This window comes from Sciurus vulgaris, assembly GCF_902686455.1.
Source record: "Sciurus vulgaris genome assembly, chromosome: 7".
Lineage (NCBI taxonomy): Eukaryota > Metazoa > Chordata > Mammalia > Rodentia > Sciuridae > Sciurus > Sciurus vulgaris.
This window is the reverse complement of record NC_136467.1, coordinates 110,933,437-111,077,615: the sequence shown is the minus strand read 5'-3', so window position 1 is coordinate 111,077,615 and position 144,179 is coordinate 110,933,437. Positions and strand designations below refer to the sequence as shown.

Here is a 144,179-nt window from a genome sequence, read left to right as displayed (position 1 = left end):
GCTGAGTCTGGTTTCAAACTTCTCCTGCCTCGGTCTCTCAAGTCACTGGGATTACAGTCATGTGTCACAACGCCCAGCAATATTTTTTTTTTATTTCTATTTCTGGAATTATTATCTGCTAGCTTGAGCCTCATCCAAGTTTCTTATCTTTTTTTTCCCTCTACTTTATAGGAATTTTGTTTTTTTGTCTTTTTGTTCTGTATCCAAGAATGTTTCTCCAACTTTATCTTCCAAGCTTCCTTCATTTTCATTCTTTCTTATTTGAAATTTCCAAGAATCCTGTTCTTATCTTCGCTTGTTTATCAGGTACATTGGTCTTACTCTGTGAATGCTGTAGCTTCTCCTGACTCTTGGATTTTAATTACTGATTTTAAAAATTTTCTTGTATTCCTGAATTATCCTTTCCTCAGGGAGTCCACTGACCTCCTGAGCTAGTCTGGAACTCTCTGTATACAGGGAGCGGGCAAAACTAGCCCTTGACTCATACTTTTCCATCTTTCAGAACTCATGTCCTTCCTTGACAATACCCATTGTCTCAAAATCTGTTTTTTCATCAGTGTTTTGGTTATTTCAGTTAGAAGTATAAACTCTGGCCTATGATTCCTTCCTAGAAAGAAACAAGTTTTGTGAGTGCTTGTGTATGTTGGTGTGTGTATGTCTTTACTACTTTTGTAAAAAGAATACATTTTTTGAGATTTTCTTGCTATTTTAACCAATTTTATTCAATTTTTAGTTTTCTTCTGTTTTTTTATTTTTTAGTCATACTTTAACTGCAATTGACAGTGCTCAGCCAAAATGTCTCAAAATAGTGCTTAGAGTGGGGACTTTGTCTTTAGTTTCTAGTGTTTTCATCCTGAGACTAATGTTGACAATTTGAAATATCATTTTTACTGTTGTTTAGTGGAGAAAGCACCCATCTATTAGCATTTTACTGCTTTCTGATTTGTCCGTGTTTTTAAACTAGAACTAGTTACTGAACTTCATGAAATGCCTTTGGTCATTGAGAAGAATATACATTTTTCCTCTGATCTGTGGTAATAGTCTATATTATCATAATACATGTCAGGTACTGAGCTATACGTAGTTTTCAAAAATGAATTTCAAATTGTATAATATTTTGTGAATTGTGTTATTTTTAATGACATGAATTTGTCATCCCAATTCTTATGTGAGATTGGATGTTAGTTTTCTTTTTTAGTGTTATCTTTGTAAAGTTTTGGTATAATTTAACTGACTTTCTAAAATAGTTTGAAGGCTTTATATCTTTCTCAGTGCTCTGGAACAATTTCAGCAGCACTGGAATTATCTGTTGCCCCAAACTTAAAGGTTTGAAATAATTCACCCATGAAGCAATCTAGGACTGACGTTTTCAAGAATGGCTGGTAGGCAGAGGAATCAGGAAGTGGGTAGATGGGTCTTCATTCATCTTTTCAATTTTTACTGATTGTTGGTCCACTTTGTATCTTTATATCTGTTAAGGTTCATTTTGTTAACTCATTTTCTTAGCAAACATCCTCTCATCTAAGTTTCCAAGTTCATTTGCATGTGATTTTTTAAGGTGCTGTTTAATAATGCTTTAAATAACCACAGAATGTGTGGTTATTTCTAATTTCTCATTTATAACTATATACATAATTGGGTTTTTTTCTTTGATTAAGCTGAGTAGGGGTTAGTAGGTGAGTAGGATATAATGAACTCTAGAGTTAGAATGCCTGGATAAAGATCCAGTCTCAATTACTGCTTGTCCTTAGTGTGTTCCTGTGCAAATGGGTGTGTGAATTAGGATAGGTAAGGTTAGGCCACTCATCAGTGTCCCAGTGGCCCACAGCTCCAGCCAGGCACATGCTCACTGCATCCTTATTCTCGATCACATTCTCTCCAGGATCCTGTGTAACAGAGCAGCTTCTTTTTGGAATAGTGCCTGACTCTGAGCAAAAAAATAAATAAAAGGACATGGAGGATCACCTGCTGGTTCCTAAAACTTCTGTTCAGAAATTATATCTGAACACTTTTGTTCAGATTTCATGGATCAGAGCAAGACATGACTGAGCTTTTTTCAGTGAGGCAGAGAAATGTAATTCTCCCCCAAAAGGGACAGCAAGTATTGAGATCCACCAGAGTGGGTGGTACTAAGGCTGTGAGGCTACATGGGAATTCATGTAGCTTCCTGTGCTTAGTGTGGAACTGCAGTAAAGACTTAATAAATTATTTCATTCAAAAAAATTATAAAACTTCTGCTGTGTGCTTTGTGCTAGGTAAAAGACAAATAAGGTAATTTCCAGGATTCTTAGTTTCAAACCCATTCTAACTAGATTAATCATAAGAATTGAATAATTAATGCCATACACACACACACACACACACACATATATGTATAATTTCTAATCAAACCACAGGCCAACTCCAGGGAAGAGCCCAATACCCCCCTTGGGCATGAACACCACGGATGTCCCCAAAAATACTGGATACCAGATGCCAGAACCTTTGCCACCATTCTTCTCTAAAATCTTCACCATCATTCTGACCAAAATATGATGCTATAGCTTGGATATGGTTTGAATGTGTTCCCTAAATGCTCATGTATTGAGAGTGGTCCCCAAAATGGCAATGTTAAGAAGGGGTGGGATCCTCAAACCTTAAGAGGTAGGGCCTAGTGGGCAGTCATTACTGGTCCCTCACAGTCTCTGACTTCCTATCTTGTGATATGATTTCCAACCCCCCCATCTCTTTCTCTCTCTTTCACACACACACACACACACACACACACACACCCACACACACACTCACACACACACATGAACATGTGCACACATGAGCTCCCACCATGATGTCACCCCCTAGGAGATCATTACCAGAGCATATGCTATGTTGTTTGGACTTTCAGCCTCCAAGACTGTGAACTAAATCCTTTTCTTTTTAAACACCCTACCTCAGGTCTTTTGTTATAGTTTCAGAAAACAACCTAATACAAATGGATTCCTCAGAGCACCTGCTGTTTTACACACTTGCTTCTGAATCAGTCGTACACAGGATGCTCTCTTACTGGTGGATCCAGGGCAAGCTGCCCATACTTAGTTGCAAGGGAAGATAGGTTAATTCTTCCTTGAAGATGCAGAACTTATAATGAAGAAAACTAGTGAAATTTAGGAAATATGTCAAAGATATGGATGACAATCTATGATAAATGTCTATGAAACAGGTATATGAGAGCACTTGCCTAGCATGTGTGGAGCTCTATGTTTGATTCCCAGTACTGGAAAATAAATAAACAGGCATGTGGGAAAAATTAAACAGATTTTACCTATGCAAAGCTTAGAGTTCAGCAAAGATAGTGTTATCATCATTTAATGAAACAAAATAATAAGCACTTGTGCATAGATCTATGTGAGCTGTGATATTCAGATAGTCACAGCTTCCCTAAGGAAATGGATATTAAGTGGAGATCTGAAGAAAGAGAAGGAAAGTTTATCAGATAGAGTGTGAGGAAAGGGCCCAGGAGGCAGACAGAAGGACTTGTGCAAAGGCCCCTGTCAGGAAGGACTTAGAGAAGCCCTTGAGGTGCCAAAAAGAGCCATCACCCTCTGTAGCTCTAAGATAATACTGGAGAAGTAGGCAAGGCTGGACCTCTGAATCCCACACTGGGCTCTGAGAATCTCTGGGAACTTGGGCCCAAACCCCAGTCTCTGACTCAATCCAGTGTGAGACAAAAATCTGTCAATTTTAACTTTTCTCAGGGCCTCTGACATGTAGCCAGGATTTGAAAGCATTAGTGTAGCCTCTAGCCTAACATTCACCGTTAAAGTGATTTTTAAATGGTAGCAATGCAGTGAGACAAAAGGAATGATTGGGAAGAGAAATCAGTACTTTTTAAACAACTACCATTTGCCAAGCACTGTGGTTAGGGGCTTCATATAAATTACCTTACAGGTTGATGTAGTAACACTAGTGGGGGAGCAGAGCCCCAGCAAGTAGCGAGTAGTTTAAGATAATACAGGCAATAAGGAATAGGAGCAAGCTTAGAACTCATGCTTTCTTGGTACTAGACACCATGGTCTTTCCACTCATCACACATGTAGCCGACAGCAGACTGGGAGACCAGTGCACCCAGCCAGGATTCTCTCTGTGTGGTCCTCAAACCAGCAACATCAATCTGGGAATTTGCTAGGAAATCAAATTCTGAACCCCAGATAGCCAAAATTCCAGGGGCAAATCCCAGCAACCTGTGTGTTAACAAGCCCTCCTGGTGAGTCAGATGCCCTGCAAGGTTTGGAAATTAGTGCACCAGGCCAGTTGTTCTCAAAAGTATTTGAGTAGGGCTTCTAAACCGTCATCTAATATTTTTCTAGCATCTCTTCTCCTTCAAACATAAGAGCAGCCTTAGAAATGCTCCTTAGGAAGGACCTCAGGTTGCCTCCATAAATCTTCTCTCAACTGCGGCACAGTAACTTCTGTTTTGCTCACAGATGTTGCACTGATATGAAAAAAATCCAGCAGAACCCTGCCCCCCAAGGGCCCATGAGCAACAACAGCATGTACATTCTCCACTCCCCTGGAGAATAGAGAGCCCACAGGAATAAGAAGAGACTTCCTGTCTCTTCCTTCTTGTAAAACTGTAGAACTGGGGAGTGGCTTTAGAGCTCAAGAGAGGATTTTCACCATCCTTACTAAATAAACTCTCCCCAACGGGACACTTTTCCCTAGGGAAGCATGAATCAGTCTCTTGCTGGTGCGGTTTTGAACAAGATTAGCAACCCAAACCTTGTTTAAAAGAACATGAGAGTGGTCTTTCCTTGTGATGAGTAGAAAAAATTAAAAGAGAGGGAGAGAAAGAGATGCAGACTGCGGGGTTCTGGAGGGAGCAGGTGATGGTTTTGCCAGTCAGCCCACCTGAGTTTGCCTGAGGGTTGTGGGTCTTGGCATATAACCACAGATGCTTTTTTTTTTTTTTTTTTTTTTTTTTTTCCTTTTCTTTTCTTTTTTTTTTTTAATATGAGCTTATAGAGATTTTTCCTCTCTACCTCTTGGTCCCACTTTAGCCAAACAAGCTCAAGATTTCCCCAAAATGTCCAACTTAGGATCAGTGACCCAGTTTACTGTGCCCTGAGAAACCTGGCTTCTGGCAGTTGCAGTGTGAGGTCACAATGCTGCTTTGTCGTTTGCTTGAGACAGGTGTCAAATGTCAACTTGTTGCCAAGACAGAGCCAGACCCAAGAGAATGATGTCTACACCAACCACACAAGCTTTACTTTGGATCTAAGTCCTAAAGCAGAATGATGCTGACCTTTGAATTTTTAAACAGGGCCCTGAAAAGTTCAGAGTTGGTAGGGGAAAAAAATTAGGTTAAGTAGGAACCAAAAGCCATCAATCTTTTTGGTTGCCAATAACAGAAGGAAAAAAAAAAAAAAAAAAGAAGAAGAAGAAGAAAGAAAACTCACTCAGTTATACCCAAGGAAATTAGGCTTGTTTCTCAGCTCACTGCAGAGCCAGGCTAGCTTGCAAAAGCTCAGGCAACTCTTTCTTTAAATGCTTATAAAAGAAAGAGTAAGAAGAAAAAATATATTTACTTTTCTATGAGCAAGAACCATAGGTGGGTGTTGGATGCTTCTCTTTCTTTACATGATGAACCGTCAAGGTTTTTTTGTTTTGCTGTTTGTGTGTGTGGTGTGTATGTATGTGTATTTTTTGTTATTTTGTTTTTGTTAACAGGTGTTTGTTATAGAGGAATGGCCTGAATTTTGAATGAGTATTTTTCTGTAAAAAGGATTATTTGGTAATTTATGAATTATAAAGCAATATTTACATAAAGATTAGAAACAAGGACTTGGCTGATACTAAAAAGCCAGCTGAGGGCTGGGGTTATAACTCAGTTGTAGCATGTGTGAGGCACTGGGTTTGATCCCCAGTACCACATAAAAATAAATAAAGTTGTTAAGTCCATCTACAACTAAAAATATTTTTTTTAAATAAAGCAAGCTGAATCATTTAGTGAGCTTAATGATATGGTTGCCTCTGCTGGTCCTTAAAAACTTAGCTCACCAGTCTCTTAGAGGAGAGATAAATTAACACTAGGTTAAACAAACCCCATCAACAGGAATTGCATTTGACATTCAGAAGCACTCGTCCACTTTTAGCAGTTTCTCTAGTCCACAGACACAAAGCAGGCTTCTTCCCACTGGTTCAATGTCTTCCTCACTGCCCAAATGAAGACCTTGCTCTTACATGAACATGAATTGCAGATTTATATATGCAAACAGAGGTCTATCTTTCCTAAATCTCCTAGAACTTTTCAACACCCTTTCCATCATTAGGAAATTTCCTCATGCAGACACTACACAAACTTTTCTAGACTTTCTTGCAGCTAGGCCTGCCATGTGACTTAGATTTTGCCATCAGAACCACCTGCTTTAGAAGCCAGTAGTATCAAAGAGCAGGTAACCACACAGGTTCCATTTTAGCGAGAATTCTGAAAGCCAGATCCTGTTTCCAAAGGCAGCAGTGATGGGAGGTGCCAGCTGGAGCTTCCAGTGTACCGGTGCCAAGAGAAGGGTAGATTCTGTGACTACTCTCACCCTGAGGACCAGATCTTCTAACCTGTTGTCGGCATCTTGGACTATATAGCTCCTAATGTCAATTCTCTAATCCCGATGAAAATTCTTTAAATTATTTTTCTTCTATACATTCTTTTTCAGCCTAAACTGATCCAAACCGAATTCTATTACCTGCAACCAAGGATCCTAATTTGTATAATATGTGTCATCTACTTGATCCCCAGAATAAACCTATGTAGCATGGTTAACCTCCTTTCACAATGGGAAAACTGATTCTCTTAGCAGTCACTTAGCCTAATAAATGGGAAAGCTGAGATACATATCTTATTTGTCTGTTTTTTCCCTTCTTTGGGCTTTCGGCTTATTGGTTCTTCTCCCAGGTGCCGGGGATTCGAACCCGGGTCCATGCACATGCTGGATGAGTGCTCTACAGGACTAGCTATCGGCCCACTTGGACTTTCAGCCACACCACACTACTTAACTTCACAGTGAACTGGGAATTGTAGTTTCTTCTATTTTCTTCCTATGGCACCCTATCTTTAACTCATGCATTATTTTTTATTGTTGTAGGAATTTAGGTCTCATCTCTCAGTGTGTCACCTGCTTACACTTAAACTCTATCTAATTTCTATGTTGTACTTTGGCTAGGTTCCCCCCCCCCCCCCACTTTTTCCTTGTTATGATTTGGACCTGGCACGTTCCCCAGAGACTCCTGTGTTGAAGGCTTGGACCCCTGTGCAGCAATGTTCAGAGGTAACTCTTGGACTCATGCAAACTCTGACCTTGTCGGTGGATTAATCCACCGATGTTTTCATAATTCAATGGAGTATTGAAAAATGGTGAAAACCATAAAATGTGGGACCCAGTTGAAGGGAATGGGTCCTTGGAGGCATGCCTTTGGGGATTATATCTTGTCCCCATCCCCTTTCTCCCCCTCTCTATTTGTGTCCAAGCACAATGAGGTGAGCTGGAGTGGAAAATATTAATTAACATTCCCCATAACCACACCCTGCCATGATGATCTGCCTTACCACAAGTCCACAGTAATGGAGCCAAGTGACCATGGACTATCCTCTGAAATTGTGAGCCAAAAATAAATCTTTCCTCCTCCTAGATAATTTTCTCAGGTATTTTGTCACAGCAATGGAAAATTGAGACTCCCCTCTTCCTTATCATTTTTATGCAACTAAAATACGATTAAAATAAAAGCATTATAGATAATATTTTGGGAACTACATCTCAAAATCAGCATGCAGACTGTAAAATTCCTTGGAAGGAAGGAAGAAAATATTGCTGCTGGGTGTCCCATCACCATTTTCTCTGCTGGTGGAGTGTTAAGGAGCATCAGTTCTGTTTTAGCATCTGAAGCTTGCTGCCATCTGTCCCCCTTCCTTCATACACAGAAGAATCTCAGATAAAAATCTTGTTACACCCAAACTCTTCCTGGGTCCATCTCCTTTAACCTGCTCTTCCTATCAACCCTGGAGAAATCAACCTCATACTGCAGGAGCAAGGCTGCCCCAAGCCCCATGATGGGGCTGCAACATGAGGCTTTTGTCTCATTCTAGCGTCTCCAGTCATGGGCCTTTGGATTTTCCTATGCAGAAAATGAGGTTTTGTATTCTGTGAAGAGTAAACTGAGTTTTGCCTCTCATACTTCAATTTTCCTTCTTCCCCCTCAGCTCTAGGGAAATTTAGGGGATCTATGTCCCCCAAAGTTCAACATCTTCTCAGAGTCCTTTTGAGTTTAGGGTCACCTCTCTGGAATCTTCTCTGCTTGTAAGCACAAAACAGGGACTAGGAATAAGACCAGCTGGAAATGACAGAAAAATGACAGAGAAATTTGTAGCAACTTAAATCACTGTCACTCAGATGCCATCCCATCATCTACATTACCGATTTATTCTTAATAATACCCATTTTTTGGTGTTTTCAAGATGGCGGACTAGAGGGTGGCTGCATTTCATGTTGCTCCAGGACTCAGGATTCAAAAGAGGAGATATTGAGAGACTTGGAACCAACTCAAAGCAGCCGGGTGAGTCTTTCCCATTGGGGAGGCGTCCCGGATGGGGCGGTGGTCCTGGAATGCAGGGAACTTTGTGAAGTAGAGCTGCCCAATGAGACACCCCTCCCCCCACTGGAGCAGTGAACTCAGACAACTGGGAGCATCGTAGAGGAGGCCGCTCAGCACAGCGCTTGGACTTGGAGCAACCACTGGGGCTCTGGGTGGCTGCCCAGAGGAGGAGCTACATAGCAAGCTGTTTGGACTCAGAGCAACCACCCCTGAACACCGGGGCCTGCCAGGAGGAGGAGAAGGAGGAGAGTAGCGAGTTGCTTGGACTCGGAGTGACTGCACCAGAGCTACAGGCGGTTGCCAGAGGAGGAGACTCGTCTGCGAAGGGTGAGACTCCAAGGCCCAGGAGGTAGGTCCGGGCCCTTGGGAACATTGCAAAGGAAGGCTGCCGAGCCCAGGCGGTAGTTGTGGATGGAGGGGAACCTCTAGGAGGGGAACTGACCAGTGAGACCTCCCCACCGGGTGAGTCTTCCCTGCCCAGTGAGGTTTTCCCACAAGGACAATAAAACAAGAGACACAGGCCCAAACAGGCCTTGCCTCAGCCTGCAGCCTAGTTCCCCTTTGGATGACCATAGGTCAACAAGTGGAGGCACCTCTGCCCACTAGCAGGGAATATACCCCACCTGAAGGCAACCACCCCTAGAGAGGCAGCTTCATTGTGGACCACATTATCAACTTCCTCCAAGACTTCAGGCTACTGAAGGCTAAGAGGGGATATACTAGAAATCTTCACGGACATTATAAGTAATAGAGGAAATCTGCAATATCTTAGCTGTCCACTGATACCTGAACAATATGAAAAAATAAGGGAAGAAAATGCCCCAAACAAATCTAGATGTTACATCAATAAAATCCAATGACAGCATGGCAGAAGAAATGACAGAAAGGGAGTTCAGAATGTACATAATTAAAATGATCAGGGAAGCAAACGATGAGATTAAAGAGCAAATGCAGGCATTGAAGAAGGAGATGAAAGAGCAAATGCAGGCATTGAATGATCTCACCAATCGACAGTTAAAAGAACAAATACAGGAAGCAAAAGATCATTTCAATAAAGAGTTAGAGATATTGAAAAAAAAACAAACAGAAATCCTTGAAATGAAGGAAACAATAAACCAAATTAAGAACTCCATAGAAAGCATAACCAATAGGATAGAACACCTGGAAGACAGAACCTCAGACATTGAAGACAAAATATTTAACCTGGAAAACAAAGTTGAACAAATAGAGAAGATGGTAAGAAATCATGAACAGAATCTACAAATATTATGGGATATCATGAAAAGGTCAAATTTAAGATTTATTGGGATTGAGGAAGGCTTAGAGAAACAAACCAAAGGAATGAACAATCTATTCAATGAAATAATATCAGAAAATTTCCCAAATCTGAAGAATGAAATGGAAAATCAGGTTCAAGAGGGCTTATAGGACTCCAAATACACAAAATTACAACAGATCCACACCAAGGCACATTATTATGAAAATACCTAACATACAAAATAAAGACAGAATTTTAAAGGCTGTGAGAGAAAAGAACCAAATTACATTCAGGGGGAAACCAATAAGAATATCAGCAGATTTTTCAATCCAGACCCTAAAAGCAAGAAAGGCCTGGAACAACATTTTTCAAGCCCTGAAAGAAAATGGATGCCAACCAAGAATCTTATACCCAGCAAAACTTAAACCTTCAATTTGACGATGAAATAAAATCCTTCCATGATAAACAAAAGCTAAAAATTTTACAAAAAGAAAGCCAGCATTACAGAACATTCTCAGCAAAATATTCCATGAGGAAGAGATGAAAAACAAAGAAACAAATCAGCAAAGGGAGGAATTATCCTAAAGGAATTGTCAAATAAAGGAGGAACCAAGTTGTGTCAAAAAAATAAATAAATAAATAAAATTTAAAAAATGAACCAAATGACCAGGAATACAAATCATATCTCAATAATAACCCTGAATGTTATGGCCTGAATTCATCAATCAAAAGACATAGATTGGCAGACTGGATTAAAAAGAAAGATCCCACAATATGTTGCCTGCAAGAGATTCACCTCATAGAAAAAGATACCCATAGACTAAGGGTGAAAGAATGGGGAAAAATATACCATGCACATGGACTCAGCAAAAAAACTGGAGTATCCATCCTCATTTCAGATAATGTGCACTTCAAGCCAAAGTTAGTCAGAAGGGATAAAGAAGGACACTTCATACTGCTTAAAGGAAGCATAAATCAGCAAGATATAACAATCATAAACATCTATGCCCCAAACAGTGGCTCATCCACGTATGTCAAACAAATCCTTCTCAATTTCAGAAACCAAATACACCATAACACAGTAATACTAGGTGATTTTAACACACCTCTCTCACCACTGGACAGATCTTCCAAACAAAAATTGAACAAAGAAACCATAGATCTCAATAACACAATCAATAATTTAGACTTAACAGACATTTCTAGAATATACCATCCAACGAAGAGCAAATACACTTTCTTCTCAGTAGCACATGGATCCTTCTCTAAAATGGACCATATATTATGCCACAAAGTTAATGTTAGCAAATACAAGAAAATGGAGACACTACCTTGTATTCTATCAGATCATAATGAATTGAAATTAGAAATAAATGATAGAATAAAAAACAGAAACTTCTCCAATACCTGGAGATTAAATAATACACTATTATATGATTAATGGATAACAGAAGACATCAGGAGGGAAATAAAAAATTCTTAGAAGTAAGCGAGAACAAAGACACATCATATCAAAATCTCTGGGACACTATGAAAGCAGTACTTAGAGGAAGATTTATTTCATGGAGCGCATTCAACAAAAGAAGTAAAAATCAACAAATAAATGACCTAACACTACAGCTCAAAGCCCTAGAAAAATAAGAACAGACCAGCACCAAAAGTAGTAGAAGACAGGAAATAGTTAAAATCAGAGCTGAAATCAACGAAACTGAAACAAAAGAAACAATACAAAAAATTGACAAAATGAATAGTTGGTTCTTTGAAAAAATAAACAAAATTGATAAACCTTTAGCCACACTAACAAATAGAAGAGGAGAGAAAACCCAAATCACTAAAATTCGGAATGAACAAGGAAATATCACAACAGACAAGATTGAAATACAAAACATAATTAGAAGCTATTTTGAAAATCTGTACTCCAACAAAATAGAAAATTTCGAAACATCGACAGGTTTCTAGAGACATATGACTTGCCTAAACTGAACGAGGAGGACATACACAATTTAAATAGACCAAATTCAAGTAATGAAATAGAAGAAGTCATCAAAAGCCTACCAACAAAGAAAAGTCCGGGACCAGATGGGTTCTCAGCCGAGTTCTACAAAACCTTTAAAGAAGAGCTCATTCCAATACTCCTCAGAGTATTCCATGAAATAGAAGAGGCGGGAACCCTCCCAAACTCATTCTATGAAGCCAATATCACCCTGATACCTAAACCAGACAGAGACACATCAAGGAAAGAAAATTTCAGACCAATATCCTTAATGAACATCGACGCAAAAATTCTCAACAAAATTTTAGCAAATCGCATACAAAAACATATTAAAAAGATAGTGCACCATGATCAAGTGGGTTTCATCCCAGGGATGCAAGGTTGGTTCAACATCAGGAAATCAATAAACGTAATTCACCATATTAATAGACTTAAAGTCAAGAATCACATGATTATTTCAATAGATGCAGAAAAAGCATTTGATAAAATACAGCACCCCTTCATGCTCAAAACACTAGAAAAAATAGGGATAGTGGGAACATTCCTTAACATTGTAAAGGCCATCTACACTAAGCCCATGGCCAATATCATTCTAAATGGTGAAAAAGTGAAAGCATTCCCCCTAAACACTGGAACAAGGCAGGGATGCCCTCTTTCACCTTCTTTTTTTTCACTTCTTTTTTTTTTTTAACCACTTTCATTTTTTTATTAGTGTATCATAAGTATAGAATAGTGAATTGTTATATATTTGTACATACATGCAATTTAACTATATGATATGGTCATTTTTTCCCCTCCCATATCTTCCCTTTCTCTTCTCTGCTCCCTCTTCCTAGTACCCACTTTCAGTTCTTTTGAAAATTACCAGGAAAAAAAGTGGGGGCAGATAAAATAGGGTGCACTAAAAATAAAATAAAAACGTGATGCCCTTACTTTCACCACCCAGGCCCATTTTCTTCCAGGCCTGAATTCTTAAGAGAGTCAATAAATCTTACAGTAATGTAAATATCTTTTTTAAAATATAAAATTACAAGAAAGCTTTCAGAAATACAATTATTCTGAACATTAATTTTTCTCAAAATTTAGTATTATGGGATCATGTCCTGTCATCTTCACAAATCTGAGGAAGTCTTCAGGGCTCAATCCCATGGTTGCAGCATTGGTCATTGGATGAAAGTATACCTTTTCATGTCCACCCTCCAGAAAAGCAGAATCCAGAACAAATTTTACATCTCCATCATCACAGAAGAGTGCCAGAGGTGTGGCACAGCCTTGACCAACTTTCAGTTTTTCTAGCATGACTGTTTCATCAGCAAATTGCAGACCTCCACTCCCAACACCTAACTTTTTGGCAAGATCATTTAAATTAATTTGTCTATCATGAAGAACTGTCACCAGCCAATAGTTTTTTTTTCTTTTTGTCTTTAAGAAATAGGTTTTTACTATGTGCTCCTTTCAAATGCTGGATATAAGGCATCATTTCTTCAACTGTAAACACCTCAGGGTGCTGGATGACCTCCGTGCGGATGGCAAGGGCGCAGAGCCGTTGCTCCAGCACCACACGCAACTCAGAGCCCGCCATTCCGCCGCCCTGCCGACATCCTGAGGCGGAAGTCTCTTTCACCACTTCTATTCAATATCGTCCTTGAAACTCTAGCCAGAGCAATTAGACAAACCAAAGAAATTAAAGGGATACGAATAGGAAAAGAAGAACTCAAACTATCCCTATTTGCTGATGACATAATTATATACTTAGAGGAACCAGAAATTCCACCAGAAAACTTTTAGAACTCATAAGTGAATTCAGTAAAGTAGCGGGATATAAGATCAGTGCACATAAATCTAATGCATTTTTATATATAAGTGATGAATCTTTGGAAAGAATAATTAGGAAAACTACCCCATTCACAATAGCCTCGAAAAAAATAAAATATTTGGGAATCAATATCACAAAAGAGGTGAAAGACCTCTACAATGAGAACTACAGAGCACTAAAGAAAGAATTACAAAGAACATCTTAGAAGATGGAAAGATCTCCCATGTTCTTGGATAGGAAGAATTAATATTGTCAAAATGGCCATACTACCAAAAGTGCTATACAGACTCAATGCAATTCCAATTAAAATCCCAGTGATCTACCTTACAGAAATAGAGCAAGCAAATATGAAATTCATCTGGAAGAATAAGAAACCCAGAATAGCTAAAGCAATCCTTAGCAGAAAGAGTGAAGTAGGGGGTATCGCAATACCAGATCTTCAACTCTACTACAAAGCAATAGTAACAAAAACGACATGGTATTGGTACCAAAATAGACAGGTAGATCAATGGTTCAGAATAGAGGACACGGACACAAACCCAAATAAATACAATTTTCTCATACTAGACAAAGGTGCCAAAAATATGCAATGGAGAAAAGATAGCCTCTTCAACAAATGGTGCTGGGAGAATTGGAAATCCATATGCAACAGAATGAAACTAAACCCATATCTCTCACCATGCACGAAACTAAACTCAAAATGGATTAAGGACCTCGGAATCAGACCAGAGACACTGCATCTTATAGAAGAAAAAGTAGGTCCAGATCTTCAACATATCGGCCTAGGACCAGACTTCCTCAACAGGACTCCCATAGCACAAGAAATAAAAGCAAGAATCAATAGCTGAGATAGATTCAAACTAAAAAGCTTTCTCTCAGCAAAGGAAACTATCAGTAATGTGAAGAAAGAGCCTACAGAGTGGGAGAAAATCTTTGTCAATCATACTTCAGATAGAGCACTAATCTCCAGAATCTATAAAGAACTCAAAAAACTCTACACCAAGAAGGCTAATAATCCAATCGACAAATGGTCTAAGGAAATGAATAGACACTTCACAGAAGAAGATCTACAAGCAATCAACAAACATATGAAAAAATGTTCAACATCTCTAGTAATAAGAGAAATGCAAATCAAAACCACCCTAAGATTTCATCTCACCCCAATTAGAATGGCGATTATCAAGAATACAAGCAACAATAGGTGTTGGCAAGGATGTGGGGAAAAAGGTACACTCATACATTGCTGGTGGGGTTGCAAATTAGTGCAGCCACTCTGGAAAGCAGTGTGGAGATTCCTCAGAAAAGTTGGAATGGAACCACCATTTGACCCAGCTATCCCACTCCTTGGCCTATACCCAAAGGACTTAAAATCAGCATACTACAGAGATTCAGCAACATCAATGTTCATAGCTGCTCAATTCACAATAGCCAGACTGTGGAACCAACCTAGATAACCTAGATGTCCTTCAGTTGATGAATGGATAAAGAAACTGTGGCATATATATATATATATATATATATATATATAGATATATAGATATATAGATATATATATATACACAATGGAATATTATTCAGCCATAAAGAATGATAAAATTATGGCATTTGCAGGCAAATGGATGAAATTGGAGAATATCATGCTAAGTGAGATAAGCCAATCTCAAAAAACCAAAGGACGAATGATCTCGCTGATAAGTGGATGATGGCACATAATGGGGGGTAGGAGATGTTAGTGTTAGGGTTAGAGTTAGGGTTAGGGAGGGGGGCAAGAATGGAGGAAGGAAGGACTGTATAGAGGGAAAAGAGGGATGGGAGGGGTGGGGGGAAGGGAAAAAATAACAGAATGAATCGAACAACATTAACCCTATGTAAATTTATGATTACACAAATGGTATGCCTTTACGCCATGTACAAACAGAGAAACAACATGTATCCCATTTGTTTACAATTTAAAAAATCCATTTTTTTTAAAGAGTGGAAAATAAGAAATTATCGTTTTCCAAATGCCTACTACATGCAATGTTCTGTGTTGGATGATTTGAGTTGTTTAGTTAAGGCTCACAACAATCTTGTAACATCATCCTTTTTGTTTCAGTTTTGTAAATAAGAAATGTAAGTCAACAAAAGAGCATAATCAAGCTTTTTCTGAGAAAAAGCTCTTTAGTTTGAGTCCATCCCATTTATTGATTCTTGCTTTAATTTCTTATACTTTGGGAGTCTTATTAAAGAAGTATGATCTTAAACCAACATGAAGATTCAGACCTACTTTGTCTTCTCTGGTCTAATTCCTAAGTCCTGATCCATTTTCAGTTGAATTTTGTGCAGGGTGAGAGATAGAAGTTTGATTTCATTTTAATGCATGTGAATTTCCAGTTTTCCCAGCACCATTTGTTGAACAGGCTATCTTTTCTCCATTGTACGTTTTTGGCTTCTTTGTCTAGTGTGAGGTGACTGTATTTATGTGGTGAACCCAGGCCTTTTAATCTCATAGTTCTTTCTTCAGTAAAATGAAGGTAATGAGCAATGCTTGCCTTCTCGTAACACACACGATACAATAAAATGTGAATTATCTAAGATTTTATCTTTTTAAATCCAGGGTGTTTGGTTTTCGCTTTGGGGTGTTTAGAGAAATGTACAAGATAATTGCTTCTTCCTCAACTGGCTTATTTCATTTAATCATTTATGAAAATTATTTCCTTGGCCGACAAGCCTGGAGATTTAGGCACAGCCACACCTCATTCATTTCAATATTTCTTACAGTGACACCAGTAGAATGACATGCAGTCCAGCATCACCTGAAAATGTACAGCAAAACGAAGCAAGAATTCTCACACCATCACAACGTGCTCTTGGAGGCAAGTTTTTCATGAACAATGAGTGAAAATCCTCCATCTAGAAAGCACAGGGAATTCCAGAGTTCAGCCCCCAAAATTCCTTGATTGTCATCCCAATTTGCATAAAATAAGAATTTAAAAACAACAATAATGAAAACCAAATGTTATGCGTCAAATCGATTTCAAAGGTCTGGGAAAGAAAGGAGGAGCCTTCTTTTTCTTTCTTACTTTTTTTTTTTTTTTTTCCATTTGAGAGTGTTCTGCCCAAGATCTCAGGATTCTAGGAACCATGAGATGTTTCTGCTAAACAAACAAACAAACAAAAACAGCAATGCCAACTTATTCTAGATCCAGCAAGGGAACAAAGACATCTTTTTTACTTCTGGTGATGAAATTCAAACAGGATTGAAAGAGACTAAAGGAGGAGAGAGGAAGGAGATACTTCTCTCCCGAATTGCTACCTTTTGGGATGGTCGTTTTCTTTTCCCCTTCATCTGCATCAACTCCCTCACCAGGGTTCTTCCCTGTGACAAATACCCAGCAAATAAAAGTGAAAACTTGCCTTGCCAGAACACCTGGGAATTGGAGAATATAAAGTGTACCACTAGCTGTGTTAGAAATCAGCTGATTGGCAAATGTGTGTCTTCTAAGACCACAGCACCATGTCAGGTGCTATAGAAAATAGAGTTGTTTAAAAATTGGTCCTTATTCTGAAAAAGCATGTATACTTTGATGGGAAGAGATGATCACAAATGAAACATGAGTCAGCAAAATTAAATGATAGTCACTTACTGTGTTTTATAGCTCATACTGTAAACAGTTTTAAGGTTTCAGAGGACAAACTGATTTGAAAATTATTTGTAGGCAGAATTTCTTAACTTCAACCTACTTCATCACTAAGTCCTGCTCCAAACCTGGAAGCTTCCCTGCTGAACCAGTTGGCTCCTCGCTTTGGTATTAAAGTCATCCTTACTAGCTTCCAGCTCAAATAAACAGAAATGTATTAATAAACTACCACAAGCAAGGTACTTCCTCTGTTTAGAGGACCCAGAAATCACTAATAAGCCAGTACTCTTCAATTTCACTTTCCTTCAGTCTTTGAATGTGGGCTGCTGCAGAAGGGAGGCACTTGACCTTGGGCAGAGCAACTTTTTTAGCCAGAGCAAATATCATGAAGAGCTAAGGCTGAAGTTTCTACACACAGCACTACCAATAGAGGAATAAGTCCTCCAGTACTGTCTTAATCTGTATTGTGTTGCTATTATAAATTACCTGAGACTGGGTGATTTATAAAGATAAGAAATTTCTTTAGCTCAAAGTTCTGGAGATTTAAGAACATGGCTCCAGCATCTGCTTGGCTCTAGTGAGGGCCTTGTGGCAGATGGTATCACAATGGTGGGAGCTCATTCAAGAAAGAGATCACATGATGAGACAGGAAGCAAAAGAGAAAGATAAGAGATTTGCTTTATAAAAACCTATTCTTGCCAACAAATAGTCTTTGAAAAATCAGCATTAACCTATTTTGAGGGTGATGCCCCTATGACCTAAATACCTTCCACTAGATTCCAATTCCCTAAGGTTCCACAACACCACTCTGGAAACCAAGCTTCCAGCACATGAATGTTTTGAGGACGCATTCAAACTATATGAAAACCATAGCAAGTACTAAGAGGGATTCATGCATTACATCACAGCATCTTACAGCCTCTCCTTTCTACTGATGGGACCTACTGCTTCAATTTCTAGAAGCATCTGTACTAGGATTCCACAGAGAAAGAGAGTAGAGGAAGGGTTAAGAGTCTCCCAGGGGAAACTTAGAAGAGGGAGTTTAGTAGGAAAAACTACACCTCTGCCCACTGCAGCTGATTTCAGGAACACAGCTGATTTCATCATGTCATTCCTCTTCAACCACTGGAAACTGTCCTCCCTCATGGCTAGCCCCTATGCTGGCCCCAGTGGCCAAAAAGATGGCATTACCCAGATCTTCAGCCCTGAGTGACCTCAGTCCTTGTCCATCCTGCCCTTCTCAGGTAGTGGCTACTGCACTTGCCCATTTATCATCAAGAATGGACAAAGGAGTATCAGGAAGAATCCTAGTGAATTACTTGGGTGACATTGTTCTCCCTGCCTCCATTGTGTAACAGAAGTCATACTTCCTCCAGATATTCAGGGTTAATGACCCCTGTTAGGATTGTGACTTGAACCCCATTATCAAGCCATCCCATCTTTGAATCATACATTTGCCTAGTATATCAGCTGATGGTTAGGTATCCCCAAATGCTCATAGAATGACGTAGGGCTACTTGCTCATACCTCTACTTACGTCCTCTACCCCTGCTTATGCTCCATCCCTCATGTGCCATGCTGCTTCCATCTTGCAATGGATGGTTGCTACCCAAATTTATGACTGGGAGGGTCTGAAAGAACCCTGCTCTTGGTGAAGTTCTGACTGTATCTATTTGGTGTCTCATGATCAGCCATTCCATTGATACCATGGCTCAGCTTAGAATGCCAGAAGCTGTCACTTGAAATATATACAATTATTTGCTAGAGATTGCCTGGTCTTGGTCCAGAATCATGGCAGTCCGTGCTGTGATTATTCTTTGAGACTTGGCATAATCTGTATATGAAGTCTTCTCCCACCACGGGAGATACTTCTACTATCATGGGTCTTCTATATCTTAAGGTCAATGTCAGGATAAATACACAACAGCCTTTACCTGCCTCAGGGAATTTTCCTGTTCTGGGCCCCCATCGAAACTGGCAACCTTCAATGTATATGATAGAGAATGGAGTAATATTCCTAGGTGTGAAAAATGCAGACTTCAGAATCTCAACCCACCAGGAAGTAAGCTTCCTTCTTTATGCTGGGAGGTGAATTGCCCTTTCCTGCAAATATGTTTTCTTTTACCATCAATTGTTTTTTAATAATAAAGAGTCCCCTAAATATTCTTAGGGTTTTTTCCTATTCTTTTAAGAGCATGGGGCTTCCAATGAACTAACATTATTTTATCTGACTCAAATAATCTAATTTCATCAAAATAGTGGGCTAGTAGATATTCCTTGGGATGTGTAGCCAGTTCAGGTCTCTGGAAATTAATAATAAACTCTGAGGCTTGTTCAGGCTAGGTCCTGCAGCCTCTTTGGGTCTAGAACCTATTCTCTTATCAGTCCCAGATCATCCTCTGGCAAACTGGGTTATTATTTAATCCTAGTTATTGGCCTGGTGACTGGGAGAAGTGGGGACAGATTCTGAGAGCTCTGCATGATCTTCAAGTTTGGGAAGAGCACTCATACTTAATAAAAGTCAAACTCTTCTGGAAGTTCAGAGCATAAAAAGAAATCTTGGAATTCAAGGGGTTTTTTGTTTGTTTTTGTTTTCTTTCATTGCCACAATCTAGCCCTATCTAAAGTGTCAGGGTCCAATTTTTTTGCAATCAAGGTGAGGGTCTTGGCACTGCAGACCTGCCTAACTTGACATCTTAGCCTTTTCTGGAGTTCTGCCACCCGTACAATTACATCATGGATCATAATTTCTCGGCCTCAGGCTTCAGAAGATGAGAGCCTCTTTATATGAAGAAGCCTTCTAGCTTTCACGCTTAGTCTTTAATTGCCAATGAGGCTTTTGCAGTCTTTCATTATCTAGTTCATAACTGTCAATTGTGCTTGGCAACAGTCACACAATTTCACTATCCTCAGAGTATCTTTTCCCCATATTTTCTCAAAGATCTGAAACATGGCTAGACCATTTTTTTCAACAATACCTTCCAGTCCACTTCTGTGTCTTAATAAGCACTGCTGACTGGTGACTGGTGGAGATCCTCAGCATCCACTACATAGCAAATAGTCAAGCTCCCAAATCCCATCTTCAGGTTCCTCCAACCATTCCTTGCACCAAGTGCCACAGCTTGCATTCCCAGATAACAGACTCTGAGATAGAAAGTACCATGCAGGATTCCACAAGGAAAGAGAGTAGTGAAAGGGTTGAGTGTCTCCGAGGGGAAACTTAGAAGAGGGAGTTTAGTAGAACAAGCTACACCTCTGCCCACTGCAGCTGATTTCAGGGACACAGCTGATTTCATCATGTCATTCCTCTTCAATCACTGGAAACTGTCCTCCCTCATGGCTAGCCCCTATGCTGGCCCTGGTGGCCGAAAAGATGGCATTACCCAGATCTTCAGCCCTGAGTGACCTAGTCCCTGGCCATCCTGCCCTTCTCAGGTGGAGGCTACTGCATTAATATAATCTGTATTACAGATTGTTCTTGCAATTAGTACCTATAGAAGAGAGAAGGGATCAGGGATACAATCTCAATAAGACTTTGGCAGCTCTGAATCCATACAGAGTCATGCAACATTGAGCATGCCTTTCTAACACCATGTTAACTAGTTATCAGAAACAGACTAACCCAGCAAGATCTCGAATTTGAGTGAGGTGGTCATCTTTAAATAATTCTGAAGAGGATTGGCAGCTCACAATTCTGAGGACCAAACTCTCTGCAGCTAGGGGAATGGAGTCTTCCATTGCTAATGTGGGACTTAGAAGTCACATCCTGGCATCAATTAAAGCCTCTCCCGGTGGGTGTAACTGGGATGTCTAACACAGGCAAGAAATGCAGGAGTCCAATCTTTAGACAGCTCACCCTGCAAGGATGCATGCCCAGAAAAAGAGTGTTGTGTTTGGAGAAATTGTGTGGGCAAAATTGAAGGTAGTTGCTGAGTCAGGGAGACAGGGAGACAAGTTGAGGGGAAGAACTACATGGTGACTCAGGAGGCAACGATTTCAGTGTCTCCTTTCTCAGCTAGTAAATGACAGGGAAAGTCTTTTTGCCTCTCTGACCCTGTTTTCTCAACTGAAGTTGAAGGAGGTAGACTAGAGATTGCTAATATCTATAATATATAAAGAACTCTCAAAATTCAACAGTCTGAAAAGATTCAAAAATTAGGAAAAATAGCAAAAGGTAGCTCATTCCACTGAACAGGATATATGGATGGCAAAGAATTACATAAAAGATCATTAACCTTGATAGAAATGCAAAATAAAACTACAATAATATGGTACTACTCAGCTATCAGAATAGAAAAAAAAAGACACCACCAAATGCTGGCAAGGATGTGGAGAAATTGGATCAGTCATAAACTGCTAGTGGGGAAATAAAATGGTACAGCCACTCTAAAAACAGTTTGGGAATTTCTTAAAAATAAAAAAAAAACCAGACATATGCTTACCATATGACCCAGCAAGTGTATTCTTTAGGCATTTATCCCAGAGAAATAACAACTTATGTTCACACAAAAATATGTACATGAATGTTCACAGCAGATTTATTTGTAATGACCAAGAACTAGAAACAACTCAAACCTCCTACAATAAAGGAATGACTAAATAAAACTATGTTCCATCCATAGAATACTACTTACCAATGAAAGAATATTGATACATCACAAAAACTTTGGTAGTTACCAAGGAATTCATGCTAAGGGAAAAATGTCACTCTCAATTAAATAATTCAATTTATGTAACATTCTTAAAATGACTTAAAGTATAGATTGCAAGATCAGACTATTATTGATGACCAGAAAATGTGACGAGGAGAAGAAAGATGGCAGCTGTGACTCTTTTACAAGGCTGTGAATGACCTTTCTGATGGAACTCTTCTGTATTTGATTGCAGTGGCAGCATATGAATCTATACAGACAATAACATAAAACTGAATTTGCATACATATACACAATGACTGCATATAAAATAGTGAAACCCGAGTAGGATTGGTGGATTCTAGCAATGTCAATTTCCTGGTTATGATACTGTACTATAGTTATGTACATTGCCAACTGGGAGATACTGGACAAAGGGTATCTGTATTGTTTCTTATAACTACATGTGAATCTGATGATATCAAAATAAAACTATTTTAAAAATAAACTGATTATCAGAGGAGACTTTAAGGTTGTAGATCATAAATAAGAAAGGTGGTCATCATCTCAGCTCCAACAATGAGGATATTGATTGGGCAGTGATTCATTTTTTAAAATGCATATTAATTAACTATTGTGCGCATGGTCTTGTGCAAGAACCAGGCCACACAACAACAAAAAGAAGGAGTGATCCTGGCCTTCACAGAACTTATAGCATTGAGAGAAAGTCAGACACTAAACAAATGATTACCCAAGTAATGAAATTACTACTGTATGAACCTGTGGCAGTGGTTAGGAAAGAGTTCCTGGAAGAAGTAGGATTTAAGGTGGGACCAAAGAAAGAACAAGAAATACTTTGGGGTGGAGGAGGAAACATATTGGAGCCTTGAGAGCAAAATGCCTAAGTGGGTTGTACAAGAGGCTGAAAAGGAGGCTGGATCATGTACAGCCTCCAAGGCCCTAGGAGACACTTTCGCTCAAAAGCAATGAGAAGCTAGGGAATAGTTTTATGTTGAGTGAGAGGTGATTGCAGCTGCAGGAGAAATACAGGCTATTTCCGGAACTTAGCGATTACAATAGCAATTTAGTACTGGAATAGATTACCAACAGAGCTTGGGGGAGCATCCTTTCCAAATAAGTTGACTGTTAAGGAAGATAAATAACTTCACATGGGAAAGTATGCAGAGAGCTTCAGGGGGTTGCAAATTAGGTCAAAGTGGGAGAGTTAGACAAAGCAAGAATATCAAGCTCTTGTTCCTGATACCAGGCCTTTGAAGTAGGACATAAAGGTAGTCTTTTTGCTCCTTGTCACAAGGTGGAAGTCTATTTTGCAGGGTAATAGGAGCATTTTCCTCTTTCCTCTTAACATGCAGGATGATAGGACAGTATTTCAAAGGGGGAAGGATGCTATGACAGCCAGGAAAACAACAAAACAGGTCTCCAAGCATTTGTAAAGTCTTCAAAGTCTTCTCCAACCACTTCAATGGTTGATTATTTTCCTGGAGCAATTGGTGGGTAACTCGCAAGGAAGAGGAATGGGACAGAATGTGGTCTTCATTTTCAACAACTTCTCAAGGAACTTTTTCTTGCCCCTATGGTCTCCCCAAAGTCAGGCTAAACTCTGGGTAACTCCCTCTGTTTCATTTCACAAATTCTGTTAAGAACAAATTTACAGTGCTGGAGTGGGGAAGCTTATAAAACTCACCCTAATAATTAGTGGTCAGTGGTGATCATTTCTAAGTATAATCTCAATTGTACTTATTAACAATTATATTAATGGTTATTGAGCACTCTCAAATGCCATGCTACTGCGTATTTAGTGTTTTATACATGTAATTTCTAGAAAAGTAGGAGGATAAAATTTTATTGACTAAATGATTGAACAGTAATTGCTAATCATCAGGTAACCAGAAAATGACAACAGGATCTATGCACATCGACAACGTAGTGTAAGGAAGTCGTACTAAGTTAAGGAAGAGGGTGAGGCAGGAGGATTGCAAGTTAGAGACCAGTTCCAGCAACTTAGTGAGTCCCTAAGCAACTTAAGACCTTGTCTCAAAAAAATACATTAATACAAAGGGGCTGGGAATGTGGCTTAGTGGTTAAGTGTCCCTGGGTTCAATCCCCAATACCAAAAAAAAAAAGAAACGAAAAAAAATGCACATTTATTAGACAAGAAATGTGAAGGAAAAATAGATAATCATCTTCTAATTACCTGCACTGAAAGATTGAAATATTGCTAAATTGTCCCTAAAACTATGTAAAGTTCAAGTACCTCCTGGGGTTAGCCAGTTAACAATTGATTTGAAGGGATTATCGAGGAAAGTTAAGCAAATCAGCAGAGACACTTGAGTAAGCCCAGATATTGTACAAAAGAAAAATGGGTCATTTTGATTGCATTTGATGGAAACTACCACTAAAAAATCATTTTATTCTGTGTGGCCAGAGTTATATACTCTGACTGAACTATGGAAATTGCAACCTCAATACCCATGGAAGGATGTGTGTATATATAAATAAAACACTGTTGAAAATCAAAAACTCTGTATGTAGTAATATTTCAGCCTAAGTCTTCAATTTTGATATCTTATTTGGTATTCTTCATAACTTTACCTTCTCAACTCTTTGGTTTCCATTCACAGATCTCAGGCCTAGAAGTTAAAGGAGAAAAGACTAGAAACCTATTCAATGGTGAAGAAACCGGTAACCAGCAACATTAGGGATGTTGGTTACTCTGTCACCCAGGATCCCAAGACTCTCTGTTAATTCATATTTGACATGAGATCTGAAGGAGAAAAAACCTTAGTGGCTGCAACTCACTGAGAGTTTAGGGTTACTTATTATTGTAGAATAAACTTCTCACTAGAAGTTCAATAAAGGCTTTATTTTGTCTTCTTGAATCAAGCACAATGAATATTTATAATCTGTGGTTCATGAAACAGCATCCATAGCAGTCCATGAATAACCCGCCTTTGTTTTAGTAATTCCCTTGAACTTAACTGTTTTTATAATCAGCATCTGTGGGTATACCACCTAGCCCAAAACGGGAACACTGTCAACAACTTCATCTGTGGACTCTTCCTTTACCCCAGCCTCCTCCACTGAGATAACCTCCATCTTGAATTGTTTTTCCCATTTCCTTTCTTAAAAAAATCAGTTTCATCATATATGAAACTCATTAACTATTTTAAATATTAATATTTTAAATATTAAATTATTTAAGGGGCTTGGGTTGTAGCTCAGTAGCAGAGCATTGTGAGGCACTGGGTTTGATTCTCAGCACCACATACAAATAAATGAATAAAATAAGTCTACTGACATCTAAAAAAAATTAAAAAAAAAACAAATAAATTATTTAAGCCTAAACAATTTATCATTCTGACTTTTGAACTTTATTAAAAATATGTTATATAGTCTATAGTCTCTGGGAACATGCTTCATTTTCACACAGTCTCATTTATGCATGTTATTAACCATACTAGTAATTATTGTCTTGTATAATAATACTACATGGTAAAAGTAACCCAGTGTCTTATCCATTCTTTTGCCAATAGACATTAATTAATCTTTTTATTTGTTCTGGTCAATAGACATTTGAGTTATCCCAGCTTTGTGCTCTCCTGAAGTGTACTGCTATAAATGCTTTTGCACATACTACTGCTAACATCAGAGAGAGAAGTACAAACTCATAAGTAGATATCATCTGTTTTATACTTATATGAAAGGTCAAAAATTCAAAGATTTATCAAGATCAGTGTTGGAGTGATGAGCATCAATGGGAATGTGTATATTACTGGTAGAATATAAGTACTAGCACTATTTAAAACAATTCGCCTTATTTTTAATGTTGAACATGGTCATACCTTGTAACACATCTCAGTAAATTTTGAATAAATAAATGAATGAGCAATCACCCAGCAATTTAATGAAGATACTTTATTCTTCCCATTTTCCTTCCCTGATCAGTCTCCTGGTAACTTTTCCATATTCGTGGATTTTGACTCTTGCCCTACAGCTTTCCTCTCTGCTCATGCCCTGCCATGCAGGTCATGGATGGGATGACCTATCCTATGTGCTCCTTCTCTTGACATGACATCATCCTGAGAACTAAATAAGCTAACAAATTTAAAGTGTTGTAGCAGTACCTAATACAAGCAAGAGTTGTATAAATGTTTGTTATTATTGTATTTCCTTTAGAACTAGTTTAGGAAAATGTGACTATCTGGTATATAATTCAGGTGCTCTTTATTCCTTAGATAAATATTCTATTTGTACTTCTCTTTCCATTTCTTCCATTTTAATTTGGGCTCAAATATTTGTTTTTCTAATTTGATTTTTAGATTAATATACCTAATTTTTTTTTTTTTTTTTTTTAGGTATCCCCCATAGTGAAAGGTCAAATGTCAGCAAGTTCCAGATCCAGCCAAATCATCCTTTATTTGGATGAGTGCCTACTCCCTTTCTCTCTCTTTGGGAAGATAACTTTACCCAATTGCTACCTGCCTACAGTCATTATAACACCTGAAAGAATTCTGAACTTCATCCACTGGAGCCCTCCTGTGTCTCCTTTAGTGAACATCACAAACCCTTGCAAAGGACTGAACTGAAAATTGGCAAGTTTTGTCTTTTGGAGATTGTTGGACTTCTTGGAGAAAGGAAATAGGTTTAAAGTTGAATTATGTTTAGAATGCTGACTATAATCAGTATGAAATCCTCAGCCCAAGGAAGCTAGTAAGTTGTAATGTGGTATTTAAACGTCCAGTTTGGCCAAGACCAACCCTGACATTATAAGTGCAGCGTCAGAACCTACTCCCAGCTCCTCTCTGATGACCCCCTCCAGTAAAATGCACTTCATTATGACCTATTGCCTTGGGAGATCATATTCTCTCTAAGGGGAAGGAAGGCCTTGCCAGACTATTCACATTACTTAACCTCTTAGACCTGGAGAGAAAGCTCCGTGTTAACAAAGGGTAATGACTCTTAACCTGAGGGCCTGGAATAGGACTGTACTTTTTTTCACTTAGAAGCTTCTTCAGCTTCATGAAATAAGTACCTTCCATTTTTCCTTCAACTGTTTAAAGAAGAAATCGAAGTCCCTGGCCCCTAAGGTTAATGGTTGTGGTAAGGAAGAGTAAATATTTGGAGAAGTTGGGAAGCACCATTTAGGCGTTTATGTGGTCATCGCTACTGCTATCACTTCCCACCCCAGTCACCAACATTTCTCCAAGGAACACTGCCATACCAGTTCATTCAAGATGGGATATATCATTTGTGAGGGTCAGTGCAACATGAAAATATGACACCCCTTATTCAAAATCTACTAAGCATCTCAAGACTACAGAGCATTAAACCAAGTGTGGACCATACTGAGTGCAGGGCCCTATGTAAATGCACTGGCACATTCTACAATACTGACCCTATGTCCGTTTCTTCCAGCCCACTCATCATGAAACTGCCAGCTCTTGTTCTCTGTAAATGACTTTTGGATATGAATTTGTTCAACCGGGTCTCTAAACATTACATATGCCTGTACTTGTCCACTGAATTGAAAGCAAAGAAAGAAGTAAGGAGGAAAAGGTTCAAGGCCAATGGGCCTATTAGAAGATATCTCACATTATAACCATTGCTATGGGAGCAATTTTATTTACTAATGTTGTGTGCATAGAAAACAAGTTCTTATAAGAAATACTAGTCCTTCTAGAGATTTAGAAGTGCTTTGCTATATTTAAAAGTAGTAGTAGTAGTAGGGGAGATCCAAGATGGCGGACTAGGGGTGACTGGACTGCATCTCCTCTTGCTTCAGAACCCAGGATTCAACAAGGGGAGGCATTGAGAGACTTGGACTAACATAGAGCTGCGGGATGAGTCTTTCCCACCAGGTGAAGATCAGCCCGGGCAGCTTTGCGGAGCAGGGCAGGGCAGCCAGAGACTTCCCCAAGCAGCCCTGCTCCCTCCGGCAGCAGGCGCAATCTACAGCCAGCTCCTTGGAGCAGACCAGCCCAGTAAGAGCTTTTCCACATACAGCCAGCACCCAGCCCTGGAACCAGTAGCGGGCTAGAGGCAGCTTTCTTCAGAAGCACTGCATTATCAAGTTCCTCCAAGACTTCAGGCTACTGAAAGCTGGGAGGTGATACACTGGAAATCTACAGGGACACTAAAAGCCAAAGAGGAAATCTGCAATATCTCAGAGTCCCACTGATATCTTACCAATATGAGAAAACAAGGGAAGAAAATGTCCCAAATAAACCTAGATACTATATCAATAAAACCCAATGGCAGCACAGCAGAAGAAATGGCAAAAAGGGAGTTCAGAATGTACATAATTAAAACAATCAGGGAAGCAAACGAGATTTGAAAAAGCAAATGCAGGCATTAAATGATTGCACCAATGAACAGTTAAAAGAGCAAATATGGGAAGTTAGAGATCATTTCAATAAAGAGTTAGAGATACTGAAAAAAACAACAAACAGAAGTCCTTGAAATGAAGGAAACAATAAACCAAGTTAAAAACTCCATAGAAAGCATAACCAATAGGATAGAACTCCTGGAAGATAGAACCTCAGACATTGAAGACAAAATATTTAATCTTGAAAACAAAGTTGACCAAACAGAGATAGAAGGTAAGAAATCATGAACAGAATCTACAAGAATTATGGGATATCATGAAAAGGCCAAATTTAAGAATTATTGGGATTGAGGAAGGCTTACAGAAACAAACCAGAGAAATGAACAATCTATTCAATGAAAAAGAACCAAATTACATTCAGGGGAAACCAATAAAAATATCAGCAGATTTTTCAATCCAGACCCTAAAAGCTAGAAGGGCCTGGAACAACATTTACCAAGCCCTGAAAGAAAACGGATGCCAACCAAGAATCTTACACCAGCAAAACTTACTTTCAGATTTGACAACGAAATAAAATCCTTCCATGATAAACAAAAGCTAAAAGAATTTACAAAAAGAAAGCTGGCATTACAGAACATTCTCAGCAAAATATTCCATGAGGAAGAGATGAAAAACAATGATGCAAATCAGCAACAGGAGGAACTAGCCTAAAGGAATAGCCAAATAAAGGCGAAACCAAATCATGTCAAAAAACAAAAATGAGTCAAATGACTGGGAATACAAATCATATCACAATAATAACCCTGAATGTTAATGGCCTGAAATCATAAATCAAAAGACATAGACTGGCAGATTGGATTAAAAAAGAAAGATCCAACAATATGCTGCCTGTAAGAGACTCATCTCATAGAAAGAGATACCCATAGACTAAAGGTGAAAGGATGGGAAAAAACATACCATGCACACGGACACAGCAAAAAAGCTGGAGTATCCATCCTCATTTCAGAAAATGTGGACTTCAAGCCAAAATTAGTCAGAAGGGAAAAAGAAGGACATCACATACTGCTTAAGGGAAGCATAAATCAGCAAGACATAACAATCATAAATATCTATGCCCCGAGCATTGGCTCATCCATGTATGTCAAACAAATCCTTTTCAATTCCAGAAATCGAAAAAACCACAACACAATAGTACTAGGCGATTTTAACACACCTCTCTCACCACTGAACAGATCTTCCAAACAAAAATTGAATAAAGAAACTATAGATCTCAATAACACAATCAACAATTTAGACTTAATGGACATATATAGAATATACCATCAAACAAAGAACGAATACACTTTCTTCTCAGCAGTACATGGATCCTTCTCTAAAATAGACCATATTTCTTTATGCCACAAAGCTAACGTTAGCAAATACAAGAAGATAGAGATACTACCTTGTATTCTATCAGATCATAATGAATTGAAATTAGAAATAAATGACAGAATAAAAAACAGAAACTTCTCCAATACCTGGAGATTAAATAATACACTATTATATGATTAATGGATAACAGAAGACATCAGGAGGGAAATAAAAAATTCTTAGAAGTAAACGAGAACAAAGACACATCATATCAAAATCTCTGGGACACTATGAAAGCAGTACTTAGAGGAAGATTTATTTCATGGGGCGCATTCAACAAAAGAAGTAAAAATCAACAAATAAACGACTTAACACTGTAGCCCAAAGCCCTAGAAAAAGAAGAGCAGACCAACACCAAAAGTAGTAGCAGACAGGAAATAGTTAAAATCAGAGCCGAAATCAACGAAATTGAAACAAAAGAAACAATCGCAAAAATTAACAAAATAAATAGTTGGTTCTTTGAAAAAATAAACAAAATTGATAAACCCTTAGCCACACTAACAAAGAAAACGAGGGAGAAAACTCAAATTACTAAAATTCGGAATGAACAAGGAAATATCACAAGAGACACGAGTGAAATACAAAACATAATTAGAAGCTATTTTGAAAATCTATACTCCAACAAAACAGAAAACCTCGAAGACATCAACAAGTTTCTAGAGACATATGAATTACCTAAACTGAACGAGGAGGACATACACAACTTAAATAATCAATTTCAAGCAATGAAATAGAAGAGGTCATCAAAAGCCTACCAACAAAGAAAAGTCCGGGACCAGATGGGTTCTCAGCCGAGTTCTACAAAACCTTTAAAGAAGAGCTCATTCCAATACTCCTCAAAGTATTCTATGAAATAGAAGAGGAGGGAACCCTCCCAAACTCATTCTATGAAGGCAATATCACCCTGATACCTAAAGCAGACAGAGACACATCAAGGAAAGAAAATTTCAGACCAATATTCTTAATGAACATCGACGCAAAAATTCTCAACAAAATTTTAGCAAATCACATACAAAAATATATTAAAAGGATAGTGCACCACAATCAAGTGGGTTTTATCCCAGGGATGCAAGGTTGGTTCAACTTCTGGAAATCAATAAATGTCATTCACCATATCAACAGACTTAAAGTTAAGAATCACATGATTATTTCGGTAGATGCAGAAAAAGCATTCGATAAAATACAGCATCCCTTTATGCTCAAAACACTAGAAAAAATAGGGATAGTGGGAACATTGCTTAACATTGTAAAGGCCATCTACGCTAAGCCCATGGCCTATATCATTCTAAATGGTAAAAGACTGAAAGCATTCCCCCTAAAAACTGGAACAAGGCAGGGATGCCCTCTTTCACCACTTCTATTCAACATCGTCCTTGAAACTCTAGCCAGAGCAATTAGACAAACCAAAGAAATTAAAGGGATATGAATAGGAAAAGAAGAACTCAAACTATCCCTGTTTGCTGATGCCATGATTATATATTTAGAGGAACCTGGAAATTCCACCAGAAAACTGTTAGAACTCATAAGTGAATTCAATAAAGTAGTAGGTTACAAGATCAATGCTCATAAATCCAATGCATTTTTATACATAAGTGATGAATCTTCAGAAAGAGAAGTTAGGAAAACCACCCCATTCACAATAGCCTCAAAAAAAAAATAAAATACTTGGGAATCAATCTCACAAAAGAGATGAAAGACCTCTACAATGAGAACTACAGAACACTAAAGAAAGTAATTAAAGAAAACCTTAGAAGATGGAAAGATCTCCCATGTTCTTGGATAGGCAGAATTGATACTATCAAAATGGCCATACTACCAAAAGTGCTATACAGATTCAATGCAATTCCAATTAAAATCCCAATGATGTACCTCACAGAAATAGAGCAAGCAATCATGAAATTCATCTGGAAGAATAAGCAACCCAGAATAGCTAAAGCAATCCTTAGCAGAAAGAGCGAAGCAGGGGGTATCACAATACCAGATCTTCAACTCTACTACAAAGCAATAGTAACAAAAACAGCATGTATTGGCACCAAATAGACAGGTAGATCAATGGTACAGAATAGAGGACATGGACACAAACCCAAATAAATACAATTTTCTCATACTAGACAAAGGTGCCAAAAATATGCAATGGAGAAAAGATAGCCTCTTCAACAAATGGTGCTGGGAAAACTGGAAATCCATATGCAACAGAATGAAATTAAACCCCTCTCACCCTGCACAAAACTCAACTCAAAATGGATCAAGGGCCTCGGAATCAGATCAGAGACACTGCATCTTATAGAAGAAAAAGTAGGTCCAAATCTTCAACGTGTCAGCTTAGGATCAGACTTCCTTAACGGGACTCCCATAGCATAAGAAATAAAAGCAAGAATCAACAACTGGGATAGATTCAAACTAAATAGCTTTCTCTCAGCAAAGGAAACTATCAGTAATGTGAAGAGAGAGCCTACAGAGTGAGAGAATATCTTTGCCACTCATACTTCAGATAGAGTGCTAATTTCCAGAATCTATAAAGAACTCAAAAAAACTCTACACCAAGAGTACAAATAACCCAATCAACAATGGGCTAAGGAAATGAACAGACACTTCACAGAAGAAGATCTACAAACAATCAACAGATATATGAAAAAATGTTCAACATCTCTAGTAATAAGAGAAATGCAAATCAAAACCACCCTAAGATTCCATCTCACCCCCAATTAGAATGGCGATTATCAAAGAACACAAGCAACAATAGTGTTGGAGAGGATGTGGGGAAAAAGGTACACTCATACATTGCTGGTGGGGTTGCAAATTAGTGCAGCCACTCTGGAAAGCAGTATGGAGATTGCTCAGAAAGCTTGGAATGGACCACCATTTGACCCAGCTATCCCACTCCTCGGCCTATACCCAAAGGACTTAAATCACATACTACAGAGATACAGCCACATCAATGTTCATTGCTGCTCAATTCACCATAGCCAGATTGTGGAACCCTCCTAGATGTCTTCATTTCATGAATGGATAAGAAACTGTGGCATATATATACAAATGGAATATTACTCCACCATAAAGAATGATAAAATTATGGCATTTGCAGGCAAATGGATGAAATTGGAGAATATCGTGCTTAGTTAGATAAGCCAATCTCAAAAAATCAAAGGACGAATGATCTTGCTTATAAGCGGATGATGACATATAATGGGCGGTGGGAGGGGTTAGGGTTAGGGTTAGGGTTAGGTTTAGGGTTAGAGTTAAGGAGGGTGGCAAATATGGAGGAAGGAAGGACTGTATAGAGGGAAAAGAGGGATGGGAGGGGTGGGGGGTAAGGAAAAAAAATAACAGAATGAATCAAACAACATTACCCTATGTAAATTTATGATTACACAAATGGTATGCCTTTACTCCATGTACAGAGAAACAACATATATCCCATTTGTTTACAATAAAAAATAAATAAATAAAAATTTTTTTAAAAAGTAGTAGTAGTAGAATAAAACTTTTGTTAATAGCTTTTAAAAGCTTGCAGGGAGATCCAAGATGGCGGTCTAGAGAGAGGCTGCGTTCCCTGTCGCTCTGCAACGGCGGATTCAAGCAGAGGATATCTGTTTCTCGGTGAGGCAGTTTTTACTGCTTATCAATCCCCTACTCTTACCCCCCATTTGTCTGCTGTGATCACCTGCAATCTGCCAACATATCGACGCCTTTTTTCAGAGCAGATTGCTCACCTGTCAGGCGTTTGTCATTTGCCGCCTCTCGCCTGTCCATCGCCTGCCTTACCCCTATCCATCAACCCAACACTCGATGTTCACCTCCCAATCGTCCGACAGCTGCCAGCAGATTGGACTGCAGACTGCCAGTGGCGAACCAGCTGCCTGCTGCTGCATGGAAGTTCACTGTTACAGTACCTGCAGGTTTGATTACATGTGGCTGCTGCCATTTTGAGACAACAGCCAGGCCCTGTAGGACCCCTGGCCCGACTGACTGAGTCCCATCTCCAGGATCCCTCAGCCCGACCGATCACTCCCTGCCTCTGGGGCCCTTACATCAACTGACTGCTCTCTGCCGCCAGGACCCCCAGACCAACTGACTGTGCCCTATCACTGGGAACCCAGACCAACTGATTGCACCCGGCCTCCTGGATCCCACAACCACACCAAACACACCCGACCTCCAGGACCACTGCCAAACCAACTACATCCTGTCCTCCAGGACCTCCAGCTGACCACGTTCACCTCCTGAGCTGCAGCTCCCCATTTGCCAACACATTTGGAAGCTAGAGCAGCCATCTTGGATAATCCTGGAAGCCGTAGCTCCAATCTTCGGGTGGGGCAAATTCCATCTTGCGACACCTGCTGGAGGCTTGAAGCCCATTGTCAGGTACCTCTCATACATCAGAGTTTTCATTAGTATATGACTGTTATACAGTAGATTTTCTTTTCCTTCTCCTTTTTAAAAAAAAACTTAAAGTTTTTATTTCTTTACGTTTCTTGCTTTCTTTTCCTTCTGTTTACCTGTTCCCTCAGAGTCACTTTCTCCCTTATTTACATGATGTTATTGTCCCCATAGGGGCTATTTGATCTAGGATTGCATACTGTCTGATTTGGGTACTGTTAATATTGATCTCCCCTTAAAGAAAGGGTTTTGGACACCTATAGGGCCACTATAAGCCTATAGGGGGAAATCTGCAATACCCCAGATCTGCAGCGCTGGAGGGAAAGATATATGAACAACATGAAAAAACAAGGGAAGAAAATGATCCAAACACATCTAGATTCTATAGTAATAGAATCCAATGACAGTATGTTAGAAGAAATGTCAGAAAAGGACTTCAGATTTTACATGATTAAGATGATTTGCGAAGCAAAGGATGAGATAAGAGAGCAAATGCAGGCAATGAATGATAATACCAATAAGCTGAAAGAGCACCTGCAGGAAGCAAAAGATCATTTCAAAAAGAGATAGAGATTCTCAAAAAAAAAAAAAAAAAAAAAAAAAATCAAATGGAAATCCTTGAAATGAAAGAGACAATAAACCAAATAAAAAACTCAATGGAAAGCATCACCAACAGACTAGACCACTTGGAGGACAGAACCTCAGACAATGAAGACAAAATATTTAATCTTGAAAATAAAGTTGCCCAAACAGAGAAGATGGTAAGAAATCATGAACAGAATCTCCAAGAACTATGGGACATCATGAAAAGACCAAATTTAAGAATTATTGGGATTGAGGAAGGCACAGAGATACAAACCAAAGGAATGAACAGCCTATTCAATGAAATAATATCAGAAAATTTCCCAAACCTGAAGAATGAAATGGAAAATCAAATACAAGAGGCTTACAAAACACCAAATGCACAGAATCACAACAGATCCACACCACGGCACATTATAATGAAAATGCCTAACATTCAAAATAAAGATAGGATTTTGAAGGCCGCGAGAGAAAAGCATCAGATTACATATATCGAGAGACCAATACAGATAGCAGCAGACTTCTCAACCCTGACTCTAAAAGCTAGAAGGGCCTGGACCAACATATTTCAAGCTCTGAAAGAACATGGTTGCCAACCAAGAATCCTATACCCAGCAAAACTAACCTTCAGATTTGAAGATGAAATAAAATCCTTCCATAATAAATAAAAGTTAAAAGAATTTACAAATAGAAAACCTGCACTACAGAATGTTCTCAACAAAATATTCCATGAGGAGGAAATGAAAAACAACAATGGAGTTCAGCAAAGGGAGGAACTACCTTAGAGAAAAACCACTCAAAGAAGAAACCAAGCCAACTTAAAAACCAAAAATAAGTCAAATGACTGGGAATACAAATCATTTCTCAATAATAACCCTAAATGTTAATGGCCTAAACTCATCAATCAAAAGACATAGACTGGCAGAATGGATTAAAAAGAAAGACCCAACAATATGCTGCCTGCAAGAGACTCATCTAATAGAAAAAGACATCCCACAGACTAAAGGTGAAGGATGGGGGAAAAACCTACCACGCACATGGACCCAGTAAAAAAAGCGGGGGTTTCCATCCTTATATCAGATAAGTGGACTTCAAGCCAAAGTTAGTCAGAAGGGATAAAAAGGACATTTCATACTGCTTAAGGGAACCATAAATCAGGAAGACATAACGATACTAAATATTTATGCCCCAAACAATGGTGCATCCCTGTACATCAAACAAATCCTTCTCAATTTCAAGAATCACATAGACCACAACACAATAATTCTGGGCGACTTTAACGCACCACTGTCACCACTAGATAGATCTTCCAAACAAAATCTAACCAAAGAAACCATAGAACTCAATAACACAATCAATAACCTAGACTTAATAGACATATATAGAATATTCCATCCATCAACGAGCGGATACACTTTCTTCTCAGCAGCACATGGAACCTTCTCGAAAATAGACCATATGTTATTCCACAAAGCAACCCTTAGGAAATGCAAAAAAAATAGAGATACTCCTTGTGTTCTATCAGATCATAATGGACCGAGAGTAGAAATCAATGACAAAGTAAAAAAAGGAAATTACTCCAACACTTGGAGACTAAATAATATGCTATTGAATGAAACATGGATAACAAAAATCGTCAGGGAGGAGATTAAAAAATTCTTAGAGGTCAATGAGAATGATGATACAACATATCAAAATCTCTGGGACACTATGAAAGCGGTACTAAGAGGAAAATTCATTGCATGGAGCGCATTCCAGAAAAGAATGAAAAGTCAACAATTAAATGACCTAACATTACAGCTCAAAGCCCTAGAAAAAGAAGAACAGAATAACAGCAAAAGTAGTAGAAGACAGGAAATAATTTAAATCAGAGCTGAAATCAATGAAATTGAAACAAAAGAAACTACTCAAAAAATTGACATAACAAAAAGTTGGTTCTTTGAGAAAGTAAACAAAATAGATAAACCCTTAGCCACACTAACAAAGTGAAGGAGAGAGAAGACTCAAATTACTAAAATAAATGATGCAAAAGGAAATATCACAACAGACACCACTGAGATACAGAACATAATGAGAAGCTACTTTGAAAATCTGTATTCCAACAAAATAGAAAGTACCGAAGACATTGACAAATTTCTAGAGACATATGCTCCTCCCAAACTGAACCAGGAGGACATACACGATTTAAACAAATCAATATCAAGCAATGAAATAGAAAAAGCCATTAAAATCTACCATCCAAGGAAAGCCCAGGACAGATGGATTCTCAGCTGAGTTCTACAAGACCTTCAAAGAAGAACTCATTCCAATACTTCTCAAAGTATTCCAGGAAATAGAAAAGAAGGTTACCCTACCGAACTCATTCTATGAAGCTAATATCATCCTTATACCCAAACCAGGAAAAGACACATCAAGGAAAGAAAATTTTAGACCGATATCCTTGATGAATATAGATGCTAAGATCCTTAACAAAATATTGACAAACCGTATCCAAAAATATATTAAGAAAATTGTGCACCACGATCAAGTGGGGTTCATCCCTGGAATGCAAGCATGGTTTAACATCCTTAAATCAATAAATGTAATCCATCATGTCAATAGACTTAAGGATAAGAATCATATGGTTATTTCAATTGACGCAGAAAAAGCATTTGACAATATACAACACCCCTTCATGCTGAAAAACACTAGAAAAAATAGGGATAGTAGGAACATACCTGAACATTGTAAGGCTATTTATGCTAAGCCCATGGCCAACATCATTCTTAATGGAGAAAAACTGAAACCATTCCCTTTAAAAACAGGAACAAGACAGGGATGGTCCTCTTTCACCACTTCTATTCAAACATTGTCCTCGAAACTCTAGCCAGAGCAATTAGGCAGACTAAAGAAATTAAAGGGATACGAATAGGAAAAGAGGAACTTAAGCTGTCACTATTTGCGGATGACATGATTCTATATTTAGAGGATCCAGAAACCTCCTCCAGAAAACTTCTAGATCTCATCAATGAATTCAGCAAAATAGCAGGCTATAAAATCAACACGCATAAATCTACAGCATTTTTATACGCAAGCGATGAAACAGCTGAAAGGGAAATGAGGAAAACAACTCCATATGCAATAGCCTCAAAAAAAATAAAATAGTTGGGTATCAATCTAACCAAAGAGGTAAAAGATCTCTACAATGAAAACTACAAAACACTGAAGAAAGAAATTAAGGAAGACCTTAGAAGATGGAAAGATCACCCATGTTCTTGGATAGGCAGAATTAATATCGTCAAAATGGCCATACTACCAAAAGTGCTATACAGATTCAATGCAATTCCAATTAAAATCCCAATGATGTACCTCACAGAAATAGAGCATGCAATCATGAAATTCATCTGGAAGAATAAGCAACCCAGAATAGCTAAAGCAATCCTTAGCAGAAAGAGTGAAGCAGGGGGTATCGCAATACCAGATCTTCAACTCTACTACAAAGCAATAGTAACAAAAACAGCATGGTATTGGCACCAAAATAGACAGGTAGATCAATGGTACAGAATAGAGGACATGGACACAAACCCAAACAAATACAATTTTCTAATACTAGACAAAGGTGCCAAAAATATGCAATGGAGAAAAGATAGCCTCTTCAACAAATGGTGCTGGGAAAACTGGAAATCCATATGCAACAGAATGAAACTAAACCCCTTTCTCTCACCCTGTACAAAACTCAACTCACAATGGATCAAGGACCTTGAAATCAGACCAGAGACCCTGCATCTTATAGAAGAAAAAAGTAGGTCCAAATCTTCAAACTTGTGGGCTTAGGATCAGACTTCCTTAACAGGACTCCCATAGCACAAAGAAATAAAAGCAAGAATCAATAACTGGGATAGATTCAACTAATAGCTTTCTCTCAGCAAAGGAAACTATCAGCAATGCGAAGAGAGAGCTACAGAGTGGGAGAATATCTTTGCCTCTCATACTTCAGATAGAGCACTAATTTTCAGAATCTATAAAGAACTCAAAAAAACTCTACACTAAGAATACAAATACTCAATCAACAAATGGGCTAAAGAAATGAACAGACACTTCACAGAAGAAGACCTACAGCAATCACAGATATGTTGAAAAAATGTTCAACATCTTTAGTAATAAGAGAAACGCAAATCAAAACTACACTAAGATTCCATCTCACCCCAATTAGAATGGCGATTATCAAGAACACAAGCAACAATAGGTGTTGGAGAGGATGTGGGGAAAAAGGTACACTCATACATTGCTGGTGGGGTTGCAAATTAGTGCAGCCACTCTGGAAAGCAGTGTGGAGATTCCTTAGAAAACTTAGAATGGACCTACCATTTGACCCAGCTATCCCACTCCTCGGCCTATACTCAAAGGACTTAAAATCAGCATACTACAGAGATACAGCCACATCAATGTTCATTGCTGCTCAATTCACAATAGCCAGACTATGGAACCAACCTAGATGCCCTTCAATTGATGAATGGATAAAGAAACTGTGGTATATATATATATATATATACAATGGAATATTACTCAGCTATAAAGAATGATAAAATTATGGCATTTGCAGGCAAATGGATGAAATTGGAGAATATCATGTTAAGTGAGATAAGCCAATCTCAAAAATCCAAAAGAGGAATGATTTCACTGATAAGCGGATGATGACACTTAATGGCGGGTGGGAGTGGGACAAGAATGGAGGAAGGAGGGACTGTATAGAGGGAAAAGAGAGGTGAGAGGGGTTGGGGGGAGGAAAAAATAATGGAATGAATCAAACATCATTACTCTATGAAAATTTATGAATATGCAAATGGTATGCTGTTACTCCATGTATGAACAGAAACAATATGTATCCCATTTGTTTACAATAAAAAAATTTAAAAAATTTAAAAAAAATAAAAAATAAAAAATAAATAAATCTTAAAAAAAAAAAAAGAATAAATTTCCTGACATAATGCTGCTAAATTCAATTCATGTTTCTGTGTCAAAAATATTTTAATGATGATAGGGGAATGGGAAAGGTAGGTTGATCAAAACACATGTAATAGAATTGTTGGCTTTCTCCTCTCAGTCAGTGAAGAAAGGTCATTCATTTTACTCCCTGTACTTGTGTATTCTACCATGTTTACATAACTTCGGATAGTTTTATTCTGCATGGAAAGAGCTGGTGAAGGAGTAACACGATTCCTGATAATAAAGATAATAAATAACAACAACAACAAAAAAGTTTGCAGGAAGCTGGGTGCTGTGGAGCACACCTGTAATCCCAGTGGCTTGGGAGGCTGAGGCAGGAGGATCTCGAGTTCAAAGTCAGACTCAGCAAAAGCGAGGTGCTAAGCAACTCACTGAGATCCTGTCTCTAAATAAATACAATAGGCTGGGGACATGGCTCAGTGACAAAGTGCCCCTGAGTTCAATCCCTGATATCCCCCACCCCACAATAAAACTTATGGGAAATGTTGTGTTTGGAATCCTTATACCACCTTTGAACTGTATCCTGTCCATACTTGTTCATTGGGTTGAGGGAGGTTGGAGGAAAGAAGTTGCAAAAGGTGCTTTGTTAGACTGTGCTTACCATTGCCCGGTGTATTACATGCATTTCATTTAACTTTGCTGTACTATATACATGTTGTATTTATAACGGACAACGAGTCCTAATTTTATAATATCTAGTCTCTAGATATTAAAGACATTGACAATGTCTGACGAAAGTAGTTACTAAACTAACACATGTTGAATACTCTATGTTAAAATTCATAGAAAAGCATTCTTCTGAAAAGGACTTTTGGAAGTAAAATGGTAACCCATCAGAGTGACACACATGCCTGTATCACATGTCATATAAGAGAGAAGGAAATGGAAGAAATAACAGATTACAAGCCAGAAAGCTCCCACTTAGAAGACACTTTCAGATATAACCATTGCTACATGTGTGCAATTTATTCAGCACTACTATGCATGCAGAGAACAAACTTAAGTCCTAATTTGAGACATCTAATCTATCTACCTGGTTAGAAATGCACAAGGCATGTTAAAAGTAGAGGCAGTGAATAAAACATTTGTAGGTTGAAAAAAGATCGCCAGTTCTTAAACTATTTGCGACATTCAAGAGTTGCTCCCAAGCTTTCCCAAAGCTATCTCTATCCACAACTTTCATGTGGAGGTCCCAAGGTGAAGAGAAGGTAATAGAAGGAAGATCCTTGTATTAGTTTGGGTAGTCAGGGCTCCTCAAAGAAATGGATAGATAGGAGGATGTTTAATTGATAGGTAGATAGATCGATAGATACAGATGGATAGGTACAGATATAGGATAGATAGATCTAGAGATAGATAGATATAATGACTTTTAATACATAATCAACTCATACAAGTATGGAGGCTGAGATGATCTGTGATCTGCAGTCAGCAAGCTGTACGCCCAAGAGAACCAATGATTTCCAGTCAAGTGGAAAGGTTCGAGATATATGTGAGCTGATGGTATAATGTCCAGTTCAAATGCTAGTCCAAGAACCAGGGGAGCCTGTCCTGTAAATTTCAGTCCAAGTGCTAATTTGAAGGCTTTATAAGACTCATGTCCCAGCTCAACAATAGTCAGTCAGAGAAGAAATTTTCCCTTACTCCACTTTTTGTTCCCTTTAGGTTTTCACTTGATTGGATGAGGCCCATCACATTAGGGAAGGCAATCTGCTCTGTTCAGTCCATCAGTTCAAATGTTAATCTCATCTGGAAACATCCTCACAGACTCCCAGAATACTGTTTTTCCAAGTATCTAGGCATTCCAAGGACCAGACAAGGTGACACATAAAATCCATCACAATGCTCTTCTCTCTTCCCTGGATCCACCACAAAACTCCCATGATAGTGTTGCTTCCTCAAGCAGAAGACAGAGAACTAAGGCTTGGCTTTCTAAGATAATCACAAAAGCAATAAAATCTGTGATCACACACTGACCTCCCAGCTGCCCTCCCTACTCAGGTGTGGTCAGGTTGATCCACTCTCTGTGCCCCTGGGTGCCTTCCTCACAGTCGGTGCTGGGCATCAACCCCTTTGGCTTCAGAACTGGACTATTTTGGTTTTTTTCTGAACCTAACAGCTTGATGCATCTAGCCCAGAAGCAAATCTAGATAGGCCATTCATTCCACACCTCTCCACTCCCAACGTGTGACTATTTCCATAGCAACTTCCTGATAACAGAATATTTAAATTGTTTAATTTATTTTTGGTCGTTCCATTCATTTGTGATACTGAGATAGAACTAACTCATCAGATAGGAAGAATCATGATAGGTCACTGGGGACATTTGGTAAGAAATAGAGCGTGGGGACAGCAAGGCTTGATTTTCAGTTTTTCTTCCGATTCTTGACAAAGTAGTGTTGCTTCCTCCCTGTGGCTCTTGGCTGCAGTTGTCTGCCGGTGGTAGGGGTGTGGGAAAGAGTTGGGTTTTTGAATGACACCTGCTCAAATTCATTGCTAATTGTTTTATTGCCTAGGGACACATCTCTTGATGCTTCTCACTGGCCCTCATTTTCTTGTTTGCAAAATGGGGAGGCTAATAACTACTCTGAGGAAGATCATCAATGTGTAAAGCACTTAGTATATTCTAGAGGCTCAGAAATTTTCTCATAGCCTGGCTCCTTCTTCTATAGCTCGGTCCTTGTTGACTCATTCTGAAGACTAGGAGAGATATGAGCACACATCCTCAAAGAGGCTTGGAATAGACCAGGTGTATCTTCCATCTTCAAAGGAGATCCAGAGGCTTGGTTAGTCGTTTGTCTTCTTTTCCCAAATCACCTTGTGTGTTGGTTCCTACAACTCATACCCCCAGAAGCATGCCTTCCTCACTCCTCCCAGGGAAAATTGTGTCAGCCCTTGGTACTCAAGAAAACACAGTTTTGGAGCCCATCTTGACAGACACTGGTCACAAACAAGCACTTGACCTTGATCCACATTTGGCAATCAGAGAGTACATGAAGGTAATCAGCTGAGGTACCTCGTTCAGACCAAAGGAAAAAAAATTTTCCTATTCTCAATTTGCTGTCTTTACAAAATGCCATCCATAATTGCATAATTACAAAAATGAACATATATCTTTCTGCCTCAGATCTTCCTATACTCAGGCATTAACTCTTTTTTTTTTTGTCCTTTTTAGGTTATACATAACAGTAGAGTGTATTTTGACATATTATACATACATGAAGTATAACTTCCGATTCTTGTGGTTCTACATGATTTGGAGTTACACTGGTCATGTATTCACATATGACACAGGAAAGTTATGTCCAATTAATTCTACTGTCTTTCCTATTCCTATCTCTCTTTCCCTTCATTCCCCTTTGTCTAATCCAATGAACTATTCTTCCTTCCTCCCTGGCCCTTTTATTCTGTGTTAGCATCCACATATCAGAGAGTACATGTGGACTTTGTTTTTTGAGAATTGGCTATTTCACTTAGCATGATGGTCTCCAGTTTCATCCATTTACTGACAAATGCCATAATTTCATTCTTCTTTATGACTGAGCAATATTCTATTGTGTGTATATACCACATTTTCTTTATCCATTCATCTGTAAAAGGGTACCTTGGTTGGGTTCCATAGCTTAGCTGTGGATTGGGCTGCTATAAACATTGATGTGGCTGAGTCACTATAGTAATGCATTAAACTCTTAAAGTTAAGGGGCAATTTAGATTTCCCCTGCTAATAAAAGTTGAGAAGCCAAAGCCTCTCCAATGATCCTCTGGGGTCATTTGAGGTGTCCATCTGGCTATATTTAAAAGACACCATAAAACCAGCCTCCTTTCTGATACGAGGCCAAGACATGTCCAAAAGGGGCTTCCTTCCCTCCATCCCTCATGCCTCCTGGTCTGCAGTAACCAGCCCGTTGCCTGGCTTCTCCCTGCATCTCAACCCCAGCCTGAGCAAGAGCCTCTGAAGCAGAGGTCAGCATAGATTTCCTGTGAAGGAACACATAATAAATACTTCAAGTTTTATGAGCCAAGATATGTAATACAGGTATTATATGACCCTTTAAATGTAACTTGTTTACTTTTAATAATTTTAATTTTAATTTGTAGCAGTTTTATTTGGTTGTCTGATATCCTAGTTATTTTCAAGTGTCTTGTTTTTCACACAACCATTTGATAAGGTCTTTTCTGGATTAAGCATATTAAACAGACTTAAATTTATTCTATAATCAATAATTGAATATCTGAAGTATTTGTCAGCCTGTGTTTTTGCTGGTTCTTTATTATGGTGCCATTCTTCCTCAAATGTACTGTGGTTCTTTCTTTAACGGTGAATTCCAATTCAATGGAATTTTTTGTCTGGGAATCTTTGTGTTTTGGGTTAACAATGGTTCCTTCCTGAGGATTCACATTCGTTTCTAGGCTGAAAATACTCCCAACTCTGAGCCACATTAAAACAAATTATCAGCTAAGGTTTTTTGAATCACACTGAGAAGCATAAATTTGGCTGCAAATCCACCTAAAGCTAACCTCTGGTTATAAATCCTCAGACTCTTCCTCCTGCATCCAGAGGCAGGATTGAGACGGGCAAGTTTTCTTTCTTTGAACGGAGAAAGGAATCTCAAATATTCCTGTCGTAAACTATCACTGAGAAATGTCCTTTGGGATATAGATGATTTATAAGGAAGCCTCTAATCTGTCTCCCACATCCCCTGAGATTTTGTCTCCTGTCTGGTGGCAGATATTAACCAATTTGGGGTGGGGGGTCACACTGCCCCCAGAGAAGCCTTCAGCTTCAGCAACCGACTTGCTCTCTGGATTTGTGCTTCCTCGCTTGTTGTTTTGCCTCTTATTTCCTGCTTGTATCAAAATGCATTTGTAAAGTCTTTAAAAATATTTGACTCAGCATTTTCAGGTGATTTTTTGTCTTGATTTCTGGTGCAGGGGAAGGAACCCAGGGCGTGCACCATAAGCAAGGCAAGTGCTTTACCACCGAGCTACATCCCAGCCCCTGTTTGGTGTTTTAAAAAGAATCCCATTCACTATATCACCTCTGATAAATGTTCTGGAAACTCTAGTCTCCCCAATGTACAAACTCAAATGTTCCCAGTCTCAGAGCCTTTCTTCTGGTATTCCTTCTTTTGTATGGTTCTCTTCTATACTGAATTAAGCATGGTCAGAGTGACCAATCAGGTACAGCAGAAGTGAAGGTTTGTCAGGGGCTAAGTCATAAAAGGTACTGAGCTTTCTGTTTACCCATTCTCAGATCACTCACAGTGGGGAAGCCAGCTGCATGTCCTGAGGACACTCACCTGTTGAAAGACCCCTGATTCCTGGAACTGAGACCCACCACAGATTCCTGGAACTCATATTCTTCAGCCCCACTCAAACTTCAGATGGCACAGTCCAGGCCAGTATCTTGTCTGGAGCCTTATGAGCAACCCTGAGCTAGACGGACCCAGTCAAGTGGCTGCTGAATTCCTGAGCCTCAGAAACTCTGAGGTAATAAATGTTTGGTATTTAAAGCTGCTAGGTTTAGGGGGAATTTGCACAGCAGTAGATATCAAATATAAATTCTTTCTGCTCTGCTGTAATTCCAAACATTTTAGAAATGTTTTATGACAGTCTGTCCAGAAGTTCCTCATTAAATTGTATAACTGTTGACGAGGTAGGTAGTATGTTAGTATTAAACCCCATATTCTCTTAAGTGACAGAGATGAGAAGGAAGGCCTGGGATGCATGAGACGTGGCATGGGCAAGTTCTGTCGGCCAGAGTGTTGTAGGTCTGGAGTGAGGCTGCACTAAAGAGGGGCCCAGGTAAGTGGGGAACAGATGCCCTGGAGAGACTGGGGTCACCGAGGTGGCGCCTTTCCTTATCCCCTTGTCACACTGTTTTCTCCCCTTGCATCCCGCCTGGTCCTCTCTGGTTTTCTGAGCTCTACCCATTCACTACTCAACTCAGATTTCACCTTCTCAGCTCCACTTCTTTGGACTGTACCAGAAAAGACTGATTTGTCATCCCTCCTTGTGATCTCTGATGGCACACTCTGTCTTGCACGGGGTCCGCACGGAGCATGGCCTGCCTACCTCCCACACCACGTTAGAAACATCCTGGTATCTATACTGCTTATCTGCTGGTACCTGGTAGAATATTTGCATGTAGTAGGTGTCTAGACATCTGTGAATGATGAAGGCCAAGGTTGGGAATGGTTCGCCTCCTGAGGGAAGTCTAATACTGCTTAGGTCATAGCCTTAAATAAGACAGTTTGGGTTTCTAAGACTTAACTTCCTCATTCCTATGAAAAGGGGACACACTTACAGTAAGTAGGTAAGAAGCTCTCTGGGGCCACTAGGTACTGTTAGAGAGTGTGTGTGCACTTGGCAAAGGGACCAGATAGAAGGGAGCAGGGGCTGAAATCCAGTCAACATTCCCCTTCCCAAATCTTGTGGCATCCCAAAGAAAGGTGCACACTTTTGTAATTCATCCTGAAGAGAGCTCATTTTGCCACAGAGATGTTCTCTTGCTAGAAGGTCCCTGAGCACATCACAGTATAGAGTAGCACAGTCTTGCCATGCTCAGCTTCTCTAAAGTCCAGGCCTGGAAACTGCTGTTAGAATTCCTGGGACCTTCACGAGTTGTCAAAGTAGCCCAGCGGGAAGCTGGTTCCATTTCTCAATCAGATGGTAAATCAGGAAGTTTTATTTGCTATCTTCCCCATGTGACTGGCTGATCTTAGCCATGACTTTGATTTAGGTACATCGCCCCTGACCAGGATTCCTACAGGTTGCCACATTACTCTCTCTTACTCTCTCCCCTGATTCTGTTCATTCTGTACTTTTTGTGTGTTTAATGTGTGTTGTTTCCTGGTCAAACCAGTTTTCAGTGTTGATACACCTGTTTTCAAAAAACCCTGGAGGGTATTTCCATTTGTACAAACAGAAGAAAAAAGTAAAAAAAATGAGACTTATAACTGTCACTTTAACGAGCTAATGATGATAACTTGGCCCTTTTGTTCTATGAAGGATACTATGGGTATTGTTTTCTGTCTTTCTTCTAGAGTCTTTCTGCACCCCATTACAGCCCTTATGACCAAAGCTATTTGTGCTTCCTTAGATGAGTATGTTCTTGATTGTTCACATGTATATAAACCTAAAAATTATCTTTAGCCTATAACCATTATAACCATATTTCCTTCTTCTTTTTTTTTTTTTTTTTCAGTGTTGCAATGTTGGAGACCGAACTCAGGAATTTAGGATCTCATACATGCTAGGCAAGCACTCTACAGCTCAGCTATACTTCAGCCCTGTAACCAAACTTCTAAACCATTCTAACTGATAAGAAAATGACACACAATTCTCAAAATCATAACATCCTTTATTTATTTATTTTTCATACAAAGAATTGAACCCAGGGGCACTGAGTCACATCTCCAGTCTTTTTTATTTTTTTATTTTGAGACATGGCCTCGCTAAGTTGCTTAGGGCCTTGCTAAGTTGCTAAGGCTGGCTTTGAGCTCCTGATCCTCCTGCCTCAGACTCCCAAGCCGCTGGCATTACAGGCATGTGCCACAGCGCCCAATGATCACATCCTTTTTGATCATGACTTTTCACAAGAAAAAAAAAAAAAAAAAACTATTATTACAAAACCCCAAGTCAGGGTTTTAACCCAAGTTAGCATAATACCTTTACAAAGACATGTCCAAAATTCCATGGAACTACACCAAGTGGTCAATTGTTCCTAATAGTTCCAACCATGTGGTTTGATATAAGGTTTGATATACTTGGTTTGATACAAGAAAACCAGGGACCAGAGTCTCATGTCTCTTCTGAAGTCCTGGATACTGGGATCCTAAGAACTCAGCTATTCCAAAGTGCCTAGAGAGAGACTGCTTCTGTTTCTCATTCTCACAGGCTCTTTTTATTGCTTTTTCTGTACCTCAGACCTATTTGTTTGTGTGTACGTTTGTTCCATCTGGGTCAGCATTAGTTAGAGAAAGTATTGGAGGGTAGAGAGTCAGGTCCTCCTCCTGATATTGACACTGACAAGTCCTGCAGGCCTGAAATCCATCATGAATGAGTCTTCCTTGGGTTTGGGGTATTGCTTTCTTGGAGGTCCTCCTACCTTTATTCCCTCCCAATATTAAAAAATTTTCAAACACATGGAAATGTTTAAAAAGTAAACGTTGGACACCTCTAACATGTAGATGCTACAGTGAGTGTTTATGCTACAACGAGTGTTTCTGTTATATTTGCTTGATTCCATATCTAGGCTTTCTTAATTCATTCTTGCATGATATTTGGATGCATTTCAGGATAACTTGCAGACATCAGTCCACTTCACCCCCCAAATTCTGCAGGATGCATATCACAAACTAGAGTTTAAAATTGGTTCAGGTTTCTTTTCAAAAAAAATATTATTTAAGCCAGGCATGGTAGGGCATCACTATAATCCCAGCAACTTAGGAGGCTAAGGAAGGAGGATTGCAAATTTGAGGCCAGCCTCAACAACTTGGTGAGAACTTGTTTCGAAATAATAAAAAGGATCAGGGATGTAGCTCAGTGGTAGAACAACCCTGGGGTCAATCCCCAGTAGTAGAAAAGGAGGAGGTCATTATTTACATACAGTCAAATGCACAGGTCTTGAGTGTACCATTTTAAATGAAAAATGAATAATTCCTGAAGTCTTTAGTGCCTCAGCATGAATTGGATTTGCCTGTTTGCATTCTTCTTCGTAATAGAAACCCTTAACAGGAGAAATCAAAGGAAAGAAAGTGAATAAAGATACGCTTCATTACTTTACCTCCCTGGAGCTCAACTGCAATTGGTTTTTTTTCTTTGTTTGTTTGTTTGTTTGTTTTTGTGGTGCTGGGTCTGGAACCCAGGGACTCAGGCACACTAGTACTCTACCACTGAGCCATATCCCCAGCTCTCAATTATGATTAATTTTTTGAGGCTATTAACTCTTAACTGCAATACACTTCCAGTTACCAATAATATTATTGTGAAAATTAGTATTTCTAAGATTCGTCGCATTTTTGTTAGCAATTATAAGGTTCTTCTATGTGCCCGACACTGGACTGATTTCTTTATAAACCACATATTTAATCCTCACACAATCAGATGAGGTATTTAGTAATGAAGTTGAACAGCTTTCTCAAGGTCACACAACTCACAGGGAATACAGCAGAAACTCAGATCCAGGCAAGTCTGGTTCCCAAGTGCACTCAGCAGTCAACATTTCACCAATATTTACTGAGCACCTACTAAATCCCCACAACAATTCTAGGTCCTAGATACAGAGTGGTAATCAAAACTAATGCCTAGAAGAATGTACAATTAAGCAGAAGAGACATGTTAAACAAATAAAACATAAATTCTGTGAAGTAAATAAATTTTTGTGTAAATCCCAGTCAATAGATGTTACTATTCCTGATTTGCAGTGAAAAACCTAGATACACAAAAATGAAATTGGTCAGACTACATTTCTTATAAATAGGTCAATGGTATTGAGATAAAGATTGATTTCAAATATAGATAATTAGTGGCACATGATAGTATTCTTTGTGGGCAAGAATTTTTCAGACAAAAGGAAAAGATGAATATAATTATCAAAATCCTTAGAGTGAAATAGAAGCAAGAAAGAAGACAAATTTAACTTGATGCACACACACACACACACACATACACACAAATTGTATAGCCTTAGCTTGTGCTTATCTTATCTGGCCTGAAGAAAGATGAAATAGTCCATGAAGTGAGGATCAACAAAGAAGACTGTGAAAATGGTATAACTTAAAACAAAAAGTTCCCAAAGAAAGAAATGCAAAATAAACTTGAGGAAAATCCCAAAAATGCCATTTTTTTTTTTTTTTAAGGAGTCTTTTCACACTGTAAGCAGAGGAGCAGAATGTGATGTTGCTTCTTCTACTTTGGTACCTCTGAGTCGTTGTACCCATGTTTCCAGTTGTATGGAGTCCACATATTCCTAGTTAATCTATGGCAATTGAGACAAATCATCTTGAATGTAAATCATAGTCTAGTTTTAGGACCTAAGTTCCCAAAGTAGATACAATGGAAAAATCAAATCAGATTGTATTTGGTCCTTTTGTTTTATGTCTTAGCAAAGAGGATAAGGGGACAGTAATATAACTACAATGATTATAAAAAACAATTGAATCAGAGTCTCTGGGATGGGGTCCAAATACTGGATAAGCTCTTTTGACTGCATTGCACAACCGGGTGAATAACGCCGGCATTGGAGGAAAAGCCTGGAGACTGGAGTCAGAAAACTGGGTGTGACTTTGTAGCTGGAAATTACCTTTAAGTCTTGAGTCCTTAAAGCAAGTTCTTGATCTCTCTCATTTTATTTTCTCTTCCACAAATGGAGACTGGGTCAGGGGGGATGAGACTGTAGCACTAAATACATGTCATATTTTAGTGGTTTTGCAAATGCCCCCCCCCCCCCGTGCCTGGATCATTAGGAGATGACAAAATGACCATGTATTTCCGTATTACACACACACACATATTTATATACACAAAAGGCAATATTTTCCAAAGAAAACTGCAACTGATTTCTAGCTGGGGAACCAGGCTCCCAGATTGGAGGAGGGGGAAAAGAAGAAAGTAAAAGTGACCCAGAAGGGCTGACTGTGAATCCACAGCAGTGGGTCAGGGTGCTGGGAGAGGTGGGCTTGGAAAAAGTGAAAAATCAATATGCTAGAAAGCCAGATGAGAACAAGGATGCTGGTCTGAGAAAAGGATATATCCTTGGTTTGGGAAACGAATTACTGTAAGAACAAAATATTAACTAAGTGACCTTGAATCTCAGTTTCTTCACTTCTAAAACAAGATTAGGACTACCTCCTTCATTCATTCATTGCAAAGATTAATATAATTAAATGTGATGACATGTATGAAATGATATAGTTTATTATAGATGCCAATTCTGGTCAGGTAGTTTTTCATTTGAAATTAGTTTATAATTAAATGTTGTTGATTAATACTGGTTTGGCTTTACAGTATCTATTTTGGATATGCAAAATAAAAGAAAAAAATGACCAATTCTGTGTGTGTTCAACTTCAGCTCCTTGATGCTGTGAAGAACCTACGTCTCATCCCCTTTTCTTCTCTAGAATTTGGGCAATGAAGATCTTCTTTATAATTCAGAGATAAGTCAGAGCAGTGGCTGGTGTTGGTCCAGAAGCCAGGAGTTAGTCAAAGAAAGTTCAGACCAGTTACAGATTCCTAGGCTGTTTATAGTAAAGCTTTGAACCCCCTGAGAAACTTCCTTTTATATTTGGCCTCAGAAGATTTTATCTGATTAGCCAGGCAGGCCACAGATTCCAAAAGCATTTCAACCCTTGCTTGAAATGAAGGACAATCTGAGCACAAACTGAGAATGGAGCTCCATGTAGATTCCCAAATCCAATTCAACAGATGACAAGTTGTTGAGAGATCATGATGGACCGTGTGTTTGGGTATGTGTGTGTGTATGTGTGTGTGTGTGTGTGTGTGTGTGTGTGAGAGAGAGAGAGAGAGAGAGAGAGAGAAATACTGTGGATTGAACCCAGAGTTGCTGGGATTACAGGCATGCAACACTGCCCAGCATTGGACTTCTTTGGACATTAGTAGTTTCTTCAATCAGGGGGGTGCACTCAAAGCTTAGAAAGTCTCTACACATGGGGATAAGGATAACAACAATTTGCTCTGCAGATATGAGGCACTGTGTCTGCATTGTTTTTCTTGAAACTTTTCAGGGTGAGATTTGAAATGTGAACCAAGATCTTGTTGCTCTTTTAAATCTTGACCAGGGAGGATATAACTGCTGAAAAGCTAATCAGTTTCCTTGAGTTTGATCTACAGATAAGGATGTGTCTTCTATTTACTACATTATCAGTCTTCAGAGTACTGGTCCTTCTCTCCTCTTCCTGACCCTTTCCAGCCTCCACTTGTCCAAATCTAAGTGGCTTCTCACTCATCAGTGAATCGAGGTAAGCTCTGGTGTTGAATGAGGCAATAGCCCTGGGCTCTAAGGGACACAGCAAATCAAGATCAGGACCTCCTCATGGCTTCTGTGTTGCAGGTATAACTCAATAAGTGCTGCAAGGCACAAAACTAGACACCTTTTCTATTTGAAGAGATATTTTATCCACAGGGATGTTCCCCAGCACCTGGAATTTAGCATATTCATATTCAGACCCAACTAACACCATCACTCCAATTCAATGAGTGCCTCCTGTGTAAAGGTCAGGCACCACCGGGGCACATTCCCTAGTGGACCATATTTCACTTCTCACAACTCTCCATTTTAGAGAGGAAGGCATAAGCCTCAGCCTGATCAAATACTTAGAAAAGGTTCCATGGCTAATTGAATAAATATGAGATTGTCCCCCAGGACCACCTGACTCCAAACCCATGTGCTCACAATATACAGGTGATTAATAAATATATGAAAAATGGTTCAGCATCTCTAGTATTTAGAGAAATGCAAATTAAAACAACTCTAAGATTTTATCTTACTCCAGTTAAAATGGCTAATATCAAGAACACAAACAATAATAGATGTTGGCATGGATGTGGGGAAAAAGGCACACACTTTTACATTGCTGGTGGAGTTGAAAATTGGTGCAGCCACTCTGGTATGCAGTGTGGAGAATCCTAAGAAAACTTGGAATGGACCCACCTTTTGAGCCAGTTATCCCACTCCTCGTTTTATACCCAAAGGACTTAAAATTAGCATACTACGGTAACACAGTCACATCAATTTTATAGCAGCTCAATTCACAATAGCTAGATTGTGGAACCAACCTAGATACCCTTCAACAGATGAAAAGATAAAGGAACTGTGGTATATATACACAATGAAATATTATTCAGCAATAAAGAATAATAATATCATGGCATTTGCAGATAAATGGATGGAATTGGAGAATATCATGCTAAGTAAAATAAACCAGTCCCAAAAAACCAAAGGTTCGAATGTTTTCCCTGATAAGTAGATGATGATATATAATGGGAATGGGGGTGGGGGTGGGGGTGAGAGAAGAATGGAGGATCTTTAGATTATGTAGAAGGAAATGAGAGGGAGGGGGTATGAAAATGGTGGAATGAGACAGACATCATTACCCTACATACATGTATGACTACACAAATGGTATGAATCTACATCGTGTACAACCACAGAAATGAAAAGATGCACCCCATTTGTGTACAATGAATCAAAATGCAGTCTGTAAAAAATAAAAAAAATAGTAATAATAAAAATAGTACAGTGGGTGTTAACTCCTCTTTCTCCTTTACCCCAATCCTGTCTTCCATCTGATGACCTTTCAAGACTTACAAGGGCTCCTTCTTAATTGATTTTTTTTCTTCTTCCTCCTCCATGGGCATCTCTAACACTCTCGTTACTCTGCTGTGGAATGACTGTAATTCCCTCCCAGCAGTTTTTTAACTTCAGTTTCCCTGGTCCTCTAGTTCATCTCTTATACTCCTCTTATCATTTTCCTAAGACTCAAATCTGACCATGCTACTGCCTTAATTTTATCCTTCAGTGACCTTTCACCACCAATAATCATCATTTTGTAGCACTTACTATGTGCTGGGCATTGTTTCAACTATTTTATATACAAGTGTTAATATTATCTCCATGCTACAGATGAGGAAGCTAAAATACAGTTTATGATGTTCCTTACCCAAGAATACCAACTAATAAGTAGTAGAAGGAGGATTTGAGCCCCATAAATAAAGTTCTAAAGCCTGTGCCTCTACCCCCATACCATGGGTATCATCTATGCTTCTGTTTATTTCCACAATCTAAGAGTGCTGGGGATTCGAACCCGGGTCTGGAGCATGCGAGACAGACACTCTACTTGATGGGCTGTATCGCCAGCACTCATCTATGCTTCTGATATGGCCTGTAAGAATCCTCATAATCCAAAGTCTCCTGCTCTGATCTTTATCCCTGTCCTATGCTCCAGCCACTGGTAACTGATTAGAGATTTATGAGTGCACTGTGCCCTCAAACTCAGGGCCTTCCATTACTTTTCTGCTCCCTTGACTCAAATTCTATGCTCCATGTCTATGTGGATAACTCCGACTCATTCTTTGAGCCTGAATTCAAGAGTCACAACATCTGGCAGGATTTCCCTATGATCAGACCTGCTCTCTGGAGTTTACACTAATGACAATGTATGCTGCAGTGGTCAAATGCCTGTCACTACCTTCTAAGGCAGGCTGTGGATTCCGGGTCTTGAACATCATGTACTTTCAGGGACTGGCACAAAATGAGTGCTAAGTAATTTCCCTTGAATGAAAATTTAAAGTGGAATTCAACAAGTGAAAGTTACATTACAAGATAGTTAGAGATATTTAAAAGTTTGGGGGCGGGAAAAGACATCATGGCTGAAGTATCCAACAATGTCCTCATTTTACCTAAGAGAAAACTGAGACTCTGAGAGATTAGAAAATTCCCCAAGGTCACAGAGGTAGTATTGGAGATAAGATTCGGATTCTGACGTCAGTTACCCTCGACCTATACAAACCTTTTGTATTTTAAGTTGTGCATTTAATTGACAACATTTAAATATAAATTGTATAAACTAGTAATTTTGTGGGCATTGTTTAGAATGAACATACAAAACATGAGTCCATTTAAAGACACTAATAGGAGAACAGTTCTCAGAACGAACCAAAATCAGAACAATGGAATGATAACGACTAGTCAATGCTTATCTTTAGGAACCAGGATAAATGTGATAAAGTGACCTAACCTCTAATTTACATATCTGCCATAGATATAGCTGATGACGTGTGTTGGGCTGACTTGACACAATGAAAACTTACTGAATGGCTCAATCTTTCCACTGGAACCTTGAGAACTCTCATTCCATTGCAAGTCAATTCCTTGTACTTTGGACCTTCCCCTGAACACTTTCACCTTTTCCTTCCCTTCCACTTCCTTCAACGCCTGAAAACCTAACATTCTCTTAGCTTTTAACTCTCTAGGGCATAGCCAGCTTCCTTCCTCATTTCTCCTGAACCTCAAAGTGAAGAAGGGGAACATGGTCTCATTGTCCTCCACCCCAGATCATCCGTGCTTTTCCTTCCACCTCTTAAACTCAACAGTCTCCTCCCTGGAAATCCATGCCACGTCACTCTTTCTCCATTTTTGCCACTGCTGTCTATCAACTTTCAAGTTACCTTTCTTGAAGACTATAGCCAAAACAATATTTGAGTGTGACTACGTTTTCCTTCTTGAAAAAATTCTTCATTTGTTCTTTGGACTTTGTGTGCACTCATCTGAACGGTGGGATTCATTTTTTCTTTTTGGTGCTAGGGATGGAACCAAAGGCCTTGCACAGGCTATACAAACGTTCTATCACTGAGCTATACACCAAACCCATAAAAGACGGTATTTATCTCTTTATTTGCTACTTTCTTTCTTTTTTTGGTAACCAGGTTTGAAACCTAGGGGCACTTAACCACTGAGCCACATCCCCAGACTTTTTATTTTTGATTTTGAGACAGAGTCTAACTTGCTGAGGGCCTCACTAAATTGCTGAAGTTGTCCTGGAATTTGTGATCCTCCTGCCTAAGCCTTCCTAATCACTGTGATTACAGGTGTGCACCATCACATGCAGCTAAAAGGGGGATTTCTCTAAGTTCCTTTAACTCTTCCTTCTTTCTCTATTCTACCCGATCTCCTTCATATTTAACCATTACCTCTTTTCAAATGTCTCTCAAGTCTACCCCTCTTACTCAGTTTCTCAATTACGGGCTAAAATTCCCAAATGACTCTTTGCTGTGTCTCCAAAATATCCTGCCAGCTCAAGCTTTAGCAAGAAATGGACTCTCTTCCTCCTAAACCTGGCTCTCCCTCTGCTCTCTTTCTTCCAGTGAATGGTGATGATCTAAAAGAGAATGCCCAGAGTTCTTTCAGCACTTGCCTCTCCTCCATTATCCCCCAACAGCCCTTTGATTACCATGGCCTCCAATCCATCACCATTGCTCCCTGCTTACAGTTGCTCTGGGTCTGCCCTCACCAGCGCTAGATCAAAGCACTCCAACTAGCCTCACTGATGGTTCATACCACACCACATAATGAAGAAATTGCTAGTCTTAGAACATGTGGATCTCTGTCTCAGACCCCTTCTAAATGTCAACTTTACCTAGAGAATGGATCTAAACTTTTTAACTGAAAAGCCAAGATTATCTCTTAAGCCTTTTTTTCCCCTTCATCCCCTATATGAGCTCTTCTTAGCCAAGCCAGGTTTCTTGCTGCCTGAAGAAGATATTTATTCATTTATTCATTCAAGAAATATTTATGAAGTTGTTCCATATTAACCCAACTCTGTACTTTTAGCTGGGAATATGGTGGTGAACACGACATGTATTTAGAATTACGTGATATAAGCACTGCCAATGAAGTATATTCGGTACCAATTCAGGAACTAGCCAGGCACTGTGTGCATCCATCTAGGGGCTCCTGACTGGGTAGGGCAAGGCTTGGGGAGTAGGAAGACTGGGTAATCTTCCTGAGGAAAGTAATAATTGAGATGATGTCTGAAGGTTAAATAGGAATTATTCACATAAAGTGTGGGTAGAGGTCTGTTATTGAAACAGAGAAAAAAGCATTCATAAATATTTGGGGTAAGAAGGAATTGACAGATAAAGGGAACGGAAAGGAGATCAGAGATAAAAGGAAGGAGAAAGCCAAGCTGTTACAGCAGTTAAGGTATGAAATTGTATAAGAGGGTGAGAATGGACCACAGTGTCAATGCCGCCAAGAGGTCAAGTAAGAGAAGAAGTAGAGGGTCCATTGGATTCAGCAGTAGAAAAATAAAAAAATATATACCGTCATGTCTTGAACTCTTTTGAATTCCTGGCAGTTAAAATGGACTGTTCACTACTTGCCACATAAATCTTTGATGAATTAGCAAACTCTTCACCTCTCACTGATCACATGGCATTTCCTTCATATGATTGCTATAGCCCTTGCTCTTGCTATTTTGAGGTCCATTTAGCTGTACACACCTGTCTGCCTCCCTGACTACACAATTTGATCATGATGATGAACTAGCTAATGATTCGTCATCTTTGAACCTCTCCTAATTCCCAGCTAAGTTCATTGTCACTGTCGTCATCCAAACTGAACTCAAGTGACTGTTCTACCCTAAACTGATTTAAGCATATAGCATTTCTGGCATGATATTGGTCCTTAAAGACAATGACTTTTTTATAGTACCTTTTTTTTAACCATACCAGGAATCAAACTCAGGGTCTCACCCATGTTTGACAAGTACTGTGCCACTGAGCTATATCCCCAACCCTTTAATAGTATGTATAACCAGTATGGAAAATCTTGGAATTTTCTAGTCTTTGGGGGTAGGGGCAGGGATCAGATCCTCATAACCTTGCCCAGACTGACCTTGAACTTGTGATCCTCTTGCCTCACCCTCCCAAGTCTCTGGGATTACAGGCATGTGCCACCACACCCAGCTTTTTTAGAGTTATCTTTAACTTGTTCAAGTATTTTCACATGCTTTACCTTTTCTAAATTCTATAAATCATTATTAGATTGTTTCATTCAATATAAGTGAAAGAATACTCTATAAACCAAGTTTTTGATTCAAGTGAAACTCTTTGAAACTCAGAGTCCTCACGTAGCAACTCATTAATGAAGCTGAGTTAACTACTCACACATCTTTCTCCTTCCAGAGAGCAGTCTAGAGACTGATTAAACCAGGCCAAACTAGAAAAGTGAGATTGAACTTTGAGATTTATAAGGAATGAAACCAAATGAATAAGTCATATTCTTAAATTCTCAGTGATGATCATTTGGGTATGGCTGATTTAAAGAGGGTAGGGGCAACAATATAAATGATAGATGAATTTATTGTGTTGTAGATTGAAAGACTTCCAGAAACTTTTTGTAGCTGGAAAAAATAAGATTCACTTAAACTTTTATTTAGTATACTTGATAAGCTTCAGTCTAAACTATTTTAAACTTTCTCTTAAGCATATTTCACAACTATGCTGTAACAGAATCTGAAACTTTTGTCACTTCCTCCCTAGCCTGGCCTCACCCTTCTTCACATTTTAAACACCAGGCACAGAGGTAATCAACTCATCTCTACATCGCATAATAGAATTGGGACTAACGTACAAAGATCTTCTTCTTTGAGAAAACAAATTCTGAGTTTGGGGATGCAGCTTAGTGGTACAGCACTTGCCTAGGTTGCGCAAGGCCCTAGGTTCAAGCCCTGGCACCAAACAAGAGAAAGAAAGAAAAGCAAAAAGAAAAGAGAAAAAAAGAAGAGAAAATCATGAAGCAACTGTCAAAATGTTAATTTCTGATGAAACAGGACATTGGGTATTCAGGTGACTGATACTTTATGCCATTCCTTTCTCTAAGTGTGAACTATATCTTTCAAATAAAAGAAAAAATTCCATATGGTCTAAAGTTATAAGACAGCTTAATAACTGAATTAGTTTCTTTTACTGACTCAGTCATTTAAGTTCTCTGCTTGCTCCATGAGTGCTTAGAGATCAGATATTTCTCTAGCTTTCAGAGGAAGAAGCACATGAATGTAGTTCAGAGAAACCAAGTGATTCTGGAGTAAGGGCAATAAGCTGAAGTCAGACTTAGAATTCCTGGATATCAGAGGAGGGGAAGTGGCCTCATAATACTGAATGGCATAAAAGACATTCAGTTAGTATTTGCTTGATTAATTGGTTTAACAGGGATGAAAGGTTGGCTCCTTGAGAAAATGGTACCTGTCACTTTCTATTCAATACTAACCTTGGCGGTGATGGGCCAAACTTGGGAGAATTTTGTGTCTACTCTTTTAGTAGCAGTGACAGTTTAACATGGAACTACTTCAACTCAGAAGATCCCTGAATTTGTAAAGCCACTACCCAGGGTTAAGGATATTGTTGAGAGCAGAGTTAATGAATTCACAGACTAGGAAGAACCGCAGAACTCAAGGGCAAGAAAAAGCCTGTGCCTCAAGGAAATTGATTTCTTTTTTTTTGCAGGAAGAGTGGGGTTAAACCTAGGGGTGCTTAACCACTAAGCCACATCCCCAGCTGATTTATTTTTTATTTTGAAATGGTCTTACTAAGTTGCTGAAACTGGCTTTGAACTTACAATCCTCCTACCTCAGCCTCCTGAGTCACTGGGATTACAGGTATGTGCTACTGTGCCCAGCTAAGGAAATTGATTTCCAAGCTACTCTCTCATTTGGCCAGCGTTCTGTTACCACCAAGGTGACTTGATGGCACTGACTTAGTTGGTGGAAGAGTCCACCAAACAAAAAAGGGAACGCATGGTGTTTCCAGTGCAGCTGTGCTCTGATTGGAACATGAGGTGTCCCCAAAAGGCTTATGTGCTAGGCAATGGTGGAAGACTCAGAGGGGAAATGATTAGATGATGAGAGCTGTAACTTTGGTGGGTTAATTATTTGAATAGGTTACTGGGCAATAACTATGGGCAGGTGAGGCATGGCTGGAGAAAGGGGGTCACTGAGAATTAGCCCTTGGAGACTATAATTTGCCCCTGGCTTACTTCTCTCTCTCTCTCTCTCTCTCTCTCTCTCTCTCTCTCTCTCTCTCTCTCTCTCTCTCTCTCTCTCTCTCTCTCTCCAGCCCCCCCTTCCTCTCCCCCTCCTGGTTGCCATAAGGTGAACAGATTTTCTCCATCACATCTTCCACCATGATATTCTGCCTCATCTCAGGTTCAGACCAACAGAGTAGACTGACCACGGATTGACCCTCTGAATCCATGAACCCCAAATAAATAGTTTCTCCTCTAAATTGTTCTTGTCAGGTATTTTGGTCATAGTGATAAATAGCTGATTAACATATGCTCTCTTCTTTTTTCAGGACAGCAGCTTTTATTAAATGTTAAATTTAATTGGGCACCAATAGCAAGAAACTACACTAATCCTTCTGCCCTGCCTCCCCAATGTGTTCTTTCTCTCATAAACACACATACACTTGCACATACCTAATATTCCTGCCCACAGGAAACGCATGCTTAAAGTCTGCAAAGCATATGTTGAAGCAACTGTTGTGTGTAGACTAGTAATAAAGAAAGAAAAACTTCAACTCTAAGGAGGATGTTGCCTGAATAAAGCAAACTGACCTCTTGAGGATGCTCATTTTCTTCAGGTTCTTTTAGGATTCCATGATGGTATTAATTCATAGTCCAACTGCAATAATTGACTGACCGTCCTTTAGAACTACAGCAGCTACACACACTCCCTGTATTTTCCTTTCCAAGTGCTGGCTGTTCTACTTGTCCCCAGATGCCTCCTCCTTCTCTCTCTCCAACATCATCTCCTACCACCCATGAAATTCTTCCTCAAACAGGCAAATCCAGGCTTATCATGGACCTCTTCTTCCTCACATGCATTAACTCATTCCTTGGGAAACCACTCATGTCCGCTCTGTGTGCCCAAAACTTCCCCCAATTCTTTTTATCTCTCTTGCAGGCATCTCCTTTGGAAATCTTCCCTAAATTTGTTAGTTCCTCAGCTTCCTGAAGATTCCTATGACACTGACTGTCTGCTCACTGGTAGTTACCATGTACTGTAGGGTTGGTTACCTGTCTTCCCTAACTAGAATAAAATCTTCCTTCAAGCCAAAGTCCTGGCCTGTGCCTCTCTGGGACAGCACAGGAGATCATGGCAGGGCTCCGAGCACCCTGGATATCTATCACCTACCTGTTGACTGTTTTGGGGACAGAATAGCAGAGAAGGGAGTCTGATAATTCAAGGAAATGAGGGAGAGTGGGAAGACCAGTTGCTGGTGTGACTCTGGACCACATGAACATATTAAGTGTGAATTCTCCCTTAGCTTTGTCTCCACCAAGGGCTTTAACAGGGTGAGGGAGGATTCTAGTAAGGCTATAGGTGATACATTCACTGAAGCTTCTTGAGGCAAGTGTAAATCAAGCTGGGTGCAGGGACTCGTGACTGTAATCTTCACAACTTGGGAGGCTGAGGCAGGAGGATCACAAGCTCAAGGCTAGCCTTGGCAACTTAGTAAGATCCTGTCTCAAAACAAACATTTTAAAAAGAGCTGGGGATCTAACTCAGGGGTAGAGCACCTCTGGTTTCAATTCTCAGTACTGTTGGAAGTAGGGGAGTAAATCACTCTGTAGAGAGTGGGACATAGTCAGAGTTTGTATGTATAGGTGTGCATACCTGTGAGCATGAATTATTTGCAAGAGTGATTCCTCCGTGGTTATTTATTTCATTTTCCCTCTCAGAACAGCTACAGCCCTGGTTAGACCCAGGATTGCACCCAAGTCAATGCACTAGGACTGGGATGTTTCTCAGGGAACCCTGGAAGACTGGAGCTTGAAAGGATTTACAGAGCAAGAAGCCCAAGTTACCATTGCCCAAATGGAGTAGTAGTTCCTGGAGATGGTGCCGAGTGTGAGCCATGAGGTGTCTGAGCAAGAACTGCAGTTCTGGCCCTGCTCCCAGTCTACTTGGGGGTGGGGCATAAATGCCCGGAGCTTTCCTTGTTACCTATAAAATACTAGCAGTGAAAGAAAGTCAGAGTAAGAATACTCACCCTCTCATTAACTTTCCTTCCTGGGCCTGGCAGCACATGCTGTCTTTCCAAATCTTGCTCCTGGGCCTGGAAACAGAATTCCTCCTCAGAAGTTTCACAAGAAGGAGTCAAAGGGGAGTGTAGAAGGTTTAAATGAGTTCAAGGTATGAACAGGTAGGGGAAAGGGCTCTCCAGGAGGAGAGGAGCATACAAGGTAAGCCAAAGAGAAGCCAAGGTCAGACATGGCCCTATGACTACAGAGGCCCCTGGCAAAATTGAGCAATGCATTTTATCCTCTCTGCAGGGGAGGAAAGCCAGAAGAGGCAGGTTCTGGAAGCTGCCTCTGAAAATCCCAGGCTGCTTGGGGTGGCATTGCCTGGAGATGTCAGGTGAGCAGACAGCATAGAAGCAGAACTAGTGGTGGGATGAGACCCAGAGAAACACCACTGGGTCCCCTAGAAAACTGCAGTTTTCCCAAGGAGGTGGCACAACTGTGGCTGGGAGCTCAAAACTGGGCCAAACCTCAGAATACCACAGTTCCTTAGGGACTTCTTGTCAATCGTTGGTCTGAACCTGCCCAAAACCAAGATATCTCATGCTTCCTGCCAGCCTAATCCTCCTGAAATATGCTTTCATCTCACCCCTCCCTGGACCAGACCACTCCCCTGGCTCCACACTGCCTCCTGCTTCAAGTCTAAACTTCACTGCCCTGTTCTTTGTACCCACACTCCAGTCCTGCCTCACTCCCCCTCCTCCATCCCACACGCCCTGCTTTACACACAACTGCCATCTCACTGTCCCCTGCACTCCCCATGCTCATTCCTAACTCTTTTGTCTTTTCTCCTCTTCTTCTATTCAGAAAATCATGCTTCTTCCTCTATCTAAAAATAAACTGCCTCTCCATCAAGGCAAGGTTCACTTCTTCCATAAATCCTTCTCCTTTATCCGTTCATCTTGACCACTTCCAGCTAAAAATATCATTTTAGCAATCCAAGAGTTATACCAACACTACTAACACTAATGCTAATGCTAGCGCTAACGCAGATGGTAAAACTTACTGGTTGCTCAACTTCCTAAAGTCTTTGGTCATTTTGTGTGCTAACTCATTTACTCCTCCAAAACTCCCCCAAGGTAGGTACTATGATCCATTTCACATATTTGGAAATAAGAAAGGGGATATAGCATGGCCCTGATACATGTTCTCACATTTGATGGATATTTAATATATAAGTGACCCTCAATTGTTATCCATTGAAAGGAGAAAGATGTTCCCTTTTTCAGTGGTAAGGCCATTGATGACCCTCGCCAGCTCCCCCAAAATAAAACATTCCTGAATTGAGTCAGGGTCTAGGAAAAGCTGTATTCAGGTTGAATGGGAAGCAGGGAGCATGGGGTAAGTTACGTTTATCACAATTTAATATCTTGTACCTTGTTAAATATCTGACACACTGCATCTGTGTATTACGCTTGTCAAAGGCATGTGGAAAGGTTCAGTTAATATTTAATGGCCTCCCCTGAAGAAGAACTCATGGTTCATGATGAAGATTAATGTTGAACTTTTTATGATGAATAATTTCAAACACACACAAAAGTAGAAGAGTTTAATAAGCCCCAGTGTAACTGTCATCCAGAGTCAACAATAATGGACTAATCAGGAGGATTAGCCAGGCTCATTTCATCCCACTTCCCATCCCCCAACCCAAAATTATTTTGAAACAAATCCAAGACACTGTGTCATTTCATGTTGATGAAATTTCAGAGAAGAGGTAAACATACGTTTTGCATAAATTTTACTTTTCCTTAAACAAGAGATGGAGCCTAGAAAAGAGCAAGACACCCAGTCTCCAGGAGGGACAGAAAATAACACTCTCCCATTTTAATTGCTTCTCCACTGTATATTTACCCCATCGATTCTTGATCATAGTTCTATAATTTATAACTTTAATGTTCTCACTTGGGTTTGCCTCGCCAACTCCAAATACACTGGAAACACCTGGCAAACGAGATCCACATCTTCCTCCTTCTGAATTTAATGTCGTTACGTTCTGTTGCTCCATAGGACATCTGTCTTGCCCTCCTCCCTTTTTCTTAATGTTCTGCCTTCCTTCCTAACCAGTCTCCAAGCTTCACAATAATGCCCTAACTTCCTTTTGTTAATCCCATAAACATTCAGGAGATACAGCTCCTGGTATACAGTAGACAAGATTGGAACATGTAACAGACCAGTGGGGACTGACAGGTGGCAGAAAGGCATTTCCCATGAGGTGATGGTGCAGCTGAGTCTTGCAAAGGGAGGAGGAAGAAGCAGATTTGGGGCAGAGGAAGTGGCCCTGGCAAAGATCTGTGGAAGACATTTGGGTCTATTTGAGAAACTGCAAAATGTACCACATTGCTGGACCAATACATTTGAATAGGTAGATGGGGCCAATAACAAGAGTTCAAAATGCACTGCGTCTAGACCTTGGAGGACAATACCAATCCGAGCAAGGGAGCAACTGGAGGAAGGCTCATGGGAGAGAGAGGGAGTCCTGATGCCATAAGAGACACAGCTATGATGAACTCTCCAAATGCCTGGATTCACCAAAGCACTTTTCAACCTTGACATCATCTCCTATGAAAATAAGTTCTCCTAAGACTGTCCTATCTCTTTGATAATTAACCAAAGACTGGTGCCTCCCCCGAAGATTTTTGCTTGGTCTAGAATCTACCTGACTGTGAAGAATATTATCCACAGCATGTACATTTGTTAAGTTTGCAAACATTTGTTTTCCCAGAAAAATGTTTTCAAATCAGACCCTAGACCAGACTTTATGATTTTTACATATTTGCTTCACTCAGTAGGACAAAGTAAATTCAAAACAATCATGAGATGGGGAGTGGTGATGCAAATAATTCTTTTTTGTTACAGTGGTTGTTTTTATTAGGTTGACTGTACCTGCAGTGCACCTGTGGAAATATATTGGGAAATGTTCGTTTTGTAACACCAGGGTTGTTTGATCATGTAGCTGTTTGATCATGTAGATGTATGAACAAAATCTGTAGAACTCAAAAGGAAATGCAGAGTTGCCGACTGGCAGCTGAATTGGGGTTGTGTAGGTGACCCTTGACACTGGTCTAATCGGGCTGTAATCACTGTCTCCACTTGGTTCACAGTTGAAAATTTTACACTTTGCTCTTGAATTGTTGCGCTCTACTGCTTTCAGAGCTCCAGGGCTAGAAGGGTCATGTTTTTAGTTCCAGGGATCATGAATTTGAATTGCAATAAAGAATGCACTAGAGAGCTCAGGAGTGAGAAGTGTGATTAAATGACCTCTAATGGACCTTCCATTACATAATACACTCGTCCCTGGGTCACAGATATCTGGAGCTATTAAATGTATAAAAATATTTGTTTCTAAACTAAAAATTAATCAAACTTTAACTGATGACTCAGTGGATGGTGGTAGAAGGCACCATTTGACCATGTTGGATCTAGTTTCACACTTGAGATTTAGATTTTCATTCTCATTCAGATTCAGGGTCCATTGAGAATGTTGTTCCAGGACAGGAGAATGCCAATTCTCCTGAAACCAGGAGTAACTTCATTTCCACCCATTTGTTTCCTCTTTTGAGTCAGGGAATCACTCACCTGTTTTCCTTATTTGGGGGCCATGGTTGTCTAGGTTCTGATAATATTGTATTTGACTGCTGTTTGCCTGACTCTTACCCTCATCTTGAAGCTTGACTCTGGGGATAGAGCTGGTCTTAGAGAGGAGGGGCTGTTTAGGGGGGCAGTTAGAGCCTAGAGTGAATCCTCCTCCCAGATGGTCTCTAGTGGGCTTTTTACCCCAATCCCACCTTTTAGGAAGTAGTTGTCCAATACATGCTACTAGCCTTCTCTATCCCATACCCTGTTCTCTAGGCCTTGGTTGGTCTCCCACCCCACTCCTGCTTGGAGTCACCTAGAGACTTTAAACTGTGGAAACTTGGAAATGGTCCTTACAACCTACAAGCCCTAGATCACTGAGGCTCATAACCCTTAGAACTTGCCAGCACATATCCTCCAGTTAGGTTCCCATCTGGACCTTTAGACTCTGTTGACTCCACTGCTGGGCTCACGATCCTACAATTTACGAGTCCATCAGCCCTTCCAGGCCTGAAACTCACTCACATGCCTGGACTCAGTTTATGCCCAAAGACAAAGTGAAGAAGAAATGCATAGCTCTGCTGAGCCTTTGCCTCAGTTCCCGGCACTGCACTATCACCTTCTGATTGCTCTTCTCCGATATTGATTTTCTTTCTTGTATGTTCAGACTCTGGTTTCTGACCCAGAGCTTGACCTGACTGTGGTAACAGTGTCTGTCTCATGGCTCCTGCTTCCTTGAAACTCTCAGAGCCTTCTTAGCCTCTGGGATATCACCTTACTCTGATATTTGACTTGAACACACTCAGACTTCCCTAGCCTAACTTTCTAGTCACCATGAACCCAGAACTTTTGAATCCCAGCTCAGTGTTCTCCCCAGGATGCTACAACGTTTTCTGTCTCTTAGATTCTGCTCAGAAGAAAATAATTGTTCCATGAGAAAATTATGCTGTTTTCATTAGTAGAATAAAAATATGAGAGTTCCTATACTACAAGATTCAGATAAGATGGAACAGTGAATAATCTCAAGTGTATTGAATACTGTAAAGGGGGAGTGTTCTGTGAGCACTCACATCCTCTGAAGATGTGATACGTGCAAAGCCATCACATGACTGTCTCATGCTGGTTAACAAAAAGCCTGGAAAATGGTGGGAAATCAGTGGATAAAAGGTATGAAATCCTTGCTTATATGAAAATGTCTACAATGTAACCACATTTTCCTTTCCCCTTTTCATCATTCCCCAAAGCTTTTAAATGGATGGAACTGCACTTCAACTATCAGCTCTTTGTTTTCCACACAATTTTCTTTAAAATCAATAAGGAGGAAGGCTTACACTAAGAAATCTTGCTATCTTTATCCTTGATTTATACTTAGTTTTTGGATCTTCTAATATGCTATCCATATTAATACCCCTATACTTGGCAACATTTGATTATGATATCCATATTTCTCATAGTTTTTTGTTAAGTTCATATTGCTCCTAGCTTCTCTTACTAAGTTGGGAATTTGTGGATGTCAGAAGCTTTCATTTATTCATTTATTCAGCAATGAACAGACAACTGCTCTCTTCTCATTGGTAGCTGTGATTTGGTAGTTGTTCCAATGTTTCACGGATGGATGAAAGGAGTGATAAATAATGAGCAACAATTGTCACAGGACTCTTGGAAATGTACTTTCTTATCTCTTTTCCATCCCCCATGAGATTTCCTATTTGCTGTTTTGGTGTGGATAAAGCAGAAGTTGAGTGACTGTGAGACACTGGTACAGAACAGAAGCATCTCCTTTGGAGAGACAAAGGACTACCACAAGACCCTTAAGACATCTGTAACTTTTTTTTTTTTCAAGATGATATAATGAGAGCTTCCTGTGCTGAGAAATATAAAAAGATGTTGCAGACAGAAAATAGCTGCTAAGTTCCACCTGTCTAATTTCTCTCCCATTTGAACTTTTTTTTTGGAGAATCAGGGGGTGGGATTGAACTCAGGGGCGCTCAACCACTGAGCCACACCCCCAGTCCTATTTTGTATTTTATTTAGCAACAGGATCTCACTGAACTGCTTAGTGCTCCCCATTGCTGAGGTTGGCTTTGAACTCTTAATCCTCCTGCTTCAGCCTCCAGAGCCTCTCATATTGCAGGTGTGTGCCACAGAACCTGGCCCATTTGAACTTTTTATTACTTTTGCATAAGCTTGAGAGAAAGCCCAACAAAAAGATCCCAAATCCTTAGAAGAAGCTGGGGAGAGAAGGGGGAAGTTACCACTCCTAGACAGCAGACCAGAGGCTAATTCCCTTGACAGATTTCCCTGCAATGCTTCCCACAAAGCTGTTGGTAGCATTTCAAGTCTTATTTATATAATTCTTACCTTGACCTTCATGATTGCACATTTCCTGGATGCTATGGAAATATTCTAAAAACTTTTCACTTAGAATTTGTAAAAATTCAAAAATACACATGAAGGATAGATAACTCAAAAGACTCAAAAGTGCATGTCATGACAAAAACATTTCCTTTCTCCTATCTCCTGACTAGCCCACTCTCCCTCAAGGTATCTTTTTAATACATGTTGCAAGATATTCTATAAACATATTTGAAATCCAGGACTCTAGCATGCAAATGTGTTTCACATATACAGCTATTTAAAATCAAATAAGGTAAAAATCTTTAAAAAACTTAACCCTTGGTCAAATGAGTAGATCTTATTTTTGGCTTACAAGCAAAGGCAAAAGGAGAACTTGGCATTGTGAAAGAGTGCTTAGGGGATTCAGGTGCCAGGCTCCACCACTAACTTGCAGGTATGGACAATGCTCCCTCCCAGAAAACCACAGTGCTCTCTAGATGGCATCCAAGGTTTCTACCAAAAATAAGGACTGTGTGTTTGCTAGACAACATATCACATTTCTTTTCTCAAGTCGAAGTCCAACTTAGGTACATGTTGTGTCTGCAACATTACACAATAAGATCGATGTTGCAATTGGCCTAGGTGCTACAAAAATCACCACTTTTTGAGATAGTGCAGTTTTGTGATTCATTTTTTACTACAGCTCTTTGAAAACAAACTATTAAAAAATATGTTGTAACCTAAGCCAGAATAACATCAGTTCCTTAATATTCTTGACTAATCATACCTGATATATTATGATCAAGGCAATGAAGAATTATTTGCAGGTGGGTTCATCTCTGCAATTAACGTTTCAAGGTGTCACTCCATCGGTGCTTGATAGTGTATCAATTCTTTCCACAGCACTAGAGTGTGGAAGTGTTCCCCCAACAGCCCAGGTATTAAAGGCTTGGTGACCAGCCTATGGCACTATTAGGATGTGGGGTGTAGTGAAAGGAAGTTATGTCACAGGGGGCATGCCCTTGAAAGAAATATTGGGACCCCAGTTCCTCTCTTTTTTTGCTTCCCAGTTGCCTTGAAGTGAACAGGCTTCCTCTCACTGGCTACAGCAAAATCACATTTAAATAAGAGTCCCAGGTTAATTTCCTGGAAGATTTACTCAGATCTTGGATGAGGCTTAGGAAGCACTCTCTTTTCAAGCTCTTAAATAAGTGATTCTCCAACCTGAGTACACACTGAGATCTCCTGAGGAACTTTAAAAAATGGTGCTGCCTATGTTCCACCCTGAGATTCTGACATGGTAGGTCTGGAGTATGGCTGGGCACCAGCTTTCCCAGGGTTCCACTGCTGGTTCCAATGTGCAGCTACGACTGAGAACTGCCTTCTGCAGATTTTGACCAGGTTTGCTTGGTTCTACAAATCTCTTTGGATCATCAGAATGTTTTCTTTCCTTAGGTGGAATTAATGTAGTCTTGCCCCATGTTAGTGCTACTCTTTTTGTGAAATGGAGGCACCATCTAGGGTTGCCCAGCATTATCCTAAGAGCTGTAGCACGCCTTCACTGAGGAGCTCCTTAGTGAGGCAGCCTTTGGGTCCCATCCCCCAAAACAATCTGCATTTTAAGAAAACCTCCCCATCCCCTATTTCATTTGCACATTAAAATTAAAGGAGAACATCAAAGTGCCCTCCAGTTGTGCATTTCTAAACTTTCCAGGTATTGTCCACATTGTTAGTCCTAAAGGTCCACAGTGATAAGAATCTAAAATACCTAAACATTGTCTTCTAAATGTAACCAAAATAAGTGTGCGGAAGGCTCTTTCTGGATTTCACCACAAACCGGCTTAATTGAACTCTGGGAATCTGCCTTTTAACAAACTGCTCTTTCCCTGCTGATTTTTATTTAAATGAAAGTTTGAGAACCAATGACTCCTGTCCAACTTTTTCCCAGAGAGGGATTATTCTCTGAAAAGCAGCCTAATCTAATTGCATTTAGCCTAACTCAGCTTAGAGAAAACTGTGTTACTCTCTGAAGAAAAATAGTCTCTTTCTTAGCCCTTTAAATTACTGAAGCTAGTCTTTCTCCTGCCTAGAGGATCTTCGTCCTCTGGCTTAGATTTCCCAACAGTCACTCCTGACTCTGTTTCTTACCCTTCTGGTTATTCCCCCACCTCCCTACCCCGACACTGGAAATCTTCTAGTTTCACCATACTTCTCAAAATAAGGAAGCCCAAACCAGGGAACCCAAAGTATAAATGACTTGATCTTAAACTCTGATCAAAACTGTGTATTTTAATAGTGCAGCTGGAGTTTACATTCTTTTCTAGAAAGCCTATGCACCATGTAAGCTCAAACATAAGCTTTTGTTAATCACAACTCCTATGTCTCTTTACCTTGGGCCATCAGCAAAGATCACCCCATTCCTATACTTTCACATGTATTTGTTACACTTGCATGTAGGGCGTTACTTGTAACCCAGATCAACTTCGTTACCAGAATCAAGGCCCTCTTGTTTCAGCTGACAGAGATTTCTAGTTGTTGTTCCTGAATAGAATGAACAGTCTTGAATCCAGACATTCAGAAAACCCAGATTCAAGTTTGATCTCTATAACTTTGCTATGAGGCCTTAAATAAGTTCCTTAGCTTTATAAGGCAATTTTTCATTTTGTAAAACAGGTGCAATAATAGTACCTATTTTATAGGGTAAGTGTGAGGATTCAATGATACTATAAAAAGCATTTTGTAAAGTTTAAAAATGTAAATGTAGGTTATTAATAAAAGCATTCCCAAGCTACAAATGATCTATAAACAACTGTAATCCTGACTCATTCATTCATTATATTTTCCACTCCCACATAAAGTGGCAGATCTGTCTCTTCCTCTTCCATCTCTGTCCCATTCTAGTTTGGTCCTTGTATGACAGAGCTCCTGTCTTTTATCAACAAAAGGAAGAGAAACATGGTTTGAGAACCAGGAAGATCAAATGTCAAGAGAATTCTCTGGAAACTAACGTGGAAGTGGACAAAATCAGAAAAACCCCGTAATGTTGCTGAGGAGAGTGTCAAAAGAGTACAGACAGGGTGTCCCTTTCTAGATACTCACTGGAAGAGGAACTTAAAAGTGCTGACTTTGATCATTGGAATTCTGTAGAGCCAGGGCTCCCAAGCTCCCAGGCATGTAATAAATAAAACAATGACTAAAAAAAAATGCGGCTCAGTTCGGGTCCCAAGGCAGCTCAGACCCTTGAATCCAGGGCAGCAAGCACTCTGGGGCACCCGGTCTGAGTCGCGGTCCCGTGACAGCACCCAGAAAGCCACTCTAGACACGGGAACTCACATCAGAGATTTTATTAGGTGGACAACCAGAGTGTCCACTCTCAGGGCTGGGAGAGAGTGAGAGAGAGAGAATGGCGCAGGAGCTTCTCCTAAGTAGTGGAATTTTGCAGGCTAACAGCAATCAGGCCAAGGGGGTTCGCAGGCTGACTAGTGGACCAATAGCTGGCTAGGATGTTCACAGACAATCGAGATTGTAAGATGGGAGGGGGAGAAGTGGCTGCAGCGTAAAGGGTCGGGGAGCAGTTTTTTATTATAATAACATATTTTTATATTACATTACATTACATTTTGGAGTTACTCAGGAACAATGAGGTTTCCTATACCTGTGAACTTGTATAGATTGTCCCATGAGAGGCAAATTTCGTCAGTGGAAATGAATAAGGACACACTCTCAGGCCCAGTCATTATTTGCAACTCTCTGCTCTACCTCTGTATAGTTCTTAAAATAGGGACAATCTTAAAAATAGGAGCCTAAGGTTTAACCCAAAAGACTAGGAAATGCTTAGTAAATTTCCCCAGAGTCCTTCTCTATGAGTCTCCAAGTCCCTTTTCAAACACCTTTGCTAATTTGCATGATTTAGAGATTAGAGAGCCTGAGGAAGGTAGAAGACACTTTTTCAAGAGACTAATCATAGGGTTAAAACCAGAAAACATGTACAAGGCGGGGCAGTTAAGGATAAAATACACTCAAACTACTCAAGTAACAAACACCTAATATTTATTAATAAATTAGTACACTTGAAGGCATTTTTCTGATATCGGTCCCTCACCACTACCCACAAACCCCCACACACAAAGGGAGTCCACACCACCTTTGTATTAGAATCTGGCAACTGAGCATTAGACGATAGGTTTATAAATGGGAGCATAGTTGCAAATATATCAGACAAGAGTTCTTACAGCTGCAGCCATTTTTAATTAAAGTGATTGAATGATGAAGGAAATCCAGCAAGATCAAGGCCTTGAGGGCAGACTGGACCTATTGGCTATGTGTGTATAAAAACAGACACCTTTTAAAGCAAAGCTAGGCAAATTCTCTATGGAAAAGGTGCCACTGGCACTCAATTTTGACTTTCCAAAGTGCAGCAATGTATTCCAGAAGAGCTCAATCCCTAAAAGATGGAGTTCAAGTTCCTTGGTGGCCCAGTTGTCAAGCCACTGAAACAGCAAGTCCAGATGGCTTGAGGATTTTATTTCTCTAGCCCAGAGCATATTAGCATTAAGAGGGGCACAAGTAATCAAGCATTCTGCACAGTGTCCAGGTGAAAACCATACAATCGGCAATAGTGTGGTCAAGTTTCAGCCATGAATATGAACTACACGACAAGACATATTAAAAAGATAATACAAAGACTAATTGCATTACAGTAACTCAATAGGGTCTTAAATTTCCTTAATTCTTAAGAACATGTGTAAAGAACAAACAATAATAAAAATGTGTAGTAATTATTTTTAAAAAAAGTAGGTGTGGATGTTGAAATGAAGACTGCTTATAGAATTCATGAGATGCCATTTATACTTTTAAGAAGTTAAGAGCCTTGCAATCCAGTGTGCAGGAAAAGTCACACTGCAATTTATGGTAAGTTAAGTGAATTTAAAGTGCACAGAATAATTTTGAAAATACATAAGAAGGCAAACACAGAGAAAATACAGAACTTAAAAAACTTTAGTGGTGGATATTTTGCAACAGTTATACCTTGTAAAGACTTAATCTAACTTCCCAGAAGGGTAAAGAAAAAGAAAGAACTCAAACACTGGCCATATACTCTGTTAAACACACACACACACCCCAAAAAATAAAAGTCAGGAACAAAAAAAACCACCCTGCCACTAATATCCAGCATGACCTCCAGAATGCAGTGTCCCTATGTTCTATAACAGGTCAGGAAGATGGCTATAAACAGAGTCCAGCAGGGTTTGGCTGGCTTCTTGGCTCTTGACTCCAATAATCTCAAATAGCCGATCTAGTTTGTCCTCAGCTTGGGGAATCTCTTCAATCACCCGCAGCTCCTCAGGGTTCAGAATGTGCAGCATGTCATCAAAGATAGGCTGCAAATCACAGGGATCCAGGCGTACCTGCCGCAACACTGTGTCCTTCTTTTCTGCAGGGAAAAGAGGAAAGGGAAGGAGACAGATGAAAGGGATTCTTTAGTGGGTGGGGGCTGTCCAGAGAGGGACATCTAATCCCCTCCTCCCTCTAATCCCCCTCAATCCCCCTCCCTCTAATCCCCCTCAAAGTGAGTGTATTACCATTAGGCACATTTTTTTTTTTTTTAAGCACAAGTTTTTGCTAGGTATGGTGGTGCATCTCTAATTCCAGCAACTCAGGAGGCTGAGGCAAGACGATTCCAAGTTTAAAATCAGCTTCAGCAACTTAGCAAGACCTTGCCTCAAAAAAATAAAAAGGGCTGGGGATGTGTCTCAGTGGCTAAGTACCTCTGGGTTCAATCCCCAGTATCAAAAACATAACAAAACATGAGTTTTTATTTGCATTGTACATAAGATAGCAAACAAGATCTGCCCAATAGAGATCAGACAAGAACCTAATTGAATGGGTTATAGATGTGTCATTAATGTGACTTCTATCTAGACTCAAATGATTACTAAATTATTCTGAAACTCAGGAAAAAATGTTAAAATACTTTAAGAAATCTTCATTATTTGTTCCATCAATAAAGTTGTCTACTAAACAAAGATGTATGTTGGCCCACCCCTTCTCCAAGTGATCAAAACTCTCAAACCAGAGTGGTTGCTTATTTGACTTCCTGATTACATTGCAATACTTCAAAATGTTGAGAAAGAAACAGCACATAAATGAGAAATGTTGTTTTTGGGTCATACTTTACATTGGGGTGAGGAACTCTGACTTCTATCAAAATTATAAAACATTCTCTTTAAAATATGTTACAAAATATATACTAAAATACAAAAATTTTATATAAATATTAAATATAATTAGTATATATAAATGTGCATAAAACATAAGCAATTTTATAAAGTATAATAAAAACTATAACACTTTCACTAAAATTTCAATATAATTGCTTAAAAAGTAGGGAATTTCTAACAAAAATTTGCCATCAGTATAGTGATGTAATTCCCTACACTACCAGTGTAGACCAAAAGTGGCAAGTTGTTTACCAAAAGTATCGATTTATCGTTTAAAACTTTATTTACAATGTAGTTTAGAGCAATTTTAGGATCAACTTATGTCACTATTATACTTCTGACTCTTAATATACTTGAAATCCCTGAATTTAGAAAACCTGATAAATAATTTTCAGAAAAAAGCCCACCATGCCATGCTAGGCATGGTGACACATGCTTAATTTGTAATCCCAGAGGCTTGGGAAGCTGAGGCAGGAGGAGTCCAAGCTTAAAGCCAGCCTCAACAACGTAGTGAGGTCCTAAGCAATTTAGCAAGACTCTGCTTCAAATAGAAAATAAAAAGGGCTTGGGATGTGGCTCAGTGGTTAAGTGCCTCTGGGTTCAAGCCCTGGTTTTAAAAAAAAAAAAAAAAAGCCCATCAGACTACATTTTATCAAACTTTTCCCAAAATGCACATTTGACAGCATCGTGAAGACAAAGGGTGATAGTCACTTCTCCACGCAGGCCTAGGTGTGTACTGGTTGGTCAATGAGATGGTTTTTCAGAGCAGAGGTCAATCTCATCTGAGTTTAGGGCAGGTTTTCCAGGACAGGTCATTCAAATGGCTCAGTGACAACTGGACCGTAGGACCAGCAAGGGAGAAACCCCGGGGCTTCTGAGGCGGCTCAGAGTGTGCATCATGAGCCCCACTGGTGGGCACTGTACCTTTGGTAATAAAGGAGCCAGTCCTGCTCAGTGCTGAGGATCCGCTGGACGTGGAGTCACAGCGGAGAAGAGGCTCGGACTCATCCACGAAGAAGCCCTTGTTCTTGTCCAGCGGGGAGGGCTCCACAGTCAGGAGAGTGGAATTCTCAAGTTTCACGTTAGGACTGGGGATGGGACTTGGGCTAAGTGGGCTGGGACTTGTTGGGAGGGCCAGTTTGTCAGTTTCCAGCTGTAGGAGGGAAAAAACACTTTTTAAAAATTATATACATTAAAAATGATATAGAAAAAATAGCCAAATTAAAACCCCTCCTCAGTCACTCTTTTGTTCCATTTAATATTGTTAAATTCTTGCCAAGAGTAGTAGCGCTGGCAGGTGATCCTGGCTACTCAGAGAAGCTGAGGCAGGAGGACCAGGAGGTGGAGGCCAGCCTGGGCAACTGAGCAAGACCCTGTCTCACAATGAAAAGTGCTGGGGATGCCTGATACCACAAAATAAATAAATAAAATAAGAAGGAGATTAGGACACAGATACAGAGAGGGAAGACCTTATGAATACACAGTGAGAAGGCATCATCTTTTAGCATAGGAGAGAGGCGTCAGGAGACACCACCTTGCTGACATCTTGATCTCAGATTTCTAAGCTCCAGAATAGTGGTAAAACAAATAGTGGTAAGACAGACTATGGTACTTTGTGCAACCTTGGCAAATTAATGACCCCTGGGGAAGGAAATGTCTTCTTAAGTAAGGCCAACAGGGAAGTGGACAGAACGAGATGCAATGGAGACTCAAGCTTACGTTCTGGAGTGGAGGTCAGAGAGACAACAGCAAGCAAGCAAGCACACAAGATGGGTTCAGATGGGGACAGTGAGCTTCACAACACTACCATCAGAGTGTGAAGAGTGGATTTTAGGGAGGGAAGAATCAAATAGGAAGACTGGTTAGGATGCTCCTACAGAGGCTCAGTGAGGTGTGAGAGCAGTTTATCCCAGGAGGATTCAATGGAGCCAGTATAAAGCAATAGGTTGTTATGGTTTGGAAAAGAGGTGTCCCCCAGAAGCACCTGTATCAATGCAGAAAGGTTTGGAGGCAAGATAACTGGGATTCTAACAGCTGTAACTGAATCAGTCCAACCTAGTTTGAAAAGACTGACATGAACATGTGAATTATGGTTATAGAAGGTAGGTCACTGGTGGTATTCCCTGGAAGGGTGCCTCTTCCCTATGCCCACCTCTGCCCCACTTCCTGGGTATTTTGACAAGAGCTGCTTTCCTCTGCCCTGCCCTTTCCCCATGATGTGCTATTTCATCTCAGGTCCAAAGCAATGGATTTGGCCGCCTGTGGAATGAGACCTTGAAACAGTGAGCCCCAAATCAACTGTCCCTCCTTTAATGTGCTCTGTTCAGGTATTCTGGTCACAGTGACACAAAACTAAAACATGGGATGTGACCCTGTTTTACAGGAGAAATAACGAAGAGAGTGCACAGTGACAGGAGGAACACCAGGGCTCAGAACAGGCCTGCTTGACATCTCACTTGACCCTTTCACCTGAGAAAAGACTTTGGAATCCTGGCAGGCACTTACGGCACCTGCTACTTCATTGATTTGATCCTTTTATTGGCTCTTCCAGCCCAGATGAAGGTCTGAGAACCAGGTGGCCAGATCATGGAGCAGAGTTCAGGGAGTGGTGTGCACACTCCCTGGAGCTGTTAGTCACTCCTCCGTAGAACTCTATCACTTCCCTCTTGCACTTAAAGTGAAATGTTCTCAAACTCTTCAACCAAAACACTGACTCTCGTTTCAAAGCATTACACCGAAGATACATAAGGCAGAAAGCAAACACAACTGCCTCTTTTACAACTTTTAAGGCCTGCAAAATTCTTGCAACAGACTGCAGATTGTGAAAGACCACTGATTACTGTACACATCTGACACACCACCACATCTGAACCGCCACCTATGCCTGGCCTCTCCTTCCAGTGTACATTTCAGATGCAGGTAACACCTGTTCCCAGAGGTCTTCTTTGTGCCTCAGACAAGTTTTATGTGTACACTTTACATTTTTTAATTCAATAGGCCCTGGCATGTGCCCCTCCTTCCTGAACATGCACATGGCCATTCATGTCAAGATACTTTTTTTTATGCCTTCAATTAGACAAAGAGTTCTTGTCCACATTCTGGTCCTCAGGGACATTATATTGGAAGACACAGTCCATCAATATGGTGCACTGTTCTTGTTTAAAAAGAAATTCCCACCCACAAATCACATGTGAACAGACTAAGAAGTCCACCCACCTATTTCCTGAACTCATTTCAAAATTTTACATCTTTAATTTCCCCCTCAGTTTTGCAAAAAGTTCCTACTGGAAGAAATTAAGCACATGATTTCCAAAATAATTTGGAAAGGCAGAACACTAAACTGATGCTCTTTTGTAATTAACAGTCAGGTAAATATGAAAATTTCCTTGGAGTGGTATTAGCATTTCTACAATGGAGCGAGCAAGCAAAAGCCAGAGACAGCATGATAATTATCTTTCTAGAAATTCACTCAGCTCCTAAGTATATCTGTCTCTTGCTTTTTACAACCGTAGCTGCTTGGGTTCCAAATCTGTCTGGAACTTAGTTATATTTCCCCATAAGAAAAAAATGCTTAAAGAAACTTATTTCTTTCCTCCATTTAACATATCCATCAAAGTTGGTCTGCAACTCTGCAACTGTAGTTGTACTGTGTTACCTGTGATCTCTCTAATCAGAAACGATCACCAGGGTTTGTGGGATAACTTAATTTATTAATTCCAAAAGTTCATCATTTAGTATTCAGAGTTTATAGAAAATGAAGACCATTATAATAAGATTGGGATACTAAAAGGGAAGACAAATATCTATGGAAGAAAGCCAGATTTCCATAGAAGAGGGTCTTATTTCCTTTAAAAAGTTTTGAACACAAACTTAGAAAAAAGTCACAAAGTACAGCAATTTAGTTTATTCTTTCAGCTTCTTCAAGTTTTCCAAATTCTCTACGGGGATATATTAATCTTACAATTAGAAAAATAATACATGTTATTTTTACAAGCAGTTACTGCTGGTAAGTATATTTTCCTTCTGCTAATTGGGAATGTTGTGGCTGCAGAAACTCTTATTTATATTGGTGGCCATGAAACAGGATAGCTGGAAGATCATCTCCAAGACTGAGCTCCTCTGTTTTTGTTAAGTGTTCATGGATACAGAACTGTTCATACAACCCCCAACTTACTGCTTAGGCAGATATTAAGATTTAGAAGAATGGCCTCTGGGAAAACTTGGTCTGTAAAGGAAATGTATCCATCAGATCTTTTTTCTTTTGTACCAGGGATTGAACCCAGGGGCACTTAATCACTGAGCTACATCCCTAGGCTTTGTTATATTTTATTTTGAGACAAGGTCTTATCAAGTTGTTTAGCACCTTGCTAAGTTGCTGAGGCTGGCTTCCTGCTTCAGCCTCCCAAGGTGCTGGGATTACAGGCATGTCCCTTTGGAGAAACTTGAAAACCACAGATCTTTTTGCTTTAAAGTAATGGGATAATCATGCTAACTTGAGAAATGAGGTAAGACAAACCAAAAGGGGATGGAGCAGGGATAAAAGCAGGGAGAGCGCTCCTTGGAGCCCAAACTGGAAGAGTTCTAGTAAATGCACTTGAGGAGTGCACCATCTCTTTTAATCAAATGAGTCCCCAAATGTCATCCTCACTGGTTTCCAAGCAGGTACACTTAGTCTTTCCAGATATTTATTAGTGCAAACTGATAAGGGAAGAGAGACATAAGGTTGACCTCACTCAACAGGTAAGTCACACCTATAGCTCGGTAGTTGACTTCCTTTCCTTTCTGAGAGCCAAGACAGTGAGTACAAGGAACCATCCCAGTGGGTTAGGTAAACAGTGTATTGCTTGGAATTTGGGGAGCTGATCATTCTGGGCTTCTGAGGCTTACAACAGTGTTCATGAGAACAATGATTTGACTTGTATTTGGGTTGTACAGGAATGAGTCAAAGCTGTCATCTTCTCCTTTCCAGTTGTGTCCATCCCAACCTTCCCAGTCGAAGCAGAGAGTTCTAAAACTGCAGCACCCATTCTGGGTGCTCAGCCAACTCACAATCAGAAACTGGTGTTCAAAAATAATCCTCCACACATCTAGTACCAAACTGAAAATTGACTGGCCTTCCCCGAGAGGACATAATGGGAAAGGCTGTAGTTTCCCCCCGGCTCCTGGGGATGGCAGAGCCATGAATGCTAAAAGAAAACCTTTCCAAGCCTCATTCATGGAATATATGAATGCAAAAAGATTTTGAGGTGTCTGCTTTTCTTCTCCTCTATGCTCTGGCAGCATTGTGGAGTAGACTGTGCAGTCAGTAACAAGCCAGAACTCCAGCCTCATGAGGCATCTTCTCAGCATGCATTTCCCATTGCCCAGAGTCAGTTCCTAAACAATCAGTAATGAAAATCCTGGAAAATCATTGCAAGGGAAGAAAGGAGGTGTAACACTAACCAGCTGCATGGCGTCTGAAAAACCACTTCCCTCATGAGACCTGCTTCCTCATTTCTAAACTGAGGTTAGAATAGGTCATCTAGGTCCTTCCGTTCCTTCCACTATGGCTTCTCTATTGCTTGTCTTACTACTACTATTTCAATCTCCTAAACCCCCACCCCAAATTCCTTTCTCCTTCCCAAGTTACCCCCTCCACAACTGGTTCACTCAACTAAAGCATACCATTGAGTTATTTTCAATTACTATCCAATTACAGTGTCCCTGTGGTTGCACAATCTGTTTTCATAAAACTAATTAACAACTTTGATGCATCAGTGACCCTTGAAATGAAGTATTAATTACCCAGCCTGGATCCTCCTTGCAAGTCTGCTAAAATGTTTAAACTTAACCCCGTGGCTCCTGGTACTCCTTCTTTGGATACTACCAAGTCCTCCTCCATGCCATGGAGTCAAATTTGCCTGTCTCCAGAAGAAAATTCCTTATAGTCAAAAGCCCCCCTTCAACTGAACTTTCCCTCTAGACATCATCTAACACTTAGAAAGAAGGAAAAGTTGTTACATTCATGTAAATCTGTCACTTTAATTATGGTTTTTAGAAGCCCACTTGCTAAATCCAAAAGAAACTAATTGCTACTCCATATAAGATGACCAGCTTGTTACTCAGATCCAGTAAACAAAAAAAGGACTTTAAGAAATAAGCCATTACCAATACTGTTCTAGATGATTCAAAATAGTATATCTATAACCCTTTTGCTACTGAGATATTAGCTCCATTTATAGATGAGGAAATTGAGGTTCAAAGTGGTTTAGTAATTTGCCCAAGGTTACAGAGCCAGGATTCAGGACCAGCTCTGTCTAGGTTTGAAGTTACCCCTTTGCTGGGTCATGTCACTTGCACATCTGGACTCACAGCATTTAGAAACGACATACTCAGTAAACTGATTATAGTCAATCACTTGGCCACAAGGAGTTGCCCTGGCCATTTGGCCAGAGTGAAGAGTCCAGAAGCAGAGTCTGAAAAAACCCGAAACCTTAAGTTGGATTTATACTCCAGCTGGTTAACTGCCCTGAGATAAATATGAAAGATTTTGTAAACATCAGACACTTCAACTGTGGCCAATAACTTTGTTTTCTATTAGCAAATATTTCAGATCCCAGCAGACCAGTGACCGGTTAAAAAAACAAACAAATTCAATTTCCACTAAAGGTTAATCTCAAAAGAATTATAGCCACAAATATAAATTCATGACTATTTAAGGATTATGATATTATCTCAAGTTTGCTTCTCTTTCTGCCCCAGCTATTCATGCAATTAAGATCAAATGAGATTTCAGACCATCTACGGGTCCATACAGGAATTTAAGTTGGTTCTGGGAAAAAAAATGAAACAAAAAACAACAACAAAAAACCAACCAGTTATCCTTCCTGACACATAAATATTTCTTTCTGTTTTTGCTTTTTTGTTTTGTTTTGTTTTGTTTTTGGTGCCAGGGATTGAACACAGGGGAGCTTAAGCACTGAGCCACATACCCAGACCTTCTTATGTTTTATATTGGAACAGTGTCCCACTAAGTTCAGGGCTTTGCTAAGTTGCCGAGACTGGCTTTGAACTCACGATCCTCCTGCCTCAGCCTCCTGAGCTGCTGGAATTACAGGTATGCACCACTGTGCCTACCACATAAATATTTCTTGGTGTGTTAATATATTAATCCTTATGTTAGAAAGCAGGAATTCAGATAATAAGCAATGCTTTCTTACCTAAGCCTATGTGGTTCTAGGACTTCAGATATTTAACAGATGAACATTCGGAAAGTAAGGATTAGCAGTCTCATCGTCAAAAATTTATCTGAATCTATTCAATTCTTAAATCAGATACTGAAGAGCACCTGAATATAACGTTTTCTCCTTTAAAAAAAAATAAATAAAACTGGGCTGGAGATATAGTTCAGTGGCAGAATACTTGCCTAGTATGTTCAAGGCCCTAGATTTGATTCCCCATAGTGCAAACAAATTAATTAAAACTTAAGGATAAAACAAATTCATCACCTTCAGAAAAGAGGGAGAAGGGGGTAGGTTTCCTCAAAGTCCCAGATGATAAGATAACAATTTTTAAGTTATTATTCTCAGTGAATTCTCATCAGACCCCACCCAGAGTAAGGGGTATTGCCAAGAACAACCCAAATTTTCTCAGCATTTTCTTTCTTTCTTTCCCAAAAAAAAAAAGAAAAAAAAATTGAAGGAAATGGGAAAATACTGATTCCTAAACCTTTCAAAGAATGGTTATCAGTTATAAGAAATTGGAGGGAAAATCTTAGACATGGAAATATGGATTAGATTTATATACATTCACATAGATAAAGCAAATATGGCAAAATGTAAATAATTGTTGACTCTACATGATAGGTTCATGTGTGTTTGCTGTACTGTTCTTTCAATTTTTCTTTGTTTCATAGGTCTCACTTCACAAAGTTATGAAAAAGAAAATTTAAAAGGTTTAAGAGCCAAATAACTGTTAAGATAAAAATTCCCCAAACTTTTCCTAGGCTTCTGATTGTTTAGCCAAAGCCTCTTGTTTCCTTTCCTTCTCTCTTCTCCTGCCCATTCCAGACCACAGGAGTCTATGCAGGGAGGTTGCTAACACTTAAATATAAATCACCAATTAGCCGGTGGACAATAGGAGGGCGGTTGGCTAGCTAGATCTCTTGGGATCATTGAAGGTCATGGTATGGAAGCAGGAACAGGAAGAGCAACTCCCAAATGCTCTGCACAGCTTCTCAGGGAACCCCCAGAGCCAGATGGGGGAAGCAGCATAGATGAACTTTAGCTGGGAGTCAATGCAAGATGAACTCACCGGTCATCAGAAGAATCTTGGCTTTAACCTGGTTGAAAAAATGCCAAAAGCACTGGGGAATTGTTTGAAAAAACATCTCCACCTACCTGAGATCTGTTAAAACACAGAATAATGGAAGAATTTTGTTCTAACTGCAACTTTCCTTAAGGCTAATTAATACTGTTATCTTTAAGTCAGTGTCCATGGCCAGTCCTTGCCCTGAGCAAGGGAACTGTTCCTTTCTGGATGCACTGGGGAAAAACTACAGGATGCCTCAAGTTATGCTGCATGAAGTGGCCAAAGCTGGTAAGAACCGGCTGGCTCTGGACAGAGGAATGGGAAGGAGTAGGGAGGGTGCACCCCGCCCGGGTGCTGGCAGTGCGTCTGCAAGCTGTCCCTTCGCTGAGATCAACAGTAATGCTGTTAGAGCCCAGAGCTGACTCACTGACTAGCTTTCTCAAAAAAGGAAGTAAGGATAGTAAAGTGGGCTTTCTTCGTTCAAAGCTGGAACCCACTCACGATAGAACACACGGCCAAGCCATCTGAACATTAGATCATGCTCCCTTGGAAAGCAGGGGTTTCCCTAAACTTCTTTCCCACCAAAAAAAAAAAAAAAAAAAAAAAAAAGTCTTTGGACAATTCTAACCATGAAAACAAGTTGCACAAACCTTTTTAAAGCTTGCTGTAAGAAAATGAGGAGGATAGAAAGTCATTTCATAGGCAATTTAAGACCTTAAGGTAAGAAGGCTCAATTTCATCATTGTTACTCAGGCTTTCTAAACTTGACACATTGGACTAAATTAGTATTGTTTAATACATCTATATTAACTGGATTCAGGGCATTAGAATACAATCCCAAACACTTTTAGGTCTGTTACTCAGGTCCCCTCCCTGGTGGAAACTGCAGTTAGCAATTCCCTGTTGACTCTTCCAGATACAGTACTAATAAATAGGAACATTCTTCACCCCACCCCTTCAAAACAGTTCTGGAGGTTATCAGATAAAGAACTGACTCACCTTTTGTGACCAGTTCTACTGTATGGATGTTCCATAACTTATGTAACGAGTACTCGGGTGAAGGGCATGTGAGGGTTCTACTTTTTTGCTATTATAAATAACAACTACTATGAATACTCTAGTATTTGCATCACTGAATATGTATAGGATGTTATTCCTAAAAGTAGAAACACTGGTCAATTGGCACATACTGTGGTAAGTACTGCCAGATGACCTACTGTAGAAGCTGGATTAATTTAAATGCCCATCATCAATGGACACTGTTCTTTCCTTATTCCTTCATACCTTTTCCTTTTGGTTAATCTGAGAGGTTAAAAATCTGCATGTACTTAAATGTTTTCAGTACTTCCTCTTCTGTGGAACTATCTTGTTCACAACACTGTCTTACTTGTAACTACTTTGTAAAAATTCTTTCTTAAGAAAATTAAGCCTATAATGCAAACAATTTGCCCCAGCTGTTGTCTTTTGAATTGTACATGATGTCTGCTGCCTTATATATTTACTGTTAAGTAGCCGAATCTTTCTTGTATGGCTTCTGTGCTTTTCTATCATTCTCAGAAGAGCTTTACCTACTGCTGTGATCATAAAAACAACAAAAATATCTACATCAAAGTTTCCTCTAGCACAATTTTTTTTATGGAAAAACCAGTAGTGATGTTTTTTCTCAAGGTAATGATGAGGAACAAGCCACTAAAATGTTGACATTAACTGGTATACAATAAAACCTACTGCTGACATGATGCAATTCCTTATCAGCAACTGTACCTACCGTTGACACTTGGGTTTTAACAAATCAAAGGACAGTTTCACAAACAGGGTAGAGAAGCCAGGCTAAAATTGGAAGCTAGTAAGTTTCTCTAGACATGTGTTTTGACTTTAAAAAAGAAAATGTGTTCTCTGGTACTGGTAATTGATAGAAAAAAAATAAGCTTCTTTTCACACTACTGATTCTGATTTCCTCCCAATGCACTGTTTTAGAAAGTCAGTCGGGGTGTGGACTAAAGGGATGGAAAATGTCATAAACTAATAGATTAGGCCTTTTTCTGAATGTTGATACACTGTATCTCAGAAATAATAAAAGCTTACTTCAATCTCTTCTATAGATGTTTCACAGAATATATTATAAAGTTTAGCTCACATATCTATCCCTCCTATAAAAATGTCAGTATCTTGAGGGATGAATTCTGTTTTTGAGTTTTGTTTCTCTTCATTTAGTTTCACAGTACCTGGTACAGGGCTCAATATATAATGAGTGTTGTGTTGATATTTACCAGATTAAATGCCTCTGTAAATCACCCCACACTTAAAGGTGGTAATAATAATAATGATAACTGATGACAAAATGTGTGTGTGTGTGTGTGTGTGTGTGTGTGTGTGTGTGTGAATGTGTGTGTTGAGGGAAAGAACATATCAGCACCCCAAGAATCCATTTTTCCAGGCTTTTCACCTTAAGACCCATACATATAAAGTTCAATATCCATATTTCATTATTTCCATGATACATCTTTTTATATTTTAACATCTTTGAAGTAGGAATGTAACTTGCTTCTAAAATTTGCAATGATCTTTTTTCTTCCTCAGTGGTACACATCATAAGGGTACATCTTACAAATTACACAAGAGCCAATGAAATACGGTAATATATCTTAATTATAAATATCTACCTAAACCTCTCAGGACCATGGAACTTGCTAAATAAGCATAGACATAAAACACACAGAGAAGTATAGGGATGCAATAGATACTCAGCAAATGCTGGTTTGCCTTCTACTTAATATGCATTTATGAACTGCATTTGCTCCAACAACAAAAAAAAAAAAAAAAAAATAGAAAATAGTCACCAAGATTCTTCACACCTCCTACTCTACATCAAGTGGAAGAGTAGATATTTATACCATGCTCCATAACTTTCAGGATATCCTTCCAAGATAGCTATAAAGAAACTGAGACTTGGAAACATAACTGGACTTGTCAGAGGTCACACAGTGAGTGTAAAAAAAAAAAAAAGATTCAAACCCAATTCAGAGGAACAAAGTCCAAGACTTGGATTTGTTAGTCCCTTCTAATGGTTCTTGGAGATTCAAAGTTGACCTCCAGTACTTGACATAAAATGGGACATTAGAACCTATTTCTGTGCCTTTAAATATTACAGAACAGCTAAAGTCTTCTGAAAAGCTTGCTATCGAGCAGAAAAAAAAAAAAAAACAAGGACATAAGTAAAGCAGATGTTCTCTGTAGAGTCAAAGGCTTGAGAAGCCTTTTTCGTGAAAAAGCAGATGGGGCTCCGTAGTTAGACAAAAATGGGAAAGTATCAGAGAAGAACAAAATATCATCCTGAAAGAAACTATGGTCTGTTGTTGTTTTTTCATTACTTTCAAATGGACAAATATTCATCTGTTCTAGTTTTCTATGTATTTTTTTTGGTGGGTCCAGTACTCCTTCCTTCTGATGCGATCTCATAATTCCTCATGCACATTTCTACCATAGCATTTGCTTATCCCGCTGAATTGTAATTATTTGCACATATGTTTCCATCCCAGGAAGCAAGCTGTTGAAAGGCAGGGACCACCCTTCTTCTTTACCTAGTACCAGGCACAGAGCTGGTACTCAACAAAACATTGTTGACTAACTGAATGAAACTTTGGAATATGATAATAAATAGAACAGCTTGAAATGTCATTAAAAATCTAAAGGCTATTCAGAAGCATAGCTCCTTTGTGCACAATGGCAACCTTAAACACAAACATCACGAAATGTACCTGAGCCTGTGTCAGCAATCCTTTTATGATATCCTCTTCTCCTCACTACTCCAGAAGTTCCCCAGAGCCCACAGTCACACCCTAAGATTAAGTAACATGACCTTAAATGACCCTCTAATGCTATAGTGACTTGGCAGAGGGCAGGGGTGAAGATACATGCAATTTTGGCTACCCTCTTAGGTCCTTAGGTGTCAAGACAATAACCTTTATTTTCTAAGAGATGACTGACTGGAAAATTAAAAACTAATTTGAATAACCAAAAACCAACATTTAGATGTACAGCTGGCATAACTTGCCCTCACTATATTACATTTCTGAAAATAGCTGGTCTCAGTCAGACCCATAGATAAGGACAGCTGCATCCTGCAGCTGGTAGGCCCAAAATCAGGAACTGTTGTTCCCTTTGCAGAGGAAGCAGGAGCACTATTCTAGTCAAAATAGAAGGCCCAGTACTTCTCTATCTGTTGGGATTGTCCCAGTTGATTATACAGAGCAAAGCCACCCAGACTCCAACACTAAGGCTATTGTAGTTCAGAGAAAGAAGCACTCCAAGGACTCTGCCCCTGAGATTGTGTGTCTCCTATGTGGTTCTGGGGAGGACTAAGATTCCTAGGGATAAAGACTGGTTCTACTACACAGAAGTCAATATGGTAACAAAAGTAAACATTATGCCTGGTCCACTAGCTGCTAAATTATAGTATAGTTTTAATGAACCTAATCTATGGAAGAAGTGATAAGAAGAACAACACAGATGCTCACCTCTCCTGCCTGATCAACATCTGTCCTTAAAATGTGTCAATCTCTAGTCAAATCAGTTAAAATAACACTTTCAATTATGTTTAAATTGCAATGGTTGTTTTTAATATTATCATTTTTTAGGTGCATGAAAATTCCTTTTTCCTGTCCTTTTCAAATGGAACCATAAAAGGGTCCTGGAATTCATAGCACAGTCGCCTCGGCCCCCCTGCCACCAGGCACCACTTTCATGTCTCACTTGTTTGCATCCCAGTTGCACAAGTCATTGCCTCTATTAATTTTGGTAACCACTCAGTGTGTGAAGGGCACATCCTTGAATTCCCATTTAAGTGGAAAAATCTCAAGAGTCCGAGGAATTGTTCGCCCAGGGTTTCCTACAAAGAAGAAACAAACTCCCTACATCCAAGGGGTGGGAATGGCGCCTAAAAATAAGGCTTAAAAAAAAAGAAAAGATGGCACTGCTTAAGCCTATCTGCATTTACAAAGGCCCTAAAATAAAAACTGGAGGTGGGGGACACATGGAAAACTTAACTGAAGGAAATCCTAGAAATTCAGTTGGTCCACGTTGTTTCCTTTTTCTTGACAGCCACTGAGGGAGCAGAACATTATCTTCATACACACCTTTGTTTCCCTGCTACAGAAAACATTCCAGCTAGCCTAGGAACACTTGCTCAGCCAGTAAGGAATAAATATTTACACTTAGCTGGGCTTTCCAGTTCTGGGGCACTGAAGACAGGCAGCAAGCTTTCGCCTTGACTGTCTACTTTAAGCAGTCTTGGAATTGAGAGAACCTCTCCACCCAAGACTAAGTGACCCTCAGTGTTCAGGATTTAAAAGATTCATTATGTGTGGGTGTTGGAGCTAGTTAGGAACATTCTTCCATTGCTCTGGCCTCTAGAGCTGGGAAATAATTGCAACTAATAGTAAACATTCACTGGCTGCTTACCATGGTCAAACAACCCTCATTCCCAAAGCAACCTGCAGTCCATGCACTCATGTTGTTTCCATTTTGTCATGGAGAAACTGAGGCACAGAGGTGAAATTATTTACCCAGGGTTCCCAATGCGAGTATACCCCTAGGACAGGAATTTAAACCGGCACACATCTCCAGGCTTCTGTTCCAATTGGAGCCCATTATTAGGACAGCTAGCATACCCCATCCAGGTCCCCTGAATATGCTCCCTCACAGGAGATAAGTATGTGTTCACTTCTTCTCTTCAACCGCAAGCTTCCTCGACTGCACTGACTTTGACATGCTAATCTTTGCATTGCCCAAAGTGCCTGCTATAACATAATTTATTACGCGATACAGATTTAAAAATAAAATCACATCATCTCCTTGGCTGTTTAGTAGGGGAGAACTTCAACCCAGGCATTAAAGGACTGAAAGAAAATAATCTGCTAGCTAAACTTCTATTTCCAGTTAGCCTTCAAAAACTAGTGTGAAATAATACTAGTTATTTATTCTGTGAGCATTTTCTAGATAAAAAGACAAGATTTTACTTATGGACCCCTACACTGAGAAGCAGTCTTTAGGTATATGTATACATTTTAAAAAGTGATCCCAGGTAAAAAACTGAAGCTGTAGGAAAGCATGAAGTTCAACAGAAAAGATCAATAAATCCTCCACAATCCTCCATAAATCCTCACTGTGGAAGACCATGACCATGCCTTTGGGGGGCATTAAACATGTAGTATTAAAATTCATGACAATGAAGCCAAAATGCAAGACAAGGATAAATAGTATTCAAGTCTTCTAGGGTTTGCTGTATTATCTAAAAATGGTTTGAAAAAGGTACATATTTATAATATATTTCATATTACACAGTTATAATCCCTAGGGTAGTCATTATAAGTTTTTTTTTTTAAGTGTAGCTAACAAGCTAATAGAGGAGGAAATATGAGATAATAGAAAATATTTGATTAATCCAAAAGAAGACCTAATCCAAAAGAGAGAAAGAGAAACAAAAGAGGGAGAGAGAGAGGAGACAAATAGAAAACAAACAGTAAGATGGTAGACTTAAACCCAAATACGAGAATTACATTAATAAAAATGTAAACCCACTGAAATACTCTAATTAAATGACAAAAACCATCAGACTGGAGTTAAAAGAACACCTTAAATATATAGTTATTACAAGAGACATTCTTTTAATAAAGATACACATACAAACAAAAAGGTAAAAGGATAGAAAATGAGATAACATACAATTTGCAATGCTATATTAGGTTTTTGTTTTCTTTTCTTTTTTAATAATTTTGGCCAAATGCTTGCAACTTCCAACTATCAGCCCACTACTCTGCTGCTTCCAAATGCTCATGCACTGAAAGAAAAGATAGGATTCTAGAAGGCTGGTCTTATGTTAGACATTGACCTTGAAAGGAGAGAACCTGGAAAAAAAAAAAAAAAAAAAAAAACCTGGTACCTCAAATTAAGGAAGATAGAGCCTCTGGATGTGTTAATTTTAAAATGGTTTATAGGACACCATGGTTAATAATGAACCAGCTGTTCTGGGCAGAGGAAACTAAAAGCCACAACAGAGCTACTTCTTTGGGTGGACTATAACAGAGTCAATGACAGGAAAAAGCATTCACCAAAAAAAAAAAAAAAAAAAAAAAGTCATTTTTACACATAAAGAGTCCACAGAAATGAAGCAAAGTCCCCATTGCTCAGCAATATTACAATACTCAGGGAGTACAAATTCATCATAAGATGCAAAGAGTAAACCTCAATTATACCCCCTGCCTTTTGACTCTCTTGTCTGACTTAACAAATCTCTAGAGATAAACTATGGACAGTTTCATACTGTGCAATTAATCAGAACTGACAGCCACAAATCCATGCCTGTTGGTTATTAACATTAGAGTAAGAACTGGATCCAGAATGTTGCTGGACAGTGATGTACACTATTATTAAAACATGGAAAAAGAAGCTTATTATTGCCTTGTCAGCATCCATCATCACACACAGGGTACAGCAGAACCAAACAGAAAGCTAGAGGATACTTGCACACCACTGTTTCTCAGAATGTAAATAACAAAAAATAGACACTATTAGAATCTTTTTGTATTATGGAGGAGATAGAAGGAAGGAAAGGATTAAAGTGAATAAGAGTTCAGCATTTGGGAAAAGGGTGCTTTGTTTTCTGATTCATTTTTATTCATTTCCTATGATTTTTATGCTATGAATTAATCTCTTTGATATGTGGTCTCCTCTAATTCATTTTTCCTGGGCCCACCAGGGGTTTGAGTCAATCAATCTCATTATCTTTCTTGTGAGAATCATCAAAGAGATCTGGTGATTTATTCCCAAGAATTTGAATCCTTTTTCAAGTCTGCTGCTGTCTTACCAGTCCTTCCCTTAAAATCAGCAGAATACTGCTTTGCCTCTGGACTCCCTTTATTCAAACTGCAAGCATTTTATTTAATTGAAAGGTAAATCTCTCCTCTGCTTTTACCAAAAATCCAGTTACTTAAAGGCTAGTTTTAGTTGCACATCATATTTCTTGAAATTGTTTCTCAGAAATTCATAAGACATTGGTGTGTGACTTTCAATGTTTATACTTGGTCTGTTAGTAAATATTTTTTCCTGAAATTCCACATTTCCAAAAAGTTAAAAATATACCAGGAGCTTTAAAGACTGACTTCAAAGTCAATTCGCACCTATAAATTTTTATCCAAACAGTTGCATGGCTAAAAAAAATCCCACCTGATGTGAATTTATTTCAGCAGTGAAAGAGAACAACACTGTTGGTATAAAAACATAAAAACTTTTGGATTTCTTAGGTATATAAAATTGAGTCCCTTGATATACAAAATTTTGTGCAGAATGGTAGTGAACTAAGTTGCGGGAAAAAAATCTCTACCTAGTTTGGATCATTGGAAAAAAACAAACAGAGGACCTTTTGAATCTCCAGTGGGTTTTATCAAGCCTTGGTGGCAGCATTTTCTTTATTTTAGAAATACATTCCAGAAGTTTAATTGAAGTCTGTGAGAAATATGATCCAACACCCAATTCTATACTAAATTCATCACCTTTCATGGCAATATAATTAAAGAAGGGCTGTTAAATGAGTTACATCATGACATTTTGTTTTATTTGTAGTAAAATACATATAAAATAGGTTTAAAAATGCAAATAACAGTAAATTTTTTTAAAAAGTCGATGTAACTTAACCTTAACCAGGATTCAAATCCAGTGTCTTGATTGCAAAGCCAGCGCTGTTGGTATAAATCACAATCTAGGATCCCCCCACCCTCACTTTCTATCTGATCTGCAGGACTGAACAACCAAGCAGCCATTATCTGTTGCCCTGCTGGTAGCACAACCTTCATCCTCAAGACGTGAAAGCAAGCCTCCCTAACTAACCAACTTTGGAGTGCGCGCGCGCGCGCGCGCGCGCACACACACACACACACACACACACACACACACACACACACACCCTCTGGAGGAGGGAAGAGGATAAAGAAAAGAGATTTCCTTCTTGGTTTTGTCCAAAGCGTGTGATCAAAATGAGACTGTAAATTAGGTGATGGAGTTGATCTGACTGGCACAGTCTGATGTGGAACCAATCCCAAAGATAATTCTCAACTTGACTGCACACTGGAATCACTTGAAGAGTTTTAAAAAGTATCGATTCATAGTCCTTTTCCTAGAGGTTCTGATTTGACTGAACTGCGGTGGGGTCCAAGCATCAGAACTATTAAAAAGGTCCCTAGATGATTCTATGGACAACCATTGAGAACCCCAGCCCTAGAAGGTAGGGGTATGGATGTGTGTCCCTAAACACCTAAAATCGGCTATTTTCCGCTGTCACTTGTACCTGACGAAAAGTGAGGAAAAGAGAAGTGAGTGGCAGAGACACAACCAGGGCTACATTACCTGGGTGGTGTCTTCCATCAGCCCGCGAATCTTTTCCACGACATCATTGCGCCGGTGCTGGCGCAGGGCGCTAATTAACTGGGCGAGGCTGGCCTCAGGGCCCCGGATGGTCCAGTGCTGCAGAGCCGCATAGGCCCGCTCGTGGTCCGCTGTGTATCCGTTGGAGAAAGCGGCCACCTCCCTCTCGCTGGCATTGCACAGAAACTGATAGATATCCTTCCATTGGCTTCCCACTTGGGCTGCTACAAGCTTCAGGATGTCGATACCTACACCGGAGATAAAATAAAATAAAAACAAATTCAGAACAGGTATGCACTACAAGGAGGTGGCTTTCCTCATGCCCTGTGTCAAAGGTACCTGGCAAATGCAGCCCAACATGGAAACTAGTGAGATCCCTCACACGAATCTCATTGCCTGGTTTAGGGATGTAGTTCAAGGGTAGAGCACTTTGCCTAGGGCGCAAAAAGCCCTAGGCTCAATCCCCAGTAACTAAAAAATAAATCAACCAACCAACCAACCAGTGTATTAATTTAAAAACATTCACTTATGAAATGTGAAACCAGAAGGATTAATCTTCTAAGTATAAAACATCAGCCCCAGAAGATGTTCTAAAAGCCAAACCCAATCAAGGTAATGAGAGTGATTCCTTTGTTACTACTAAATACAAATTTAACCAAATAAATTAGAGATCCCAGACTATAAAAGTGGTGACTTCATGAAATTCAGAAAAAAAATATAAGCTACAAATTAAGGCCGCAGCGGACTTTACCTGGCCTTATCTGGACAAAGAATGTGCAGATTTGGGGAATGGTGTCCTTTATGTCAACTGGCAATGTACACAACTGTTCCAAGCCAATAGAAGTGATTCTAGACTCTAGTTCTATGCTCAACAAGCAATGTTCTGGTCTATGTAGTCTTCTAAGTTGACTTGCACAGTTATTATAAAGATAAGAGCCAAAATAACATCACCATCATCATCATCATAGCCATTATCTTCCAGGTATTAAGATCAGGCATTAGCTCATTGAACATCTTTATAAGGTATTAATATTCCAATTGTACAAGTAAGCAGAAAAAACAGCTAGAAATGTTAGGCTGTTGGGCCAATATCACAAAGTTAGATGGGTTGGGTCCTTACCCCAGCTCACCAGGCTGGTAATCTGAACTGTCAAAGGTGTAACTAATATTAAAAGTGTTAATTCATGCTACCTTCCAAGAAGGAGCATATTCCTTTAGCAAATTACCCAGGCTGGTTTTTCTGCCAGGTAGCTTCCCCCCAGTAATTTAACATTAGTCCCCCCTTATCCACAGAATACATTTCAAGTCTCCCAGTGGTTGCCTGACACCACAAATAATACCTAATTTTATAGTTTAATGCCTTTTTCAACTTCACTGGCAGTTAACATGCATTGTGGCTATACTTTTGCAGTTTGAGGTGCAACCAAAAAAAAAAAAAAAAAAACTAACATTGAATTTCTTTTGTCTTCTTCTAAATTTTACAGTAAAAGATTCATTCTCATGGTTGATCTTAGCAAATTAAGCATTATGATTTTCTCTCTTTCTTTATTAAGCAAAGAACCTTCACCTGTTCACTTAAAAGAAAGCGCTTGGGCTGGGGAGGGAGCTCAGCTGGTAGAGCGCTTGCCTCAAAAGCACAAGGCCCTGAGTTTGATCCCCAGTACCGCAAAAAAAAAAAAAAAAAAAAGCACTTACAGCTTCTCTAGCTTATGTGAATTGCCAGTATTGCTAAGAAATGCAAAAACTGGGTAAGCAGAGGACTACTGTATTATTATGGATCATCACACTTGTAAATTCTTAATGTGAGTTTGTGGTCCCCACATGTGATGAATACAGGGCAAAATGCTGAAATCAAATCTCCAGATCCATAATGATAAGCGTTTGGCAAGAACCCTCTGACAGGTGGAACTCTCTGCGAGTAGCTCACTTTGGTGTCTCTGCATCTTCTCTCTACAATTGCAAGTTGTTTTTGCCTGTTTTATACATAAAGTATCCTCATGTGAGGGTTCTGTTTTTTTTACATCAATAGGTGAGTGAATCCTCTAAATCCATACCATGTCTTTGAATGAGGCTATGCTTACATTCCCCAATACTGGAATTGTTAATGCTAACACTGTCTTAAAGTATTCACTACATGTTAAAAAAAAGGGGGGGGGGGGGTCAAGTTCCAAGTGAGATTTAGGGAAGAAAGGAAAACAGGAAACTAAAGAGGAGCTTACCACTATGATTAATTGAATTTTTCAATTAACAAGCAGTTAGTGGGGTGGGGGGTGGAGGGAGTGGATATTTTTTGCTTCCAATAATTGTTGAGGAAAGTATTTATAAAATGAACTATCAATTTTTGCCTAAGAAAAGAACAAGAATACTGAAAATGGAGGATTTAGTGGTTCCTTCCCAGAAGTCCTTGCTGTACCACACAATCCTGTTAGGTAGACGATTTGGAAGTGTCTACATACAATATCCAAAAGCAGTTCTCTGAAAATTGTTTTCAAAAACTTTCTCCTTAACTGTAAAAGAATTGCTACAAATCATAAATTTTTAAAAAAATACAGAATGTCACAAATCAAGACCTAATTGTAGTTTCACACTGTTTTCCCTACTTGATCCAGTTGCTTTTTAGTTTGGTAGCAATGTTCAGTCAGATGCAGAGCTTTTGATTTCAAGCAAATAGACTCCTCAAAACACCCAAGTGTTATTTAAAACCCTGCAGGTAACTGTATGGAACAAGCCAGCTCTTTGTGGTTATTGTGGTAGATTCTTCCCAACACCAAAAGGCTTGTTAGTCCCTGAATCTAATATAGGTCAATTTGACTAAGACCCACAGTGTCTTACATGAAAACATGACTGCGTTTTCTTGTAAGAAGGACCATTGCTTAAAACTTCATAATGTTGATGGCAGTGTGGCTTTGGGCAAACCACTAACTGTCACGTCCATTTCCTTATTGTACAATGGAGATACTCACTGTGGTTGCTGGGAATGAGCTGATTAACATTTTCTATGCAGTTAATTTATTTTTGGAAGTACCCCCATCATTACAAATGCTACATATACACTGAGCACTAAAACTTAAGTCTCAATGCATTTCCAATGCAAATACACAGCCTTTATGGAGTAATTATAGAGTTTAAAAAGCTTAACAATGGTTCCTTTTTCCAAAACTTTTCCAAAATATTTATACTTTAAAAAAAAAAAAGACACAAAATAAGGAAAAAAGGAAAAACACAAAAGAATGGATACAATGAGATTTTCCTTGAAATTAAATAGACTGGAAGCCGAATTTAAAGATTTCATCTTGTTCTCTTACTCAACTAGATCTCTCCTCTCTGGGACTATCCTGAGCCAACCATGTTCCTCAACACTGCCCTCTCCCATTGGAGAATTGAGAAATCGAAGACAGAGCAGGCAACCGTTCCCTCAGGAGATACCAGCCTTTCAACTTAATACATTATCACAAAACCCCGGTGGGGAGAAGAGCCTGAACAATCTGAACTAGCCCCTGAGTTGGCTGCACCTTGTCCCCAGTCCATCACGACCAATATGTCAAGAGTATTTTTTGAGCTGCCCTGTGTGTTAGGCTATGTTTGCATGACTGATAATTCTTATGCAATCTGAAGGCAGAAAAAAATCATCACCAAGAAACTGAAGCAACACCAGGGAAACACAAATTTGTCAGAATGTGAAAGTGTTCTTTGTTAAAAAAAAAAATAGTTCTAGGTAATAAAGAAATACAATTATGGAGAAAAGCAACAGGGTAATTAACCAAATTGATACAATTACTTCTGGGGTAGGAGAGGGAAGGGAATGTACACAGAAGGGACCTCAAAGGTATTCATACAGTCCTATTTCCTAAGCTGGATGGTAGAAAAATGGATCTTCTTATTTTATTACTTTATTCAATGTTTATTTCGTTATTTCTTTTAAAACTATGTATATAACATATGCATAAACACGTACATATACCATCACCTTCCATATCCGCAGGTTTCATGCCTGTGGATTCAAACAACTGCAGATCAAAGGTATTTTTTTTTAAATCATATCTGTCTGAACACGTACAAACATTTTTTTGGCTATTATATTCTAAACAATATAGAGTAATAACTAATTACAAAGTATTTACATCATATGAGGTATTATAAACAATCTACAAATGATTTAAAATACATCAGAGGATGTATGTACATTAAATTACTATGTCGCAGTCAAGTACTATGCCATTTTATATAAGGGACTTGAACATCCTTGGATTTTGATATTCCTGTGGGGGTCCTGGGACCAATCCCCCATGCATAGGAGGAACCACTATATATTTAAGATGTATGTGTGTGTTTATATGCTTTATAAACACATACTTTTAAGTGATTTATCTTATCAGTAAAAAATACCACGTAGAGGTTGGTGACTAGTACAAGGTCAGTGAGCTGCTTAGAGGTGCTTCTGTTGTCACTAATGGAAGTGATGCAGTGGAGGAGCATAGTACTCACAGAAATTAAGGTTCCCTTAGCCTGGTCATCTGGTTTAGGCATGAACATGCTCTAGGCTGGCCGTAGTGTCTATGCTTCCTCCTGGTTTATTATTATTGACCAAACAGACTTAGGGCTGTTTTTTCTGGGGCTAACAAATTCTTTCCTTTTCACTAAAATTGTGATACCCTAAAAAAGGGATGAGGAGAGGTTCAGAAAATTTTTTTCTGCAATGACAATAGCAAGTATTTGAGGCTTCAAGAACCCTGCACTCTGTCATGTCTTCTCCACCCTGCTGTAGCATGAAAGCAGCCACCCTATTCTAGCATGGAGCATGAAAGATCATGCATGCAAATGTGCATGGCTGGGTTCTAACACATTTTGATTTACAAGAACATGTAAACAGATGGATATGACCCACAAGCTATAGTTAACCAACCCCTGCAATTAGTAATGTGAAGACTATAGCCAGACTGTCAAATATCATAAACAGTTAGAAAAGTATTTGTTAAACACACACACACATGACAATGAAAGTTCCCACCACAATTATTAATTTATATGTGAAGTCACAGGAAGTGAAATGGAGACCACCTCTCTGGCAGGTGCTCTGGTCATCTGTCTCATCAGAGTTCCCGAGAGTTTTCATTAAGACTAGAGACAGTCACTGTGTGCTGAATTGGTCTAAACTGTTTAACTGAATGAATGCTTAGCCTCCATTTTCTTACACTGAAAAGTAACAAAACCCTCCACCCAGAGAAGGGCTGATAGATAGGGGCATGCAGCCTAGCATTGCTTTTCTCCGTGGTGCCAGGCCCTAGAGCTCTGGGTGAAATTTCTGAAGAAGTCATCAAAGAAGTCAAGCCCTATAAACCGAGGTGGTACTTGCCAGAAACTGAGCAGGTAGGTGGCCTTGGCTCCTGGGGAAAGGACGAGAACTGTAGTGGAAAGATCATGAACTTGGCCATTACAAGATTCAATTTCAAACTCCAACTCCATAACTTGTTAGTTGGGTGACCTTGGGCAAATGATAACCTCTAAGATTTCAGTGTCCATGTAAGCAAAATGGAAATATTACCTCTTGTCTGGCAGGATGGATAAGATTATTTATGTGATTGGGTATTAAAAATGCCTGTCAGGGCTAATACTATGCTCTCCTTCTTTTGCCCCCTCTATTTCTGTATAGAAGAGAATCACTGGGAGGATGCAGCTAAAAGGTGGGAGGAGTTCTGCATAGAGATGGTTCTTAGCATCAGGATCATAGGTGCTCACCAACAAAGCCCAGCAACAGGCTTCTGGCTTCCTGTGCTACATGGACCCTCACTAGCATGTGCCAGGAGGGGCACCATCACTGAATTCATCCACAGAACTCCAGTGTGGATAGAAAAGTGCTGCTGCCACCACCTCTACTACATGCAGGGAATCACAACAGAATCAGGCTGACACTCGACCTGATCCACAGCAAGAGAGCGCAAGAATGGAGGCACAGGTGATAAATGGCTATAACAAAAGAAATGGCATTTTCCAATGCATTCTAAAACCTTGAATTAGACATAATCTGGGTGACAATGCTAATTCAAGGATCACTTTTTAAAAGCTCAATGTCAGCTCCAGTATGCAAAAAAAGCTTTCTTCTCTTTTTATAAAAACCTGAATTGATCTTTATAATTAGAAGAGGTGTTAAAGTCCTTTCCCTTTTGGAGATAAATATCTGAAATGAGTGCCTTCAGTAAGAATCATACTACAGCCTTCTTTGGAAGAGGTATGAAGGACAGTGATTACAGAGCCAGAGGAGACAAAGGGTGTCTGTTATCACAGCACCCTAGATTTCATGGCCTGTAATCCAGTGTCACACAGAATGGATGCATCCAAGGGCTAAATATGGTTATAAACTTTTTGATGGTAGCAAAGCCATCACTTAAAAGGATTTAAGCATTCCCACTGCATCTCTCATACTCGTTAAAGGTGATGTCAGTTCTCATTATTCTTCTAGAAAAAGAGGCAAAGTAATATAATGAGAAGATTCCCATGGAGGCAATTAACACACAACCTCCTCCCAGGACAGATGAATCCACAGTTACCCCATGCTGGTTTCTCAGCACACACACACAACAGTCTCCTGAGAGCTACATGTGGAAAACAGTACACATGAGCCCAAGATGACTTCCCTTCCAACACCACCCCATCCTTCCTTGAAGGATGTGCTCATGATAGGCATGTGCCGTGTCTATGGCTTGCAAACTGCAGATCCAGGGGCAAGAATGGACACAAGACATACCATGTATGTACAGATCAACACGTGTCAGGTTCAGAGACTGAAGTGAAAGCCTGGCTTCAGCATTCCTGGATTCACACTCTAATCTCTACAATGGTCCTGTCTTCAGAGAGGCCCTTCCTACCATCTTCTCCCCAGGTCTCACATCCGCTTTGAATACCATTATCCCCAGCATCCACCAGAGCCTAGCCTATATTAGGAAATACAAACAATACCTTTGAATACATGAAGAAATGTGAATGGAACCTGGGCTTCCTGGAACCCAGTTCTAGCACAAGAACCTCCCCCTCAGCCAGTGCCCTCCTCCAACTGAGCGTGGCCTACCACACCCACTTCGGAAGCCAGAGCTCAGAATGGAAAGGCCTTGCAGAGAGTCCCATTGCAGCACTATCTTTCTGCTGAAGTCAGCTGTCTAGGCCGTGTCTGCCTGCCCTAATAACAAAGTAAGTGCTCCTAAAAGCAACCAGCCCGTGTGTACGTGTGTTTCATAGAAACAGTACATCACAGAGGGTTAAGGAGTGGCATGTCAATAGGGACAACCCTAGTGTATTTATTACAAAGAAACTGCTTCATCAGCCCTGGGAACTTGGTAGGCCCCAGGTTAAAAATATGCCCTCCCTAGTTGAGGCACAAACGTTGAACAAACAGTTCAAATTTTTTTAAAAAAATCTGAAAATGATTTCTGAATTAATCACTATCTTACTGAAGTTTCAATAGACAGTAATTATAAGTTCAGATGAATCTTAGGAGCTACAAAAAAAAAAACTGTGTAAAGATCTTTTAATGTTAATAGATAGAAGGTTTTTCAATGACAAACTATCAAAACAGTAGACAATTTTCCAAATGGAAAGAATAGATATCCCTAATGCTATAAGGAAAACTAATAATCTTTTATCTCATTCCACAGGAAAAAAAAATACAAAAATGCTTCCTTCTTATTCTGTGTTAGTCTGCTCTTTGAAGTTGTCCCAATTATCTAAAACTATTGATTGATTTATTCAACAAAAATTTATTGAGTACCTATACTTTGTGCCAGACCCTGTTCTAGGCACTGGGGAGACAGCAATGAATGAATGCGAAGCAATTCATATATACATACCTGTATATGTGTGTGTGTGTGTGTGTGCGTGTGTGCATGTGTGTGTGTGTGTTCCTTTTCTGTGTAGACCATATTCTACGGGAGAATGTGGAAAGAATAAACAACAAAATACAGAATGTGGCCAGGTGCGGTGGCACACATCTGAAATTCCAGCAGCTTGGGAGGCTGAGGCAGTAGGATCTTATGTGCAAAGTCAGCCTCAGCAAAAGTGAGGCACTAAGCAACTCAGTGAGACCCTGTCTCTAAATAAAATACAAAAAGGTCTGGGGATGTGGCTCAGAGATTGAGTGCCCCTGAGTTCAACCCCCAGTTCCCACCAAAAATAATAAAATACAGAGTATGTTAGTGAGGGGTGCTAAGGAGGAAAATTAAGTAGGGGAAGAGGGCAGGGTGTCATGTGGAGGAGTGGCCTCACAGAGGGACATGTGAGTCAAGACTTAATGGAGTAGCTATGCTGATATCTGGGGCAGGGAGTTCCAGGCAGAGGGAACAGAATATGCAAAGGCAGGGTGGGAGTTGGCAGGTACAAGTAGAAGCAGAGAAGGAAAGGTGTGGGCATGTGCAAGGAGGGTTGGTGTTGGCTGCAGCAAGGGCGTGAGGGGGAGGGGGTGATGGGAGTCACAGAATAAGAGAAAACTGTAAAGGAGGGCAGATCACATGAGGCCTTTTGGCTGTTACTCTGCATCCAAAAAAGTCACTGGAGATTTAAGAGAAACATGACACAATCTGACTGAAACTTTGAACACTATCATTCTGGCTATGTGTCAAGAATAAACTGGAGAGGTGCAGACAGAGATGGAGCAACCAGGTAAAGGGCACAGCATCGATGCAGGAGGAAGTGAGAGAGATTTGGGCCCAAGTGGAGGCTGTGCAAGTGGTAGAAAGTAGTCGACTTCTGCATATGTTTCAAGTGGAAGTGATAAGATTTAAATGCACCAAATATGGGGTCAGAAAGAAAGAGAAGAATCAAGGATGACTAAGGTTTCAGATGGCGCACAGGGGAGAATGGAGAAGCACTTTCCATGATGGGCAATGGATATACAGGTATGGTATGGAATTCAGTGTTATCCATCTTAAGCAGAAGTATGACAGACATCTGGATCTGTCAACCAGACAGAAGGATATTTCCATTTTAAGTTCAGGTACAAGGTCCAGGCTGGATAGATGCACCTGGGAATTACCAGAGGACAGGTGGTATTTAAAGCCATGGATTACCAAGGGAGGGAGTTTATAGGTGGAAAAGAGGTACAAACATGAAGCCCTGGGGCTTCACTGTTTAGAAGTCAGGAAGATGAGGAGGAACCAGCCAAGGAGAAAGGGAAGGAACAGCCAGTGACACAGGAGGAGAACAGAGAATGTATCATGTCTTGGAGACCAATAGAAGAATGTTGCACAGGCCAAGTAGGGAAAAACAGAACAGAACACTGAACTTAGAGTTGTGTTGTCAGACAACATGGAAAGGAGGCACAACTGTGGCCAAAATACGGCCATATTTCATTAATGCTAGTACAACTGAATGCATATTTTAACTTTCAGAGCTCTGTTGCAGTAGCCCCCATCCATTAGAGATGTATATAATAATATGTCTCACAATCAACTGTGTCACAGATTTGATGAAGCATAGTAAGTGTTATTATTTTTTTAACTTGCAAACTTGAACCCACCTATCTATTAAAATTTGGTGAATCATCATCAACCCAACACACTGAGTTCTATACATCCGCTGCATTAGCCACAAACAACTTGTGAAGAACGATCGACGCAATTCCAGAAATTCTTCCTCCTCTGCAAAATATGCTTATATAATACCTGACCAGGTTGATTCAAGGACACACATTTTTAGGGATTTGTTTTTTTCTATTAGTATCTGAGCACTATGTGGGAGAAATGCTGATTTGTTTTTCAGTGAAACAGTTTTAAATTAAAAAACTGTTTAGATAAGCTATAGAATAAAAGAGGAAATATGCAGTTAAAAAGTAAAAACATCTTTCTCCTAAAGCCTAGAGGAAGGTAGTCAGGGGTGGGTGGCCCTGGAAGGATAGCTGCCTCTAACTCCCAAGGGCACAGGCCACATCTCTGGCTACTCTGCACAGGAGATAATGCTTTTGAGGCCTTTCTGTTGCAGTAGTTCTATGTGCCTTAGAATTCCCAAACTCCCCAGGAGTTTAAACAGGAGGGTGCTGTCTGCTGGAAATGGAATGGCTGGAAGCGAACATGGAAAAGGCAGTGGGGTGGGGGGTCTGCGGTGGAAAGCAGCCTAGCCATTCCCACCCTGTAAAACGACTGCAGTGGGCAGCAGCCTTGCGGCAGGAGGGCCAGCACACTGCAGCCTCTGAGACAAAATGATCTGCTCCCTTTGCCCAACTTCCTGGTGTTTACACTTCAAGTCTACTTCCCATAGGAAATGTGGGCTGACAGACAGGATGACTGTCTGGAATTTTTAGTCAAGGAGTCTCTGGCAGAGGAGGAAGGGCTGGGGCTGCTGCTGCTTATTGCTGCTGCTGTCTGGTGCTGAGAAAACCACCAAGCTACAGTGATGTGAGTTCCGATCAGCACGACTCCATCACCTCAGACTACTGCAAGCAGGCTTTACTTTTAAAACATTTCAGCTTACAAATTTTTCCACACCAAGCAATTTATGAAAATGTAGAAAATCAGAGCAGCTTCTACGGAGGGAAGCTCGTTGTGGATGATGATTTTCTAAGTGGTTTATTTCAGAACAAGCCAGGCAAACTGGGTTTTGCTAAGGGAAATAAAATTTTTCTTGATTTGAACATGGTTTAAAAAAAAAACCACAGCAGGGCGGAGATGTAGCTCAGTGGTAGAGTGCTTGGTTGAGGCCCTGAGTAGTTTGATCCCTGGTACAAGAAATAAAATAAATAAATAAATTAGAAAAGCCAAGCATCAAAGTAATTGATGGAAAATCCAAATTCTTACGATCAAGGAAGTCAGACTGAAACTTGAATTTAAAATCTGGCACTCTTACTTCCTTGCTAAGAGACCTGGGGCAAGTTACTCTGTACCTCATTTTCCCCATTTGTAAAATGAGGACAACGTGGCCTTCCACAAGATTATTAAAATTAAATTAATATTTATAAATTACTGACAACAGGACATGGCACTCAGTAAGCATGATATATAAGTTTCCATTAAAGTAGGCAGTGAAAACATGAACAGTAGCAGAAACCCTTGTTATAAGGCTAAAATGTATAAAATATTATAAAATATATTTTAGTAGTCTCATGTGGGTAGTAGCAAACATCCTAACCTCACTTGAAACAAAATTGAAGTAGAAAGGTACTAATTTAGTATCCAGTTCCTAATACTTTCATTTCTGAACGCTGCATATGGTGGTTTTAATAATTCACATGAAATGTTTCCTCAAGTCCTTCCTAAAACCTGGTTCAAGACTTTATTTATATTGTTCAAATATATGCAGGGCATAGGTTCCAGTTGCTTAACACCTGTCACCTAACCACTGCGAACCCTGGGAAATGTTTATACAAGAAACAAACACAATTCTACTCCCACAGTTGTTCTGCATGGCAAATCAGCTGCACAGCTGGACTGGATCTTACTGCTCAGCCTGGAAAAGAGGAAGGTGGCTCCAGAGACGCAGATCTAAGAGATATATTTCCTTAACAACTCCCAATAAGGCCAGTTCTCCCACAATGAACCAATCCTAAAGGAGAAATTGCACTTGGGATAGGGAAACTTTTTCTAATCCTGTTGTTGGGATTCATAAAGACCTAGAACTGAGAAAGAAGCTGTTACTGAAAAAACTATTTCTTGTTGCTTGCTATATAAGGTGGGGTTGATGTTATGTTTTGCTTTGCTTGAGCAGTGAGTTGTAAATAGAATGGAAGAAATAACAAATATTATAACCAAAAACTCAAGAAATAAAACATAGCTCAATTCAATGACAATGTCTGAACTTTTAAAATAAGTGCACTAAGCAAATTAAGTCCTGGTTCTTAAGAAGTATTGTTCCTCTAAGAACAGTTTTACATACTGTTTGGGGCATGAAAGTCATGCAAATAAAAGGTTGGACCAACGAGCCAGCTGGTCTGTGCTTACTCTTTTGAGTTTCAACCCTGACATATGAAAGGGGGTTGGTTGTGAATTCTATTTCAGGATCTGTATCACTGAAGGATTTTACAATGGAAGGAGACATTAGAGAGACATTGAACTAAGGGCTTTATGATACAGGTGACCAAAACCAAGCCCCACAAGGACCTTCCCTTTGCTTACCTCCTGCACCTCCTGGGTGGGTTTCCATTTTCACCTGTTGGTGGAGTGTCTTCTTCTCCACCATCATCCCAGCAGGTGCATGCAGTGTGAGCAAAGGTCCTTCCTCCCACCCTGAGGGATCAGAATCAGACTACCTCGGTAATACTCTGACTTTCTTTTCCAGTTTCTTTTATCCTAGAGGACAATCAGACTTGATGGCATTTCCAATGCGGATCTTTCTCTGCAGCCATTTCTCCTGGCCTGTATGTCCCGTTAAATTTGACCCTTATTGCATTTCTACTTGGGTTGAAAATCTTGGGCCTCTCTGTCCTGACCTCACCTCTCTAAATGCTCCACTATGGTTCATCCCAATGTCCTTGTTAGGGAGAGAAGGGAAGCCAGGCTAGCAGGTTTACCAACATTACATACAATCTTATTCAATCTCTATGAGCAACCCTGAGAAAGGAGTCATATCCACACTGCAGATGAGCAAACTGAGGACAGGTTTAGTGGCCTGGCACAGTTACATGGTTAGCACTAACACTCCATAGCCATCTCAATCTGACTCATCTGTCTTTTTTCATCACACCATGCTACCTCCGGGGACTAGAATCATCAATCCCACCTTTCTAGGACAATTAACCTCTGAGCTAGATCCCCAGCCATTTTTTTTTATTTTTCACTTTGAGATAGGGTGTCACTAAGCTGCTTAGAGTCTTACGAAGTTGCTGAGGCTGACCTTGAACTTGTGATCCTCCTGCTTCAGCCTGCTGAGCCATTCGATTAGAGGTGTGCACCACCACACCCAGTAATATAAATACTTTCAATATGTTTCCCTACTAGCACCCATTCCCCACCATGGAGTTATAGAAAGGGCGACAAGTAGAAATAAAGGAAATGCACATTGCAATAATACACTTGTATTGGTCTAGGTTCTAATCATGTGTCCACACACCCCAACACCTTCTCCAAAGGAGGGAGGGACAGGAGTGAGAAGCAGTGCAACACACTAATTACCAGCTCAGATCCAAAGCCAAATGCCTAAGTGCCTGCCCAGGCTCACCTCGGCCGTGTGGTGCGACCTTAGTCAAGCTATTCAATCTTTCTGTTCCTGAAGTGTAAAACAGTCATGAGCCTCACATCATAAAACTGTTCTATTAATTAAATGGGAAAATAAATATAAATTCCGTAGAATAGTGCCTGACACACAATAAACATTTGATAAGTATGAATTATTATTTCTCTCCCTCCCTACAAATCAACACATAGTCAATAAAGTTCCTCTAAAGAAAGTCTCTCATAGATTTGTCCTGGACCAGGACATTTTCAAGGAAAGTTGGTTAAAGTCAGAGAATGTCAGGAGCAGCTAGGAGCTGCTCCAGCCCCTGGGGGATAGGCTAACAGGGTGCAAGGCAAAGAGAAATGAAGTAGAAAAAGTGGAAAAGTGGGAAGGTGATGTGCACATTGCAAGAATTTAACAAATTTCTATCATTTCTTTTCACCTCAGCCAAGACGTCCTCATTTGTCTCATGGTCACTGCTCTTTCTCCTTCCACGGCTTAAAATCATTCAGTGACGATGCTTAGCAAAGGCGAACACGTGCCACCGCCTCCTCCTCATTCTCTATGGACCACCATGGTTCTCAGCAAGGCACTCCAGGGAGAGAAAACAGGTCAGGGGTGCTCCTCTGAGACACAACTTCCATCTCCCTCTCCTCATGACCCCTTGTAAAGGCCAAAGGGACTTTTGATCCTCCAACCTAAACCTTCAGCACCCTCACAGACAAACGACCTCTCCATTTTCTCATTCAAATAACTTGAGTAATTATTTTCAAATAGCAATAGCCTCTGTACTTAGCAGTCCTTTGACCAGAAAGGAAACAGGTAAAATATAAAAAGCACTCTTCCAGGAGTCAGAAGAACCAGGCCTTGATTCCCTCCTATCCCTGCAAGCCATAGGATCCTGAGCAAATCGCCCCTCTTCCCTGTGCCTCTGCTTCATCTTGTGTAAAATGTGAAGATTGGACTCAGTGAGTCTCTTGTGACCACGGTTCTCTCTCTCTCTCTCTCTCTCTCTCTCTCTCTCTCTCTCTCTCTCTCTCTCTCTCTCCCCCCTGCTCTCCAACTTGTACATTTTCCAAAAATAAAACAAAAACAAACACTCTTCATGTTACTAAAGCCTACTAAGCCCTGGTCCTAAGACAATGCACCTTGAACTTGGTGTTCAAACACATAAAATTAAATGAAAACACCACAAGTGGTTTAATAATAAATCTTCTTGTAAAATTTCCCAGTTCTTCCTTGACCTTAGGATTCCTCAGAGGTGAACCTGGTTACAAATTTATCCCAATCATCCTCCCCCCATCACCTCAGAGCAGGACAGCACAAAGTACACAGGAACTGTTTGCTTCATATGTATTATATTCCCCTTGCTTTGCCCAAAGAACAACTAATTCATAATCTAACAGATTGATCCATTCATTTTTTAGGAAAGTAGTTCAAAATACAGATAATAATAACTGTCAAACAGATGTAACAAAAAGCAGATCAAAGATGGAAAGATATGTAACAAAAACAAAGATAATCACTCTCTAACTTAGTATCTCTTACAGCATTTTTCCCTGAAGAAATTCATGGTTGTCTTGGCTAAAGATGTACTCTGTGGACAAGTACTTGGACATTGTTTTTCTGTTTTTTTATTTGTTTGTTTTGGTACTGGAGATATAACCCAGGGCACTTCACCACTGAGCTATATACCCCTTTTTTTTTTTTTTTTTTAAAACAGGATCTCACTAAGTTGCTAAGGGTCTCACTAAGTTGTTGAAGCTGGCCATCCTCCTGTCTCAGTCTTCTGAGCCACTGGGATCCCAGATGTGCGCCACCATGCCCAGCAGACATCATCTTTCTGGAAGCGAAGTAAATTATTTCTGTAATAGCAGCTTTCTACCCTTATATGAGTGGCAGTTTTCTCCATCCTCAAGGATCACTTGTAGAATTTAAGCACAAAGTCCCAATGAGTTACAAAGATGCACTATTCTGAAGAAAACATGTAATTTGAGAACCCTTTACTAGGGAGACTTACGTTGACCCTAATTAGCATGAAAAGAAGATACTGAAGTGAAGAGGGTTTCAGTATAGCCCAAGCCTAAACCTACTTAATTAGTAAGTAATACATAGCAGGACTGGGAGGGAATAAATGTCAGGACACATGCCCCCACAACCACCACCACCACCACCACATGTGACCAGTGCAAAGCTGTTCTCAGGATTCCATCTGTGACTGGGCAGCTGGACCACATGAGACCAAGGTCTCCCTCTGCATAAAAATTTAGGAATGGTTGAAATCCTCCAGCAAGGCATCTCAATTCCTTTGTAATTCCAGGTGCAGATTGGACTATTATGATGTCTAGTGACACACTTGTATAGGCTTAAAGACTCAAAACATTAGGTCTATAATAACTGTTCAATCTCTACCAGTAAAAATGTGTCACATTCTCCCTAAAAGCACACAGTTATTGCACTTTCTCTTGGTCCTCCCCAACCATGTGTCACCATTTGAGGAGACATTTTTACTACCCCACCTTCACTTTTTGGTAAGTTAGAGGAAACTTCTTTTACCCTGCTATGAGCACACAGTCTTTCTTTGGCACCCACTTGGAATTAAGCCTGGCCTCTTCCTTCTGACTAGCAGCATGCTGCTCTCCAGGCTACATTCAACACCTTGCAAAATCCACGAGGCCAGCATTTAACCTGACAGATATCAGTGTGACAACAGGCATACTCAGTAAAGGCAAAAGTAAACTGTCACGTTGACCACCCTCCTGTGATGGGTTCAAGTCTCCTCATTTGAGAAAGCTGATCTCCAAAGACAGAGCATGCCTTGGCCAGGATCACCCAGCCTTTTAGTAGCAGGATAGATTTGGACCTCAGCTCTCTCAGCCAAATGTGATTTTTGCTGCCTATAGCTGCTCCTCAGTACTGCAAACCAACCTCTGAGAAATGGGCCCATGCCTCTGCTCAACCTTCTCATATTTTTTAAAGAACTGCATTGCAGATGTCCTTTCTGTGTGTACACATCCTGCATTCCTTCCTTCCTCCCAGCTTTTAAGCAGTGCTATATGAGTACTGAGTTAAAATAGTCCATGTGACTCGATTAATCTCTCCATTTCTCTTTAAGGAGGGAAAGGGTGGAGCTGGACTCCAATGCTCTATGCATTTGTCCACTACTCCTTCTTGGCCCTGCTCTCCATTCAAAAAACATCAGTTCCCTGAGCAAGTAGATACAAGATAGGAGTCAAGATCGGAACCCAAGCCATCCTGCCTTCCTCTATGGTCTGGCAAAGAAACCCAGTAATACAGATCCATGAAAGATACACTGTGGGTGTACGCACACATAGGATTGAGCTCTCTGGGTAAAAGCTGGTATCTATCAGGAGAAGGAGGGATTTTAGGATAATAGGTATGTCCTCCTAGCTGTCACACATCAGAGCCACTCTGATAGTTCTGCTTTGTTACTTGTCTCTTCAGCTGACTGGGGAAACAGTCACCGTGAAAGGCAAAGATGAGACAGGCTCCAAGAAGAATCAGACTGATTTTCAGAGCTGTGCAAGCCACCAGAAGGTAGGAGAGTAAAAGCTGCTAAGAGACCACAGATCTTTGGTGTACATCACATGCTGGCAAACTATGGCCTGCAGGATAAGCCACCTGCTCTTGCAAATCAAGTTTTACTGGAGCACAGCCCCATCATTCACATGCTGTCTCTGGATCTTTTCATGCTACAAAAACAGAGCTGAATAGTTTCAACACAGACTGTATAAATCTCGAAGCCTAAAATATCTCTTAGCTTGCTGATCCCTGCTGAAGGTAGGTTAGAGAAAACATTACCGTGGGGAGGACAGATTCACATCCAAGGGTAAGAAAGGAGTCTCTTGGATTATCTAAGGGGCTCTCTGTCCACTTGAGAGGGTATAACAGTAAACTCATTAAGCTTAAACTCATGAAGGAAAAGCCACATTTCTAATAAGCCCTTGTAAGGCAGCAGCATTGACAATAAGAACAGCTGCTTATTATTTTAAAGTTTCTGCCTTGCTTGTGGTCATTATTTCTGTGAATCAGAAAACAGACCCAGAGGTTACCAGAGAGGATGAAGATAAAGATGACATGAGCAAAGGATGCTGACGTACTGTCTGGGTCATCTCCATCATCTGACCTCACCCTCACTGTTGCCAGCACCTATGTGCCACTGACCACATGGCCAACAACGTGCTAAGCACTGGGCACACATATCCTGACTTAATCCTCACCACAGCCTGTGTACTTGTGCTGTCCCCACATGATACATGAGGAAAGTGAATGCAGAGCAGCTAAGTCACTTGCCCTGGGCCACAGAGTCAATAGGTGGAGGGTAACTGGACTCTAGAGTCTTTGCTTTTATCTGCATGTTGTAATGCCTTTTTTTCTAATTTTCTAATCTTATAAACAGAGGTCCAGAGAAGTAAAAGATCTGAACTAAAAGTACATGACTAGGAAATGGCAAATCTAGAATTTTAGAGCTCAGGTGTACTGATAGGATCACTAGTCTATGATGCTGCTTTCCTCCTCCAAATCCTTACCTCCAATGTCTCCATCTCTCCCACCCCGGACCCAGCTGCAGGACTCCCACAAGTATTCTCAGCTTAAGGTCACTCACAGGTTCTACTGCCTTCCATACCAGTTAAACACAAGTACCTCAACAGTTACAAAGTGCCTTGACCTTTGAATCTGTGGTTCTCGCCCTTTGCATCACTCTGCTTTCCAGTGTCTGTGGGTCAGTATTCACTGTGACAGAGGCAAATCAGATGGGGAATATCAGCGATCTTTTCCTAGTTTGTTTATTGCATAGTTTAAAGAGAGCTGGTGGCATGGAAGCCTCCTTAACTCTGAAAAATAATTCCTTTGGGCATCTATGACAAATTAGTATAAAAACCCACCTTAAGATCTTTGTTTAAATCCCTAACACCAAATATCATTGTAAGTCACCGAAAAAAAATCAATAGTTCAATGGCTTCAAAACAATCCAACCCTGAAAAGAATGAGTACATTAATGAGATAATAGGTGGCCTAAACCAGTACCACCCAACAGAACCTCTATGATGATAAAAGACTCTGTGGCTGTCCCATCTAGTATGGTAACTACTAGCCATGTGTGTCTACTGGGCATTCAAGATGTAGTTGATTCAACTGAGGGCTGAGTTTTCTGTTCAGTGTTAAATTAAATAGTTCATGTGACTAGTGGCTCCCCTAGGAGCCAGCTCAGCACTAGACCACCCTGCCTTGAGCCCTAAACAACAGGCCAGGCATAGGGGACACAGAGTATGACCCAATGTCTGCTCTCTAAGATTTATAAGCTATGTAAATGAGAAAATCTACATAGCCACAACTAGCTAGAATGGCAAATGGTAAAAGCTAAAGGAATTAATAGCATCTCAGAATCTAGTTACACAGAATGAGACCCCTGCCCCTTTGCTGCTGTAGTTTAACAGCCTGCTTGATTGAGAAAGTGCCCCCGTTGCTCTCACAATCCCTGCTCCTGTCCACTTACACGAGATGGCATCTCCATCTGTCATGTAGCCTAAGTAACTACATGGGTGGGATCACTGTTCCCCATCAATGCTTATTAGCTCCCTAAGGCAGGGCACTGAAGAACGGGCTCATCAGGAACTAAACACAGTGGAAACTAGATAAATCCAATTCCTTTGCCTCTCACCCTTTTCTTCTCATTTTTCTTCACAGCCTGAAGTCTAAAAGAAAAAGGAAACATGATGGAAGACAAGGATGGCTGATGCTTTTCTGCCTTTAAATGCTTTCCAGAGCTTCCTCCTTAAGTCCCGTCAGGGAACTGTTTTTCAGACTTCCCCTCAACATCTCTAGGAAACAGCTTTCTGGGAACCCAACATCAGACATTTTAGCAAATAAAGAGGCAAGGAGGCACGAAGAAAAAAGGGAGGAAGGGAAAGAGGAGAGACTGACAGGAAGGAGAAGCAAATCATATGGCACAAATCAGAAGCAACAATGAGGGGACAGCAGTTGGCCCCTGTTCTCAGCCACCCCATTCTCAACTGGACTAGTTTGGTCTCTCCTCTAATAATAAGGAAGTGAACACAGTGACTGTTTTGAGATGATTTGAGACTTAGTCGGGGCAATGCACAACCAGTTGTGAGGAAATTAAGTTTTATTCTTTGCTTTTTTGCTTTTCGTGACAAAATAAATGAAAAATATTGTTTTTCATGTAACCTCCCAATTAATGGGACCCTATATTAATCTTAATTTTGAATTAAACAGAATTTTTTGGACTACCACCTACACTTACCCGTTATGTTGAAATTATATTACAAAAAGAAATACATTTCAAAAAAAAAAAAAAAAATGACAAGAGTGTGACAATTCGAGCACTAACAACCAACTTAGTTCTTGATGACACTGGAACCCAGTAATAAGCTCTTAAGTAGATTTCAGTATAGAAAAATTCTGAAGGGATTTGCAATTCTTGTTGCTAAAATAGATATATTACAAGAAACCACTGTTCATTCCCAAACTACCAAACAAAATCACTCTGGTTTCAGAAAGGAAGGGAACATAGAAAATATTACAGCACCCTCATTCTTCCACCCTCCTGGTCATATACCCCTCATCTTATGTTTCCAGCATTTGGACTCCAAGAAAGTAGGATTGCAGTTTTGTGGACTCCAACTTTAAAAAACCCTAAGTCCATGGCAGACAGAGAGGGATGAGTAAAACTGAGTAATGATAGAAGTCCTTGTTGGAGAGAGCGATGGTCATTCATGGTTTTGTTGCTGAACACTGGGGGTCTGCTTGGCAATCAGAAGCACTTGATTGTACTGTGTTGTGTTTTTTTCTAACTGGGCATTTTCTATACCTTTACTTATTTATTTTATGCGGTGCTGAGGATCGAACCCATTGCCTCACACATGCTAGGCAATCGCTCTACCACTGAGCCACAACCCCAGCCCTGACTGTTCTGTTTAACGTGCACAGGTAAGTGAGGCCTCATAGGACCTCTGATAGCAACCAGAGCTCCGAAATTTTATCTCCACTCTCATCCTCATGAGCAATTCAGTGTGAAATGAACAAGAACCAGGAAGAGATATTATTATACAGGACAATCTGCTGGCCAGAACACAGTGCAATCAGATCAACAAGGCCTTGTTTCCCTCCAGGTACCAGTAATGACTTGTACCAAACAGAACCTCTCTTTATAGTACGATTTTACCTGGTTGTACCTTTGAGACTAGCAATTTAGAAAGAAAAGACCCTCCTTAGAAAAACACCTTAAACATAAACAACCTAACACAAAAACCTGGGGGAAAGGTGAAGCTGTGGAAAGATAGTCACACCTGAATGTGACTACTGTGATTAAGTTTGAAAGGTATACTGCTGAAATACTGCTTTCACAGAGGGTATCATTGGGTTTTGTTTAACTTGGCTTTTCTATTCTTTTTACAAAATAGGATATTGTTTTAAGAGCACAGGCATAATAGTTTACAAGGTTACAGTGGCCATAAGAATGTCTACGGTCACCCTATTAAATTGCTTTCTGCTGCTGGCCCAGCTTTTACTTCTACAACTTGCTGTGTTCTCAAGAATGTTGGAAACTACACTGCAAAAGAGGGTTTATAAATGCAGTTGCTCATAAACTACTCTATAAATGCAACCACTAAAGGAAGGGATTTGCTTCGTTAATAAAATGAATAATGAGAGGACAATTCTAAATATTTACATAATCTAACAGGATGTTCACATTTGCTTTTGTTAATGAGGTAAAAATCAGGAGCAGAACAAATATTCTGACTGGCTACTTACAGGACAATTTCATGCACTTTCTAATCCTAGATTGGACCCATGTTAAATTATTGTAGTTAAAAACTATGTTATGCTTTTTCAAGAGAATATCCTTATTGTTAGGAAATACACACTGAAGTACTGAGGGGTAAAGGACCATGAAGTGATTCTGAAAAATTATATGTGCATATATGTACATATATGTATATTCTATATGTTATATTTCATTATATTAAATAATAAATAATTCTATAATACATATTTTATTGTATAAAAATCTACACACGTTTTTCTACCTATGGTTTTATAGAGAGAAAAAGCAACTGAAAAAAGAAAGAGCAAAGTGTAAAATATATACTAAAAAAAGACCAATGGGCACAGGTATGCAGGTATTCTTTTTACTAGTCTTACAACTTTCCATGAGTTTGCAATTATGTGCAAATGAAAAGTTTTTGTTTTTGTTTTTTGTTTTGTTTTGCAAGAGGAGAACTGAAGCTTTCTCCAGCCAGCTGAGAATCTTATTCAAGTCAGCATAGGCCCTATACCAGGTAGGACACTGGCCTCAGTCTGATTTTCACTTGGATTTGATCATTTGCACTAGTCATCAAGGGAGGCAAAAGGAGTTGTGTGTTTGTGTGAATTTTTTAACTTTCTCTAAATTTTTATCATAAAAGCAGCATGTGCTTATTATGGAAAACTTAGGGAAAGTGCAGAAAACTAATAAAGAAGAAAAATTCACCACATAAATCTACCACCCTGAGGGGAAAAAAATGGTCATTTTGGCATGTTTCCTTTCAATCTTTAAAGTTTTAAGAGAACTGGTATTGTATTATATAAAGAATGTAGCTTGGTGGGGTTTTTTGTTTCTTAACCTAATTTAACATTCCTATGACATGGGTAAAAACAAAAACTTCATTAAATCTTCAGTGTCAACACAATATACTATTATGTAGATCGTCCATAATTTACTTAGTTGTTTGCCTCAAATTGGTCCTTCGGTTATTTCCGATGTGTATTATACATAACACTGAGTTAAAAGTTTAAAATTTTTGAACTGGCATTTTTGGGGGGCAGTATTTCTGTTTTACCTTTATGATAGATTCATAAAATAGAAGTGCTGGTTCAAATGGCATAAGCATTTTCAAGATGAAATGGAAAAGGCCACACTACTTTTTAGAAATATAGGCATACACCTTTATTCTTTTAGGGGAAAAGTAACACCTGAATGGGATTTCCAAAACTGGGCTGGAATTTCATTTAGTATTTAAAGAAAAGAAAGTTATACCACAGTCAGAAAACTGCAATCCTCGGGTCAAATTTGGCTCTGGGACAAGTTCTATGAGCTGCATTTTGCCCTCCAAAGAAGAAACACCAAAATGTTCCAGCCTGTGTCAACACACACCAAATACTAAATAAGAGATGCAGAAAGCAGCCTCAGATGACGACCAGCATACACAGGGTGGGTGCCTATCATCCAAAAGACCAACTACCCTTCTGATGGAAATGGGGTCCTAAAATTTGAGTGGTGGTGGGGTGTGTATGAGGAAAACCATTGGAATTGAAAAGTAAGGTTCAGATTCAAACCCTGCCACAAGGTAAACTTACAAGTTGGGTTTGGTCTCACTCTACTTTTTTTGGCAGTCCAATGACATTGGAAAGGAAAGGCTCCAAGAGTCAGATGTACCATCTTGTCCCATCTGTCCTGCGCAAACAACTAGCCTGTTGTTTGAGTCAAACCTCTCTGGACTCCATTTCCTTGTTTATTAAATGCCCAGTCAAACAAGGTTCCTAAGGAGTTACTCTCAACTTTCAACTGATTCTGCAATCTTCTCCTGTTTTAAAGGTGCTGGGGGGGAATGGAAGAGAGGTATTCTCTCTGAATTTGTTCTGATGAGATGGTCAGAATCATTTGCCAAAACACAACTAGATCAGGTAGCACTTGGTGTACCAAAGGAGATTCCACAAACTATGCATTTCCCATTCCTTCAGAAAATGAGCTGGGGGAAAGGCAGGGACAGCTGCAAACAAGGAGAAAAGAGAAGGCTCACCATGGCCATTGCAGTAGTAGATCCACTTCTCCCGGTTCTGAGTTGGAGTCATGGATTTCTTCAGCCCTGCCTTTTCCACGATGGCACTGGGATCCTGCCGGGGCCCCTTTTTCAGAGTCCTGGAGCTTTTCCGGATACTGCACACTACTATCACCACGAGCACCAGCAGCAGGAAAAGCACAATCATCCAGGGCAAGTGCTCATTGATGTCAAAATGCTTGTGTACATTCTGCCTGGGATGGCCCCTCTTGGGGCCCTTGATAGGCGTGCTGGACTTCTCACCCCCGGTGGCCTCCATGGATGGCAGCAGCTTCAGGATGTGTCGGTGGTGGGGGCCTTGCTGGTGGCTGACTATCTGGAGGCTTGGGAGGGTCTTGTTCACACCTTCCTCACCACTGGCTGAGCTTGTGTTGTCAGGGACTATCCCTTCTTGGATGCTACTCAGTACCTTTGGTCTAACAGAGGCAGAAGAGTTGGATTCTGTTGAGGTCATGCCTAGAAAAAAGAGTAAGGAGCGGGGAAGAGCTTTTCCATATTTGGGGATCTATATATTCCCTCCTCTCCCTGGTCATCTCCAGATTAGGCCAGATAATCAAAGATAAGAACTTTGAAGCTTGAGAATAAATTATATTCCACATTTTCATAAAGGTGTTTATGAAAAGCACCTTTATTCAGAAGGTAAAATCTGAATAGCTAAACTCACTTTCCTGCACAAAAAACAAGGGCACACTCAGGGATCCACCATCTGAGCATCATATCCTAAGTGGAGAGATGTGTGTTCAGTGCTCCTGTCAATTCTAAATTGTTTTGATTATTCGGAAAACTAGTTCAAAATTAATTTCTTTGTTCATTCTCCTCCTCTCTTACCTTTGGACTATTTCATGATACAATGATAAAATTGAGCATATGACTAAGATAAAGAGCTCAAATACAAATCCAGGTTTGATTAAGTGGAAAGTTGGTGGAACAGGTCAGTGAATAAAATAGGGCAGGACTTTTTTAGCACCTGTTATCAATAGATTAAACAAGATTGGGGCTGACATGAGTGGACTTCCTTCAGAGAAGCTTCCCCAAGTAGTCTCATTTAGGAGTGTGAGAAATGGGAATTTTGAGACCCCACAGACAAAGCCAGGCCTTGTGTCATCCCCTGAGAAAGTGTGGAGTGGCCATTTGAACTCTTTGAGTCTGTTTCTTTATTTCAAAATGGCAGATGTGAAAAGGTTCTCCCCATAGTGTTATGGTGAGGACCAAGGGAGTTTGCTAGGAAGTACAGCTCAAGTTGGTTATCATCTCATGAAAATTAAATTCAATCAAAAAGGATTGAAAATAAAGGCTAACTCATATTCTGCTAGAGGTTCAAATGGAATCTCAGGAAAACTGGGATATTTGATGATAGGCATAAGACCATTGAAAAATCACTAAGTTATTCTTTTTCAGATGTGAATGCTAGTCATCTTCAATCTGATCTTTATTTGCTTGTCTTCTGAAGCTTCTAAGTTTCCTTCACATTCTTAGACCCACTTTGGATTCAATTTTCATCTCTTTCTTCCAGTTGTAATAGCTATTTCTCCCTTTCTCTCTCTCTTTCCTTCCAGTGGTGTTCAACCAGGATTGAGTCCACATTAGAGAATTAATGCGGAAGGAACATTAAACACTTAAATCACTCACTTGGCAAGTTTGAAACAGAGACCAGAAGAGGTAAGTAACTTACATGAGGTCATATGCTGTCCTTATTTCTCTAGGTTCTTATTTTTCTTGATGTGACCTAGTTTTTAGATATTTGATCTCTCCTAATAGAAAATGCCTAAGTTTAAATGTTTCTAATAACTCAAAAAAAGCCAGATTTAATTAGCCACAAAATGAAGGGCCCTTCTCCAAGGGATGACTTTAGGATACACAAAATGGAGACCATATCCTTGGTACAAGCCCACTGACAGTACTTCCAGTGGACTCAAAGAAATAATTCATGAGGTTAAATTACCTTTGGGAACATAAGTGGAGGAAGGGACTTCATGGGATTCCATGTGCTCAGGGCGTGAAAAGATGGCTGTGCCAGGGGAAGGCGGGGCCGTGCTGGAGGCCAGGTGTGTGCCACAGACGTTGTCTGTCTCCTTGGTCCCCGGCTTGATCACCACCAGGTTCTGACTCAGACAGTCTGTGTACGCTTTGCATTTCATCACACTAGAAGGCACATCAGAGAAGGTACCCCGAGCGCACTGCTTACACCGCACATCCTCATTCTCTGTCCCTTTCTTCCGCACACCCCAACCCACAGGACACACTGTGTGGGGGGCACAGGTACCATTAGACTGGAACGTGCCAGGTGGGCAAGTGCATTCTCGGTCAGTCAAGGCAGCACAAGGTAATTTCTCAACCATTGGCCGGGGGCATGGCTGACTACAGTCATGGCATCTCTCTATGCCATTCTCATGCCTGGTAAAGGTCCCTGGAGGGCAACTGCTGCAAACACGCAGGCTTGTGTTGGTACAATGCTCAGAGACATAGGTTCCTGCTGGACACTTGTCACAGGTTAGCACCTGGCCAGTGGCACGGTCAACATGGCGGTATGTGCCAGTGAGACTTGGGGCCTTCTGTTCTGGCTGAGCCGTGGTGGTGCTAAGGAGTCCAAGCTGAAAGAAATAAAAGGGGAAAGGGAAGGAACAAAAACCAAGGTGTTATATAGGACAAGAGGAGAAGAAAGGACCAGCAATCCCAACGCCACCAGCATCATTCTTGTTAAAGGTCTAACCAATGCTACATCCACTTAACACTACTGTCTCAAGATGCAGGAAGAAGCAAATGAAGACTTGAACTCCACATTAGTGCCTGATCTACTGGCTGTGAGGCTTTGGTTCAGCTGCCTGACCTTTGCCTCAGCTCCCCATTTTCCATCTGTAAAATGAAGCTGACAATACTTCTCCAAATTGATTATAAAAATCAATTAATAATATGAATATGAAAGCACTCTGTGGATAGTATTTAAAATAGAAGTAAAAATACTAAGGTAAGAAGAAAATAACTTGCTGAATAGTTGTCTTCCTTTCCCTGACCCAAATGTTAAGCTGCCATTTCTCAATAGTAAAACAAAGCAACTGAGAACCAAGATGGCATGTATTCAAGTTATGACTTCCCTAGCACCATATTGCCTGGTTAGGGTTAAACTATAGACTTGGCAGGATTTTTTTCAAATGTTTCTTCTATATGAAGTTAAACTTCCTTTTTCAAAACAGAGGCAGGCCCTTGGCATTCCTGGTAATGTGCTTTAAATAACAGAGTTGATGCTTTCATATTCACACCCTATTTGTACAGCTTCTGAAGCCTGCAGCTGGTAGGTCATGGGCCTGCAACCACCAAGACCCAGCACGAGGGACTCAATAGACATTTCAATGTCTTTCATAGAACAGAAACTTCACTCAGCAAAAAGGATTTTAGGCTAGCTTCAAGATGAAAACTCTAGAGGAAAGCAAATTATTTTTGTGGTACTAAATCCGAAGGTCCTTCTGAGAAGTGGGAAAGTAAATAGAAAGCTTTTCTGCAGTAATGAAGATTGAGAGTCTCTAACAGTTCTCACTGTCCTCTATGAAATGGAGAAAGTTTGTAAGAAAATAATAGCTGTCTTTAACTATCAGCTACCTGCCCAAGCAAATTCCCACTAAATTTACCACTGAACCAGTAACTAAGAGAATAAACCCAGATTTTTTTCAAAGTGATTACAGCTCCTGTCTTTAGCATCTTAAAACGTCATTCAAGGTTCAGTTCCTCCTCTGCCCCACAATTTAACCATAGGAACCAAAAGTATTTCCCCTTAAATTCTCTTATCCCAAACAAACCTCTAGTTATATGACAAGGAAAATTTTTTGGCTTATAATATTCAGGTTTTTCTTTAATCTGAGACCAAAAGGAAAAAAAAAAAAAAAAATGCTTAACTTTTGGACCCAAAGGAAAAGAACCTCCTTCTTGATGATAAATTCTGTGATGTCTTCCCTTTTCACTTCTGGCTTTATATTTCCTTTTCTTGCCCCTTCTATTTGCAAAATCATCTCTAGCTACCCTTTTCTGAGCACTGCAGATGCATTAGGTAGAGGAAACTGTCCTGTGGAGGCTGAGTTCATTTGGCAAGTATATCAAGAACAAGATTGGCTCCAATCTCCCCCAAACTGAAGTCAGGGTCCAATGGGTATCCAAGGGCTCTCTGCTCTATATTTCTATTAATTATGTAATATCTAAATGAAAAAGCAGTTTTAGATAGCCACAGCATCCTGGAAAGTTTGAAATATTTATAAATAACCCAAATGAAAGCAGGCAACAGAATCTGAGACCCGGCCTGTGAGTGATGGTCAGTGATGAACATCATCACTCTGATGTACATCATGACCTAAGTCAACCTCCCTTCCTCTGTGGAAGGCTGGGAAGTCAGCCAGCCACACACACGTGCGCACACACACGCACAGGAGGGTGGCTTTACAGATCAAGCACAGGTCACAAAAAATGGCACTGTATGTGTATATGGGCATAGGTTTCAGGGTAGACTTCTGATATGGTTTAGATATGAGGTATCCCTGCAAAAGTTCACGCGAAACAATGCAAGAAAGTTTGGAAGTGAAATGATCTAGTTATGAGAGTTTTAATCTAATCAGTACATTAATTCCAATAGATCCCAATAGAGATTCACTAGGTGGTAACCATAGGCAGGTAGGGTATGGCTGATAGAGGTGGGTCATTAGGGGGCCTGTCTTTGAGAGGTATATATTTAGTTCTTGGCAAGTGAAATGTTCTCTCTCTCTCTCTCTCTCTCTCTCTCCCTTTCCCTCCCTCCCTCCCTCTGCTTCCTGGTTCCAACTGGGGAGTTGTTTTCCTCTGCCACATACTTTGCCATCATGTTCTGCCTCACCTCAGGCCCTGAGGAATGGAGTCAGCAATCTATGGACTAAGACCTCTGAAATTGTGAGTCCCAAAATAAACTTTTCCTCTTTAAAATTGTTTTTATCAGGTCTTTTGGTCAGAGCAGCAAAAACACTCACTAAAACAATTTCCTATAGCTGTGTATATCTGCCCTGGAGAATGCTCTTTTAAATTTAAAATAGGGGATGACAGGTTCTGCATCAGACCCCTGACTACTGAGTTACCAGGTCTCTCTAGCAGTCACAAAATCTTCCTCCAAACCTCACTGCACCTACACTCTTTCCCAGTGGATTTATCAGTTCTTAAGACTCTGAAAATGGACCTGTAAGTTACCTCATACTACAGGCTGCACTTCCAGGCCCAAAAACCAGCTAACACACAACAGATGCTTTTATAGTCTTACCTGGGCTAAACAACAGAAGTGAGATTTGTGTGAAAACTAGACACTATGAGTTCATTGGACAAATATTTCTTGAAGACCCACTATGTATGTATGAAGCACCATGCCATGGGTTAAAAATAGAATTTTGAAAAAAAAAAAAAAAATAGAACTCTATTCCAGGTGAGACGTACGAAAGCAATAAAACCAGTAATTAGCCAGAACCAAGACTGCTGTAGAGAAGGAGAAGTAGAATTCTGTCAGAGGGCATTGACAGGCACTTCTTAGCTCAGAAAAGTTAGAGAAATGTTTTAAAGAAGCTTTCAAGAATGGAGAAGCAGAAATTAACTCCAGGGGTGAAGGCAAGGAGAAGTGGAGAGGATTAGGCAGAACAAACTCCAGAGCAAAAGTTTGAAGGATAAGGAAGCTCCGATCAGGAACTAAAAAGCTAAGGCTCTACCTTGAGATGCATCAGAGTGGCCACAGCTAAAGTTGGGGAGACTCCAAATTTTTATCTTAACTCAAAAGGCAATGACAAGTGATTTTAGGTTTATATGGGGGGGGGCATGTCATCACATTTGTGAATAAAAAGTATCTGGTTGCAAAGTGGAAGGTGAAGAGTGGAAGTGAATGAAAAAGTGCACTAGGAGGTGAGAGCCTAGGGGAAAGTCGCTGGTGACTGGGACTAGCATGGCAGCCATGGAAACAGAGAAGGTAACAGATTTGAGGGTTTGGTTGGCTGGATTTGCTTAATGGTTACTACGGAAGAAGAAAGAAGAAGAAAGAGATGGCTTTCAAACTAGACTCAAAAGAGACTATAGAGGACACAGCTCATAGGGCCGTCTCTTGGACCAAAGAGTGAGAAGTAGGTTCCAAGACCCCCACCTCTGCCTCAAACAGCAGCTCCATTTTACCCATGTGCTAATGAGCCTGTCTTCCAATTAAAGAATTCACTTGAAAGAGGGTTAATTCCTAAAATGAGTCTGAAAAGATCTCTTCTAATTCTAAAGTCAGGGGCTAAACCCACCTATGCTTCAAAACTGGGGGAACCATGTGGAGGAAGAGGTGGCAACCTCTCCTTTATCTTTACAGACAGATGGCACCTAAGAGAAGTTGTTATAGTGAGATCTTTTAGTCCACTGCAGACTCCTGATCTCCTCGTTTTTTCCCACTAGCCTGGTGGCAATCCCTTGGCTTCTAAGGATGGTCTCTGTATAATGTAAAACAAATTTAGATGATACCTAAAGCTGATACAAAGGAAAGCAGGAGGCACAGTCATTGAAATGTGGGAGAGTAGGAGCCAGAAAACCCAAGACTGGGTCCAACCTGATCAAGATCCTTAATTCTCCCATCGGTACAGATGGATAAACTAGATCAGAGGTTCTTCACCAAAGCCTCAGGTCTCAAATGCAGCACCAAAACTACCAGGGGAGCTTTGTTTAAAAACAACAACAACAAAAAACTTCATATACCTAGTCTCATACCCTGAGATCGTAATGGGACCAAGAATTTGTTTTGTTTTAGCTGTGGTTTGTTTCACTGTCCAACTATGTTTTGGACCCCCAAACTAAGCCAGGACCCCCTCTTGCTCTAATCTTCTCTGATTATAAGACATAATTTGGACACAGCCCAATCCCATCTCTGTCAGAGGGACTTCCTCCAGATCTTTTACCCAACCTGGCACTTTTAATTATCTTAACATTCTTTATTAGTATTTTATAACAAATATAAACATTCTTGCATTAATTCTAACAATTATCTCTCTGTTCAAATCCACTCACATCCCCGCAGAGGGGCCTACACTTAATTTTGATGCACATCTTCCAGACCTTTTTCTGAGTATCTGTACATAATACATATGGACATACTTAAAGTTAGCTGTTGCTGTTGCTTTAGGTTTTCTTTTGGTTTTGTATCTAAAAGGGACAGGCCCTATGTACTGTGTGGTGATTTGTTTTTGTTTAACTTCTAATACTGCATAAAATCTGCACATCCAAACTCTAGACTACTTCATTCTTTCTAAAGTCAGACCTCTTCATCTATAGTGGGTATGCAATAACTTAGAGATTTTTCCACCTGAGCCCATGGAGATCGCCTTCTTGTTAATGCATACATTTTCCTATCTTCTTTAAGTCCCTCCTTCCCTACCCCTAAACCACCCAGTTTCTCTTTTCTTTCCTTCCCATTCCAAATGGCAGATGCAACAATACTGCTCCATCTTTTGAGAATTGCTTTCTTCCAGATCAAAAGAAGTTTCAGTACAACCCATAACTTGAAACATCTCTCTCTATCCTCTCTTCTCTATTAGTAAGAATCTACCATATACGTATTTCCAGTCCATGGGTGGACTAAAGCTAGGATAGAAAGAATATCTGGGCAAAGATTTAGAAAAGATTTCTATTCTTGTCCAACCTCTGTCTTAAAATCAGCTGGATGTTGGTCTACTTATAAAATCAGCAGGTTTAGACTAGGTTGCATTCAACTCTAACCTTCTATGTTATGATTACTGATGTCAAGGTCCACCCACTTTGTGAAGCCTTTAGACACTCAAATTCCACACACCTCTAGACACCCAGATTCCAAGGAGATGAGCAAACTCTTCATCACATTTCCTGTTTCTGTTCATCATATTGGTGCCTAATTACATATTGTCTTTTAATGTTCGCTAATGGCCTCATAAGTGTATATACTTATCTTCCCACAATGATTATAAGCAGCTCAAGGCCAGGGACAACCATGTAAACTACATTTCCTCATTTGCTCAACAATCTCCGTAATGAAGATGGCAGAAATAATAAGCAAAGCATCCTCTGAGCTGGGGGCCAGCTAACTAAATCCAACAAGCCCATTGTTCTAACAGATGAGTTTAATGGAAGAGTTTAATGGAATTCGGATATTTGTGTAGGTATTGCCTGCGGCTACTTTCACACTGCAATGGAAGAGCTGGATAGCTGCAACAAAGGTCCACAAACTCAAAAGATTTAGCATCTGGCCCTTTAAAGGAAAAGTCTGGCAATACCTGCACTGTGCAGTCAAAAAAAAAAAAAAAAAATGTCAAAAATACAGAAATGACAAGTTCACAGGAACCCTCAGACCTCCTCTGAGAGCTTAACAATGAATGCTGCAGTTACACTCTTCCTTTCTGTACCACCCGTTCCAACTCACCCACCAAATCGGATCCTCATACCCAGCTTAAAATTCTCCATGGCTTCCCACATGACTTTAGATGGAATGCAAAATCATTAACAGAGACAGGACCCCTCTGGAATGCTATCCCTGCCTGCCCCTTCCCAGTGGAAAATAAGTTTCGCAACCTCTCCCAACCTCTTTTTTCCCTTTAAGACTACCATAATTTTCTACTTCCATGTTTTATGGGTTTAGTGTGTCTTTCCGTCTGGACCACAAGATGCATGAGGACAAGGATGAGGCCTATTTTACACACTGGTCCTATCCAAGCCTGGAGGACCTAATTCATTGTCTACCTGACCAGCGTTTGTTAACTAAATGAATAAATTTGCAGACCATGAATAACTAGAAACGGTAGATGAAAAGGTGGGGGATGGTTGCCAAAAATGAGCAAGTGTATAAACACAAGTGCGAGAAACCCCCACAACGTAGTCGTATAACATGAGAGTGTCGCCTAGAACCTATCGGTGTGAGGGCAAATAGTTCATTTCACCTCCAAAGACACTTTTAACAGAACCACTGCTGAGCTTACAAGAATTACCCTTTACATGGTATTTAAGATGGAAAGCTAATGTACTGAAGAGTTAAAACATTTCCCTCTCATTTTTTTAAAAGAAGATTACACTAACTTGATGCTTAAAATTATAAGCAGTGTAATAAGATTATTCTCAAAAGTTAGCTAAACGCCTCCCTAGTTTAAACTTTAGAACATTTATTTCAAAAACAACAACAGATGACAGAAGCAAATATCATATACTATCCCAAGCTATACATGATGTAGAAACACAATAAATACTGTATGATTAAAAGGTAAAAAGCAGAACAAAACAAATTCCAAAGCAGGGAAGAAGTCTCTGTAAATAACCAGCTGTAAAGGCTTCCAGGATCTCAGTGCTTACCCTGGTGACCCAAACCACGCCTGTGCTCTTTCACTTATACTCCAGGGCACAGGGATGGGCCTGACAGAACACAAGAAGCACCCGGATGCACAAACACACACCAGAATGTTGATGCCTACTTACTCTTTAACAATCCTTATTCTGTCATCTCATCTTTCAAACAAACAAAACTTCCTTGAAGCTATGATTACAACATATTTATGTGGTTCTTGCCCCTATCAAATAATAACAATATTTAATGGGAAATGTGCATATTCAAGGCAGTGACAAACTTTCACTATTCACGATAGATAAGCAAGGAGATCACTTGGGAGATTGCTGTGGAATATTTTTCAATGCTGCATAAAGTTAGTCTGTTTTAAGAGGAAATCTGGTGGCTGTGGAGATTATTAGGCAATCAAATTAATCCTGTGACAGCGACTATAAAGCACACTAACAGATGACCACAAGGCAAAAGTCAGGCAGAACTGGATACTTTTAAACTTTCTGACCACTTTATCAGAAGCATCATGTTAAATCGGTAATATCAAAACACAGAGTACTTGGAATTCTCCAGATTTGAAGGGAAAAAAGAATACACAGTAAGGAATGCTTCAAGGACAAAGCTCTCACAAATCTCAGGCAGAACAGTTCCCACTTATGTTATATAAACTTGGTCAGCTCTCACATTTCCTACTGTCCTCTTGGGTTAAAAAAAAAAAAAAGTCTTCCGTTGCCAGGGCAAAAGCAAGGACTGCTTTTAAAGCTGGTGAATATAGAGAATGCCATGGTTAGAATGTGCTGACTGTGGGACCAGAGGGAGGCAAGCTCCGGGGACACTGGGAAAGGAAAAACACAGGCAGGACTTCACCCCATGCTGCTTTCCCAGAATCTGCAATGCACAAGAGTTTGTGCACCCTGCGCTCAGTCACTGGACCACACACCCGCGCCTCCCTCCATCACCACAGCTATTTCTAAGACCTCCACCACACTGAGATGCCATGAGCAGGCTGCCCACTTACTTAGTCACTAAGTGGTAAGCGAGTTGGCATCACATACAAGACAGTTGGCACGGACAGGAGGATGCTGCTCCATACTCACCGGGGATTTACAGAAGAGCATAAACACCCAGGCAAAACCAACTTTTCCAGCCAGGGTAGCAACTCCAGCGTCAATGTTTAAGCAAAACCTATTTTAGCCTGGAGTGCACCAAGTAAGCCCAGCTCTACTAGGAACTGACTAGGTGTGATACTGTGATATAAAAACATATATTTGGTCCCTGTTTCCAGGCACCAAGCTCCTAAACCCTTGGAATATTCAAAGAGATGAAAGTGTTTTTGTATGCTAATGAGATGATTGGTGACTAGAGACCCCTAGGTAACTTCTGGATGGGGTGTGGTCACCAGAAAAACTATAATTATCGAGTTGGGACTTTCAGCTCCACCCTGCAACCTCTGTGGAGGAGGGAGAGTCTAAAGGTATTGTTGAACACTAATGGCTAATGATGCCATCAATCACACCTATATCCTGAAGCTTCCATAAACCCCCAAAAGAACAGAGTTCAGAGAGCTTCCAGATAGCTGAACACATGCCTGGAGGGTGGCACAACCAGAGAGGGCATGGGGCTCCAAGGTCCTTCCTACATGCTCTGCCCAATGCATCTCTTCCATCTGACAGTTCACCTGTATCATCTATAATATCCTTTATTAGTAAGCCAGTAAATGTAACTAAAGTGTTTCCCTGAGTTCTTGAGCTCACCCTAGCAAATTACCTGAATCCAAAGAGGGGGTCATAGGAACCCTGATTTATAGCTGATCCATCAGAGGCACAGATCATAACCTGGGACTTGCTGTTGGCATTGGAACTGGGGGCCAGTCATGTGGCCTCAACTAAGCCCTCAACCTATGGGATTTGATGCTGTCTCCAGGTAGACAGTGTCAGAATTGACACCAACTCCAGCTGGTGTGACTAGAGAATATGGTGTCTGGTGGGAGGTAGGAAAAAACACTCTAGCCTTTCTTCTATGCTTAATAATGAGTGACCCTGGCAAGTGGCTCAACTTCTATGTCTCCACTTCCTCATTAGTGAAATGGAAGTAAGAATAATACCTCCTCTTCAAAGACTGTTTTGAGAATCAGAATCATACATATTGGTCATTTTAATTATCACTCTCATCGAATTATCTTACTATATCTGAGCTTCCCTTAGAATTCGACAATCTTTTAACACATCCCAATTAAGATGCGAATATTCGATTCCTGAGAAATGTATAAAAAATTCCAGATTTTAAAAAGCTGCAATCCTGAAACACACCCTCCTGAACATGGAGCATACTACAGAACAAAACAATACAGGCTTCATGGCAACAATTTAAAAGAGAAACATAGGACAATTTTCAAAACATTTAAAATTAAATTGTGGTAAATAGCAAATGAGAAAGCACAAGAGAGAAGAAGGATTTACTATTAATAAGTACACTTCAGAAAACTGGAGTAGCAATTAAAGAGGCATTTCCCAGGGTGAGTTTCCCTGATCCAGTCCTCTAAGATGTTAATGATTTTATGGTTCGCAAAAAAAAAAAAATAAGTAAGCAAACTCTAGCATCTGCCTGTTTTTGTATAGCTCACAAGCTTAAGAATGGTTTTTATATTCTGAATAATTGGGGGGGAAAAAGAATAACATTCAGTGATGTATGAAATTCAAATTTCAAATGTCCACAAATAAAGATTTATTGGGACACAGCCATGTTCATTCTTTGAGATATTGCCTAGGGTTTCTTCTTCTTACACATAAAGGCAGAATTAATTGATAATTACTACATAGAACATATGCCCACCCCCAAATCAAAAATACATATTTTCTGACACTTTACAGATAATTTACCCATCCTGGTCTGAAGTTGAGGCAATGTTTATTTTATAACCTTCTCGTGGAAAGACACAACTAATATCAACCTATTGTTGGCTCCAGCAGGCCCTGCAGAAGAGCTGACCACAATGGGTAATTATAGGAGTGCAGCCCTTCTCAAATGTATTTGCCCACACAGTCCTTTACTCACAGAACTTGCATAAATAACCTGTAGAACACACTTAGGTAATTTTTCACCACAAATAGAACATTAAGGCCTAGAAAAGTTAACAAACCCAACCTTTAAAAGATAAAATTATAGAACCAACCTAGATGCCCTTCAACAGATGAATGGATAAAGAAAATGTGGCGCATATACACAATAGAATATTACTCAGCCTTAAAGAAGAATGAAATTATGGCATTTGCAGGTAAATGAATGGAGCTGGAGAATATCATACTAAGCGAAATAAGCCAATCCCAAAGAACCAAAGGCTGAATGTTTTCTCTGATATGTGGATGCTAATTTACAATAAGGGGGTGCTGAGGAAAATCAGAGGTACACTGGATTAGACAGGGTGAAGTGAATGGAGGGGAGGCGGTCTGAGGGTAGGAAGGATAGTAGAATCAATCAGACATTATTACCCTATGTGCATATATAATTACACAACCCGTGTAACTCTACATTATGTACAACCAGAAGAATAAGAAGTTATACTCCATTTATGTATGACGTGTCAAAATGCATTCTGCTGTCATGTATAACTAAGTAGAACAATTTTTTTTAAAATGATAAAATTATAAAATTCATCTGGGCATGGTGGCATATGCCTGTAATCCCAGCTGCTTGGGATGCTGAAGCAGGATAATCACGAGTTCAAAGCCAGCCTCAGCAATTTAGCAAGGTCCTAAGTAACTCAGCAAGACCCTGTCTTTAAATAAAATATAAAAGGGGCTAGGGATGTGGCTCAGTGGTTAAGCAGCCCTGGGTTCAATCCCCAGTACCAAAAAAAAAAAAATTATAAAATTCAAAGTATTGAAATAGTTTATCTCATCTGTTAAGGGATCAATTTTGACTAATAAAATGAACACCAACGACAAGAAAAATATTCAGACACCAAAAAGAGAAAATAGATATAACAATATAAACCTAAATGTTCATGTTTGATATAATACTAACTGTAAAAATACATTCCATACACAGTTAATAAAAGCTTATAATCAAAAAGGTATAAAGAATTAATGTAAATGAAACTAACATAACTTTAATCCACAGTTGAGACAGAGGACTACATGAGTAATTAATTATAATATAGATAAATCATAATATGGTAATCATAATATGCATAAATTTGTGACATCTCCAGCAACTACCAAAAGGCAATCTGCACAACCAAATACCTTAAATATCTATGTTAAAGGCACATAAATAAATTAAAATGATAAACTCCACTGCTGGCAGGTCATAGGGTAGAAAGCACATTTATGGCTGACTGGTGGCACTTTGTATTAATTGTCTTCCTGAAAACAATCTGGCAAAATGCAGCAAAAGTCATAAAACTGTTCATTCATTTCCTCTGATCCAGCAAGTCCACTTTGAGGAATACACCTCGGGGAAACAGCCCAAAAGGAAGAAGAGTAATTGGTTTGTCCAGAGACTGCTTGGTAGAAGAACAGCACCTGACAACAGCAGGAAGTCCCAACACACCAATCAGGGGGTGAGGCTCTTTTAAAACTGGCCGGTGTGAAGGCCTGAGCTGAAGTGAATCACAGGCACCTCAAACTTAATATGCACTCGGGTGTCGGGGTTCCCAATCTCATCCACTCCTATTCTAGTCTGTTCTTCCCACCATAGACACTCAACTTAGGAACCTGGGAGGAGGCCTTGATCATTGCTTTACTTCAAAACCACCTGGCCCCTTCTATCTCACCATAGGCAAACTCCAAACTCTCTACTCTATACCTCTAATCCACCAGCCCAAGACCATCATCTCTACCATAAACTACTATAAAAAATTCCAACCGGCCTCCTGCACCCACACTGCCTGCCCCTCTCTAATCCATTCTCCACAAAACTGCCAGAGTGACCTTAAAAAAAGGAGGGGGGCACTGAGGCTATAGCTCAGTGGCAAAGTGCTTGCCTGGTATGTACAAGGGCCCTGGGGCCCATCCCAGCCCTAAGGCCCATCCCCAGCACTGCAAAAATAAAACACACAAAGGAATCATTAAAATTTCTTTTTAATTCAAGCCATATTATTATCCTGCTTCTCACTGCACTCTGAATGACATCCTGATGGCTTCACATCTTCAGAGGTCTTGTATGATCTGGCATCTTCCTGCCTCTTTCACTTGAATCTAAGCCCCCATTCACTAAGCACACCAAACACAATGGCTTTCCTTCCCTTCCCTGAACATGGTGGCTCCTTCTTTTGTTTGGGCTGTTCCCTCCCCCTGGCACACTCTTCCTCCTGCTCTGTATTTGGTTCCTTCTTATTAAACATCACCCTTCTAGGAACTCCAAGAGGGGGAGACTGTGGGTAACCATTCACTATCATATACCCAGATTCTAGCCATGACTGACATTTAATAGATGCTACATAAATTTCATTAAATAAATGAAAAATATAAATATATCTCTGTAAGAGAACAGAAAATAGCTACACAAGGAAAATCAAACACCAGCAAGAACATACACACTGGTTTTAACCATACATAAATATTGTCAAGGAAGAGAACTAAATATGTCGGACACATAAAGACAATTCTGTATCCACTAGGTTCTCTGAGTTCGCCAACTTGCTTATGTTAAATGTTCTAAAATGTTCTTTCTTAATAACTCAGGTACTCTTGAGTTGCAGTTCAAAGTATTGAGGTGTAGCCCAACCTCCAACTACCCCTAAGTTGTCTAGAATGAACAAAGAGTTAATGTAAGGCAATATCTTTCTGGAAACCATCCAACAAACATTTATTGTTTAATTACTATGTGTCAGGACATTGAACCAGAAATACAAAGATGATTAGCACACTGTCCATTTTCTTAGAAACTGAGTGGAAGAACAACACTAGCCCCTGAACATGAGGACAGAAAGACACACACACACTTTGTCCATTCTGTAATTTTTCCTGGACCAGTATCATGGTTTGGATCTGGAAAGTTCCCCAAGGGCTCATGTGTTGAAGGCTTGGTCCCCAATGCAGCAATATTCAGAAGTGGAGCTTTTGGGCAATGATTAGATCAGAAGGGTTTTAATCACAGATTAATACATTGATGCGTTCGTAACTGATACCATTTTTGGAGGTAGTGAGAACTTCAGGAAGTGGGACCTAGTTAGAGGAAGTAGGTCACTGGGAGCATGCCCTGGAAAGGTTTATCTTGACCCTGACCTCTCTTTTTCTCTGCTTCCTGTCCACTATGTGCTGAGCAGCTTTACTCCACAACACCCTCTCCATCATGATGTTCTACCTCACTTCAGGCCCAAAGAATGGGGCCAAATTACTATGGACCAAAAGTTCTGAAACCATGACCCAAAATAAGACTTTCCTTCTTTAAATTGATTTTCTCCAGGCATTTTTGTCACAGTGACAGAAACCTCTCTCTCTCTCTCTCTCACACACACACACATACACACACACACACACACACACACACACACAAACAGGTAAACGATTTAAATCCAAGAGAAAAGAAGAGCCATGGACTTCTAGGCATAAAAAAAGGAGCTACGGTTGGATGATAACCAATTAAATTATTCTGGGAACCTGTCACCTTTTGCCTTCCCAACCCTCCTACCTCTCCTACTTTTCATTGGTAGAGCTGGCCATATCTAGAAGAAATGAGATAATGGTCTGTCATAAGGTTCTTCAGGAGATCAGAATTCCAACCACTTTTCCTGTACCAGCAATTAAACAACTTCCCCTCACCCTCTGTCTTTCCCTGGTGGACTCAATCCCTACAATATACAAAAGAGATATATATGAAGAGGATGCTACCAGTAAGTGTGATCAATCTCACACACCCAACACTGGTGGAACCATTCAAATCCCAGTGTTAAACCAGTTTCTAAGAGACCTGAAATGAAGAGAACAAAGGAAATATTAACAACAGACGGTCCAAGCCCATGCACTTACCCTATACAAATAATTAAGCTGACAGCAAGGAAAAAAAAAAAAAAAAAAAAAAAAAAAAAACTCCTAAAAGCCCTCAGGTTCTTAGCATAAGTGAGTTGAAACTACATTACTAAGCAGAACCCATGTCACACTGTTACTCACTAAGCAAATACTTTTCAAAGTGACCCAAGTTGCAGGGAGGCAAAGCATTCATTCCCTATTTATAACATTTCAATTTGCAGGAGTAGCTTTCCATCTTAACCATGGTACCACTGCCCATGAGAGTCACACCATAGGAAAATGCTTGCCAGTGGTTCCACACCCTCCCCTTTCAATCCACACACAAGTTACTCTTACTAGTAGTTTTGGCTACACTTCCAAACACCATCATGGAGCAGAGCTGCTCATCAGAGCATACTTAACTCTCTGGTAAGATCATTTCTGCGTAGAAAATGAACAGAAAACAAAATTCTGGTGAATTCAAGTGGTCTGGCCCCTACCTTCAACTTGGCAGAAAGAGCAGTGTGTATGAAGCCACACTGACCTAGATTTGAATCCTCTCTACAGTACTTGTCAAAAGCAGGAACATAAACCCTCTCAAACCTCATTCCCTTATCTGTAAAATGGGGTTAATGCTCCTACCTTGGGGACTTGTGTGATTTACTGAGATGGTTTGTGGAAGGTATTCAACATCAGTGATAAGCACTCAGTAAATGAAGGCTAGAGCCATCGATATCAATGATTAACATTAATAGGCATTTTCTTGTCCCTCCCCTTGAAGCCCTTATTGAATTCACAACTGCTTTTATTTGATTCCAGGACTCGTGGACCTGCTCCCCACCTCTCTTCTAAATCCATTAAGCTCATGCTCCTTCTCCCAAAAGAGACAGATGTGCAAATGGTGCCAAACAACAGAGCCACCAAGCAGTTCTGGCAGCAGGGGAAAAAATGGAAAATTATATAAATATTAGATAAAAAGACTTGGCTACGACTTAGCTAACTAAACCTCTCTCTCCTTTTTGTTTTTATTTCTTTGTTGTCATTTGTTTAGAACAGTCTTGGGTATAACTTTCTAATATTCTGAAGAGAAGATGAAACTGCATAGAGTAGTACCCCGATGACCCACCCAGGTGCTGCCTGGCCCCACACCTGCCTGAGTCCCCTCTGTGCATAGCTTTCCTTTCACTGCAAATATCTGTCCTCTCCATAGCCAGGACACTGATATGAAAACCCTCCTGGTGACCTCTAGTGCCCCTTAAGAATGGTGAGATCACTACTGCTTTGGATCAAATATCAGTGCTATCTGGATTTAAATATCAGTGAGCTCCCCTCTCCAAAACTGTTGGTCCTGCCCATACTCACTGACATCTGCCAGGTTCCTCCCAGGTTGTAGCATCTGCCTGGGCTCTGTTCCTCTCAACTTCAGGCTAGAAAAGGAAGGTGGTAGGAAAGCCAGGAGGCAACAGACAAGCCAATTTAAGATTCTTGTTGATTTTTTGGTATTTGACAAATATAAACACTGGAGAAAGGCCAGGATTCATTTATGATCACACCCTTTATTCCTAAAGAACCAAAGCTCTGCAGCTGCTACTACACCAGCCACAAAGTTCAGCTTCCTGCTAACACTAAAGGGGAATTCAATTTGGGGGGCCAAGCTGACTCCTATTATGGCTTTGGTTGTCATTCTGTTAAACAGACATCTAATGGTCCAGACTGAATCTGCTCCAGATGATCATTAGACACCTGCCCAAAGCTCTCAGATAATCTAGGCTCCTCTTTCCACAGAAGAGAAGCACCTGAGTTTGCCAAGAAGTTGCTGGTGACCTGGCATCACTGCAGTTTGCCAAGCCTGCTTGGGGGAAGAAGGCCAGAAGAATATTAGCGCTTACTGGAAAATAGGCATAGCTGTTTATGCAAGGAAAAGTCACTGGATTCATACCCACCCCTGAATAGTCTGATGATGCATCTGACCATTTCCCGTCACAAAAAGAAAAAAAAAATTAATAAACTTTACTTTAGCCAATTATTGTTTATATGTTTTATAAAGCTCTTGCTGAGCAAGCACAAAACTAATGGAGCCTCTTTACTTCTATCGTGGAGGATGGAGTCAAGTGCAAGGTTAAAGGGTCAGGGTTTCACGTTGTGACCTCCAGCACAGACTTACGCAGGCTACTAGCCAGGGCCAGCCCAGAAGCTCACAATCCCTTACAGCTACCCAGCAAAGAAACACCCAGAGAAAGAAACTGCAAATTATCCCAGAAAATATGGCATTCACTGTGCTTCCCATATCCAACTTGACAGACTTTGTCCAAATTTAGCTATATTAAAATATGTGATGTCAGCAGTTGGTAGAACTCTGCCTATTTGGTCTTAGTTTTTTGTTTTTTTGTTTTTTGTTTTTTTCTCTTTAATTAAGGAAATATACATGTCAGTATGAGGAGATTTGTTGATGTTGTTGTTGTTGTTGCTTTTTTGTTTTGTTGCCTAACCACTGAGCCACATCCCTGGCCCTGTTCTACATTTTTATTTTGAGACAGGGTCTCACTAAATTGCTTAGAGCCTCACTAAATTGCTGGTGATGGCGATTCTCCTGCCTCAGCCTCCTGAGCCACTGGGATTACAGGCATGCACCACCAAACCTAGCTTGTTTTTCTTCTTAATGAATTGGTTTGTTCATGTAGTTTATTTACACTGGAGATTGGTTTGCTTATTTTGGACTAGACTGAGGCATATTCAAACATATGCCTTTGGGAAGTTCAGATGAGAATGCTTGAACCCATTCTATACATTTTGACAACAGGCATGACTCGTGGAGAAAGTCAGGAATCCTTCATTTCAATACAAGTTCTGGGATGCCAATTCCTCCCAATTCCTGACTTCCTGTAAGTCACTTTCCCTACCGAGGAAAAGTGTTTTCCTCAAATTGGAAGTGCTGCCTTTCTCTGATTTTCAGACTAACAACAGAAGTTACTTCAGGTATTTCAAAGATATTATCATCAATCACATTTTTTATTACCCTGAATCTAAGACACTCATCCACCGGTTCCAGATAAGCAAGTGAGACCCAACAGCACTACTGATGACCACAGATCTTACAAATTGTACCTTCGTGGCAAGATGCAAATTCCAGTTCCTCTCTGGATTTCCACATCCTAGGTAGGTGCCTCACTCAGAGAGGATGCTCAATGTAGGCTTATTTGTTAACATGGAGCAGAAAAATCCCCTTCTTCAAACTATGTTCTTTTTCTCTCAACTAAGAAATATAGGGTGTCAGATCAGAGGTTTTGGGCTCCTTTCCAGTTATTAGACTCTAGGAGTGTAGTGTCAGGAGAAAATCTTTCGGAAACATAAGCTCTAATTTTAAGTTCTGCATGAATTTGCCACCATGTCTTGACATGATTTGGCATGTCAGCCCCCACCAGACCACTACACATCTGCATAGTCAAATAGCCAAAACAAAGAACCAATATGCTAGGACACCGATTCAAGAAGGTCAGAAGGTAGCAATAAGCTAGATGTCCAGTCTCAATAACAGTGACAAAAACAAATAGTGGGTGCTTTGTAACACACAGCTGGCCCGGATATATAGCAAACGGTCCTATTGGTAATCCAAAAGCCGTGAAAAATTATAGTTTCCAAAAGTTCAGCTCCAGTGTTCTCAGTTGTGGCTCTTTTCTCTCCTGACATTCCACTCATCTGTACCAGAAAGCTCCCTGAGGGCAAGAGGCATCTCTGGCTTGCACTGGGTAAGCTCTTCCAGCGCATTCTTTGAACTAACACAAACCAAAGGTCTCCTTTACCTTGTCTCCAGACTTTTGGTCTGGAACACATACCTTGTCTTCAGTTTGTGTTTTACTTTCATCAGAAGCAAAAAGGGAAGAGGCAAGAACACTTCCTTCCAAAGGCACTCATGTAATTCTCACTACATTCTACAGCCAGCCAGACTACCTCCTTAGTTTTCCCCCAGTGACCCTTCTCTGTTAATGCACTTTTTTATCAACTGGAAGTTGTTAAAAGGCAATGTGGCACAGGGCTGAGGGAGGAGGTTAATTAAGGAGTTCCAACCCAGTGCCATTACTTCAAAGCTATGTGGCCTAGGACGAACTAAAGAAGTTCTTGGAGACTGTTTTCTCACCAGTAAAATGAAGACAATATCACCTGCTTGACAGAGATGTTGGGAATAAGTGAGATACTGTATATAAAGCATCTATCTGGCACATAGCAACTGCTCTCTAGATATCCATGCATATATCCACATACATATAACACATACATATTTTAATTTTTTAAGTTTTTTTTAGTTGTAGATGGACACAATGCCTTTATTTTATTTATTTATTTTCATTTAGTGCTGAGGATCAAACCCAGTGCCTCACACAAGTTAGGCAAGCACTCTATCACTGAGCTACAACCCCAGTATATGTACGTATTTTTAAAAGCCTATAGTAGGCTACTAGGCACGGTGGCACATGCCTGTAATCCTAGCGACTCAGGAGTCTAAGACAGGAGGGTTGCAAGTTCAAGGTCAGCCTTCACAACTTAATGAAGCCCTAAGAAACGTAAGTGAGACCCTGTCTTCCGACAAAAAGGAAAAAAAAAAAAAAAAGTGTCACAAAGCCAGGTGTGGTAGCACATGCTGAGGCAGGAGGATCACAAGTTCAAGGCCAGATTTGGTAATTGAATGAAACCCTCATCAACTTAACAAGACCCTTTCTCAAAACTTAGAAAATAAAGTAAAAAAGACTGAGAAGGTAGCTCAGGGGCAAAGTGCCCCTGGGTTCATTCCCCCCCCCCCCACCAAAAGAAAAGAGAGAGAGAAAAAAAGGAAGTGTCATAAAAATAACGACGATAACAAAGACTGTCACACAAAAAGGGAGATTTTTGAAGGAAGAGGGGTAGTTAGAAGCCATATAAATGCTTAATCAAACCATCCCACATCCCCACTACGGGGTGTTCTGAGTACCTCACTATGTTTCCCTGAGGTACCTGGTGTCCGTCATTGTGATTCAATCGAGATTCCCAATGAATAAATAAATACTCTACAGAACAATGTAGTGAGATCATTGTTTCACACATTAACAAAGCTTGTCCTGGGCTGGGGTTGTGGCTCAGTGGTAGAGCACTTGCCTAGCATGTGTGAGGTACTGGGTTCAATTCTCAACACCCCAAGAGGTCTGTCAGCAGCTAAATATATATATATATTTAAATTAAAAACAAAAAACAAAGCTTGTCCTGAGGAGTGGGGCATGTAAAGTGGGTACAGAAAGGACAAAAGATTTCTTCCCCACCCTGGTTGAGGGCTATAACACAGTCCCTGGTGATCCTTGGCACACCCTCTCAGTCCAACTATGTATCTGGGGAGATATATAGAAAATTATCTTATGGAGTAGATCCTATAAGGAGTATTATAATCAAATGTCTTGGAGGCATCCAATAAAGATGTGGTGGTTTAGCTTAGTACATCTAAGGCCATGAAGGAGGAAACGCAATAATCATCCCCCAAGATGATAGGCATCAAAATCCTGCCATTCTATGAATTTAAGCAAAGCCTTTTTATTATAGTTAGCAGCAGTAGAAGGAATTCTGGATTAGCTATCACTCTGAGATTGCCTCTAAACCCCATTATAAATTTCACCCATATTCTCTAGTCTTAAGTTACAAATTCAGTGCACAAATTTTGAGTAAGCAAAGGAGCTAGACCCTTTCTTGGTTAGTTAAAACCTACTCTTTGATTACATTGAAACCCTTCTTTAAGTACCTATCTCATGATAAAAGGTAAAATAAATGAATATTACATAACACCTTACAATTCACTCAGTGAGTGGACTCTGAGGAGTATTATAATCAGATGTATCAGAGGCACTCAGCAAACATGTGATGGGTTAGAGTAGTGGGTCTAAGGCCTTAAAGAGGAAAATTCTTTAACAAACCTAACCACCCGTGTTAGGGTGGGTGTTTCCATGGACTTCAGTATGTTTCTACAACGATTTTCAATCCATATTCAGCACCCAAGAACTTCCTTTCCTGCTAACCATACTTGTTTCAAGGATACAAACCTGGGTTTTACCATTATTATAAATGGGCAGAAAAGAGACTCTGTAGGGAGACTTGGACTTGCCTCATTATAAATGCTAACAGCAACAAACTTTTCTTTAGTCTCTCTCTTCCCCTTAAAATACACACACACAAGGAACCAGAGTGTCTGTAGGATGAATTCCCAGGCCATGGCAACAGCAGTGCCCTGGGATCTAAGCAGGTTTTGGCTGGCCAGTCAGCAAGCTCTTTCGAAGGAGACAGCAAGCCTGCCTTTCCCTTCCACAATTCTGCCATGAAAATAGCCTGTTTGTTGTTTGTTTCTTTATTTGTTTGTTTTCATTTTTGTTTGGTTTTTAGTTAACAACCTCCATCCTCCCTGCAGGGATGAAAGATAGGCATGGGAAGCTTATATTGATTGGCTTGAAGGTCTGATTTCATCCATTTCTTCCCTCTAATTCACCCCTTCACCCAATATGAGAAACAAGGGGAAGGGACTTAGGGGAAGTTGTAAGTTTTGGGTCAAGGATGTTTTCAGGTTTTGGTCAGACAGGTGATGGAAGACTACGCATAGGGCACGCCCCAGGTGTGGATGCAATTTGGGTGCTGAAGGAGCCTGCATCATCCTGCAGGGTCACCTGCCTAACCACAGGTAAATGAAAAATAGTAAAGACTGGAGGAAATAATCTTCCTTTATGTAGATCTCTTTCCCCTCCCCCAGCCCCACCGGGCGCCAGCAGGCTGACTGGCTTCAAGCCGGTGTGCTTTGAAGGCGCCTGAGAATGGATCTAAGGATTTTTTTTTTTTTTTTTTTTCCGTTCAGAAACAGACCCACCCGAGCCAAGTGGGAGGAGAGATGAAAGATGTTAGATGGATGAAGAAAGGGGCGGCCTGTGCCCTGCTCCGGAATGCACCGAGCGGAAGCACCGAGCGGTCTCCAGTATCCGAGGCGCACCGGTACCGCTCTCCCACTGCGGTAGCATCCCGACATGACACTGCAGCTGCAACAAAGCGGCGAGCCATCGGCGCCCTGTACTGCAGCTCCCACCCCTCACCATGGAGAAGGGGCAGCGGTCGATGGGCTGTGGGGATGTCGGAGTGAGGGTAGATGTACAAGGTGAGAGGTAGGCCGAGTAGGGAAAAAAGCCCTGAAATGCGCAGGAAGCCGGGCGGCCACCTCTATCGCCTCCTCCAGCGCAACCAGACTGCAAGGAAAACAATTCGCCTACATTCCCAAGTCTTAGCTGAGCCCTGAGCCCAAATGACCTACTAGGAGCCCTCCGCTGTGTTGGCTTCCCTCGCAACCCTGCCAATCCAGCTGGCTCGACCCCGCACCTCCTGCATTAGCGGTCAGGGGACCCGCCCCGTTCCCGGAGAGCAGCTCCTTGTGCTCCGCGCAGCCGCCACCCACGGTACCCCGGAGCGCTCACCAGGAGAAGGGAGCCCGCGATCATCGTGGCTCCAATTCCGCCGGCGATGCGGCTGCAGGAGGCGAGGGCGGTGCTGCTGCTCGCGGAGGTCCCCATGGCTGAGCCGGGGGCTCGCAGGGACTCCCGGGGCTCGTGGCCCTACAGCAGCTGGAATCGGCGGCTGCTACTGCCCAGCGCCGCATCCACCGCCGCCTCCCGGGCCGGGAGCCCATCTACCTCCAACACCCCATGTGCACTGCGGCAGCCAGGCGGCCGGGCAGGGGAGGGAGGCGGCAAAGGAGCTCTGGAGGCGCTCAGCACCTGCCGAGCGGCGCGGCCGCCCGGGCTGGGAGAAACAGCCGCGGCTGCAGCCCGCGCCCCCCGGCGCTCTCCTCCGACAGCGGCTGCGGAGAACCAGGGAGGAGGGTTAGCCGCGAGAGAGCAAAGGGACAACTTCCCATAGCGAAGCTTCCAGCCACTACCAACCACCCTCCTCCGCTGCCCAGACCCGCCGGCGAGGGACTGAGTCGGGTGGCGGTTAAGCACGGGGACACACGTGGTGGCGCCGAAGGGGCGGGGGACCGGCCCTTTGTGATGTCACCCGGGAGGAGGTCGGGCTCTTTGTGCGGTCGGCAAGGGAAAGGCGTTCCAGGTACAGCGGGGAGGGAGAGGGCGCCCCTTGGCGTTCGCTGAAGAAATCGCATTTGCTTGTGGAGCCAGGGGAAGCATTGCGAAGTCATGCATACCTCTGATTTAACTTCTTTCTAAGATAATGTTAACTAAATTATTTCTACAGCCGAGACCTAGCTATTGTTTCTGACACAATTATGAAAAACAATCAACGACCACACAATAGTTAGATCCACTAAGTGTCAAAGAGACTTGTGTGTTGGTTCTCAAACTGCTGTGCTTTGGAACCTGGTGGAGGGTTTAAAACATTTATGTGTTGATTCCTGGGCAATCAATATCACCAGAGATTCTGACTTAAATTGGAACAGGATGTGGCCTGGCCTGGGCATTTGGGTTTTTTTTTTTTTTTTTTTTTTTTTTTTTTTTTTTTTTTTTTTTTTTTTTAAGTTTCCCAAGTGATTTAAAAGTCAGGTAAAATTTGAGGCCTTCTGGGCTAAGGAATGCAGTTAAGGAAATCCATACCAAGAATTCCAGACCCCGAGTACTAGTATTGGATCTTTGGATGGTCCACAGCATCAGACTCATTGAAATCTGTGGACAGATACGTTTTCCTAAAGGATTCAGATTTTGAATCAGATAAATTATGGATCATTTGAATCTTGCATAATTTGAATCTAGATGGGGTATAAAGTTTTATTACTCTGAATTTTTAAAAAATATCAATGACTTTCATTTCACTTTGTAAAAATGGTTCAACCATTGATTAACTCAACATAGTCACTTAGACATGTATTTTCTGGGAAAAGATAAAAAATTCAATGATACATAAGGAAGTTTTCTTTCTAAAGATTAAGGAAAGAGAAGATGCCGTGTTGATAAATTGTAATTATAATTAAGATCAAAAGATTTAAAGCAAGAACTAAGTGGGTAAGATCAATTTTATCTTTACCATAAAATCACTCTACCTCCAATCTCCATCTTTGGACTTTTTCAACTTCTGCCAATGTTGTACAATTCTCCTAGATTTTTTAATCTCAAACACAATGCTAATACTTTACTTTCCTTAGTACGTTTCTAATCAGTGTACTTTTCTATCCTTTCATATTTTTTTTCTACTTAAAGACTTGAGACAATGTAACTAGACACTGGGGAAAGCACCAGTATTACCATCTTGCCTCATACTTTTTTCTCTATCCTGAACACTTTGGGAAGTTCTGGTAAAATTTCAAGTTTTAGAAATATAAGTATGGTTTTCTCCCCTTATCCTTATTCTCAGTTGGTGCCTGAATCTATGGATAGCCCCCAACCCTTTACATACTATGTTTTTTTTTTCCCTATACATATACACATACCTATAATAAAGCTTATTTTATAATTAGGCATAGAATGAAATTAACAATGCTAATTACTAATAAAATAGAATAATTACAAGATTCTCAATAAAAGTTATATGAATGTTGTCTCCCTTTCAAAATCTGTTATCGTACTGTACACTTTTTTTCTGGTGATGATGTGAGATGACCCAGTGTCCACCTGATGAGATGAATGACATGCATATGACATAGTGTTAGGCTACTATTGATTTTCTGGGATATACAGTCAGAAAGGGGATCACTGAGCCTTCAAGTCGTGACATCGGTGGTTGACTGTAGGTAACTGAAACTGCAAAAGGAGAAACTGTGGATAAAGGAGGAATAATGTACCCACTTTTCATAATAAAAATAACATTTGTTCCCATTCTAAGAAGTGATTGCTATATGGCCAAATTTCTGAGCTGAGCTATGAAGGAATGGTAGAAATTTGACAGGAATAAGTGTGAACACACAAAAGGTGTAAGAGTCATCTGAAGCCAAGCTCAGAGGGAAGAAGAACATGAAACATTTCTAAGCAACAACAAGATCATTTCATTTCAACACGTTGTAGGTAGGTATCTATGTGTCCATTATGTGCCGGGCACCATTGGTTGCTGCAGATATAATGAAACCCCATCTTGCCTTTGAAGATCTCTCAGTCTCCTCTCAGAAGAAGAGTATCACTGATTAAAATAGTACAGCTATAATACAGGTATGGGTAGTAACAATTGCTATTGTCCCCCATGATAAGTACATACCTATTTTCAGTTGATCATGTGGCTGCCCAGAATACAAGAATACATTTCCAAGCCTCCACTGCTGCTAATTATTATGTGACTAAAGTTTTAGCCAGGCAGAATTATCATGTGAACCTCAGGGAAGCCTCCTCATTGTCTCAGACTTAGTTATCCATCACTCATCTTACACAATGTGACACTAAGAACTGCTAATTCTAACTCATTCAATTCTAATTTACTTCTAGCTCTATCAATTGTGTCCCCTGCCCTCCTGTACGCTGTATAGCTCTTCTGCTGTAGTCTAGGCCTCTTGCCTTGATTACCCAAACCCCATGATTGGTCTCTCTGCTTCTGCTAAGAAAAATGAACATTTTAGAACCCAAATCTGATCATATTCTTCCCTTACCAAAAGCCCAGCAAAAATTCCTCATTAATTTTAATATGAAGTTCAAAGTCCTAGTAAAGTCACTTTTTTTTTTTTTTTTTTTTTTTTTTTTAAGACAGGGTCTCACCTTTGCTGTGGTTATCCTTGAAACTTGTGATCTTGAGTTGCTGGGATTACAGGAATGCGCCACGGTGTCCTGTTCAAAGTCCATGTCTTAATCATCTTTATTTCTCCATAGTCAAGATATGAGATAGTTTTCCTAGCTCAGTAAATATTTGTTGAGTGAAACAAACTTGGAAAGTTTGGCAAGCAGTCAAATACGTAACACATCTGTTGTGTCTTTTCATTGTCCAAGCCTGAATTCAAATATCCTGGGTTGTGTTATACAAACAGCGACAGGTTTAATCTTGTGTATTACTAAAGTGCTGGGTCCAGGACTTGGTTTAAACAATTTGTCCAGGGCTCTTTTTCCTTAAAAGAACTCATATAAGAACCCGCTGTTCTTTGGCCTAAGAAGGAATATCGGCCATTCAGCAACAGATTGCAAGATTAAGTGCATGAACATGAGTTTGATCCAGTCTCCATGGTGACATACTACAAAGACAGCACCCTTGGATAAGATCGAATGGGGATAGAATTGCAAAGTGGGCATTGTTCCAGAAGCTTCCTTCCTTCTTGGATGATAAAGAAGGGATGATGATTTGAACAATAAGATGGCCAATTCCTATCAGAAGATATGACACATCTGTCTAACTCCCAAGAACAGTGATGTAATTAAATTATTTCCTTCTCTGAGGAAAGAACATGTAAAAAGTATAGCATTGTGGAAAAAAGGAGCTTGCCTGTAATTGCCCATCACCCATGTGCTTAGGAACCCACCCCTGTAATTTTTCTTTCTGTCATAAGCTTTTCCCACTCATAGTCTGAAATAATTTCTTAGTTAATAGGAGAATTCATGAGGAAAAATAGATCCCATTCATAACCCTCCCTGTTCTTGATAAAAGATAGACTATTTAATAATTTAAACAAAAGTTAATAGGGCTGGGCATGGTGGTAGCACATGCCTGTAATCCCAGCAGCTCAGGAGGCTGAGGCAGGAGGATCGTGAGTTCAAAGCCAACCTCAGCAAAAAGTGAGGCACTAAGCAACTCAGTGAGACCCTGTCTCCAAATAAAATACAAAAGAGGGCTAGAGATATAGCTCAGTGGTTGAGTGCCCATGAGTTCAATCCCTGGTGCCTGCACATACACACACACACACACACACACACAATTGAAAAGTTTTGGGAAGCCTACAGATGTGGGTTCAAATCTCCATTTTACTACATTAACTGGGTAGGTCTGAGCAAGTGCCTTAACCTTAATGATTTTCTTCACTTGTAAGGCAGTCAAAAAGAAAAACTATCTCATAATGGCTATGTGAGGATCAAATAAGAAAAAATTTGTAAAATTCTCCTCAAATGACTTATTCCTTAGTATGTACTCAAAAAAATCAACTTCCCCTCTGGAATTCCTTTTGGGGAGGATAATCTTTTATAAACTCTTCTTACTAAAGAATAAACATTCACTGGAAAGCTTTAAATATCTTCAGATAAATTCGAATTTAGGGAAAAAACACTTAGATGAGCTGCAAGGTGGTGTTGTGAAAGTGGAATGGTCGGGAATCCTGGTTTCTGAACTTGGCTCTAGCATTAACAGCTGTGTGACTTTGGACAGGCCCCTGCACTTCTCTGCATCTGTTTGATATTTTAAGCCTCCACATGGACAAAATGATAAGCATGGACTAAGTTTATCTTTTCTTATTCTTTCTGCCGTGGAAGAGTTAGGATACTAATAGGCTCATGTGGGATCTTTTCACCTGATTTCGAGCAGTGTAGGAGGTTTGAAGTAGGATGGGAAAGAAGATTGTCGAAGGCATTGCTTGCAGAGGGGGATGCCAAGCTATCACTGGAAACTGTGGAAGGACCGTGGAATTGCTTGTCTAGTTTGAAACTTACCAAATCAACTGAATTCTCCACTTTTCTCACTTGTTTTCTCTGACTGATCTACTCAGTCATCAGTTACTGAGGATTTGCTTTGGCCCAGTGTTAAGAGGTGGGATTGCAAACAGAACATCAGGCAAGGTGAAGCTTACAAAAACTTACATCACAATCACATACACGAGCCCATCGCAGTGACACATGCCTGTAATCCCAGTGGCTGGGGAGGCTGACAAGAATATCAAAAGTTTGAGGACTGCCTCAGCAATTTAGTGAGGCCCTGGGCAACTTAGTGAGACTTTGTTACAAAATAAAAAATAAAAAGGGCTGGGAATGTGGCTTGGTAGTCAAGTGCCCCTGCAATGCCTGGGAAGGAAGGAAGGAAGGAAGGAAGGAAGGAAGGAAGGAAGGAAGGAAGGAAGGAAGGAAGGAAGGAAGGAAGGGAGGGAGGGAGGGAGGGAGGGAGGGAGGGAGGGAGGGAGGGAGGGAGGGAGGGAGGGAGGGAGGGAGGGAGGGAGGGAGGGAGGGAAAGAGAGAGGGAAGGAAGAAAGAGAGAAAGAAAGAAAGAGAGAACGAAAGAAAGAAAGAAAGAAAGAAAGAAAGAAAGAAAGAAAGAAAGAAAGAAAGAAAGAAAGAAAGAAAGAAAGAAAGAAAGAAAGAAAGAAAGAAAGAAAGAAAAGAAAATCAGATATATGGAAGCATACGCAAATGGTCATTTAGTATGAAGATGTGTGACTCAAGCTGTACAGGTACAGAACAGAAAACGACTGCTGAGTTTGGAGAATTTGGAGAAGGGTAAATGGGTCATTCCTTGAATATGGAGAAGATGTAAATTAGAAAAAACTGGCTGGGTTTCTGAACCAAGCAAGTAAAACGAACAAGGCACAGGAAATAGGACGATGTGACACTGTCCTTTGAAACTCTTACGTTTTTCTCTTTCTGACCAAAAGCTGTGTACTTTTCTCCCTCCTTTGGTCTGACCTGGATGTCCATCATGACTTCTGGTTTATCTACCTCTCCCTGCTCTGTTGTCCCCAATCCCTTTGTCACATCACTTGCCCCAGAGCCATCCCACAAGTTTCCCCCCTGGCCTACCAGGGTTTGAGCTGTTTGGCAGAGCCTGGCCAGAAGGTTTCAGATCTTCCCCTGTGAATATCCATCAATGGTAAAGACTCCAACAAAGCTGTGTGCCACCCACCTCAGGTGGTCCTCACCTCCTGATGACAGGCATAATTTATTATTTGACTTCTCAAGACACCCACCCAGATGGCTGCACCAGCCTTTTCCTGCTTTCAACTCCTCCGTCTCCACCTTGGTCC

General features: G+C 40.2%; 1 protein-coding gene, 1 long non-coding RNA gene and 1 pseudogene across 4 annotated transcripts; 1 reads left to right on the top strand and 2 right to left on the bottom strand.

Moving 5' to 3' along the window:
- Positions 1-12,569: 12,569 nt before the first annotated feature.
- On the bottom strand, positions 12,570-13,472 carry LOC306665510 (prolyl-tRNA synthetase associated domain-containing protein 1-like; annotated as a pseudogene). The gene has a single exon. The product of its transcript is annotated as a prolyl-tRNA synthetase associated domain-containing protein 1-like (transcript).
- Positions 13,473-71,191: 57,719 nt separating this feature from the next.
- Positions 71,192-138,323, bottom strand: TNFRSF21 (TNF receptor superfamily member 21). 2 transcript variants are annotated; one of them, XM_079147146.1, is made up of 6 exons: positions 137,800-138,321; positions 116,019-116,667; positions 114,038-114,532; positions 91,068-91,333; positions 74,304-74,532; positions 71,192-72,592 (listed from the first exon to the last, which is right to left on the bottom strand). In XM_079147146.1, exons 1-6 carry the CDS (start codon positions 137,893-137,895, stop codon positions 72,363-72,365), a joined length of 1,965 nt encoding a protein of 654 aa, XP_079003272.1. In that variant the 5' UTR covers positions 137,896-138,321; the 3' UTR covers positions 71,192-72,362. The 2 variants fall into 2 exon arrangements, with proteins under 2 accessions (XP_079003272.1, XP_079003273.1); XM_079147147.1 differs by lacking the exon at positions 74,304-74,532 and having other exon boundaries at positions 72,360-72,592; positions 137,800-138,323.
- On the top strand, positions 127,392-135,525 carry LOC306665569. The gene is made up of 2 exons (XR_013765072.1): positions 127,392-134,942; positions 135,166-135,525. It is a non-coding gene; the product is annotated as an uncharacterized lncRNA (long non-coding RNA).
- Positions 138,324-144,179: the final 5,856 nt, after the last annotated feature.

Coding starts and splice junctions, on each gene's coding strand:
- TNFRSF21 (XM_079147146.1), bottom strand. CDS start 137,895: ATGGGGACCTCCGCGAGCAGCAGCACCGCCCTCGCCTCCTGCAGCCGC. Junction 114,533..116,018: donor CTCCACTTATGTTCCCAAAG/GTAATTTAACCT, acceptor TCTTTTTTCTAG/GCATGACCTCAACAGAATCC. Junction 72,593..74,303: donor TGGCTCCTTTATTACCAAAG/GTACAGTGCCCA, acceptor TTTTCCCTGCAG/AAAAGAAGGACACAGTGTTG.